The 144179-nt window shown below is 43.5% G+C and overlaps 1 protein-coding gene across 1 annotated transcript; it reads right to left on the reverse strand.

Annotated features, from left to right (window-relative positions):
* Positions 1-18595: 18595 nt before the first annotated feature.
* LOC141958601 (E3 ubiquitin-protein ligase rnf213-alpha-like) lies at positions 18596-74271 on the reverse strand. Its single transcript, XM_074901442.1, has 64 exons — positions 74166-74271; positions 72906-72945; positions 72507-72575; positions 72217-72414; positions 71416-71624; positions 70430-70719; positions 68882-69087; positions 67823-67996; positions 66977-67175; positions 66060-66124; positions 65467-65665; positions 64965-65084; positions 64769-64867; positions 64426-64554; positions 64037-64238; positions 63056-63235; positions 61483-61614; positions 60058-60635; positions 59009-59174; positions 58602-58819; positions 57879-58016; positions 56310-56489; positions 54050-55520; positions 53026-53219; positions 52216-52371; positions 47707-51267; positions 46584-46717; positions 46345-46440; positions 44913-45028; positions 43221-43349; positions 42463-42527; positions 41861-42005; positions 40475-40616; positions 40078-40251; positions 39333-39466; positions 38955-39112; positions 38488-38691; positions 37126-37316; positions 36107-36227; positions 35592-35692; positions 34860-35033; positions 34157-34332; positions 33982-34078; positions 33782-33896; positions 32965-33148; positions 31569-31780; positions 30875-30976; positions 30478-30693; positions 29601-29682; positions 29166-29200; positions 28975-29069; positions 28453-28603; positions 28135-28300; positions 27878-27969; positions 27202-27456; positions 26855-26990; positions 25800-25883; positions 25382-25550; positions 25053-25248; positions 22451-22528; positions 21718-21918; positions 21425-21514; positions 20848-21008; positions 18596-19490 (listed from the first exon to the last, which is right to left on the reverse strand). Exons 1-64 carry the CDS (start codon positions 74269-74271, stop codon positions 19328-19330), a joined length of 14619 nt encoding a protein of 4872 aa, XP_074757543.1. The 3' UTR covers positions 18596-19327.
* Between the last annotated feature and the right edge of the window lie 69908 nt (positions 74272-144179).

Below are 144179 nucleotides of genomic sequence, written 5' to 3' on the forward strand. Positions count from 1 at the left end.
ATTGATTGAGGAACGTAAAGTTACTGAACAAAAAGCTAAACTCTAGCAAAAGGAAAATGAAGTTTTGAAAAGGCAATTAGCTGATGAGCGTAACATCACTCAGCAACTTCACACGGCTCTATTAGATGCTTTGGACCAAGAAAAAATCTCACGGTCTGAAAAGGAGGGGAATGAACAAGAAACCTGCAACCGGACAGATCTTGGATCTGTTCCGGACAGTGAACAGGGAGTTACAAGTCGGGCAAAATCAGCAGCCAGACCCTTGTACCCAACAAAAGATTTAGAGATAAACCGAGAGATTTATTACCCCAAAAATGAGGGGGCAAATTTAAGACCATTAATTAAAATGGAGACCACCGAGGGTCAGGGTGGAAAAGCTCCGCAGGTCACCACTCGAACTATACCGTACCCAGCAACTGAGCTGGCAAAAATTCAGGAGAAATATACCGGACAAGCTCAGGAAACTGAGACTGAATATGTGTGGAGGGTATCTTTGACTGGTGGCGACCAAATTTTGTTATCAGAAAATGAGGCCCAGGGGTACTGGGGGCCAGGGGTTTTCTTAGTTACTGACGACCAGAGAGAGCCGTGGTCTCAATGAGCTGCTTATTGGGCTGGAAGTCTGGACCCCTTGGAAAGGGGGGATCCAGTATGTATTGAGACCCCAACCATAAATCATTTGACTGAAAGTCTGCAGAAGGCTGCTTGTCTCCAATTAATGCATGACAGGAGCTTGGTTCCTCAGCAGCCTTCCCCGATGTTATTAATTGCTAATCCCGATCAAATGACTCCCCTGATTCGGGGCTTGCCAGACTCTCTGAAATCACATGCAGTACAATTACAAGATCGTTTGCAGATTGCATTAGCCCCACGGGGGGGGAGACGAGGAGGGGGAGAGCTCATGACCTGGGGAGAGATAGCTCAGGACTTAATAAATTATGGCCGGAGAATGGGGCTTATCAGGGGAACGGGTAAACCTAAGCCCTCCTTACACAGAATGGAAAAGCAGGAAAATCTGTCTCCTTCCCCTCTGCAAGTTTTAAAAGCAAAGAGAAGCCTCTTGTGGACTGAGGGAACGAGACAGGGGATTGCCCGAGAGTTAATGGATGGTCTGCCTACTGCAGTTTTAGAAAAGCTCATTCAGGCCTGGAAAGACAAAAGAAAGCTGCCCTCCCCATCCGAGCAGACCTTTCAGGTGAAGGGAGGGGCAGAACCAAAAACTAATGAGATGGTGGTAATTGCTTCTCAAACACCAACTGCCCCTGAAGAGGACTTGATTAATTTAGAGTCAGGAAACTGGACATGCCATCCCCAGTAAGTGAGCCGGGGGATGGCGGGTGGGTCCACTTAAGGAGGCTCACAGAGAATACTAAAGGAGACTTGTTGATTACTTTTCTGCTCGGCCCCTTTAAAACTCCAGTTACATTTCTAGTAGATATGGGTGCTCAGGTCTCAGCACTCCAAACTGATGTTGCCAAGCAGAATGGCATAATTGCTGATAAAAAGCAGATTTGGGTTACAGATGTTTTCAGGATCTCTAAGCCACAGCCGACTGCTCAAGTGAAATGCTGGTTACCTGGGAATGAAACTGCAACAGAAACTATAATGATTCTGGGAAATTTTCCCACAAATATCCTGGGACTTGACCTATTGAAGGGACAAGCCTGGGTAGATTCAAAAGGAAGAAAATGGAAATTTGGGTCCCCAACTGCCTCTATAAGACTTTTACAGCAAGCGCCTGCACTTCCTCCTTCTAAAATTGTTAATGTGAAACCTTACGCCTTACCATTGTGTGCCAGGGAGGAGATCGCTCCAGTAACCACAGAGCTGCGGGAACAAGGGATAATCATTCCAAGTCACTCACCCTATAATTCCCCAGTGTGGCCAGTCCATGAACCTAAGGGAAAGTGGCGACTGACAATTGACTATTGGCGATTATATGCCAATACAGGTCCTCTGACAGCTGCAGTACCTAACATAGCTAAACTGGTTGGAATACAGGAGGCAGACAGATACCACTTTGCTTTTATGTGGGAAGGTGTGCAATTTACTTTTACATGTCTCCCCCAGGGTTACTGCCATTCACTGACCATTATTCATTATGCACTAGTGCAGGAGCTTGCTCAAATCCCTCCTAGGGAAGGGGTCAGGATATATCAATATATTGACGATGTTCTGACTGGTGGCTCTGATCCCGCTGCAGTGGACAGACCCAGTCAGGAAATCACCCTGCCCACCTGCTAAACAACCAGGTGGGTTCAATGACTCGCTTGATGAGAACAGTCACAGAGGGTGAGGAGAAATGGGAACACTTACTGGAACGGTTGCATGTAAATCGGGGTCATTCAGGAAGCAAAGATTTGTTTAAAGAGGCAATAAGCAGAGGATGGTCCGTAACCAGGGAATTGTGCAATACCATTATTTCAGTGTGCAGTCTATGTCGTACTTGGCTGGGAGAGCACAACCCTCTTAAGGACCAACCCCTACACCTAAGGGACAACAAGGGACTATGGGATGCCTAGCAGGTGGATTCTATTGGTCCTTTCCGGCTCTCTGAGGGAAAATGTTATGTATTGGTGGGGGAAGAAATAGTATCGGGCCTAACCCAAGCAGAAGCTGTATCTTGAGCAACTGCAGAAAATACGGTGAAGGGATTAAAACGCTGGTTTAGCTGTTTGCCTAAGCCCAAATCAATCCAATCAGACAATGGTAGTGACTTTACTGCCAGGGTGGTGCAGGAGTGGGCTTGAGATGAAGGAATTCAGTGGATTTTCCATACTCCATACTATCCCCAAGCAAATGGGATTGTGGAACGCACCAACGGACTTTTAAAGCAGGCACTAAAACCCCTTGAACCAGGATGGCCACGAGTGCCAGATGCAGTAATGAAGATAAATAAACAGCTGGTGGGTAATTAATGGATGCCCACGACTCACCGCATTCTGTCCTATGCCTCCATCCATACTTGCGAAGAAAAAAGAGACTAAAGACTTTGCAAACCCACTCCATTATCCTGGACAACCTGTTCCAGTAGACTTGCCCACTGTGGGGCAAGTACTCCTAACCCTAAAAACTCCCATCAACATCTGTTCATGGGTGGCTACTGATGCCCATGGGAAAGAATACTGTATCAATACCAGGTGGATTGTCCCTTCTTTCTAACCATCATTGTTTTGTTATGCATATATTTATTTTACAGGATATTGATCCTGGATGACCAGAGACCTCTATTACTTTTAACGCTTTCAATAGTTATAGGCATTATTGGCTAGTTATTATTTGTAATCTGCTTACATTGTTATATAATTTGTGGAATCATACCTGCTAAGTGTGGAGAATCCACTTATTGGAAGGCTAATCTGGAGTTGTGCCTTAAGTTACCTTACTGGGAATCACCTCAAAATTAAGGAAGCCTGTAAGTCACCTGTGACTGCACACTGGTGCTTACAAATATCATATAACCAACAGCAAGATGAAGTAATCAAAGACTAGCTGGAGGGGTCTGGTCCCACAAATTAAGCATTAACAAATCGTACCTGAATATTAAATTGTATTCTCATTTAAATCCTTATTGACCTTCTAATGTGATCGTGTAACCTCAAATAGTTTTAGAAAATTTAACTTAGTATTTATATGTACTAACAAGGTATATCTTTAAGGAATTAAAGGTGCAGATCGACCAAGCATCTAGGATGGCGTTGCAGAATCCAGCTAGCATTGCTGAAGGAACATGGACTCTGCGGTGTGCTGAGTCTGACTGAGGGAGAATGCTGCATCACCATCCACAATGCCATCACCTCTACAGAGGAGACCAGTGCCATAATAAAGAAGATTGCCAACAGGAACAGAGAACTTTCTTGACCAATGAACTGGTTTGATGGATGGAACCCTGGGTCATGAGTAACATCACCGGGATCCTCAGGACTCACGGGGTGGGGAAGACAGCTTGTAAATATTAGTATTGTAATATTGTGCAAAGTTTTGCTTTTCATAGTATGCCTTGCAGCAGTTAGACATATACTCTCTTACCTTCTGTCTTCTTTTTCCCTGTACCCTTTGAAATCACGGTAGTCAAAGAAGAACTTGGAGTGTTTGAGTCATGGGGTGGGATGTGAGAGATGAGAAACCAGGCCTGTGAGAAACTAAGACAAACAACCTGGGAAAGCAAAAGTTGAGGCTGATTGAAGAAATGCCTCAAACACTCACAAGACAAAACTCTGAGTCACAGGGTGCATTCTGTGGAGGCCGAAGCTGATAAGGCTGCCCAATGTAGCTGGGGGAGAGAGCCCTGTGGAGACAGGATGGCTCTCCTCTGGGGCACCTGGGAAGATTTCAAGGGCCATGTGTCCAGTGAATGAACTTTGCTTCATTATCCACAAAATGCATATTAAAGTTAACACCCCTCAATATGCTAACGAGGGCTGTCATGATCATGCTAATTACATCATCCCGTGAAACACCTTACCCCTCCCCGTACATGTGATACGTAGGTCTGTGGGTCGACCTAGGAGATGGACCCAAGGAAAGTGGGTATAAATCAAAGGGGGGAAGAAAGGACTCTCTCTCTCCCTCTGCCCCTTTCCCTGCCCCTCCAGCCATCTGGAGAGAGCAGTGAAGTGAAGAAGACAGATGCCAGCGAAAAAGACGGTCACCTCCTGGAACCCTCGCCGACGGGATCAGCGCAGGAACCCAGACCAGTGATCTGTATTTCCCCATTCCCTCTATCTCCCTCTTTTCATTTTTTTCTATTAAGAAATGCAAGGCATACTGTATTGCTTGCCACAACTTGCTATATACTTAGCCCATTATCATGTGTTCAATTAGTACATTGTAGGTAGTTAATAAATGCTTGAACTTGGAGACTTGTTGTCCACTCCAATTGGGGATTTGCGAATCAGAGTCACTTGTCCCCCTCGTCTGAGCAGGACGTGACATATGGGATCATGTCATTGCTCTCTCCCTCTGTTCTTCTCCCCCTAGTAACTTTTGGATCCAGTTTCAACCACACTGGACAGGAAGGTAGATGTAGCAAATAATCCAAGTAACACAAAATGTCAGCATGCATTGAGTGAAAATAGAGGGAGAAGCTTGGTTGCTTATCGAGGGAAAAACTAAGGAGGTCCCTGCCCTGGGAGGCTGGGATTGAGAAGGAAATGCCGGATACTGGGACACATTGGTTCTGCTGCTCACACAGGCACTGAGTCAGTTCAGCAGTGGGGAGACACAATTTAGACCACCTCCAGTCACTTGTCAGGGGGGCACTGGTCTGAGCACTGAGTCCTGATCTCTTCTGAGGTTTGTGGATGGATGCTTCAGTCAGTAGAGATTTAGAGGAAGGGCTGGTCCCACTGCTTGAACAGGCATGGGCCTGCAATGCCTTCAGCACCTTGTGGGAGAGACTGCTGGACCCTCACAAGATGTCTGGATGGTATAGTCTCGGCCCAGCCACTCCACTGCAGATGTGGGCTGTGGTGGTGACATTGTGCATGGGTTGGCTGTACCCATTTTTCTTAGAAGGGGGATGGCGGCAGGTGGTGGCAGAGTGTCTTTGTGTGAACCAGAGGGGATTGTCCAGTGGGATTCAGAATATGCTGTTGCAGAAAGAGAAATAGCTCACCAAGCTGTTAATATTGTCACTGTGTTCAGAAAAATGGGATAAGCTTTAAATATGATGTTCATAATTTTTTTCCCCAAGCCGGGTGCAGAACTGAGCCAGATGGGTGCATTTTGTATTGACAAGGGCACTCGCTTTCTAAGAAGGGGTTTTATTCATCTATCCATCTGCTTAGTATCCATGCAACAGTGAAATGGATCAGCTTTTGCATATTTATACTCTTGTTCAGCCTGCAGCACTACGAGAACCAAATGACATGATCACAGGGAAGTCTGCCCACTTAGAAACACTCCAGCAACCAGAGCAGAATAAATGTGAACTGAACGTTATCATTTAATTATTTTTAATCAAGAGTAGGGCTTGGCAAATTCTGCAAAGAAGTATTCATCAGGGTTAGCTCAAACAAAAATTGTGCTTTTGCTTTGATGTTCACTCTCCTTTTTAATGGTGCTCTGAGAATATGCATACGAATGATTTGTGCTCAACTGAATGCAAGTGCAGTGTGGAGATGCTGTTCTCCAGAAGGGAGGGTGGCCTTGTGATTAAAGTGCTGTGACTCAGGAGCTCAGGGACAGGTACCTAGCACTGTTGCAAACTTTTTTTGTGACCTTGAGCAAGTAATTTCAGGGAAGCATTTTGGAGCATGTACTGGATCAGGCTCTTGGCTATCAGATAGAATTGGGTGCTGCATCCTACCTTGTGTCTTTGAAAAATTTTGCCCTATATGCATCTAAATAGATTCAATTACCCTTGTGAAAAATTTGGATAACTGTATTTCCTTCTTGTCATCTGTAATTTGTCTTGTCTACTTACATTGTAGACTGTTGCAGGCAGGGCCTGTCTCTACCTCTGTGCTTCTGGGGCTCACAGAGCAAGTCAGACCTCTGGAGCCACTGTTGCAGAAATAAAATTACGCAGAGTGAAAAACCTTTACAAGGTTCCTGAAATGGTCATCTTCAAACTCCTTTAATTTCTTTCTAGCTGTGTGTCATTCTGGGCACCGAGCAAAGAGCACGGGAGCGTGCCCTGCCAGATCCGTGTGATCCCTGTTGTCTCCTCCTGGACTGCAACATCTCAGGCGCCACCTCCAGGCTATGCATCCACCATGGATCAGGTCCACCATGGATCCAGAAAGATCAAAGCACCTGGAGCAGAGTTTTTTTTACCCCACTTAGGTACAAGAAGAAATTCACATAGGATATTGAAGAGGAAAGTGCAAGGCCAGGCTGAAGACACGACAGCCTTTGGCAGGGTGAGAGTGAATGTGAACAGCTCACTTTCATTCAAATTTTCAAGTGCAGAGATGGCCAGAGATAGTCTCAGAGCTTTTGAACTGTTCCCATTAAGTAACAGATTAAAATGCCTTCTGTGGATAGTTCCCATCCATCCATCCCATCAGACAGGAAAGGGCTGTCTGAACCTGCTAAAATATTGGCTACTGGTCACTATTGTGTAAATGAACACCATGGCTAAGTGGATAGTGTCTTTTCTTCATGCTGCAGCAGTATAATGCACCTTCATATATGCCCAAGATATATGCCCATATATAGGTTCAAAAGAGATTATGTTGGACAGAGGCAAAGCAAACACTGTGTAGAGGAAGAAATGGCACATTTTTTGAAACTTCTGTATTGTCAAAAAAAAGTCCAGAATTATCTCCCAGTTCAAACAAAATCTGTAACCTCTCCTGTTCTCTACAGATTCAAGGGCCAATGAAAGTCAAGGCTGAATTGAGGTGTAAAGGTTTCCCCCAGACACATACTCTCAAGACCAGACCTACTGTTCCATGAAGGACAGGGGATCTGGGCTCCAACAAGAGTCATCTCGGCCTGGCTGTCACTTCTACTGGCTGCCGTTACTATCCCTGTTTGGGCAGCATTTGGTGCGTGCAAAGAGAGGCTGTGTGCAGGACATGCAGCTCTGCACCTTTCCATGTTGGAGTTTCCCCCTAACCTTTGAGCTGGTATTGGTGCCATGTCAACACCCTACCTCTACCTGTGCTGTCACCTTTGTGTCCATGCCTGGCTCTGCTCTGAGGATGCCTCACGGCTCCTCCTGGTGACCATGCAATAGCCACAGCAGCCGGAGCTGTGGCTGTGCAACCACAAGGGCTATATCAGCTTAGTTTTGGGGACATGGGTACAGGCAATTGGCCCTGGCCAGGGATGAGGAGGTGACAGCTGGGGTTGAGGACAGAGGTTGCAAGTCCTAGCATCCATGGCCTGATACCATCTGATGGCGGATGCCATCCCCACACGTGGTATTAGGGCTTGGTACCAGGTTGAGCCTCTCTTGGCATTTCTGCCTAAATGGGCTGCAGCCACTGGCCAGGATAAGGGTCTCTGCAGGTCTGCAGGAGCCAGCCTTACCCCACGCCCTTGGCTAGGCAGTGTGTGATGCTGTCCTGCTCCCAGGCCTGGAGCTGTGCTGTTACATCATGCTGTCTGCAGCCAGCTGGCAGTAAGAGCAGCTGCTGTGGTATTCGAGAAGCTGTGACACAGTGAATGACGGTGCCAAAAGTTGCATTAGCTGTTTGGGGGGTGTTTACAAAACCTGACAGTCTTTCTTTACCTGACAGTGCAACCTTAGTGCTAGCAATGTGCAGACATCAGCTGTGAATCTTTCTCTCCATCTTGAACATATACAAATCAAAGTATACATCTCTCAAAGCATTATACTGCATAACAACTTCAGAAATACAGCAATGGATTTCACTGATGTTTAATACCTGCTTTTCAGTGACAGCAGTGTTTGCATTTGTGTATATTCTAGTAGAATATAAAATATATTTGTCTCACCTTGTTACGATCTATGTAAACATCACTAATCTATATAAACTCTAGTAGCTTGTAATGACAGGGGATGGCACCAGAACTGATCATCCATAGAGCAAGTTATTCTATTGTAAGTTAATTCATGCAGCAAAGCAAATATCTTATTCTAATTTATTAGGTAATATTCCTGTCAACAAGGCACTATTTATCTGTGATCTTTTGATTGCTTTTGTTCTTTATTTGCTTGATATCCTTCAGTTCTATATTTTTCCGCTAGTAAACAATTTTTCTTTATATTTGGCATAAATAAGCAAGCAGTATGCCAGGGTGACATTCTAGTGCAGTAGAATGACAGCTACTGAAATTCTCATGTTTTCTAGGCATAATCAGTCTCACTGCAGAGATCTTTTAACATTGTTCCTTAATGCTTTGTTGCAGCTTGGACGGAAAAAGAGATTTTTAATGGTTAAGGTGTTCAATATTACTAAAAATTGGTGTCTTTACCTTTTTTTTCCTGTCTTCTAAAACAGATGTTGATTTAAAACTGATTAAGGATTAAGCTTATCAGTTACCAATTAAGTTTTTCCATTAATCATATGCATTTGAACCATTATGTAAACACCTTGGTTAAGCCCTGGTTACTAGACAGGTATAAATTTCCTCCAGTACCTATCCGTACAATCTGAGATTGTTATTTCGATCATAGCATTTTATTATTTATTACTCACCTGTCCTAGATTCTTTCCATACTCACACACTTGCTTGACAGGACTTACTGGAGTGAACAGTAACATCAGTAAGTTGAGCTGCTTCCCTTTGAGTTCTCATCCCATGGTGGACCACCTGTAACACAATGCAGCAAATCCCATCAAGGCGGTTGTTATATTTTTGAGTGGATTTTCCCAAAGTTTAAATTAAGATTAGTGAAATCTTTTTTTCCAAGATGGCTTTGCTCTTTGTTTTGGTATTTCTGTGTGCTGACAATTTCCACAGTACAACTGGATCTTGCTCTTTCCTGGAAAGCCCCTGTGAGGGGTTTCACTGAAGCACTGGTACACAACCTGCCCTCTTGCGTTGCACTCTTTGTAATTTTATGGCTTTTCAAGTCCCCTGCATTTTTGTTTTTGTTTTTTAAGTTGCAGCTTAGCTGGATAGCTATAATTTGATTTTTTTTTCTTTTTACAATTTGTTTTATTTGAATATATAGCTATGGAATACTTAATATTTTTAGCTGATATTCATCTGGTACTTCATTATCAATGCACTATGACTGACATGTCTTATTTTGGGCTAGTCACTGCCATGTGAGAAGAAGATCCATATATGACAAGGACAGAATGTATACCATTAGAGTGATAGGACATTTTTCAACCCAGTCTTTTTCTGTGCTGCTGACTGTTTTTCCCAAGGCTTCCTTTAATTTCCAGTTCACTCTGCCCACTGGGTGAGAGCTCTGGGAAAGTCCTTTCATGTGAAATCACTGTTTGACTCCTAAAACTTTGGTCTATTTTGTAGCAGCTGTTCTATCTCTGTGTCTCTGTCTACTCCATGGCTCTTAGGGCTGCAGCCTTTGCTAGTGCATCCACTTTGTTACCTCTGTCCCCTCTTTCCATCTGATTTTTGGTAGGCTTTCACATACATTACTTGTTTATCACCATTTATTTTCCTTAGGGTTTGGGCCACTTGTTCCCAGAGGGCAACATGTAGTATTAGATTGCCATCTCCTGAACATGACCCTTTGTTTTCCCATGCTGGTGGTCAAACAACAATAGCTTGGCAAGTTTCTGAAAACAGCAAGTAGTTTCTCTCAGTCCTCATTTTGTGTATTTCTTTAGTAGCCCAAGATTCATCTGCTTGAGCTGAATGGAGGAGTACTTTCATTTTTGTGTATGTTTTCGTGCTTATCCCAACAGCTGCAAATCCTCTTTAAGGTTTCCCATACTTAGAGTAACTGGATCCATCTGTAAACAGTATTAGCTATTTTTCTTCTCCCCTTTTATTTAAGTCTGAGTATGGATTTAACAGCCACATTTGCTTCCTGATATTTTCATGTTCAGATCCTCATATTTGGTAGAAGTGCTAAAACCTTTCCTCTTCTCAGTGTTTTCCCCTGACATGTGCCCACAGTACTAGCTGTGGTATGCTACTCCTCGTTTCAAGCTTTCCCAGTGCAGTGTATCTGCTAGGTCTGTGCCGGGGGTAACTTCCCCGTGCCCCCTGGCCCATGCATGCTCCTCCGTGCAGTGTGAAGCTGGCTTCAGGGCTGTCAGAGCTCTTGTCCTGCACATAGTACTACTTTTTGCATCAAGACTACCCCCACCTTGTCAGTGATGGGTCACATCCTGGGGCATCCTGGGGCATACTGGTGCAGGAGCCTAAGAAAAATCTTCCTTCAGCTGCCTTGGTGCCCCTGTCTGGTCCAGGCCCCAAGGGCACCACTTCTTAAGTGCCATGTCAGCATCCAGCTTTTGCCTTCTAACATTGGAATAAACCTGGAAAATTAAATATTCATTGCAAGGCCCACAATTCTGCTATGGCTGGGCAAGTTTATGTGTGTGTGAATGAGCTTTACCTGTTGTTTATCAGCAACGTTTTGAGCTAAAATTATGCCCTGCTCTTTAAGTTCCTACTGTATCACTTGGGTCTTCGGTCACCTAAACTAAAACCCAGTTTCCTCTGTTACCTAAAGCACTATCTCTTTATTTGCTCTCATGGCTGCACAAGAGGTTCCATGGATCAAAATAGAGAATCTACAGAAGGTATAACTGAAGCTTGGCTCTTTTCCAAGAACTTCACATTTACCATAGCACACACAGGGCAGGTTGCCATAACATTAGGATCCCTAAAGCACTGGCTGCCCCATCTGAGTATGAAACAATTCTAAAATCTGTGTTTCTACTTCATGTCCAGTATAGGCTTATTAGGTTACTTTGCTTGGTGGCTCTCTGGGCTCCCCAGAGGGCTCTTACTGTAAGCCAGCTGAGGGTCCTGCACTTGTGAGCATTTTGGGACTATGTGTATTCACTTTGTTGTGATCAGTGCTCTAGTTGCTTGTTGCCCCCCATAAAGTATGGATGAGTCTGGGCAGGAGCAGCTGGAGGTTTTGAGGAGGTGGGCATTCCTACTGTGCAGAATCAGGTCTGTCTGGGTCAGGCTTTACCACTTGTGCCTTTTCCAGCTCTTGCAGTTGAGTTAATTTTGGTTGTTCTTAAAAAGTGCTAAAGGGTGCCCTTCTCCCACCATTTATGTTTTCTCCTTCAGTCCTCAGCTCCATGACCTGCTAAAATTCCCTCTTCCATCTCTGTCTCCAATACTCCAGCAAAATCACCGGCCTTTGTCTCAACTCTAAAATACTAGCTTTTCATTGTTAACCTTGTTTTCTATGGAGCAAACAATTAGTGTCAAATGTTACTGCTTGGACTGTTTCACAGACCCTCATCTTCTTTCTCTTTACATTTTCAATCTATCTGTGCCTGGTAAACTTTTTCTGCCTGAATGACTTTCCTCTTAAGCTAGAGCTGAGTCAAATGCTGTTGATATACGGGTTCAGTAATTGCCCTAGCAGCTGGTACCAATCCATCCATCATTGCAGGTTTAATTTTGAACCTCAGCATTAGGTTGCTGTCTTGGTCCCTCCTGCATGAAATCTGATCGTGTATTCAGTACCTGCTTTCTTTATTAAAAATGCCCCCTGGTCCTTCCTTAGCCTTCTCTTCTTCCAAACCAAGCAACTGCACCACAGTTAGGGAGAGCAGCAGTGCCTCTGCAGTCCTGGGGTTCTCCCCTTCTTTCCGCAGTGCTGCTGACACTAAGACAAGGTGAGCAGTGCTGCAGTGGGTTTATGATCACTCATGCCTGTGCCTGGGGCTCTTGTGAGTCCTGCAACCCCTGTACAGCAGTGTACACACAGGGTCCTAGCAGATGTCATAAAGTCCTGACTTGTTCCAGGCTCTGACTCAGGTCTGGCTCAAACCCACTCCTGCATCTCTTTGTCAGAAGCTGTGTGCCAGCAGTGACCAGGGACGTGAAGAGGCTCAGAGCTCCAGTGCTCTGCCAAGGACAGTCAGTGGGGAGGGGAGTAACCTGGTGGCTCTGCGTGAACTGGACTGGGATCAAACCACCCAGGCCCCTCCCTCGCCCAGGGGTCAATATCTCCCTCCAGGAAACCTCTCTGAGGGCTGGAGCCACAGCCTGCTGCTGCATGGCTCTTTCAAAGACTCAGTTGTCCTCTGGCAAACCAAAGCATCAGATCCATGGTGTGGAGTCTCTCTTGCCGTTGTCCTCACAGATGCTCATTGACAATCTGGATTCTGATCTCAAGTTTCTGCTGTATCAGCTCTTGTAAGGTATCCATCGCATTCTGCCTGGGCTCATTCCCTGACTGGTGTGGATGGCAGGATCTCTGTTGCAGAGGCACGTGCGTTTCTGCCTCAGTTCCTTCCTCAATTCAATATTTCATTTTAAATCTATCTTTCTCTTCTCTAGACTTGCAATTTTCTCTCCAAGCCCTCCCTTTACCACTTTTAGTAGACTAGTCGGCATAGCTGCAACTTTCCACAAAGCCCATAGCCAGCAACCTTAATAAGTCTTGATTTTAGTGCTCTCCTGGCAGATTGTAAATGCTTTTCCTGCCTCCTCTGGAGCATTTTCACCCATGCAGTTCATTTAGATTTTTCACTCCTGCACAGAACAAAAAGGTTGCTTAGCAAAAGAACTGGCAGTAATTGGGGTATATTAGCAGGATGTTTGAACAATAGTGATTATAAGAGTGCAGTAAATAACAGGGCTGAGTTGCAGTGGTGTGGAGAGAACTGTAAGTTGTATGTTTTGTCTGTGTATGCAGGCTGGCACATTGCTTTTGTAGCCACAAATCAACCCATCTGTATGATTTACTTTCTCCTCCTACTGTCTCCCTTTATTATTTTAAATCAATCATCCCACTGCTCTGTGATTTATGGATTTTTTTTTTTTTTCTGGGAATGTGTCACAAAGTGAAAAATGGAAGTTTTGATGTATTAGTAAAACCAAACGAATCTGCCTAGGGATTGAAAGAATTTAGTTTCCTCTTGGGTGAATTCTGACAGCTGATATAAATTTCCATCCTTCCCTCTTCTTCCTCCTCCTCCTCAAACCACACCTGGCTGCAAAGAAAGGCCTTGAAGTAGGTGGTGGCCAAGGCCTTTCTGTCAGCCTGTCCTGGCACACCTTGATGTGTACACTACAATGCCTGTGGTCCTTTAGGGCTCTGTGTCATCTCTGCATGAAGTCATGGGTGGATGGACAGATGAAACTGAGGAACTCAGCCCCATCCCAGGTTGCCCTGATGGCCTCCAATAGCTGACTGTGGCTGGCATCAGCCATGGCCAACTGAGTGCTCAGTGACTCCAAGGATGGATACGCCATCAGCTAGCTATCAGGGCAGCATTATTTGGTATGGTCAGTATTTGTCTTCACCACGGTCCATACAAGGAAAATCTGTCAATGTGGAAGACATTTTGCTGGGAGGGAACAGAAAAGGAGTGAAGGAGGAAATGTCTGGTCAAATACAAAGGCCACAGTCTGAGGAGTGCGGCAGTCCAAACATACTAGCTTACCCACCACCCCATGCGCTCTCCACTCCAAACCTGGACACAGAGTTTTATTTTATGTTGGATGAAGAGGCAGAGGGGCAGGTATGGCCCTACCACTGCATTGTTCTCTTTCAGATATGGAGACATCATCTCTCCCCATCACATCCCTTTAACTGTGCTGAGCAGCTCATATCACTCCTGTTCTCTTTGCTATGCCATGGGGTGTGTGTAGCCACAGGCCCTTAGAAGCTCATGTGAAGGGTTTACACCTCCCTAGACCTATTAAAAGCCCTTTTTTTTTGTTGAGGGAAGGTCCACTGTGTGTCTAAATTGCCTCTCCCTGTCTCCTGTTCTTCCCAAGGGTGGAAAGCAGCTACTCCCCGAGTCCAACTCTTCTCCTTTCAATTGGAGGCTTGAGAGGCAGCAGACTGAGAGGGTAATGATGCTTATCAATTAAGAAAAACACACTTCTAAAAAGCTCGTAACACCTTAACTACCTTATAAACACACTACTTTTTAGTAGCATAATTCACAATTATGTTGCTGCAAGTAATATGAAGTGAAAATTGTATTGCTTATTACTAGTATTAGTACCAAGACATAATTATATTACTACAAAGAAATCTTATAAATCATGCCCTTATTAAGCTGCAATTCTACTGCTTTTCTTCCTGCACTTAGTATTAAGGTACCAAGCCTGTCCTTCCTTTTTATACCCAAATTCAGTGTTTCTAACACTATTTCTAGGGCATTTTAATCCTGTTATGGTATTACTGATACAATTCTTTAGATGGAAGATTTCTTACGTTACAAGACTCCCTCCACACTGGTAGCATTTGATTTACATTTTTTTTTATTTGGAGAGATAGAATTACCTTATTTTAGCCTTATTCACTTACCTAAGTTTAATTAAGCAAAAGCAGTTTCTCATCTCAGGTACAGAGCTTGAATACCACAGCAACAATATTTGTGCACTTTGTTCTCACATCTCTGTATTGGGACAGTTTTCAGCACACTCCCACTTTCCATCAGAGTTCTTGGCCAGTTTTGGAGCCTGGTGTCCCAGCAGGACCCCTTGGCTGTTGACCCCTAGCCCTGTGGCAGACCTCACATCCAAATTTCCATAGATCTGCTCCAAGAAGGCATCGCTGTGGGTCAGCCCAGCTAGTTTATTCCCAAAGAGGCCTGGATCACCTCCCTGTGTCATCCTCCACTGGCTTGGTGGAAGGAGATGAGCCAGTTCTACTTCTTGCTGCTCAGCTGCAAAGTTATGGTGGGGAGAGGAGGCAGCCCAGGTTTCATTTTGCACCAGTGCCAGGAGGACCCATCTCTTTCTTTCTTCATGAGCTTATAGCACCTAAAGCACCTAAGTCTGAGCTTTAGTGCTGTACAACTGTGTGTTCTACCATTACAATAGTTTTTGTGTGTGCACGTGTGCATGTGTATACATATTTATACATGTATATGTATGTGTATATATATAAATACATGCATGCATATATACATCGATATTTTTGTGTATATATACACACACACACAAAAATATATATGTATTGTGACTAACACCAGTAACAAATAGTTACTATATGCCGCGTAAACTATGTATGACTGTTGGGTTTGTGTGTGGCGGGGTTTTGGTAGCGGGGGAGGGAGCTACAGAGGTGGCTTCTGTGAGAAGCTTCTAGAAGCTTCCCTGGCTCCAAGTCAGACCCACCTCTGGGCAAGGCTGACCCAATTAGCAACGGTGGCTGTGTCTCTGTGATAACATATTTAAGAAGGGGAACTGAAGAGGAGAAGTTGTGAGGGAAATACCTCTGCAAACACTAAGATCAGTTGAAGAATGAGGGAGAAGGGGGAGCTGCATCAGAGCACGTGGTGAGAGGGCAGGCTGTCCCTCTGCGGGCCATGGAGGACACCAGTGGAGCAGATGCCCACCTGCAGCCCATGAAGCACCCCACATGGGAGCAGGTGGATGAACCCAAAGAAGGCTGGGACTCTGTGGGAAGCCTGTGGTGGAGCAGTTTGTTGCTGGAAGGATTGCAGCCTGCATCAGGGACCCACACTGGAGCAGTTCATGAAGAGCTGCAGCCTGTGGGAAGGACTCATGTTGGAGAAACTTTGTGGAGGACTGTCTCCTGTGGGAGGGATCCCATGAGGAAGCAGGGGAAGGCTGTGAGGAGTCCTCTCCCTGAGGAGGAAGGGGCAGCAGAGAGAACAGGTGATGAACTGACCATAACAGCCATCCCCTGCTCCCCTGAGACACTGACAGGGAGGAGGTAGGGAAAATTGGGAGCAAAGCTGAATCTGGGAAGAAGGGAGGGGTGAGAGGAAGGTGTTTTTAAAATGTGGTTGTATTTCTCACTGTCTACTCTGATTGGTAAATAGTGATGGTGGTGATGGTGTTCAAATTAAATCGATGTTCTTTTTTCTTCCCCAATTGAATCTGTCTTTTGCCTGTGACCATAACTAGCAAGTCATCCCTTTCTGTCCTTGTCTTCATCCCTGAAGACTTTTATTTTATTTTCTCCTCCTCATCAAGGCTGAGGTGCTCAACGCCTACTTCTCAGTCTGTAGCAGTGGAACTGGCTGTTCCCTGGACACCCAGCCTCATGAGCAGGGAGGTGGGGAGGGGACGCAGATTGAGGTCAGCACAGTTGAAGAGGAGGTGGTCAGAGACCTGCTGCACCACTTGGATGCACACAAGTCTGTGGGACCAGATGGGTTACACCCAAGGGTGCTGAAGGAGTTGGCAGATGTGCTCGCCAAGCCACTGTCCGTGATTTACCTGAAGTCATGGCTAATTGGGGAAGTCCCATTGGACTGGAGGGTGGAAAATGTGACACCCATCTACAAGAGAGTCAGGAAGGACGACCCAGGAAACTATAGACCTGTGAGTCTGACCTTGGTGCCAGGGAAGGTCATGGAGCAGGTCATCTTGGGCGCCATTAAAAGTCATATAATGGACAACCAGATGATCAGGCCCAGTCAGCATGGGTTTATGAACGGCAGGTCCTGCCTGACAAACCTGAACTCATTCTATGACAGGGTGACCTGCTTATTGGATGAGGGAAAGGCTGTGGATGTTGTTTACCTTGACTTTAGCAAGGCCTTTGACACTGTTTCCCACAGCATTCTCCTGGCAAAAATGGCTGCTCGTGGCTTGGACAGGCACACGCTTTGCTGGGTAAAAAACTGGCTGGATGGCCGGGCCCAAAGAGTGGTGGTTAATGGAGTTAAATCTGGTTGGCAGCCGCTCACGAGTGGTGTCCCCCAGGACTTGGTGTTGGGGCCACTCCTGTTTAACACCTTTATTGATGATCTAGACGAGGGGATCGTGTGCACCCTCAGTCAGTTTGCAGATGACACCAAGCTGGGTGGGAGTGTTGATCTGCTCGAGGGTAGGGAGGCTCTGCAGAGAGACCTGGACAGGCTGGAGCCATGGGCTGAGGCCAACTGGAGGAGTTTCCATAAGGCCAAATGCCGGGGGCTGCCCTTGGGCCACAACAACCCCCAGCAGCGCTACAGGCTTGGGGAGGAGTGGCTGGAGAGCTGCCAGTCAGAGAGGGACCTGGGGGGGTGATTGACAGCCGGCTGAACAGGAGCCAGCAGTGTGCCCAGGTGGCCAAGAAGGCCAATGGCATCCTGGCTTGTGTCAGCACTAGCGTGGCCAGCAGGGACAGGGAAGGGATCTGACCCCTGTCCTCGGCACTGGTGAGGCCGCCCCTCGATTCCTGTGTTCAGTTTTGGGCCCCTCACTACAAAAAGGACATTGAATGACTCGAGCGTGTCCAGAGAAGGGCAACGGAGCTGGTGCAGGGTCTGGAGCACAGGTCGTACGGGGAACGGCTGAGGGAACTGGGGGTGTTTAGTCTGGAGAAGAGGAGGCTGAGGGGAGACCTCATCGCCCTCTACAGCTACCTGAAAGGAGGGTGCAGAGAGCTGGGGATGAGCCTCTTTAACCAAGTGATAAGTGATAGTACAAGAGGTAATGGCCTCAAATTGTGCCATGGAAGGTTTAGACTAGATATTAGGAAGCATTTCTTTACAGAACTAGTTGTCAGGCGTTGGAATGGGCTGCCCAGGGAGGTGGTGGAGTCCCCATCCCTGGAGGTGTTTAAGAGTTGGGTTGACATAGTGCTGAGGGATATGGGGTAGATGAGAAATGTCAGTGTTAGGTTAATGGTTGGACTGCGTGATCTTCAAGGTCTTTAACAACCTAGACGATTCTGTAATTCTGCAATCTCTGAGAGGGAAGGAGTGAGTGAGTGGCTGTGTGGTGCTCAGTTGCACTCTGGGCTTAAACCACAACAGTGACTGTAGAACAAAAATGCAAAGAGGAGTACATGCATGGGATGAGACTGAAGGCCTTGAAAATACAGGCACAAGATAATATTCAAAGCCCCAGGGCTATAAACTGCTCACCAATTGTCAATCATTTGTCACCAGAGGAATTCAGTCTTGGGAACTGGGATTGGTTTTGGGGATACCAAAGAAAACAAAGTTGGGACCAATAAGAAAGCATAGCATGTCAGGATGACCAAAACTGATCTGGGCAAGCTGAAGTAGTGACTTACAATCTCTCTCAAGGTGCAGAGTCTCCAGATATAAGTATAATATGGGTCTTCACTGCAGCTGTGAAGTGGATATTGTGGAAGTATCATTGATGATCTGTGATGCAGTGCTGCAGCCACTGTAAGTTTTTTGCTTTTGCTTTTATTTCTAAATGTATTTTTGCTTATATTGCTTTTGCTGCCTTGAGTATGCTATCACAGCTATTAGGAAAAAGCACAAATACAATACTAAGCATTAAAATGAGGTTCCCTTTCCTTCCCCCTTTCCAACTGATTTTTTTTTGGTAACCTGCTTCAAAACTTAGATGCAATAAATTGGCAACAAACTGCATGGTTGTTGGGGAAATTTTTGTCAGGGAGCACCAGGCATAGGGTTGTTCCACACAGGAAAATCAGCTGGGAGCAGAGGGTGACCCTAGCAGAGGCAGGACAGTGTCCCCACTGACCAGGCACAGTCCCACAGAATCTGGGCAGAGACAGATTCTTGTGACTGCCCAGTGATCATAAAAAAAGGTGAGGTGATGAGATGGGTCCAATATTCATGCAGGAAGACTAGTGAGCCAATCAGGGCACAGGGCTGGACACCAATGCACCTACAACATAGCTCAGGCAAGGACAGAAGGCCCAGGGCTGAGCTTAAGTGGAACTCCTGGACCACTGGGCAGTGGGTACCTGGGTGGAAATCCTGGGTGAGTTTGGTCAGGACAATTAAGGCACTCAGAGCGCTGACAACTGGTTTGGAGAAGCTGCAGGTGAGTTAATTCCTGGGGGATTTAGCAAGAGATAGGCTGGTCTCTCCTAGATGTAAGTAGGACTATGAAATATGCTGGTCCTCACAGCTGTCTTCCAGACGGAAACAACATCCTTCAGTAGTAGGTCTGGACTCAAAGTGCTTGTCAGATTTGCAATGGAGGCATCATCTTGCCTGTCTTCCAGGAAGGATATGAAAGTTTCCTGTAGCCTGTGGGTGAAACAGGTCATAATTTTAAGTGTCTGGAGGACCCCTGGGTTTCCAAATGCCCTGACCTTCATCAGGCAATTCTGGCAGTCAGTGACAGTACCCCTGGGATGGCCTTGAAGCTGGAAGCCAGGCAGTATTCTCTGGGGTATCTCTGGTGTTATCAGACAACAATGTGGGCAACTGCTGGTCAACACTGTCAACAGCACACAAATAGATGTTGTGGCCTCCTCAGAGCTGATTTCTCTCAGCTTCACTGACCGCCTCTTCTATATCAGGTATAACACAGCATGTTGAACCTATCTGTACTCAACTCAATACACCCCCAGCTCCTTCCTTCATGGGGTCTGTCATGCTGGCACTGTGGCATTAGGAGACCTTTCTCACGCAAGAAGCAGGGAAAGGGAGGTGGTGTAGCTCTATCCTCTCATTGGGATTTCTCACTGGTGCTGTGCAGGGGCACCTTTTTTGTTCCCTTACATGATCTTTTTTGTATTACCCCAAGGCCAGACACATACTGAACTGTATTAACAAGAATGTAGACAGATGGTTAAGGAAAGTGATTTTTCTCCTCTGTTGGTGCTTGTGAAATCACACTTGGAGGATTGTGTCTGATTTTATGCTCCCAGTATAAGGAAAACATTGACATTTTGGAGCGAGTTCAGTGGAGCGCATCCAGTATGATTAGAGATCTGGAGCTCAGGACATATGAAGAGAAGGTAGAGAACTAGGTTATTCAGCCTTGGGCAGAGAAGGTAAAGGGGAACTCCAAATGCATCTCTAACTACATAGTGGGTGGGTGTCAAGAAGATGAAGACAGGCTCTTCTTGGAGTGACCAGCAAAAAGACAAGAATTAACAAGCAGAAGATGCAACAGTGGAAATCCTGACTAAACATAATGAAAATATTCTCCACATGGTTAGTGCAGCCCTGGGACAATGCAGAGTGGTGGTGGCACTGTCGGTGGAGATAGTCAGAACACAACTGGACAAGACCTTGAAAGTCTGATAGAGCTTTGAAGTCAGACCTGCTTGAACCAAAGGACCTCCAGAGGGCACTCCCAACCTAAGTCTCCATGACAGTATGATTTTTAGTGGTTTCTTGCTTCCTTATAACATGCCAGATGAATTGAAGGTGCTGGGGTTCCTGCTGTATTTTACTCCCATTTCTCTTTACCTGGGCATCACAAAAAGACTCAATACTCATCACAGCCACAGTAATTCCCGCTTTTGGAAGGCATGGCTCTTCTCTCCAGTAAGCTTCAAAAGCCCACCTTAAAAGGGACTTCAAAATCCCTTCCATCTGGGTCTAAAGAGTTGGTATCTACCGCTGGAACAAATAAGGAAAAATATGCTCTTACCCCCACCGTGGATCAAAGGAACCCAGAGGCACAGTGATCATCTCATGGAGCTCAATGAGGAACAAATCCAGGTTAACTGTGGTGAGCGCAGTAGTCAGAGCCTTCTCTTTCTCTGCACTCAGCTCCTCATGGTACTGCTCAGAAACCAGGCAGAAGGGATTCTGCAATGACAAACAACATCAGCAAGAGGACAGCCTGGGACTCCCTGCACAGACCGTCCAGGCCCTACATCTGATGGAAGAAGTAAAACTGGGACCCTCTTTGTTCCTGACTATTATGCCAGCGCCACCAGAGACCACAGTACCAGCTGCTGCTATGACCCATCTCAGAAAGCATCACTGTTTCTAGCACAAAATCCTGTGGATGGCCCTTTTCCAAGGGTCTTACATGACTTAAGTAGATGAATATTGCTTGGCTTTTGCTGAATAATAAGATACTAAAATCACAAAATTTTCCTCTTTTTTTTTTTTTTTCTAAAAAATTTCAATATTTTTCACAGAAAATCAATTTTGTCAAAAAGTTTCTCTCTTTCCCTAGCTCTTGTAGACAGTTTTGTAATCCAGGCTGTCTCCTTCACCTGATTCATCTGCATCAGCAGCACAGATCTCTTTGCTGACAATGTCTGCCACAGAGACAGGATATGCTTCAGCTGAGTGTGTGGTACCACCTGGAGAAGGAGAAAATAGATGGGCAATCAGTCAGCCAGTTCCTGCTCTTCAGAAAGGCCATGGCTGAGTTGGCCATGTTCTAGGTTAGCTCACAAAAAAGTGTGTTACTTAAAAGGTGATGTTTTAATCTTTAGGGGAAGGTATGAGGAATGGAAATGTTCAGCCAGTTTCCCATTCAGTATAACCAAAGTGCCTTGCTTACCGGCATGTCTCTGAACTGTTCTACGCTTGCATCCATCTTCAGCTCATTTTTTACATACTCAGACAACTGGCGCTCTGGGTCCCCACCGGTCACAGCCAGGAACTCGGCAGCCACTTTCAAGGTGGCAAGTGTTTGAGAAATAGCATTCACTGATCGGGCTTCTTCCATGATCCGTTTCAGCTGGTTCACACTTAATGATTCCTATCAAAAGAAGAATATAGCCAGACTGTGATTCTGACATAAGAGTTCTGGGTCCTGCCACTGTGTCTGTACAGCAGAGTGGCTGTCTAACCTTTGGCACCAGTTCTACCCTCTTAGCAGAGAGAGATATGTGGGTGACGTTCAGGGTTTACATGGGAGAGCCATAGACTCTACAAGGACATGGGTTCTCCAACCTAGTTGCAAGCAGGAACAGTAACCACGTAGTTGCTACTTGTGCTGATCCACGATGCCAGTGCATGTCATGCTGTGGTCACCATATCCTCTTGGTTTAGACACTCGCACAGATGAGTCCATCTGACAGAGTTGCCTCAATTCCCTTTAGAGCCAGCAAAGAAAATTGTCTCCTTGTGAGGCTCCAGCCATCTGCCTGATTTGAACTTGGACCTTTTCACACATCCTGCAGATGCCATATTCTCTGTTGAGCTCTCTTTTCCCTGGGGTAGCTTATTAAGAAGCATTACAAGGCAGAGGAAACCTGAATGAAAAAAAGGATGGCAAACTCTTTTCGTACCTGTTGCACCTGTTCTCTCACTTTTGTTTTTGTGTACTGCAGTGTCTTCATTCTGTTCAGTGCAAAGCAGGGAGCCGTCTGGAAAGCAAATGAATGGCTATGAAGAGACAAAGTATCACTTGGCACAAGCCAAAGGGCAAGGACACAGCTATCCATGTCTGGGCTGCAGGGCCTGTGGTGTGAGGTGTCGGTGAGGTGGCAGCAGCGAGGGGCTACCCAATGAATATAGAGACATTCCTTGGGTATGCAAGTATAGAGTTAGGAAAGCCAAAGCTCATTTGGATTTGAGACTGCTGAAGGCTATGAAGGCCAACAAGAAGGGCTTCTACATCAGTACATCCCTGGCAAAAAAAACATCAGATAAGAACTGGGCCCACTGCTCAACAGGGAAGGGAACCTACTGACAAAGGACATGGAAAAGGTACTCTTTGAGATACCTGATGCATTCTTTGCCTCACTTTTTACTGTGATGGTCTGCTTTCAGTCCTCTGTGTTTACTGTCAAAATTTAAAGGCATGTCACAAAAAAAGAGGACCAAATTAGGGACTACTGAGATAAGTTGTTGTTGTGGCAGTTAAGCAACACAGAGCTGCTCACTCACTTTCCTCCCCTCCTTACCCCCAATGGGATGGCAAAAGAGAAAGGGAAGAATAAAAGTGGGAAAACAAAAAATATGATGCAAAAGCAATCACTCACCACTTCCCATGGGTAGACTGATGCCCAGCTGCTTCCTGAGCAAAAGATGGCTAACCACTCCAAAACCCCATCTTACATGTTTTATTGCTGAGCATGACATTATACAGCATGGAATACCTCTTTGATTAGTTTGGGTGATCTGTCTGGCTGTGTCCCCTCCCAACCTCTTGCACATCCTCAATCTATTCAGTGGAGGGGAGCAGAGTAAGAAATGGAGAAGGCCTTTGATGCTGTGCAAACACTGTTCAGCAATAGCTAAAACACTAGTGTGTTATCAGCACTGTTTTGATCACAGATCTGAAACACAGCTTCTATGATGAAAATTAACTCCATCTCAGCCAGACCCACTACAGCTGGATATACACAGGTCCATTGGATCTGAAGGAACACATTCAGTGGTGCTGAGGAAGCTGGCTGATGTCGTTAAAACACTTCAGCAACAACTGACATGACATCTCAGCAAGTTTGTGGATGATACCAAATTGGGGAAAGAAGCTGATACACTGGAGGGCACGGCTGCCATTCAGAGGGGTGTCAAGTGGCTGAAGAAATGGGCCAAAAGGAACCTCATGTACACACCAGGCTATATTAGCAGGAGTGTAGCCAGCAGGACAAGGGAAGTGATTATTTCCATCTATTCAGCATTTATGAGATTACATTTGAGTACTGTGTCCAATTTGGGGTTCCTCAGTACAAGAAACACTGACAAATTGAACTGAGTCTAGCAGAGACCAACAAGATGATTGAGGATGCAAGGGACTGTTCACCCTGTAAAGGAGAGCTCTGTGGGGATAATCAGATTGGTCTTCCACTACTGAAAGGAGGATTGCAGTGAAGGCAATAAGAACAAATAGCAACCAGGGATCTCCTACTTGAGCATTCAGAAAACGTTTTCACGGTGCTAAAACATCAGAACAGAGGGGCAGACAGGTGGTGAATCTCTATCCTTGGAGACTTCCGAAATTCAACTATATAACACCCTGAGCTATATGCTCTTGCTTTGAAGTTAGCCTTACTTGGATAAAATGGTTGGACCGGAAACATCCAGCGATCCCTCCAGCTGAACTCTTTCAGTTTCTCTGTGACTGTTTCTCTGCTTATCCTACTCTACTACCGGACAAGCATGTGGACCTGAATCACTATGTGAGAGACATGTTACAGTGTCCCTGAACCCCTTTTTCCCATTCTCTTGTGGCCAGATTTTCACATTTCGCAAATCCAAACACCTTTCCTCTGACATAGGAAACAGCTGGTGCCAGTGGTCGTAAGAGAACCCCAGGTGAAGTTTATGTAACCACCTGAGGGTTATGCAGTTTTAAAGGGACTGAAGGGACTTAGGTACCTAAATTCATTGCTGTCCCACAAGACTTAATTTTTGAGGTATGTACCTCTGGCCTTCCTTTTCAGACAGGAATAACCATTTGCATATCTGGTCCCCTGAGAACTTCTGGAGGAAAGTCAAAGGTTAATGTGAGCAAGTAAGTGAAGATGAATACCACAGCAAAAGACTTGTTTCTCCAGTATGGTTCAGATACCGACATTAGACTCCAGCCTTATACTATGCCCAAGAACTCAACTCTTCAGTCTTTTTAGATAGTGTCTGGCTCCTCCTCAGTTATAAGAAAATCCAGGGCAACCTCCCTTGCAGGGTTTGAACAGAAAGGCACACATTGCCTTTCATAGCACCAAGGTTTGCTGAGCACAGCTGTGGTTTTTGACCACACAAATCCAAGGAATGGAGATAGATGCAGAGTGGTGGGCTGCCAAATGTACAAGCACCTGCATTTGTGTTTGCTCTAGCTCTGGAGAGGTGAGTACCAGGTGCTGGAAATAAAATCCTACACCCTCTGCTGGCCTGGAGCACTGCTACTTGGCTCGTGCTGAAAGTGCATGGTGATAAGCTCACCTGAGCTTTGATGACAGGTTTCCCACTGATAAAACGTTGGATCACTTGCTGCTGCAGTGTCTGGAAGTCAAAGTGGGTTGTCTCAGTGCCATCTTCCTCTACTATATACTGGGAGTTGGCCAGCATTGCCGTGATCAGATCATGCTCAGTTATCTTCAGCACTGAGGATGGTTTCACTTCTTCTGCAGAGATGAACCTGGGAGAAAAGAAGTTAACCTTTGTTGTTAAGGATAGCACCTTGCTTCTTACCTCATCTCACTTCACAGTCAATGACATGTGCAGCTTTACATGAGTCCTGATTTGCTCCAGAGGGATGATTTGAAATGTACCGTTGCTTTTCCTTTGTGATCTGAGTAGCTGTGTCCACACAAGTGTTCTGGTGCTGTATGAGGAGCCTCGTCACAAGGTAACTGATAGAAAGTGGAGTTGGGAGGAGTTTCTGGACAGAAGTGTTGGCATTGATGTCCTCTGGCAACATGTCTGGGGGGACTCTGACATCTGTAACAAAAGGGAGGGTTTATTTTCTGCCTTGTGTGGTAGGAAGAATTCTCCTAAGGGGAAAACTCTGGCTAGCTTTTCTTAAAACCTTTTTGAGGGTTTTTTGTATCGTTTTATATTTTTGGAAGGATTTTTAATTTATTTTCAGCTAAAGGGTCAAAACAAAGCAAGCTCAGCAGCTAGCATGGGTTCCTGCCTTCATCAATGGCTTAGGAAAGGGAAGTAACAATACCTGGAAAGTCAAAATACCTGAGCACAGTGGTTTCATTCTGATATTGCTCCAGACTTTCTGAATGGTCCCTATAGCTCGGCTGAAAGCTGAGCGCTGGTCCTCTTCAGGCACAGAGAGGGGAAAAAAACAGCAGTGTCAATGAAAGCTCCCAAGAGAAGGGAATTGAAAAAAAATTATTTTTGTCTTCTTGACTCCTTATGGACTGCAACTGCTCAGTTAACTGTTAGGCTGGGCCTTGGTTGCTACTCACAGCTGCGGCTCCAAGTTTAACCACAGTTAATTTTTTCTAGCCCATATTATACTTTATCTGGCATTAAGTGGTGCCAAATCCCAGCTCACATGCACCACAATAACATACTTTCTTACAGTCTTAAAAACCTGTCTTATGTATGTTGCGCATTCATGGGTGAAACAGCAGGAAATATGTCTAAAAGTTTCTCAGGTCCTGCTGGCTACCCCTACTCTGAGGATGGGAAGCAATCTGCTCAAGACCCATTCCAATGTTTCAAAGAGCATCCCCATGTCTCAGCAATCTCTCCTCTCTCCCTCAAACCCCAAAGATGTCCATAAAGATAGAGATGACTGAGAGTCACCACTGTGAGCCTGTGTCAGGGCCCTGAGGTCACTAATATAATAGCCCTGAGCAGCCTGACCTGGGGACTCCACCTCACTCCTTCCTCATGGGCCCAGGGAGATGTATGTAAGCTCAGGACGGTACTTGAGTTGTAAGCAGCCCTGTCTCCTGCTCTCAGAAGTTATTGACTGGAATTCCTAGACTCCTGGACTTACTACCTTTATTTGTGTTATGATCACCGGGCTGTTGACAGAACTTGGCTCTATCACTACTCTGGCCTTGTGCCAATACTGTGAGACTGCACCCTGGTTGCTGCCTGGTTTGTGCTGTGGTCACCCTTAGCTCCTGGCTTGTCTTCCCTCATGGAGCAGTCTTGTGTTTGCTGCTCCCTCACAGCTTGCAACAGAAATCACAGGTCCTGCTATAACATCAGAGCAGAGCATATGGCTGTTGAGAAGTAGTATAGGCCAGTTTACTGGTAATAGGTCCATGTCATACCTGAAGGTTCAAGTTGGTCTAGAAATTGTTGTACTGAGTATATTTCCCCATTATGGCTGTTCTCAAAGAAGTGGATCAGAGCTTTCTGCAGACTGAAAATGTCAGGCAGATGTTGGACATGCTGGATGTTTTGCACCTGGAAGGGAAAATTCAGCATGACTTTGCTATCCATGTACTTACCTGAGGAACCAGAATTGTGTCTGGTATTGTGTGGTATCCAGAAGAAGGGCACTGTACTAGGAAACATGGGGAAATGAGCCAACTTAGTGCCCCAATGACACCAGCAAGGTGAATCCACATGGTGCCTGTCTCTGCTTTGAAGAAGGAGGAATGTTTCTACAGCAAACCTTAGATGCAAGCTCCAGAAGAACAGGGTAGCGGTTTCCTTCGCCTTCTCTGTGTTCTTGCTGAAGGAGATGCATCAGGGTCTGGATGGACATCTTCTGTTCAAATTTCCACATGTTGGACAGGCCAATCAATCCAAGGTTTGGCTGGTCTTTAAAAGGAGTCATCTGGCCATAAGCTATTTGCAGGAGCAGGTTGGAGCCCTGAGAATCTCTCATCCTCTGCTGCTTGACAGAAGTAAGACTCTGCTCCAAGGCCTGTAGAATTTGAAGGGTTGTTAGGAGATGCCTTTTGTTACAAAAGAGTTTGGGAGGACTTGCAAGTGTCCTCATGAGGGAAGTCAATGGTGGCTCTGAAGAAAGGGAAGTGTCATTAAAATCTTCCTGTTGAAGAATGAAGCTGGGACAAGAATAAAATTGCCCAAGAAGAAACCAACAGGGAATTTTTTGCTCTCCAAGGCATAGAGCCAGTTTTTTTCTGAAGGGGATTTGCATCAGCATATAAAAAGCATTTTAAAAAAGAGGTGATAAACCTGTTTATTGCATGTGGGAATGTCGCAGCATATTGGATGTGTCTGGATATTCACCAGAGCCCGTGTGCGCTCTGCACTTGATCCCTAGCAAAGTGCTAGTTTGTATATGGGATACCTGGAAACACAGTGATCAGTCCCTTGCATACCTGGAAGAATGGCTGAGTCAGGGTTTTAAAGCAGGTTTCCCACTGCCTTCGGTCTTCTTGCCTAAGCAAATTATTCAAGTCCATGTTTTGTCCTGTAAAAATGTAAAGCAAAATAAGGACCCTCACCCAGTAGACACTGGAGTCTGTGCAGAACAGCTGCAGTCATGGGATGAGAGCCCCCAGTTCCAGTGACCACATGAAAACCAACCTGATGTAAGACTGCTGGTATGTTTTCAATGCGTGGAATGTACCTTTACCTGTTGTACTGTTGTTCAGGTGCTGGAGAAATAGATGGACAGTCACTGTTGCATCCTCTGTGTTCCTGCTAAGTGCCTCTGCCAGGCATTCAATATCTTTTTCAAGGTGGTCCCAGAAGAATTTTGCCACATCCTTTGGTTTCTCTGTCATCAGACTCAGAATTGCCTGGATTATAGGGTAGTTTCTTAATTTAGCTCTCAAGAATGTTTCCTCTCAGAGTAAGGCAGAAGCTATTAATCATATGGAAGCTGCAAGCTAAGTGCGGTGGGCAGACAGACGGGAGGTAAGGCAGGGAAAAGAAGCAGGGGCTGTCTCACCTGTTTATCTGTATAGAGCCCCAGCATCATGGATGAATGCAGCAGAACTCTTGCAAGACAGACAGAGGCAGGTGACAGGTCCCTCTCCAATTCAATCCTCCGTGTTGAAGGGTTCCCAAGGATGTATCCTTTTACTGTTTTATCCTCTTTGCTGTGATAAGGAAATGTAATTCAGTTTACACTCTCAGTGGCTGGGCTCCTCACAGGTAAGTTAACGTTGACAGAGGCTTGACCATTGCTGGGTCAGAACAAGTGTGAACTTGGGGTGAGATGAGACTTTGGAAGAACTGCTGCTAAAGAAATATCCTTTCCAGCTGCTTCATGTCACTCATGCTTTCTCTCCTTTCTGTTCCCCCCAGTATGTATTTCCAAGACTTCCTACTGCAATTGGACATTGGATCACAAAGACTTTGCTTTGCCCAGCTACACCTTTTCCCCTGTGCCTAGAGAATGGAAAGAGGGTCAAGTGGCCATAGCCCCGTTCATCTCTTTTGGGCTGTAGGACAGGGAGCATCAACTTACATTTCCTTCCTCACAAAACCTCTCTCAGGTTTGTGATTAATTCCTCCAACTTTGGCACCACATAGGCATTGTCTGACTTCCCCAGGACACCCACACTATAGGTAAAGAAATGACAGCAGCATAAGACAGGGCAGAAAACATAACAGCAGACAGAAGACCCTCAACATCACAAAAAGTCAAAAGACACTTACATCGGTGATGATCCAGCATGATCCACACTGACAAGCTGTGTATGAAAGGGAATTAGATTAATCAGTCAATTATCTCCCAGTTACAAAATCCTCCATGATGTAAGCACAGACAGAAATTCACTGGGAGGACAACAGCCCAGGCTCTTCTCAAGTAAGACCTTCTTCCCATCTACTGGGATCTGGTCTCACCACATGGTTCTTAAGTTTGCCATATGGACCTGGAGTTGATGCAGCCAAAAGGAGATTGTAAAGTACTCAACAGAAGCACAAAGGTAGCTCTAAAGAAAGCCACCATTCCCTCCATCCACCTGTTCCTCCTTTCCCTCCATCCCCTTGACATTCTGTCTCAGGGCACGTTTATAGCAGGTTCCCTGTGTCTGCCATCCATATAGGAGTAGCTGAAGTGGACTGAGGTAGAATTTCCCCAACACTTACTCCAAGGGGTATCATATTGACCAATTTTCCAGTTCTTCTGATCAAAAAGCAGGTCTTCAGGCATGGTGGGGAGGTAGGACACCTTAGAAATGAAACACAGGTATAAAGAAGAATTTGAGGAATTGTGTAACCATTATTTCTAGTTTGCTTCCCATCTACTGGAGAAATAACAGTTCTGGAGATAAACACATTAGGTGCAAATGAGTACATGAAAAAGCTTGACTGAGGTATAGATCAAGGTACATAGCATTACATCAACTGGGGATACACTGGGGATGGCTGGGCTTGCAAGAACAGCAATATCCAAGTTAGCATCTTCATCACTTCTTTGGTATCTGACTACTAAACTGAGGATTCAGAGGGAAGGAGCAGGATCTGGACACTGCTGTTGTCTTCATTACCAAGAGATGGGCAATTGCTTTCTGCACGCCTCAAATAACAGGAACAATTTATACATCATTAGATGCAAAGTGGGACCTAGTCTAGTAAAAAAGTTTACCTTTACCTGACAGCTGGCATATTTGTGGTCAGAATGAAGATGTTTGGGCTAGGATCTGAGTCATATAAGCACAGTCAACAACTAATACTTAGCAGGCCCTGACGTTCTCTTAGACTCACTGGAGAGAGATGGACAGGCTGTGTCCTCCACTTTCAATACAGATAGTGATAGACAATCTCAGTTTGCTCTCAGTGGACTGTCTGGAAGGGAGCAGAAAAACTAGAAGGTTCCATGTGATGTTTGAAACAACCCAGACTGCTGCAGACTGACCCAACCAAATCTGGCTGTAAGCTGGCAGGGCTTGTTGTGTAAAAACAAGTCCCACTCTGACAGTGTTATCCTGAAGGGAAGTATCTGTATCCCCACATCTTGACTTACCTTCATCATATGAGGCTTAAAGCAGATATTTCTGAAAAGTTGAGTGAGGGGACTTTGGGATAGGGCCAGTGTAAATGCTGTGTGAAACAACACCTCCATCAAGACCTTGCTTTTGTGTCTGCACAAAGCCTCCACGATCTTCTTCATCTTGTTTTCCAGAGGCTCTTCTGGAAGCAATGGTGTTTGGAGAATGTTTTCCATTTGTTTTATGACAGGCTAGAAAAGAAATTGAACAAACCAGATGGAATATAAGGAGATCCAGAAGGCACCTCTTGATGAAGTGCCCTCTGGTAGGCTTCAAAAGTGGCGACCCTTTTGTCTCCATCTCAGGATGAAATTCCTATAGCTTTCTACAAAAACTCCATGGAATTCTGTAGGAGACACAATGAATACTCACTATCAGTCTCTGGACTTTCTGGTGATCTTTGGTTTTTATTTGATTTTCTGCTCTGTCCAGCACTGAGAACATCAGTGTTGTATTTGACCAGGCACCTATATCCTGTGAAACACAGATGTAAATTAAGTCATCATAACAAGATACCACCAGCATGTAGAAGGCTGTCTCAAGCCCACTGAAGCATTCAGATGGACCCCTCACAAATGATCATGTCATTTTTGTGTTATTAATATTAAAAACTGTTTTTACATCTTTTAAAATTTGAGTTTGTATCATGGGGACAAACTTGGGGTGCTGTAGAGACATGGGGTCTGAAATCTGTTCTGCCTGAATTTTACTGTGCAATTGTTTCATTTCTGCAATCTTCCAAATACATGAATAGGTGCCTCCAGGGGAACAGTCATGTGTTAAGCAGGTATGAAGGAGGGATGAAGCATTCTCTAGAGGAGCTTATACCTCTCTAGACTGCAAGAAAGCCGCTAAGAAGAAATTTTTTGTTAAGTTGGGTGTTTCCTATCCCATCAGCTCTGATTGTACACACAGGATGCAATACAAGATGTATTTCACCAGGCAGGGCTCAAGTTAGCCAGCTGGACACCCTCAGAGCTGGCTGCAAAGAAAAGCCTGGGTGCATCTGTGTGCTCAGGTGGCACAACTTCACTGACCTGTAGATGGGCTTTTGGAAGACACTCACCTGTGAAATTTCAAGCCCTCTGGGTAAAATCCATTTTTCTGTCTGAAGGATCTTCTGCATTTGGATGAACCCATAGTTGTTACAGAGATTTCTAATGAGAAATATTTGAGGCCATGGTGTCTGTGCTTTTGCCACCAGCTTCTTCATTGCATTCACCAAGTCTTGCTCCTCTTGCTTGCTCCCACCAGGAGATGGTATGTTTGGATCTGCAGCTACCAGTGAGATTTCTCATTAGGCTTGCTCCCATGCAGTTGTACATCATAGATCCTTTGCAGACACACTACCTGCTTAGGTTGCAACAACACTTTTTCTCCCAAGAGCAGGAATATGGCCCGCAGCCATAGCATCTTGGGCTTCTTAATACCTACAGCATGCAGGGAAGTAGAATACTAGGCAATGAATATGGGGATTGAATAGTGCGCTGTTTTCCCATTTTTTGTCATTATAGGATCTTGGTTGGGTAATCTTGTTTAGCAGGTTTCTTAGGTCAGAGAGGAAAGCTCTCAAAGTCTGTCCAGAAAGTAGAGAGCAATCTCATGGCTCTGTCCCAGGTAGCTGAGAGAAGTAGGAATCCTTTGGCCTACTTTACATCTTGGCCTTATAAAGGGTCACCCGTATCTCCATTGATTATACGGATTGAGGTAAGATTGTGTCCATCTCCTCACTCATACTTTGCTTAGACACTCTTAAAAGCTGACAAAGATGTAAGGAAGAGACTCAACAGAGTTTGAAGTGCAATACATCTGCTTCTAAACCAGAAGACTCACACACGTTCAGTGTGAACTCCATTAACTCTGCCTGTCATTCTCAACAGACTAATGGAAGAACAGAGTCCCAGCACATGCACCTACTTACCTGTAGAGACTTAAGTGATTTTCTTGGTACACTGCTGTACAATGCCCCTTAAGTCTGGTAAACTATTTATTCAGGGGAAATGCCAATATTCAGATAAGTTTATTATAACTCTGAGCAAAAACTGGATGTTTCAATACTGAGAAAACAATCCAGAAAAATTAAAATGGTTTCAGAAGAAATCAACAGGTTCTAGGTAATATATACATTTTGGGTGCAACATACCCATCTTTGGATGCAACATATTTCTACAAAAAATTTAGGTACTTTATCCCCATTCAGTTTCAATATTGCAAAAAAATAGTTTTATAATGTCAGAATAAAAGGTTTAAAAAATTATCTAGATTTAAAAGAAATAAATTAGCCTTCTGAATCACCTCTCGAAAATTCATTTGTTAAACCTCTTAAGTTTAGACAAAGCTTTGTATTTTTTTATTTTATTTTATTCAGAAACCTCCTATACTAGTGAATGTTAGGCTTGTTCTAAACCTGCTTATGAGAAAACACAAATATCATGCTCTCTGTAGCTATCAGAAGTACTCACCACAGAGTGCCTGTCTGCCAAGCACAGTGGCCACATGGCTGATGGAGAACCGGAGACGAGCTATGAACTGGAGGGTGTCAATTTTTGAGGCCTTGCATGAGCAGAAAGCAGAAAGGTCTGCAGTAGAGAGGCAGCTTTCAGCAAGTTGGTTGACATCATCTTGAGAAGAAGGGTACATAAAATCCTGTTCAATAAGAAAGAGAGGGGGAAAGTAAGAGTCCGAAACTGCCATAGGTTCTGGATAGTCCCTTCTTCTTTCCTAAGCCTTTTCACCAGGTGCAGGGCTCAATTATGCTGTGCTGTTGTACCCTGTGAATGTCAATCCCCCAGCAATGACCTGCTTTGCAGGTGGAATATTTTTCATCACCTTTGAGGGTAGTCCCAACTCAGCTTCTCTGGCAGGAGACAACTGCCCCCTTTCTTGATTCACTTGGTGGGGAGTCACATGTTGAAATGATGTGTTTGTGCATAACTCTAGTGCATCAGTTCAAAGTGGAGCAGAGACCAGGGGCAGTTCTGCTCGGAGTATCAACTGTGCTCAAGGGAGACTCTCGTGGCTTACATATCAGGCCATGGGCACCCCTGGACTCCAGGAGCTCCAGCTCTGAAATTTAGACTGTACATTGGACCTTATTAACTCAGGCCTGGATTCTTCCAGATTATGCTCAGGCACATAACCAAGGGAGGTCAGCAGCCCGTTCCAGGAGCCAGTGTGGGGAAAAACAGAGGAAGAGTGTGATCTGCAAAGGGCAGGACAGGAAATGATGTTTAGTTTGAGTATGAACTCCAGGAACAGCTTAAAGATATTTGCACTTGCCTCCAGGCAATGCACCACCATGAAGTAGAAATGGTTCCAGTTCCTTTTGTGGAAGATTATCTTTTCCTCCATCTCAGAAAGATATTTTTCCAGGTGAACTTTTATGTTGTTGAACCTATGACAGAAAAAAGGCATAGGATGTGAGCATCCACGTAGCCAATGTGGCTCAGTGATCAGGTTAGAAGGTAGCTCATGCTAACCCATATCGCAGGAGCAGTTTCAAGAGGGAGGACTTGCATGTTGGACTGGTGTCCATGCACTCTTCAAAGGGTGACAGCTCACTTTTTGACTTGCACACTAAAAATTAAGGATGACATTAATTATTTTTCTTCAGTACAAGATCAGGGCAGGGTCCCAGTGAAGTCAGGCTCTTACCCCTTTTTACTGCCTGGTGCTCAGAGCTGGATGGCTTGCAGGCCACAAACTGGATCAGTCGAGTGATGACTTCTGGGGATGGTGTGCCTCTCTCTCCCAAGACAGAGGTGGCAACAAACTCCACAAAGAAGGAGTTACATTTCCTCCTGAATTTGTTGTGACGTGCAACAGCTTCCCTGTAGGGAGGAATAAAATCAAGATCTATCATCAAAACCCAATAAAGTAAAAGAACAACTTCTCTTTTCTGCTTCTCTGAATATGACCAAGAGGTTAGGTATACCTAGACTGTGGAGAAGAAATACACTTTTTAAATAAATAGGGGAATTAACCCCCAGAAACCCACTACAGCATTTTCTCTGGAACACTGAAGACAAACTTTCTTCTTCCTTTACTCTCTCTCTTTCCTATCTCCACTCAAAATACCTAGAGAACAAAGACAAATGGATTCTTATGTAGTATGTATGCCTGGATAGACTGTCTGTTGAGATGGAGGTAAGAGGGCTGAAACTGACCCCAGCCCACTTCACATGAATTCTTTCACCACCAAAGGGTTTGCTACACATGGTGAATACTGACATTTCCATGGAGCTCACATGTTAATGACATTTGTGTAGCCTCTGCTCTGGCAACTATTCCAGTATTTTATATGAAGTAATAGAGACTGAGACAAAACTAGTTGTTTTACTAGTTAGTTACAGAATACCTTGTGGCCACTGTAGCTGTGGGTGTGTAATCCTCCGGGAAGTTATCCTTGCAGATCTTACACTGCTTGCTTCTCCACTCACGGATGCACTGTGAGCAGAAAATGTGGCCACAGGGTAGTTCTGCTGGGTCAGTGATCTCCAGTAGACAGCTCTTGCAGTCCTTCACACCCTTCCTGAAAGATACCACCAAAGGAAGACACAACTCAGGGCTGATTTTTACACTGGTGCCTGACTTCAGGGTGTGCATGGGATTCTCATGCCCAGCTTTTGCTGTGGGCATTTTTAACTAGCCTAGAGTAGAGAATAAGGGCTACATCTGCTAGTTTAATAAGGGGCTGGCTCTACCAAGGACCATCCCACCTAAGAGGTGTGGCCTGCCATGATAAGCATGGCTGGGTGAGAGGGATGGGCCTCATTGACAATCTCACTAAGCCTGTGAGTACCTACATCAATTATATCACATTCAATTCCAGGGTTGTCTCTGTCACAAGGCAGGCACAACAGAGCATGGGAAAGGCTTTGCTCCATTGCCTTCCGGTGTTGGGTACTACAAGCCCTGTAATTAGAAGTCTCTAGGCATTTGGCCTGAGGATAGTCTTTGGCCTGAGGAGATTCATCCCCATTGACTAGTGATGATCTTACACCATCCTTTAAAAAAAATGGGTTTGATGTAAAATGTCCCTGGACAGGTTGGTTTTGGTGGTTTTTTTTTTTTTTTTGCTTGGACTTACACAAGGTACACAGTGTCAGCATTTTGGTTGCATTTCTTGAGCACTTTTGTCACCAACTCAAAAGCTTCTGCTGGATCAAAATTTTGTGTTTCAGTCAGGCGCTGTAGGAAAAAAAGGATGGTGAGAGCTCAATGGAAATATCTTCTTGGCATATGAAAGAGGAACAATATGGGATGTCATCACTGCAAAATTACTGAATAAAACACCAAAATCAGACACACCAATATCTTTCTTCATGTAATGCCAGGGATAATTGACGTGAAATACATCTTAAGCTTTCAAGGAAACCTTCCTTCAAATAAAATTCTGATTCAGGGGGGGCTTTCATAATGATTCTGAAATCTCAGGGTTTTTTGCACCGGATGATGTTTCCATCTTCTTCCCACTCTCTTCCCATTTCTATGCCCTCCCTCCATCTGGGATCAGAGGAATCCATGGAAGATAAGGCTCTTTCCAAACTCTGCTAGTCTCCAAGGCTATAAAATTTTCAGGCAAACGCTACACTGAGCACATACATTCCAGGTGAAGATGAACTGCTTCACAAGAAGTCTCAGAAGCTTCTCATCTATTTCTGTCTCATTGTGCAGCAGGTGGTCAAAGAACATGTAGACAATCTTGGTGCAGGTCCACTGGTGTCTGGAAAACACATACGCAGATATTGAACAATGCTTCAAGACTTGCCAGAGAAAGCCACAGGTGACCTACTCTACTGTTGGCAATGGTGGTGCCATTTTAAGTGGGAGGCTGGCCTATGGACCTCTGAGGTCCCTTCCAACAAAGATTTCTATGACATATCACAGGTACTCTGAGATGATCTGAGGACACGAGGACTCCTGGGCTAGCTTTGGAGGACTAGACTAAGCAAGGAGAGAAAAATATGGCATGGTCCTGTCTATGTAACTTGTTGGAGTGTCCCCAGACCAAACTGAGTTATTAAATCGTTATTGGGTTTTGTCTATGGAGATACCTATTTTACTACAGCAAGCATTCTGGGCATGATCAAGCATGCAGTCAGATGTTCAGGAAAACAGGTCTTATTGTCAAGGGATGATGGATACGTGACCGTGATCAAAATACATAGTTCTTAAGACATCTTTTTGGAGTGATTTTGCTAATGCTTTTGTGATAATCAGACAACAGGAAGAGCAAAGGATTAGGATGGAGCCAACAGTTTCAGTGACTAAGGTTCTCAAACTAATTACTACAGCTTTCCAAGGAAAGGATGAATTAAGCTCACAGTGTAGACACTTAGCTCATGGAATAGCTAAGGCCCCATTTATTTGCCTGAAGTGTCTTGATTCATTGAAATGCTGGATTAGGAGCTCCAGGGAAAAAGGATAGGCTATGAGCAATCATTCTCTACAGACTGTATTTTTAAGCTTCAAGCCTTTTAGTTTTCAAATCTTTCGTTGAGAACTGGCAGAATCTTTTGGCAAACATGCCAACAATTTGAAGGAAAAATTTTTGGCTTGTCTGAAAGAGGACCTGTTACCTGAAAGATAAAAATAGGGCTGTTGAGAAGGGCTGGACTTACGACACACTCTTCAGGAGTTCCCTTTTTTTCTGGTAAAGATGAATCTGGTAATTGTCCATACTGATCCACTCCATCCAGGGCTTAATGGACCTGACCCTTCCAAGCCATTCTGTACAGCCCTCAAATGACAGAAGCTTATCTGTGGGCTGCACCTTCTTCAGGATAATGTTCAAGGTGTCAAGAGTGACAAACTGAAATTATATTTAAAAAGAGAAAAGAAAAAATAGCTTTTATATCTGACCTAACCCCATTGCACCCTGGTGAAAAAAAGCTTTGGAGGTGGTGATGGGGAATTCTCAGAAAACCTTAGCTTAGTACACTCAGCAACAAATACCACAGTAGGAATTTATTAGATAGGGAAGTGACAACAGTACAGAAATCATAATTGTACCATAGTGTAACTCTGTGTGGCACTTAAGTCTTGAATACTGTTTGACTACTTGAACCAGAGTACTGGTTTCCCTCCACAGGGAAACTTTCAGCTCTAGGCTTCTAAATGTGTTGTCTTCAGACCCCTTGACATTCAGGAAGGAGAAACAGGTATCTCCAAAGAACAGTTCTTCTGTTTCACAGAGAGATGTTTAAGACTGTTGAATGAATTGTTCTTTGGAAAGAGTTATTTAGGTGAGATCCAGTTGTCCTATTGTAAGTCTCTGCTGTCAGCTGAAATGCCTTTGCATGTCTAAGACATTTATGCAGAGCTGGCAGATGGGGCACAGGACCTACAGGAGATTCATGCCCTACTGCAGCAGGACCTGGAGGCCATACAGCATCTGAAATGTCAGTAGATGCCTACTTGTGGGCAACTGAACTGTACCTCTCCCTTCAGTCATGAGACTCTCCCCACTGTGTCTTCAGCTCATGATTTTACTAGCAATCACAGGAGATTAGATGACCAATGCAAATGTAAACATATCATGGTAGACATGTAAGCTAGTGTCTGAATCCAGTCTTGGACCCCACCCCAGAAGTTAAATACTGTGACTGTCACCTATAAGGTGTGAATGTCTAAGAAGAGTTGAATGTCATACACAGAAAAACACACGCAAAAGGATGTGTAGTATTTTTCTACACAGTGTAGATTAAATTACAGAAGTGAAGACCAAAGAGTATAAATGGAATTAAAAAATGGTTAGAGGAGGATGAAGTACAGGTCATTTGCTAGGGAATGAGCTGGATATGACTGCTAGATCTGAAACTCCCTAAGACTTGCTGGAAGGTGGAAAATACTTCGAAGGAAAGATCCCCTGAAGTCTTGACTCTTTTCTTACACACTTACACTGAGTATTTGCTAGTGACCATTGATAGAAATAGGCTGTGCCACTTCGCTCTGTGAAACACCAGCTGTTCCCTTTTGCTCACCATTTCTGGCAGGTCCTTCTTGTACATTTCCTTCAGCTCACTTGTTACAGTCTCATCACTTTTCATCAAGTCAACAAAGAGTTGGTACTCCTCTCGTAGGTAGAAATACTCCATGTGAAGCCAAATGGGGGAAAAGCTTATATCTTCCTGCCCCACAAAGGAGCAGAGCTGTTTTGCATTGACTAGGAGAGCTTTTGACAAAATCTGCAAATAAAATAAAAGGTGTTATTTCTGCTCCAAACGAACAGCAGGAAACTGAGGATGGCATGCAGCATTGCTAAAGCAGTCCAATAAAGCTTCTCCATCAAAAAAACTTTTACTAAGGTGAAATTAAGACTGGGCACCAGCAGTTGCTGGGAAGTGTGCAGAACACGAGAGGCTAATTTCTTTCCCCATTCTTGGATCTTGTGTCTCTGTGACACAACCCAGTGCCATTTAAAATTTGTGCTTCACCAAACCCTATTTACCTCATAGACAGAAAGATCTTGCCCAGGAAAAGTCATCCTTAGAAAGTCATTGGTGTAATACTGCATCATCTCTGGACTACTGCCATCTGGCATCAACACATTTTTGATCTGTTCTTGGAACAATTTGGCTGATTCCTTCATAGGCTCTTTTGGAAGTCCTAGAGGAAAAGACGAGATGTTAGGTCACCAGAAAATAGACATTGACAGGAAAACAGGAATGCACAACTGATGTTCTAGGTTATATCGGGTCATTATGGTTGCATGGGGAATAGAAATGCTATGGTTGCTCCTACCACAATCTTTGGCTATTGCAGGAAACTCTGGAGATCAGCTTCCCTGGGTTAAAGAACAACACGTGCTTGAAAAGTCTGATGTTACCTTTCGTTTTATAGACTATGTCCCATAGTTCCTCCAGGTAGGCCTTCAAAACCCAACTGAATGGAAACTGGCAGACCACAGTTGTGTTGGGGTCTTCAGTCATTGACAACACGGAAATCTTAGTATCTTTTTTCCTTAAACAGCACAGAATGAAGTAATCACATAATACGCTCTATGAGTATTGAACTGAAGCATCACAGAGAAATTTCTGACTGTCACTGGTATACGTTCTGCTTAAAGGGTTAAAAAGCACAGAAAGACATTTTGTAGTTACTCAGCAACAGTGAAAACAAGGCAGGAGCAGAAAAAGTTCGTGTCACTGGGAGCTGAAGGCTAAAAAAGACTGTAGCGGGGAAAAGGCAACTGAGTCAGTCATCTGTCTTGTCTCTGACCACAGCTGCTGTTCACAGTAAGCTGACTGATCAATTAAAATGTGGTATTTGGACATGCAGCATTTTGTGCTGGGGAGGGAATTCATCTGCTCTAACCTTAGGGAACTCAAATTCAAGTTTGTTTCTGACTTTACCCTGTGTTAATCACTGTTCCAAGGAACTGGAGTTCCTTTCTGAGTTGCTGAAGGTTTGAGAGAACCAGAAGGTTCTGATTCCAGTGTCATGACACAACTGTGTGGGCTCATCTTAAATTCAGACTTGTTTTACCATTTCTTTCTGCAGAGGGTTGCATTATGAAAGCAGGTTTTTGTTCTCCTAATGTACATCCTGTATTTTTTCACCAAGTCTCTTACTTGCTGGTATATTTAATTCTCAAGAATGATTCTTCTTTGAACATCTGAAGCCACAGTTCTGAGAGTGGAGACAGTGGAGAGAGATGATCCAGGTTGTTGTTAGCATCCACCACTGCGAGAATTTGAGCAAACAGGTTCGCCACAATGTCTTCTAAATGCATCCAAAGTGCATGCCTAAAAGTGATAACATGGCCTGTTAGTTGTCTTCCTTGTACCTGACCAAACCTCTATTAATCAGAAACTCCCATTTACTTCTGTATACCAGTTAACAATATGACTCCTGGTTGTCATACCTGAGCCCCATTAAGTATTGTTCTTCACACAGCACAGCTCTTTTAACACTCTCAGAAACAGACCTGTTTTAGAAATTTGGAAGGGATTGCACAGACAAAATTACCTGAATGAAGTGTCTTCAAGGATAAATTCACTGGAGACAGCTCTGCGGAACATCCACTCCCTTGGCTCAAGGCTTATTTTCTCACGTTCTTGTAGAAGGTAGCAAATTCTCCTTTTCAGCACACTCATGAAATGACTTGACACTAATTATAAAACAATGTTTATTAAAACATTTGAATGAAAGGAGTTTTCACGTAAAGTTTTCAGTCAAAGTAAAGCCAGTCATAGAAAGTGACCTCTATGAAAGTTCTTGGTTTTCCTCCACAATAAAATCCAGGGTCTTTATATTCTACCCTAGTCTCTTTTCTTTCCTCTTTATTTCTAGTGAGTTGATTTGGGGGGCAACATTTAGTAAGGACATGCCATTTTTGATGGAGAAAAGAAAATCCACTTCACTCTGTCTCGATATTTTAAAAATAATGTATGAATTAGGTTCTTCGGTGTATGAATACTCTGATATTCATATTGATACGGAGATACGTTTAGTATTGTATGTCACAAGAATAGTCAGTGCTGCAGAAGGGTTGACATCCTGTTTTAGCTGTATGACACTAGTATCAATATAAAATAAAATTGATGGGGTTGTTTTCATTTCAGTACTGATATAACCACAAGCAGAATTCATTCTGCATTGTGCTGAGGAATGAAGGTGTCACTACGAAATCACAAGAAAACATCTTTTCCTTAGGGACATTTTCTTATAGCCAAAATTTAGTACAGAATAAATTCTAGTTTTGCCATATGACCTCAAGGATTTTCCAGACCCATCACATCTTTGAAGTGGCAACATGTCTCTTTTCTTTTTCAGTCATTAACAATTGTCCTAGGCACCTGACATAAGTCATGCATCACAGTGAAAAAGTATTTCTGTGTGCAGGAAAGAATAATTTCCAGATGCATCTACAAGGATTTTAGCACTTGGTTTCTGATAAAACTTAGACCCTTTCTATTTTTCTGAAGCCACAGTTTTCTATAAAGACACCACAACACCTGCACAAATAATTTTCTATAATTTTCTAATTTTTCTAATTTCTATGTAGAAATCTGTTGGATGGCTTTGGACTCCAAAATAGTCATGGGGGTATAAAGTGACCTCTTCCTCAGATTTTTCTACCAAGGTCTCCACTGAAGATCATGCAAAAAGCTTTCAGTACAGACCCTGAGAACACACACCATGGGGTGCATGGAGAGCAGAAGAGGCCCTGAGAAAACCTAGTCCTTTCTCCTTTGGAACCTCCCCTCATGCTGGCCTAGATGGGCACCAGGATAGATCATTAAACCACTCATTTCATTCCCCCTGTTACATAGTTTACAATGCGCAAGATGCAGCCATGTGTAAATAAAAAAAAAAAACATGCACGCTGAGAATGAGTTGGTTTGTACTTACGTGTGGTCCTACTATGGTCCTGGAAAAGCAAGTTGTGAATGATCATGATTCTCTTAGTGGCACGCTTACTGTTGTCTCTCTTGTCTTCCAGCTGGATCACAGCTTTCTGGATGCTCTCTTTGATCATAGAGTCCATGCTGAGGAGCTGTGAATAGAAAAGATTGAATGTCAGAATATTGCCTAACACTCCATTGCATTTGCTCTGTCAATTCCTACTTAACTTGACAAAATGGATTCCCACCTATATGTATACTTCAGCGTCCCGTATCTAGTAAATCAATTCCAACATTGCAGAGAAGTGCTAAAAGCTCTGAGAAGGGATGCAGAAATGGTGAAAGAATTTCATGCTTTGTCAAAGTTCACAGAAGGCTTAAATGTGCCTACTCTGGCCTTGTGCTGGTCTGTCATATGGTGGTGACCACTTCACCCTCACTGTGTGACTCGCAAAGATCTAAAACTACTTTTTCTTCTGGCAAACATACTATCCGAACCAGGGACCAGATTAAGTGGATCCCTAAATGCCTATGAAAGCTACTGTTTCCTAAACCAGTTTCTGTGTAATGTCAGGCAGCTGAAATAAGAAAAAAAGAAATAAATCATACATTTCCTTCTTGAAAAAGACTGGACTTGGCTGGATCTTCAAAAGCAGCAGATTCCTCTGGAAAACCTGAAATCACAATCACTCATAAGACTCCTTTGTAAAAAATGTAAAAACCTGAAAAATAGATACCTCTATCAAAAGGAAGCATCTGAAGTCTCTCAACAATCAACAAAGGGTTGCAAAGCTCTTAATCTCAGAAATTTCAACCTGGGCTTTGTCCCCTCTGGGGAGAATTGCCCAGTTACCAGTTCTCAGTTTTGATTGGCAGCCCGTAGGAAATGTGGGTGTGTCAGGAGAGAAAGTGGAGTTCCTCCCCAACTGCTCCTGCCTCCCCTGGTCCATACATCCTGAAAACAATGGCAGGGATTTATTGACTTGGCTTTGAACTCACCAGATCATGGATAGTGGTTTTATTTGGGCAAGCCAGACAGAAAGACTTTCTGGGAATCCGAGTGAATAAGTGTGTGTCTACTGTACACCGAATGCCACAGCAGTACAGACAATTTCTAATGGTAAGTGAAGAAGTAGCTTATGTACCCTCCTACCCTACAGTCACAGCTTGCAGACCAGAAGGAAAAAAATGCATTGCTGTGAGGACTTCAGAAACATCAAATATAGCAAGTCGTGCTGAGACCCAGAGCCAGTGCCTCCATGGACCACTTGATCTAGCTCTACTTAAAGCTGTAGATGAAGCAAATGGGACACAGAGGAAAAGACAGAGCTATCCAGGTAGTGGGTGAAAAGGAAGTGGCTGGTTACCTGTTGGAAGATGCCCCTGGAAAGTGGTCATGAAAATCTCAGCAATAGTCATTTTGGCGAGCTGGCCCAGATTGGATGTAAAGTTGTCTGGGGGCATCAGATCATCCAAGTGGATGGACATCCATTCACCTGGGGAGACAGTAAGCATAATAAATAATAGTAGTGGTCATAAATGCTGTGAACAGTTGACCTGCTCTCCTTGGTGCACCACACCCATCCAGAAAAATCAATAAACTTTGGCTGCCTTGACCTACCAGCAGTCTGGATAATAAGATATTGAGAGATGGAAGATTTACCACCTCCTACATTTTTTTTTCTCTGAGGGAGGATGTGCTTCTCTTGTATCATTCTGTTCCCTCCTCTCCATCTTCACAGTGCTAATGGGCAGAAATGCTGTAACTGTCACTCTCATCCATTAACTAGGGAATAAAATGATCCTATAACCCAAAAGATGTTTGACCACCTTCAAGGTAAACAAGTTTTATTCTTATGTTTGAATGGAATTTCTGGTATTTCAGTTTGGGCCCATTCCTTTTGTCCTGTCATGGGACACTATAGAAGCATCTGGCTCCATCTTCTATACACCCTTCCATCATGCATGCATACACAGTGATAAGAGCCCACAAGCCTTCTCTTCTCCAGGCTGAACTGTCTCAGCTCTCTCAGCCTCTCCTCATATGAAAGATGCTCTGGTCCCTTAATCATCTTTGTGGCCCTTCACTGGGATTGTTCCAGTATGTCCATATCTCTTTCATACTGAGAAGCACAGAAATGGACACAGTAGTTCAGGTGTAGCCTCATCAGTACAGAGTAGAGGCGCAGGATCACCTTCCTCGACCTGCTGGCAGCACTCTGCCTAATGAAGGCTATGTTGGCCGCCTTTGCCACAAGAACACATTGCTAGCTAATGTTAAACTTGATGTCCACCAGGACCTCTGTGAAGTCGCTTTTCATCTGGTCAGTGCCCAGCCTGTATTGATGCCTGCGGTTATTCCTAAACAGAGGCAGGAGTTTGTACTTCCCTCTGTTGAACTTCGTGAGGTTCCTGTCAGCCCATTTGTCTAGCCTGTCCAGGTCCCTTTGGATGGCAACATGACACTGCTGTATCAGCTTCTTCTCCCAGTTTTGTATCATCAGTAAACTTACAGAACGTATGCTCTGTCTCATCATCTGGGTCATTAATGAAGACGTTAAATGGTATTTGCCCCAGTATCAATCCTTGAGGTAACACCACAAGCAACTGGCTTCCAGCTGGACTTCATGTTGTTGAGAAAAAATCTCCTGAGCACAGCAGTTCAGCTGCTTGTTGGTCCAACTCACTATCCATTTATCTAGTCCATACTTCATTAGTTTGTCAGTGAGGATGTTATGGGAGGCAGTGTCAAAAGCCTTACTAAAGTCAAGATAAACACAATCCACCATCCTCTCCTCATCCACCAAGCCAGTCATCTCATCATAGAAGGCTGTCAGGTTGGTCAGACTTGATTTTCCATTCATAAATCCATGTTGACTTACTGCGTTTAATGTGTTTGTATAAGGTTTCCAGGATTATTTGCTGCATCATCTTTCCAGGGATCAATGTGAGACTACTTGGTCTATAGTTCCCTGCACCTTTCTTCCTGACCTTGCACAACCAAACTCTCCTTTCCCTCCCACTCTCTCCCTGGTCCAAAATAGCAATTTCAACCTTACCACTGTCAAATGCCAGGTAGCTGCAACCTCCCAGAACTCGTGGGACTTGAGTGGCCAGCACAACATGTGATGGGCCTGTGCCTGTTGATTTCCGTCTCTCATCTGTGACACAGTACCTAGAATCGGGACAGAGAAGCTAAAACTTCCATTCCGTCTGCTGGTTGGGCAAAGAGTCTTCCAAAGCCACCCACTGCCTTTCCAGGGCTAAGACAGAGCTTTTGGAAAGACCAACAGCTCAAGGTGTGGCTGTGCTGCAGCTGTGGAAAGGGAAGAGAGGAGCTCAGCTCAGCCTAGACCCTGCTCTGACAAGGCTAAGAGCCAAGATGGTGCTGGCTACTTCAAGACTCACGACCATATATCTCCCCTATACCCTCTCCAAGCAATGACTCAGTCACATGCCTCAGCAAGCACTTTCATGACAAATTTCCCTCCCTGATGAATACTGAATATTTATTTTAATCTGAATTTGTTTTGTTATATATATGGGTCTCTGCCCAATCATATGTTCTTTCTGTCAATCATGGGAATAACATTAGCAATATCTGCCACAAACACACAGACAAATTAGACAACAGAAACCACAACACAGACCAATCCAGGACTTGTGGGGAAACAGGCCAAAATCAAACATAGGTTTCCTAGAAGTAGGACCAGAAAAGTTCAAGTACCCCTCTAGAAAAGCACAAATCCACCCAGAACAAAGCATTTCAGGAGACAACATGCACAATAGCTGACATGGTAAAAAAAGGATATGAACAGGAAATGTAGGAGAGTGAAAAAGGGGTAAGAGGGATCATGCTGAGAAAGGATACATCTGGCTGGATGTCACTAATGTACTTCAAGGGCTTGAGACCAACCTCATATAATGCTACTGTCGATTACTTCAGCCCTTACTGGTGCCTAGAAGAGCTTAAGTCTCCTGAAGGCCCTGTGTCCTATCAGCCAGCCCTGAGAGGTGTCTTGCATCCTTAGGATGTGTCAAAGGGCACCAGATGTCAGTTTAAAAGTCCTTTGGTTTGATGACTAAAGGGAAAAAAGTCATCTGGTGTTAGGCTCTGTTTGGAGTAGCTTGTGCTGTGTAAGTCAACCATGCTGTGGTAAAGTGATTTTAGTGTGGGAAGGATGTATAAAGCATGCTCCCAGAATGAAGAAGATTGCTCTTTTAGACAAGTGAAAGCTGAGATGTTAGGGATGTTTTATCTAATATCTTAAGAAACTCAGGTTTGGAAATTTAAGCTACAGAACATAGGCATGAGTGCACACACACAGATATACACATAAAGATATATGAGAACATCTGCAATGACTCCACCGAACAGGTCACTAAAACCAACACTATATCCCATGGCTATTTGGCCACTGCATCCTCCCTTACCCTTGCACCTGACTAAAGAAATGCAGAAGGAAAGAAGAAAGAAGGAAGGATGTTTACTTGGCACAAGCTAGAAGCCTTTTGCTGCTCTGTGGCTCATCAAAGTGAAACTGGATGAGAAGCAATTTCTCTTCTGATGATTGTGCAAAAAAATTCCTGCAGACAATGAAATGGGCTGTTATTGCTTTATTCATAAAACCAACTATGTTCTCCATTCTCACTGCCCCCCCTCACCCCCCTTCCCAAAACCTCAATCTATAAAATTAGCAAACAAAGGTGAGAAGGAAATCTTTCCTCACCTGAGTTCCTGGCGGAAAGTGTATTCGGTGTCAAACTGGTTTAGCAAGAGGCAGTGGATTTTATTTTGAAGGTTAAGTGTCTTCCTTATCTCTTCTAAATCTCTCTCATTTAAAAGTCTTGCATGTGTAGAAACCTGCAGCGAAAGGGAAATAAATTCCACAGAATAATGTGTATTTGTTGTATTATCATACCCAATGGGCGGGAATATGGAAGTGATCCCCTTATGGACCTTTTCAAGTGCTTCCTGAAGGCAAGACTCAGAAATGTGCCCTGCTTACAGGGAAGAAGGATGGGAGCATTGTTAGCAACAAGAAAAACTTAGATTCCTTATGATACAAGAGGCAGACTTGAACTGCATCCTTAGGAATGACTCAGATGTTATGAGGTATTGACTTCAAAGGAATCCTGCTGGGAGAGGTACGTGGGCACTTCAGACCTGGAAGAGCCTTTCCATGCAATGTTATGAGCCTAGCACGATGGTCCCCACATGTGACTCTACCGGACTGACTCTCTCCAATGGCTGTGGGCTCCCAGTACTGTAGATTCTCTTTGGGGATTCAGCTGCTACCCTTTTAAGTATCTCTATGCAACACAGACTCCTGAGCTCCTGTGGTGGTCACTGGAGAACTGATCAGGATGCTTTGTCTGGCATGGACAACAGCTCCTGAAAATAGATGTCAGGGGGCAGTGAGCATGATCCAGGACCTTCAGAATTGCCTGAATCACCTAAAATCCTGCTATAGGCTTGGTGAGATGTCAACAGCATTACCAGTGGTGCTTGTCACTTGTCTGCAGGCAGTGAATGATGCCCTGTATATCTTAGCCTTGAACCTCCAGAGCTTTCAGATTTAGGACCTGGCACCCACTGCCTGTCTGTTAGCAGATCCACCACATCCAGGTCAAGAGGAGAAGCAGAGCCCATCCTGACTGCAGAGGACCACAAGGCAGAAGTCAGGCACATGTGTGATACAACTGATGGGGCAGGAGCCAAAGAGGACAGGTAGAAGCCCATCACTGTTCAACAGTGGAAATTATCCAGTGGCTTAATGGAGGTTATGTGGCAGCCTCCCTCATCTGGAAAATGAAGACAACACTCACTGCTTTACAGTGAAGCACACGTACCTGCAGGCATAGCCCAGTGGTCCTCTCCTTCCTTGGCTGCCGGTTAACTGTCTCTCCCAAAACACTAACAAGGCTGTTGTGCTTCTGCTTGTGGAAGTACAAGTCTTGGATCTGCTCAGCATCATCCAGAGGGGAGTATTTAAGGCGCAGGATGGAGTCAGGGGTTGCACACTGAACAAGTTTCCTTTTGGCAATGGAGAGCACTGGCTCTTCACATGGCTCAAGATCTCCCCAGGACCTGTTCTGTGTGGTCTCCAGAGCAACAGCTGCAGACGTGTCATTGCTGAAACCAATGAAGACATCCTGTTCCCTGGGGCTGAGCTTGGTGGATGAAACATTGGAGAACTTGTTGTTGTCAATGGAGACAAACCGCTTGGCCCAGGTCTGCAGGTCCTGCTTCAGCTGTTGCTGCTGCCAGTTCAGAACAGTGTTCATGTCTAAGCAGTGCTTCTCCAGCCGGTTCAGCAGTGGGGTGGGGAACTGGGTGTAGACTATGTTCTTCTCCTCTATCACAATGAGTCTGAACTCATCCTTCACACGACTCTTCACTCTGTGAGTGCCAAGACCCAGGTCCACATAGTAATTTCCCCCCAGCCTGTCAAAGCACTGGTTGAGCACATCATAAAGGCTCTCATAAAGGTTGTGTATATTTAAAAGAACAACAGGCCTGCCTGTCTCCATGCAGATCTTCACTCTGCTGACAGAACGGCATACCTGGGAATAATCTTGGTCTTGTGGAAAACCAGAGCCAAATATGATTTCACAATTCTCAATATCTATAAGATGTGTCTTCTGGATGATGTGGAAAGCTGCCTGGTTGGTTGTCAGCAGCAGGAGGTATCGAGACCTAAGTCCAGCCTGCTGTTTGCCCATATTTTCCTTTAGCAGAAAAAGTGTGTGGCTGGTTTCCAAGTCAGGGGGAAGATACACATCACTAAAGTATTTTCGGAAGAGCTCAACAGGATTGATATCACTGGAGCCCCCAAAGTTTCTCTGAATGGCCTTTATAATGATCTCCTTTTGAGAGATGCACTTATTCTCCTGAGTGTAGGACAGTATCATTTTGATCAAGCTATAGAAATCACGGAGCCCAAAGAACTCATTTTTCTGTGTTTCTAGCACCTTGCAGTAGAATTCTGCCAGCAAAGGAAACAAACACTCAATGCTTTCAGGGGGAGGCTGTGCAGCACAGATGCCCTTTGCAGTTTTAACTAACTCTTCTTTGCTAGGGTCAGTCCGAAATACAAGAAGACCCCTGTTCATTTTGGCAGGGTCTAGGGCCCAGTTTGAAATGCCCACAAAGCCAACTTTTTGGTAAGATTCTGGGTTATCATCATCAACACATCCATCTTCAAGAAGAGGGTGCAGTGTCTTCAGTGGCATCTCTGGTGAGTCTTCCGCGAGGCCGACCTCATCCAGGAGGACCACGGACGCAAACTCATCTAGATTCTTCTCCTTCTGGAACTGTGCACATTGTCGGAAAGTGGAGATGATCCCTTCTGGCTTTGAATGAGGACTACACTGAAAAGACAACAGCTGGATCTCCTTGCATCTTTGGAACAACTCGGTTTTAGACAGCTTGCCCTTCATGGCATCCACAACAATGGTTTTAGACAGGGATTTTGAGCTTCCTGGCTTCCCAACCAGAAAGAGTGGAACTCGTAGATCCATGCATACAACTATCATGAAGATGTTTTCCCTCAGAGCATCGTTGCAGGCTGTTGCCTCAGGAACAGAGAGGTTGTCAAGAAATACCTCTTGGCAAAACTCAATCTCTTGCTGTAGCAGGGATGCAGGAACAGAAAAGCATTTTGCAACCTCCTCCAGGTAATCTTTGCGGTTCTCCAGAGATACGTAATAGCATGCTCCCACTGAAAGGACCAAGGCCCTCTGTGCACAATTTAAGATTGGCTTCTTTTTGTACTTCTCATCAATGCGAGGAAATAGCAGGTCTCTTAATTCATAAAACCAGAGTGCGATGCTCATGCAGCGCTCTATATCCCGAAGACTAGCAACTCTGCATTCATCTTTCTTCTTCCTGAGGAAGTTCTGGGAGGCTGAAATGACACTGGTAAAGATGTCCAAATTTCCAATGGGGATTTTGTTCTTCATGGTGGACTTTACAATCTCTCTGATGTACAGGCTCTGTGTCTTTTCATTCAGCTCTCCAAAATCCCAGACAAGAGGCAATAAGCTAGGTGGAAGGGGCTTAACTCGATACACCAGTTGCCGCAAAGGAATGTGGCCCAGTTTCTCCAGGGTGTCTTCACTCCGGACTCGATACCCCAAGCCAGCTTTTTCAAGTTTCTCTACAGTTTCCTTGGTGTGCCTTTTGTAAGGGTTGCAAGCAGCTACTACTTTTAAACTGTCAGTGAGAATCTTCTCTCCATTTACACTGCGATCATACAGCACCTCTTTGATTGCAAAGATAGCTTCTGATGTATTGGCTTCATCAAAAAAGAGTACAGTGTCCACTTTGTACTTTTCTTCATTGATGCGTGCCAACTCAATTGCCTGCCTAACTTTCTTGTGGATGGTCTTGGAGGTAGTTCCACCATGGACACGCACCACCACCATGTTCTGAAAGTCCCTGCCTGCCCTTTGCAGGCTGCACATGAACTGCACAAGCTTTGTCTTCCCACAACCTGTTTCTCCCATGATGATTACAGGGATCCCACACTGGAACCTCAGATGAATGGCAAGCATCTTCATGGTGTTGTCCAGTGTCAACTGATATGATTCATCTGGATCTTGAGTATAGCTCACCCCAAAAACTCTGCAGAGGGCCTCCAGCTGCATCATTCTGGGCAAGTCTTCAAACTTCTTATTGAAAGGAACATTCTGGACTTTCAAAGTGAGGTATAATTTACATTTGATAACATTTTTTTCCAAAACAGCTCGAGAATAGGCATCAATAGCATCCAAATTTTCACTGATGTGGAAACCCAGGAATTCCATGGAGTCATTGTCTGCATGGAAGACTATATAGGGGTGGGACTCTTGTTCCCATTTTCGTCTTAGCTGGTACTGGATCATAATATTGTTTTCCTCATCATCATTTTCTGCACTTGGCACACTTTCATCAGAGATGTCAAGAGAGGGCACAGCAAAGTCCTTGGACATCGTGATCATGAACTTTACTACAAATGTTTTAAACCCCTGGAAATCCTCTCCAGCTGCTGGGCTACAGAAAACCGATTTCTCACATTTGCTTAGCTGGAAGTTTAGGAAATGAGTGAAGTTGCTAAGCTCAGTCCAAGAAGGGTTGTGTTTCCCACAGAAATCCAGTAAGAGCTTCAGGCACTCTTTCACTGTCCCTTCAGTTCTCTTAGGGATGAAAACGAAATGGTCAAGGTTTTCCTTCCTCTTATATCTGATGAGGTATTGGTAAGTCCTCTGGAAAGCTTCAGTCTTCAACTTGTCTTGGTCAAACTGCTCCTCTTTCATTTCAGAAAGACGACCAGAGCTGGGGTGTTCCAGCAAGTCAAGTACCCGCATTGGTGATACACATTTCACTGCAGGAAAAAGATCCAGGAACTCTTCTTCTGTTTCACTGGACATCTAAAAGAAAGTCAATAAGGAGTGCACAGATTACAATGAGAACAGTTGTCCAACTTTCTGTATTCGTGTACAGTTCAAGAGCTCTTTTTTTCTGCACACAAATAGGCCAGGAAGCTTGGAAGAAAATATGTAGATCAAATTTGTCCAAGCCTGCATGCATTCTCCTATATGGATAGGTACTGACATGCCCATGACCTGTAAGGTCCTAGGGCTGAGTGGATGTCCAATGAAAAGATAGAATAGAGCAAGGATGATTGTTTCCACACACCAAATGATTTGCTAAACAGACAGGTTTTAGCACAGGGTACCAGGGTACTCTCCATCTTCATCTGCTTTCTCTAGTTAGTAAGCCACAATGACTTTTCCATCCAAATACTTGGCCAGTCTAACCTTGCACCTATGTAGAAGGGGGCACACACAGCCCCCTTTGGCAAGGACTCTCAAAGTTTTATGGCCCATACCATGAAGCACACCCATTCATTTGTTCTAAGCTGATCTTGTTAACTTTGTTTGATGCTCCTGGTTCTTGTGTTGGAAGAGATGGTGGATGCTTGCTCCCCATTCACCCTCTCCAGGCCACTCAGCATGTTCCAACTCTCCATCACATTCCCAATTTTGTCTTTTAGAATGTCCTCCCTCATTTCTCTCAAGAGAGACTTCTATTAGTTTTTGAACATGTGGAATGTCTATGTTATACCAGGAATGAACTGAAAAAAACCCCAAACTCTGCACAGCACTTTACATTTCCTTTCCAGAGAAGGAAATGCTAAGACAGCTTATTTCTATGCAGATAAGCCATCACTCCACTGGAGAGACAGACCCTAAATTACACATAGCCTTAAAAGAGACTTTGGATTTTAGCAGATTTACTGCAGGTACAGACCTAGTTATATTAACATCCTCCCTTACTATTCCTCTGACCTATGCACACCATCCCCAAAGGAATACCTCTTGTTTCCATGTTCTGCTAACATCTTTCCCTTTTTCCAGGTACTCAATCAGGTAAAGATGAGAAGATTTGCACTTCCAGACTGAGCCACTGGGACTCTGGATGTGTCTTAGGACGCATAGCTCAATCAGCAACCGGTAGAGACCTGTTGAAACCTGACAGGGAAGAAACATTTGAAAATTGGTGAAAGAAATGTCTATCTAAAACTTACTCCAATACCCAAGGTAGGTAGTAGTACCTGCAGCCAGGCTACAGCTTTGCTCCCATTCTTGTGCAGGACTGCTATTCTAGCACACACTGAGACAGCTGTAACTGTTAATATAATTGCATGCTTGGTGCTCTGCAGCCTTCTAAGGTAGGCCTAGGTCATCTGGATTCACTGTCTGCTCTAATGCCACTACCTTTTGTTTAAATAAAGCCCCTTGCAGAGACTGGATGTGAGATGGTGAATCCAACCCTTCCTTCTACTTGTGCATGGGGGCTTCTAGGTCTGATCACTTGGTTTGAATTCAGCCATCCTCCAGTGCCCTGCACTGTGATTGACATCACTGTAGGAGGAAAGATTGATTTTATGAAATGGGACCGATTTCACACAGCTGTGTGCATGTGGGCATGGAACAAGGCAAATGCAGGCACCTGAGCTTCCAAACTGTACCCAGAACTCTTATTCACTTTAACTTTTAAGCACCTGCTGTTACTACTGTAGATGAGAACAAGCCAGCACAAGAGGCTGTGCAAATACCCTCCTCCAAAAAAGCCTGTGAGGTCTTGAACACTCCACATTCAATCACCAAGATAAAGACTCTCACCACTGGTGACACATCAATATGGAAGACGGCGGGCCGAGATTCGGTTGGGAATTCCTCAGCAGAGAGTAGCTCCTCCAGAAGTAACTGGAAGTCAATCTCTGACTCCATCAGTCTAATGGTTTTGTGAACCACTGGTAAATCACCCAGCTGGGCACGGATCTTTTGGATGGTATTGTCCACGAAGAGAGACTTCCCTAAGGAAGAGAAGAGAGGGCCAAGATTCATTCTCAGAGACAATCTGCCCTTTCACATGCATGGGACTGTCTTTCTCCAGGTATCTGAACTGCCTCTAAACAGAGTGGCTATCTCTCAACAGCCTCTTTAGCGCAATATCTGTGAGCAGATCCCAGTCACATGAGGGACATTCTCCAAATATGTGCTCACAATCTTAGCAGTATGGCCCATCTCAAGACAGAACTCATGACTGCACTCCAGCCCCATTGAGGTTACCAGTACAGACATAGCCTGTAGAGCTATGTATAGCGTAGAAGGCTTGGATCCTGACCAACTTGCCTCAGCTGTGCACTACAAAATGTCTGAAAAATTTACTATCTAAAGAGACATGTCTTGAAAGGTTTCAGAAATGGCAGAAAGCATGAGACATCTTGCTGAGGCTTGCAAAAGGCCTACAGAATACTTGTTCCATTCTGGAATGGCAGGTGGCAGCCAGTTGGGCTAGCCTGCGGTCTTTCAGAAGACATCTGGGCTTATTTAGGCAACTGACTCCCATTCCTATGAGCTACCTTATCCCACAGAGAGGGATTTCTTGCTCTTTCCCAGAGTCTCACACCATTATTTGCTTCTCTTTAGACTAGACAACGGTAGCTCCCCTGAAGATCATGTTTTCTAGACTGCATTGTCATTCCCCTTTGGAGTCTTTCCAAGTGGCCTAAAATCCCTCTTGAAATTCACTACCCAAAGCTAAACAAATGCAGGAGAGCAGAGGGCTCTCCATTGCATGCCACATTCCTCTCAAGGCCTCCTGGTTTGAAGTATGACTCACAGTAGGACTACTAACACCTACCCATTCCTGCTCGAGTTGAAAATACGAACTTCACATTCTGCTGATAGGGCTCTTCAAAGGCCTGAGCAACAGGGGCTGTCCCACAAGGCACTTTGAGATGGGTGCTCAGGTATGCCTGGATTTCTGTCTTAGAGTAGCATGGGATAGTAACTTTGTAGGTGTCGAAGGCTGTGATGACATAAGAATTGTGAGCCTTGGCATTGCAAAAGATAATGAACCTGTAGTCAGAGACTGTAGAAGATTGCAGCAAGCGGAAGAAGTGGGACTCCAATTGTTTGGAAACTTTGTACACTAATTTCTCAGCACCCAGCAAGCAGTAGATTTTCTGGTTTTGAGAATTAGGTGAAAGAGCTCTCCTAACAATCAGCTCCACTTCTTCCTCCTCTGTGTCAGGTGTGCACACCAGGACCTCATCATACGTTGGGAGAGGTGCTGTCTCGGTGTGTCTGTAAATGGAGAGCATGTAGAGTAACATTTCCTCTTCTTTACATGTGATGAGAGAAGGTTTCCTGGCTTCAAGTCCTACTGGTAAACTTCTCTTGATACATGTGGTTTCAAGAGCTGCTAATTGCTTCAGTGTTTCACCGAAGACATCCAGGCTGATGTATTTGTCTGACACAAGGCCAGTGAATTTTTTACAGTAAGCATCCCAGAGCAGATTCACCTTGTCACAGATGGATGGCAAACTCTCAAAGGAGGTGGCCAATTCATCTTTTGCAAGGGTGCTAAAAGATGCCTGGTCAACACCCCTGTTCTTGTTTTTAAACTTACTTGACTTCTGCAGAAAGGCTTCTCTCTGCTCATCATATAATTTGCTCAGATTTTCAACCTCTTCCTTGTCATCACCTCGTTCAAAAGCAAAATTCATGAGCTTCTGCTCTGTAATGTCAGAATCTGGAAGGCAGCTTTGCAGGGCTGCCTTTGCCACTGACGTGTCATAGCCAGATTCAGCTAGACTTTTGATGAGTTGGGGAAAACGAACTACATAGTCATGCCAGGTAACAGACTCCTTGTCTCCTGCTGGTGCGTTAACAGAGTCCAGTGGAGTCATGAGGGCTTGCTCCAGGGCATTTGTAATATCTTCTGCTTTAATGTCATGCTTTATGACAGAAAGCATATTAAGAATCTGTGGCTCTATTACACTATTGTGGGCTTTGGCCAGTTGGCTACATAAATAGAAGAGCTGGTGTGAAGTGAACAGGTTGAGATGATAGTAGGTGTTCCTTTGAGTCTCCAGATATTTCTTCCACTCTACTAGGCAGTTCTCCATTGCTTTGCAAAGGCCATCCAGCTCCTCCAGGACGGGTCTGGTACTCTGAACGAGGATGTCAGCAATTCCAAATTCTGTGTAAACTTTTACACTGTGTTGAGGATTGCAGTAGATTTCAGCCTTCCAGTTTATGAAGAGGATATTGCCAACACTGAGAAGCTGCAGGTACAACTTTCCAACCATTTCAACCTTTTCCAGGATCTGTAACATGCCACAGACAAAACAGGGAAATGGATTACTGTGTTTTCTGTGTTTTTTCAACAACTACTGAATACTTCTCACATTACATTTTCTTCCAAAGATCTATTCAATCCTGTTAAACAAACAGAAAAAAAAAAAAAAAAAAAAAGTATTTTACTCAATTTTTACCTACAGTTTCTTCTCAGGATACGTTCCTTGGCCAAGGACATGCTCTAGAAGTGCAAGTTTTCTTGGAAGACTACTCTTCAAAATGGTAACCAGCACATGTCTACTGAGGGAAGGAGGTCCATAAGAGGAAGGAGAGCTCCATTGTCCCAGATAGCAAGCAAATCTCACCCCTAAAGATTATGATGAGCTGTATCCCACCCTCAGAATCATCACCTTTGAGATATCTGGCCCCTTGGAGGTTTCTTCATCTCTGACTAAAGAACTTCTCTGCCTACAATTGATCAGACAGCAAGCAGTGGAGGTCATTCCTCAGGTACATAACAGAACAGAACATCTCACTTCAAAAACCTTCTGAATAAACAATTGTATAGAAACAGAGAAAAGGCACTTTTGGTATGTGAAGCATCTGGCTTGTGAGGGGTGCCTACATTGGGGTGACCTCCATTACTTTGCAAGGGGAAGGCTGTATTTATAATTTGCCTTACATGTGAGATGTGGGAGTCTGCTACCTCTGTTCCTGAAGTCACAGTTGAAGGTCAGGAATAAGTCTCCATGAAAGAATTCCAGCTAAAAACCCCAAACTGCTTGCCAAGCACAAGTTGGTGTTGCACTGTGTCTTACCTGCAGGAAGCGATCTGCCTCCTCTCTGCCTTGCTCAGCTTTTGTAGTGACCAACATAAGCTTGTTCTGGAGCTCTGTGAGCTGAGCTAGGCTGTATTCTTCAGCCTTCTGATCTGTCTGAGATTCTTCCTCTGTGGTGTCCTTCAGCAGCAGCACTGAAACACAATCCTCAAGGGCAGCCTGGAAAACAGGTAAAAGGATCAGCCCCTCTCTGCCTCTTCTCTGTGTAATTCCCCATACTTGTGCAATGGGCCTTCAAGAACAGTAGTAGTACATGCCTGCATATCTGTCACACCCCTCTCAGATGAGGGACACAAGTGATTCAGATTCATAAATCCCCAGTGGAGTTGACAACAGTGAGACAAGTCTCAAACTCCAAACATTTATTAACTTTCCACAATGTACTAATTGGATACACAATAACTGGCTAAGTATATAATGATTTGTGGCAGACAATACAGTATGTGTTGCATTTCTTAATGGTAGTGAAGGAAAAGGGGGAAAAAGGAAAGAGGGGAGATGAAGGGAATAGAAGAATACAGATCACTGGTCTGTGTTCCTGCATTGATCCCACCAGCGAGTGTTCCAGGAGGCATCCGTCTTCTTCGCTTCACTTCCCCCATTCCCTTTTGCTCCCCCTTGATTTATACCCAATTTCCTTGGGCCCGTCCCCTAGGTTGACCCACATACCTATGTATCTCATGTACGAGGAGGGGTAAGGTGTTTCATAAGATGATGTAATTAGCATGATCTTGTTAGTCTTCATTAGCATATTCATGTGTGTTAACTTTAATCTAGTTTTCATTAGCATATTTGGGGGTGTTAACTTTAATATGCATTTCGTGGATAATGAAGCAAAGGTCATTCGCAGGACAGAGCCCCTGAAATGTTACCAGGTGCACCAGAGCAGAGCCATCCTGTCTCCACAGGTCTGCCCCCTCCTGCTGCATCCTGTGTTATTTGGGCAGCCTTATCAGCTTCGACCTCCACACTATCCATCCCGTGACTATAGTTTCATTACTTGCAAGTGTTTGAGGCATTCCTTAGCTCAGAGGGCCTCCACTCCCCCTGCTAACTTTTATGTCTTTCTCAGGCTGTTTTTCTCTGTCCGTGTTTCTCACCACCTGTTTTTACAAGTCATCTCTCACAATATCACAGTCAAGCATCAGATTTTCCCATGTCATGGAGCATTCCTTCCCTCCTCTATTATTGTGCAGGGCTCATTCTTTTAGAGTATGCTGCAATCACCACTCTCCTTGAACAATGGAGTTGCAGTTCTCATTTTAAAACTTTACCTTTCCTTTTTGTACTTTCCCAGTAATCAGGTGAGTTGGTTGTTTTGTATTAAAATATTGCTTTCTTTCCTTGCTGGGGACAAAAAAAGCCTGTTTTGCCTTGAGAATAACTAAGGCTTAATGGAAGATATGGCATGAGTTTGTGCTTTCAAACCTGAGCAGACATCTATTGGTTTTCTGACATACTCCTTGAAGATGGATTTCAAGAATGTTAATTTCTTTGGGCAGAAACAACCCCCTAGAAAGCACTCTTCAAATTGTGGAGAACTGTTACCTTGAAATTTTGAGGTGGTGAGATGACAAACATCCCTCTGCTGTTGATATCTCTGGCTTGAGAGATTGAGGAACACTCTATGGAGCCATGAGAGTCATGAACCATTCGTATCCACGCTCTGTTACCACAAGTATCTTTCTGTTAAAGATAAAAGAACAACACAACAGAATGAAACCTAATAACTTGTTGGCAGCTCTGTAGGGACAATTTTGGTAAGAGTGGGGTTTCTTATACCTGCTGTGGCTGAAAAGACAAAGCACAGCTGTTGCACCCAAATCTGCATGTATCTTATAAGGTTTCTGAAAGCCAAAGCCAGGGAATAAGTATTTTGGGAAGCTGCTGTTCTCTGTCCGTCTTTGGCAAATTGGAGGAAGAGTGTCAGTTAAATGGTACCTGGCGTAGGATGTTATCGTTTCTGTGGAGAGGATTATGCAAGACAGTGCTGATCTAGACTTTCCTAAACCACACAGCACTGAATTGACTTTCTTCTGCATGTGACACCTAACGGGTCTCCTCCATTTGCCTTCACATAGGCATGTGGTGTCTTTGAATATGTCCCAACTAGACTTCAATTCCAAACACCACAGATTTCTCATAGGCTTTACCTCATATCCACTACGCCCTCTTGCATGTCTTGACTCCCCTATGGCATGGCACCAGACTTTGGCAATTCATTCTAGTACAAGTACAAGTAATTTTGGAACATGGGATTCCTAGACTCACCAATTTCTTGGACAGATTACTGTCTTTTGCAGTGGCTTCACTGATGAATGACAGGGCTGAAAAGAACTGTTCAAAACCAGATGTGGATCCCAGGTCAAATATAATGGGTGCTGAAGCAGCCATAGCATCACGGAAGAACCGTACTTTGTCAATATCCATGTCATTTTCACCTGCAAAAATTGATGCCAGCTCCACAAATACAGGGATTTCCCTTTTGTCTGGAAAAAAAAAAAAAATATCAAAAAATGAAACACATAGTTGAGGAGTTTCATAGTTGACTCATAGTTGAGGAGTTCACATAGTTGATTGATACAATGCCTCTGGCTGTTACGACAAGTAGAGAATAACTGACTCCTTTCTATTGCCTCTCTTGTCTGATGACTTTATTATATCCCAGTGCAACTCACCTTTTATTATAGTTTTGATCCAGGAGACAAAGCCTTTTCTTGTGCATTCAAGAAGTTCCCTCAAGAAGTCAAGCATCTCTTGTGGAAGGTTGATCAAACTAGTCTGCACCTTCATTATGTCCTGGGTCATATAATCAAGTCTCTTATTCCTGAATTCTGGCCCTTCCTGAAAAAAAAGAACCCCAAGACATACTGATGTGTGTCCCTTGCTAAGAAAAGAGGGAAAGTAAGCTCTGCCACTGCCCTGCACTCAGTTTCATCAGCCACTCAGTCTTTTACAAAGCGCCAGCTCCCCAGAGACTTCTATTCCTCTCATCTAATCGATTTTAATAAAATCCAGTCTGGTTATTTCAGTACAAGTCCCTGCAGCAGGGGCAGTCATGATATAAAACTTCTGCACTGAAGTCCTAATCACTAAAGGGACCTTTCAACAAAATGTACAAGGTCTGCTCCAGTTTTAAATATCTGGGGAAACCTGTTCAAAACATGGAAAGCTATTCAAAGTACAGAAAGTTACAGAACATCCAGCTGCTCCATCATTGCTACCATAATAGAAAGGTTACAACAGTATAACATTTTAGCTTTTATAGGATTAGAGCAACCAGGCATAGAGATCTACAAAAAAGAACATGTGGAAGCCAAATGAAGACTTGCTGGAGTTGGTAGAGAATATTAGGTTGGGATTGATGCAGAATTTGGTAGCTGACACAGAGATGCCTGCATCCATCAGCCTCACACAGCTGACTCAGATGCCCTTGGGTGTCTCTAATGGCACTGGGAGCATATTTGAAGACAATCAGGAGTCTGATTAAGAGTAAGCTGAAGCACATTCCTGACTCCACTTACTCTACTATAAAGGTGTCAAGCTAAAAGAGAGACTGCTACAACAGTAAAATTTATATTCCAGAAGAAATATTCCATCCACTGTATCCAGTATGATTTAGTTAAAAGTTAAGACACACAAATGCAGAGGTTCCCCATTCAGACCTGACAACACAGGAGCCACTAGAGCACTCATTATAAACCAGATAGCCGTGTGTCCTACGTACATATTTTGTAAGGTCGTTGAGAATCTGAAAATTTCCATTAAGCTCAAGTTTCTTCCTCAGTTCATCAATCATCTTGGCAGTGTTCACTACTGTAGATAGATTCAGGTAGTTTTTAATCTTCTCCACTGCAGCATCGACCCAGGCAGCTTTTCCATTCCCTTCCCCTTCGCTCATCTCCATAATTTCAAACTCCTTCGTGAGTTGACTCTCATTTGCTAACTGCTTCTCAAAACAGCTCTGCAGAGTCCCAAGAGTGATGGAAAAGTCTTTGAGGGCCAGATAGGTACTCCGAAAGTCAGCAATGGTTGGCTTATAAATGTTTTCTTGAACATCTTCTATCAAGAGAAATTTCTTTTCAGGGATTGTGGCTTTAATTTGCTTTGCTTTTTGCTTGCACAGTTTCCAAAAATAATTACTTTCCTCTAAGGTATGAATTTTTTTCATCATGTCACTATATTTAGCAAGGAAGTGCAATTCAGGAATTTCCTTCTCACCATTCACAGAAAATTTGCTTACAGACATCTGATCCTTAAAAATTCCTTTTTCTCTGATGCTTTTCTTCACAGCACTCCTATCCACTAAGTAAGGTGGAAACAAAAAAAATTAGTGCATTTCTCCAGCTAGAAAGACACTCATCCTCTAAGCATGGAAATATTCTGAACCTGACTACAACACCAAAGTGAGACAGGGCTGTGTTTGTGTGTGTGTTTGTTTCCCCAAAGTTCTTGGGGAAAAACTGAATCCAAGATCAACACCAAAATAAATGGTGGGCAAAATCAATTGCTCCATGATGAGGAAGTAAGCCTTCAAACCATGGCCTTGAAACTGTGGTAGTGTCTGTACTGTGAGAAAAAAACTTGGTCCTGAAGTAGAGGTTGAGCAGACTTACCTCATCATTTGGACCACCCCAGCTGGAGAATAACTTCTATTGATTCTTGCACCCAATCTGAGAACTTCAACACTGGGATGTGTATGTTCCACTGTCCAGCAGGAAGAACTCACTGGGTGAGTCTTCCCACCCAATATACATTTCTGCTACCTTTTGATAGCTCTGTCCTTCTCTTTTCAGGTCCCAGATCTTGTATGAAATTGCCCTCTCCCCCTACAAACATTTGTCAAGGTAGGTAATCCAACCTTTTATATCTCTTGGAAAAATATAATACCTGGCACTGTTTAATCTTCCCCCATGATACAGATTTTCCCACTATTGTGAACTCCTTCCATACATAAACCCCTACCAGACCTGCCCCATTCCTTTTTTCCTTAAAGAGCTCCCTGCTTATTCTCTCCAGCTACTGCTTGCCACTATAGTCACGTAGCAGCATTTCCTGGAGGATTTGCTACTAGCTCTTTGTTTTAGGAGACAGGTCCCCATTCAAGAGCCATATAGGCAATCCCATCCTCTCAAATATAATGGGATGGTACCTCTTATCACATCCTTTATGCTGCTGCATAGACGCAAAAATGAGCATCTCTGCTTCTTCTGCTCTTCAAATTGGATATATTCCTCCCTTCTGGTTTCCAACACTGTTGCTATACAGCTGGAGACAGTGGGATCTGGAGAAAGAAACAAAGAATACCAACCATGCCCAGACCTCAGATATGAAGGATTTTTGAGAAAATCACTTGGAGAGAAAGAACTACTGGAAACTAACCACTACCACTAACAAATACATGCTTGAATTTGCACAAAGGCCTTGGGGGGTACTTGTGGACGAAAAACTGGACATGAGCCAGCAATGGGCTGCATCAGAAGAAGTGTGGCCAGCAGTCAAGGGAGGTGATTCTTTCCCCTCTAATCCTCTCTCCTGAAACCCCACCTGGAGTACTGTGTTCAGCTCTGCAGTCCTCAGCACAGGAAAGACATGGACCCATTGGACTGGGTCCAGAAGAGGGCCACAAAAATGGTCAGGGGATGGAACACCTCACCTATGAAGAAAGGCTGAAAAAGCTGGGGTTGTTCAGCCTGGAGAAGAGAAAGCTCCAGGGAGATCTTATTGCAGCCTTCTAGTACTTAAATGGGGCTTATAAGAAAGATGGGGAGGAACTTTTTAGTAGGGCCTGTTGCTGTAGGACAAAGGGTAATGTTTTTAATCCAAAAGAGGATAGGTTTAGAATAGATATGAGGAAGAAATTATTTACAGTGATGGTTGTGAAACACTGGTACAGGTTGCCCAGAGAGTTTGTAGTTGCTTCATCCCTGAAAAGATTCAAGGTCAGGCTGTACGGGGCTCTGAACAACCTGATTTAGTTGAAGATGTTCCTGCTCATTGCCAGGGGGTTGGCCTAGATGACTTCTCCAACCCCAGTTATTCTATGATCCTATATGCTTTTTCTAATAATTTTCACAATGGCTTATAGTCTCTTTCCTTCTTTCCTCTGTCACTTCTTTGGTGAAATAGCAGGGTCTGTAGCTGTCTGTTTCAAGAAAATCCCTTCCTGGCTTCTGACAAGCAGATGGTACTTTTGGGATAACTTTCCAGTGTTAAGCCCTATTTTGAAGAAGCTTATGATTCACAGGGCACGTATAAATGCTACCCACTATTCACCACCTCTTGCTGTTATACAATCTCTCAAATCTGATAAACACTTCTAGGGCTTTGTCATATTCTTTCTGTTCAGGTACATGAACAGTCTTCCCCGTGGCAGGGGGCTTGGACTAGATGACCTTTAAAAGTCCCTTCCAACCCAAACTATTCTATGATTCTATCAACACAAATACAATTCTATAAAAAAATCTTAAGAATACTGCAATACTTTGTTATCCATTGTACAGAAGAAGAGTATTGTTTTCTGTCCTTCATAGTGTTAAGGGCTTAAAAATACTGCCTGTAATAAACTTTTATATTTTTTGCCTTGTGTTTGGTCACTTGCAGAGAAGTTTTTGCTTTATTTGTATTTTAGATGTTTTTCCAATAGATATATTTTCTCTTTGCCCCATTGCATAGGAAAACACATCACAGGTTTTGGGAAATAAATTCAGAAACTGTAAGCTTACCGCAGATGCACAATATATCCAGAAATAGCTCTTGATGCTGCAAGATAATGGACAGTATGTTGCATGGGATTTCTCCTGAGAAAACTTGACGCCTCAAAAAGCGGAAGAATTTGAAAAACTGAAAAAGCAGGGTTTTTGCCTTTTCACTGATCTTATTTTGAATGTTGTGCTCTGAATTATCTGTAAAATAGATGAAAACAAGTGATAGAGCTGTACTTTCAAAAGAAGCAGTTTCCCCACTGGATTTAATTTTAACATACATCCTCAGAAAGAGTTAGCAGCCTCACAGCACCCTGCCTCCAAGCCATGAGTAGCAAGGGAATCTGTTACAGCCACCTTTACGAACTGCACAGATTTGGTTGTTTTCCCATTAAATGGCCAACACTAGTATATGTGAAAAAATGTTGCTTTATTCCCAGTCAATGTAAAATAGCACTTTTCAATTGTTTCAGGTACATGAAAAACAAAATGTATCAAGGACCCTGGCCTAGCTTTGGTTATAAACCTCCTTCACACAGGAGACAAACCTCTGGGGTGCTTCACAATTAGCATTTCTCTTTTGGTTTGTTTTGTTTTTTTTCTTTTTCCGAGAGGAATTTTTTTTAATATCCTTCATTTAAAAAATGAAACACCTCTCGGGAATGTGCAACAAAAGACCATTTCAACTGGAAAAATACATTGAGATGCTTCTTAACTTCTGAGATGAAACATCATTTTCCCAGGGTATGTGAATATTTTGTCTCTTCCATTTTGTGTTGGCAACAAACTTGGCAGATCTTTGAACAAAGCTGGTGAAACCTCATATTCCCTTCTAGCAAAAGAAAGGATTTGATTGCAAACTTCTCCCAGATACATGGCTAAACTTTTGTTTGGTTTGGGATTTTAGTGATACGTGCATCAGATGTTGGTTGGCTTTCAGAGCCCATCAAAACCCACTTCAAAACCAAAAATTTTTAAAAAGCCCCTCTGTGGGAAACTCACAAGTGAAGAGGAGATCACAGATCACAGAAGAGCTGAGCACCTCTGCGAGAACTGGGCCCGTGCTGTCGACAAATCTGTTTACTTTTTCCAATGTGCTCATCTTGTCTGAGAATATTTTTTCAACAACAGCAGAAAGCACTTTCCCACCAGTTGACCTTTCTGTCTTGAGGACTTTGAAAACCATTTTTCCTAACATAGGCTCCTGTAAGGGCAAGAAATTTCTCCTCTTAGTTGTAAATGAGCTTTGCAGAACCTCTGCCACTCAATTAACCCACCACAGGCCAAATAAGCACAGCTAGCAGAGTGGGTCAACATAGTGTGGCAGGAGGTAGAAACCCCCAGCTGTGCAAGAAGATATGGTGACATTTAGACAGAAATTCTTTCCTCACCTCACTTTTCTCAAAGTGTTTAATCCTTTGAATGACACAATCAGTAAAGCAGGTCTCCAGATTTTTATTCCAGCACTTGTCCTTTTTCATGAATTCCAAATAAAAGTCCAGAAGTTTTCTGCCATCTACCTGCAGGAAGGAAATGCCTAAGCTACAGTTGTTTTCTGAGACCTTGTCAAATATCATTGGGTTCTCAGAGTGGGGGAGGAACTATGTCCCTCTACACCAGCAAGGAGATGGCTGCTTCAGCTCCCATCATCCAAACACTGACTGGGACAAAACAAAGCATCCTGGGATCAGGAATCTGAGCATCAACCCTTGCTTGGAGTTAACCATAACTTACTTTCTCCAGCCACCTTTCAACCATGCTGTATATCAGGCTTTGCCATTTCTGGTCCCATTCCACACAGAGGATGTTAAGCGAGAACAGCTCGTGCCACACCTGTGGCAGAAAAGTAAAGCCGGTCAGCTGGGCCTCAAGGTATAGACAGACCTTCCAAGGTGGGTGGTTTTCCCTTATGTGGACTCTTGCTACTTACATTGATGTTTTCCAGGAACTGTCTATTTTCCATGGGTGGCCTGAGAAAGGATTTTTCCAGCCACTCCTTGATGTGACCTTCAAACTCATCAAACCTTTCTGAGATAAACTGCTGAAATTCCTTGGGAAATTAAAAAAAAAAAAAAAAAAAAAAGGAAGAATTGGCAAGGAGAGACAGATTTTCACTCTGGCTTTTGATCCTTAACTGCTGTGTACAGAGTGAAAATGAAGTCTTTCCCATAACTATCAATGGCTTCCAAGAAGAGAAATGGCTGGCACACTCTGATGCTACCAGCCTTGTTTGCACCTCTCTGTCCATGCAAATCCACCTCATCTGCCCCAGCACAAATTCTGACAAGGTTAGAATAAGTAACTGAGAAAGGTAGCTAACTGACACTCCTATAGTTGGCCATGTTTGAATAAAGCAGACCTGAACTCCTGTATCTTCTCAGCTAAAAAGACATAGGTATGTGTCTTCATGAAAGCTATGGGTGGTTTTTTACCTGATTTGCTTGCAACACTTCTGATTTTTCAGCAAACATGTCAAGCATCCGTAGCAGTGACATGATCAGGCTAAATGGCACTGCATGCCAGTGCTTTAAGGAAAATAAAAGCAATGCATATGTTAAATCCAGACACTGCAAGGCATCTTCCTTATTACTGGTGGGCTTTGTCAGCTGCTCCGTACCCCCTGGCAGGCATCTGTGGACACAGAAAAGCACTGTACACCTCTTGTGTTCGTTCTAACAATAGCATTTTAAAAAAGTCAACACAACCTTGAGTTTAAGTGCCCTTCCTTTGCTGTACCATGCTATGCAATTTCAGCTGACCAGAGCCACTTATGTGTCTGAATTTGGAGCTGAATCCCACAACATGAGACAGAGGTAGACTGTCTGGCAGGACAGATTCCCCTGTGGACCTCCTTCCCACATGATACTGCTCAGCCCCAAAGGGGTTTAAAAGATTATGACATACAACTAATGAAGAAAATTTTTACAGCCTCCCTTGTTCTGCTCAACCATAAGTCTAGCCATTCCTTCCCACCTCCTCCACAGAACTGTCCTAGTATTTCTCCTCTCAACAGGTTAGCACTTACAAGTCCTTGAACCAGAATTTCATCCTTTCAGCAATGTTGTTCAGAACTCCATTCAAATTCTTTTCCTGAATAGAGGGTAAACATACACTGAAAACAACTGCGAAAACACATCCATTCCTAGAGCTGAGGCAGTCCCCTATGAAAAATGTTAAGTATGAAACCTTCAGAGAATTTTTTTCTGACAATGTCTGATTTTTAAAAATCCCTAGTGCTTCCAGATGGAAAGGCAAATCTAGCTCCTATTAAAGCAATCACTTCAAATCCCACAGAAGCTAGCCGTCTCAAAGATCTTTGGAGTTCAGTGGATTGTGTAGGAGGGCTTAGCTCAGATTTTTTCAAATATAAACCAGAGTGTGTTGGGGATAAACCCTATAATAAGCACCAAGAAGTAGATTTTAAGTGGAATTCCTCTTAAGGGCCTCAGAGTATATTACAACACTCTAGTTAAAACACAAGTGAGAATGACAGAAAGTAGGTTCCCACAAACAAGTCCAGTTTTCATTTAAAAATAGTCACTGCCCCAAAAATGCAAGTTAGAACTTTAACTTCCTTCTTTTGGCCCTTCCAGCTTTAAACAAAGTTCCAATTGCTGGATCATCACAGTGTTCGTGTTGGGTACTGCTTTTGGAGACAGGATGTAAAAATTGTTTAAAGATTCTGATTAAAATTCACTTGATATGGGATTTGCTAGCCATTTTTCAACCAGGCCAAAACCCAATGAGATCCCCTTACCCTTTCTCTTTGCAACTTCTCCCAAAACATGGTTATTGAGCTCTTATTCTGGGTTCCGATGATTTAACCCCTTGGATTTACTAAAAATTTTTTCAAGAGACAGGGAGACTTTCTGGCTCACCTGTACAAAATAGTACAATTTTCTGTAACCTAGGAAAGAAACACTAAAAAGAAGTTGATCTTACATGCACTTGGGATGGTTTACTGACAGCTTCAACGATGCGTTGATATACAGTATCCAGGAGGAGATGAGGTGGAAACTTGATTTGGAGCAGGGGCTTCTTGGTGAAATTCTTCAGTGCCAACATCTCCAAGACCGTCTTTGCCAGAGGAGAGCAGCTTTCAATGAATGACTTCTGAATCTCTATCATCACCAGAACTTTCCTATGAAAATGGACCATCAACAGCAGATGCACTTTGGAGCATCAAGAGGCACTTTGTGCCATCTTATGTGCTCCTGTGGCTGGCAAATGTGGCACTGGACTTAAAGAAGAGGTAGTCAGATGCTGAATGGGATATCTAGGATTTTAAAGCAAGTGAATTTACACAGTAAGATTTTTTTTTTTTTTTTTAGGTTTTTAAATAAGAAATTCTGTGTTTGAGACTTTCTGTCCAGGGGCCACTGTCTTGTGTGAGCACAAAAACATGCCTTTGCTCCCTGTTCAGTTTGCCTGCTAACAGGTTATTTTGTAGTGATTCCACCTTTTCCCTGTGAAAAAATGACCAACTGAGGATCTAGGGATAGTTCTCTCCATAAGGCCGCTTCCGACAGGCTGTCTGAATCAGACTGCACAGTCCTCAGCTCAGACTTCACCTTCCTCCAACTCACCTTCAAACACCCTTCTCTTCTCCTAGTTAGAACTCAGGGCAGGAGTAGGATGTATGAGAAAGTGAATGACTTGCAGCCCAGGGAAGAAACACAAAGTTTCTGGTGGTTGGAAGTCCACAAGCAAAAGGAATGAAAAATTATTCGAACAGTACAACAGCTTATTTTCCTGATCCAGCCTTGATGATCTCCCTTTCAAACCTACCTCTGCTTCTCGTCATCATCTCTCAGTGACGACAAGTGTTGTGAGGGAATGGTTTCTGGAAAAAAGGGGTCCTTCGTATTCTCTGTGATTGCATACAGCAATGGAATCAGCCAAATACACAAGGTGCTGCCTTTATTACATAAGAAAATTTTCTTCACAGTTGAAATGTAATTGCTGAAAAGAAAGAAAATCACTAAAAATTTCCATCAGTGGTCAGATCTCCCATAACCACTGCCTAGGATGGCAGTGGCAGGGAGTTGTGTGGTTACCCCTTAACCCAATGGCATTCATCTTGCCAACATGTAGATGCATGAAGGTATGCAAGAGAGAGCGAGAGCTTGGTTCTAGAGACCTTATCAGCAGACATTCATGTACAAGAAATGAATCCCACCTCAGCTTTCCCAAAACAGTCTCCCTCCATAAGCTTTATGTAGCAAAGGAAAATCAAAACAGAAAAGCCTCAGATGCTATAGGTTATATCGAAACAGCATGACAGAATACAGTAATCTGACTCTGTGGGATAATAAATTCATTTTCATAAGGCTTAATTCAGCTGTCTATGCAAAAATGTCTAATTCTCTTTGAGATGTCTGGAACATCCAAGACAGACCTGCAGGGTTTTCAGATATGAAACAGAACTTCTGGGAAATATTAATCCTTTCAAATTGTCAGCAGGATGCTTGGTGAGATAGCACATGGCATCTAAAATGACACTGATGCCTATCTGAGTCTTGGATCTCCAAAAATTACAAGAGAAGCCCAGACACCTACAGATGTGCATAACTGTAACGGTCTGAAACTCAAACCAATCCCTGCCAAAAATAGAACCTGTGGCTCTCCTTCAATCAGAGACCTGGCAGAGGGGACAAACTGCACAGGTTATGGCAGCCAGCAGCAGAAATACAGCTAGGAATTGTTGAAGTGAAGGGGAAAGAGTGTTGGGGGACAACATTCTAGCTCTATCTTCACATAATTGCTCCGTATAGAAAAAGGCCCAATGAACTGAATGACTGCAGAAGGATCTATAACTCAAGAAAGCAGGATGACACTTTCAATTACCTCTTTTCTCTCAGATACTTGAATTTGCCTTGAAATGGACCGATGTCCTGGAACATTTTTTCAGCCTTGACGATTACCTCTTTGCTTAGTGAGATGTCATAACAAGATGAGGTGAGTAATGCAAAAAGCAGCCCATCATCTTTATGCTCCTCTCTCTCCAGGTATCCAATGATCTTGTCAATGAAATTTGTCATGTTATCATGCAACTGGACAATGAGAATAAGGAAAGGGGGTTTCACCAAGATAGGCAAGACTATTTTACTTGAGGAGCTGGGAACGTTTCAAAAAGGAGGGTGGAAGATAAAAGTTGCTAAGAATCATTATTTGGAGGCAAAAGCCTTGCAGTTAAACTACTTAAAGACAGGTTCCTGTCTTTGCAATAGCTAACAAATTTCTTAGCTTCCATTGCATCTCACTGCCCTGGCAATGCCCCAGGGAAAATGTTTTCCTGGTTGTCACAAGTTTACCAAGCAGTTCTTACGTGCTGAATCCACAGCAGCACCAGGAGAGTACTAGCCACCCATTCTAGCCCTACCACAGATGAAGTATAGATAAACAGATATTCAGTCTCCCAGCTGATCTGGGAAATCAAAGGGAATCAAAAGGAATAGTGGGGATTCTCTCAGAGGCCTAGCTTAGTATAGGAGTCTGACTCCATGACTGTGAAACCCAAAGGGCAGATAAACAACTTTCACCTAAACAGAGATGCAGAATCTCACTGTACTCCTTTCATTGGGATTTCCCTACAGATGACTTGCAAGGCATTGCTCTGCACCTTGTGTAGCCTGGGTGTATTTCACGCTTTCCACTCTGTGTGACCTTTCAGGATACATCCACAACATAAGACAACATCCCCACCTAGCAGTCTGTAACCTGGGAACCCACTCCTCTTCTGGATATACCCTGCTGACTCCCTCCAAGTCAAGCCCTAGACCATGCCAGGTGGATGTGACATGTCAGGTCAGACAGGGCTTCCATTAAACAGCACTAGTAGGTTGAGCCTGGCCAACAGCTGAACACCCACCAGGCTTCTCACTTAATTTCTTCTCCAGTGGGCCAGAATGAAAACAGAAGGCAAGTGAGAAGACTCATGAACTGAGATAATGACAGCTAAACATCAAAAGCAAAAGCTGTGCACATAAACAAAGCAAAAAGAATTCACACACTACTTCTCATTGGCAGGCAGATGTCCAGTCCCTTTCTGGGTGGTTTTAGACTTTAAAATGAGACGTTGAAGCCTGAACATAATGGCATGTGAAATTCTTTTTTTTTCCATGCAGGATTCTCAAAATCAGGGTAGTCTTTCCATGACCCAGCCTCAAAGCTTGTTTTACAGATGACACCATTTGAATCTGATTCCAATAGAGATCTCCTTTGACCTCATCAGTTTTTGGGTCCAACCCAAAAACTGGAAAAAAACGATAAAAATAAGGTCCATCCATTTGATGTTCAGAACCCTACATGGAATTAGAGGCAGCTGCAGAAATTTCTCTTTGGGGGTCTATCTACCTGGGAGCTGCTTGCTACTTTGACTTGGTGTATACTTACCACTTCCTTAGAAAGATTAGTCGGAGAATAGGTTTCGCCTTTTTCAGCATCTCCAAGATAGATTTTGAAGCTCTCTCTATAGTTCCTCAGTTTTCTTTCTATATTTTTTAAGTTGTTCTGGAGCTTGATGGGCTGGGTAAATTCATCTACAAGGTGTTCTATAATACCACGGTTGACTGACTTTTGGGGCATTGTTGTTGAAGAAGAGAATTTGAAGGAAGTCATTTTGAAGCAATTTTTTTTTTTTTCATGAAAATAGCACTTCATGTTTTCAAAAATGGTCCATGTACCTGGGAAGGAATCAAGGTTTGTGAATGAACCTTCAAACCTATAAAAGATAAATCTTCTGTCCCTGAGTTAATGATACCAATTACTTTTTAGGAATGGCAAGCCCAGCTGAGCCATAACTGAGGCACTAATGCACAAAACTCACCATGCATATATAAATGCAGCCCGACATATCTCACCTGCACTTTAGATGTGCCTGGTGTGTATAGCCCATGGCTGATTCAATACTTCCAACAGTAGGTGTCTACTACTTTTTGAGTCATCCTGGCATATTCAAAACATCTATACAGTGTGGCAGATCTAACACTGGACCTCCAGCTCATGTGCACCCTTCTGGAATGGCAACTGAAAGCCATTCTGAAAGGTAGATGCAAAGGTGATTCAAGGCTTCATTACACACTCTCCCTTGCCCAACAATGAAAAGCCTAAGTTTATTCTGTGAAAAAGCAAAATAACTTAAACACTCCTTCCAGAATACTTTGTGTTTATATTATATAAAGAATTTATTTGTGTTAAATAAATAGCCCATAAGCTTATGTGTCAAAAATCCCCACAGTAGAAATGCTTCAGTTGTAGGAAGCAGGTGCTGCTGCAATGCAAGGCAAAACAAGGGAGAGTTTATATGTGTCTACTGCATGCAAGGATTTGTTGGTCATACTTCACCCCAGTCCTAGTTTTGAAGAAAGTACAGCACTTACCATTTGCTTTGATCTCTTCCTTGGGAATGTTTATGACTCGATGTAATTGACTCTCTATATTCTTGGAATCCATTTCATAAATATGCTCTAAATCACATAATCTCATTTCACAGTCAGTTGAGACATTAAGGATAGCATATTTATAAAAAATTGGTCCTCTCTGGAGGTCAGAAATGGGGATTGTTGCACAACCCGTGATCAGTTTTTTTCTAGAATAGAATAAAGATTAATTAGTTACTACACTGTAAGGAGCTTCCATCAAGTTCAACCCCAGATGGACTTTGCCTCTACAGATCAGTTTGTGCAGCAAGAATGAGCAATCAACATTCACATTCAAAATGCAACGTTCAACAAAATGCCTCTGGCCTTTAACAAAAACTTGATAATCTGATCTGAGCTTTGTGGTTTATAAAAATAACTGGTAAGAAGTCTTGATGTGAACAACCCTGGTCTTAGCTAAAGTTGCATCTGCCTTGTAAAAAGAATGGGAAACACATCTAGAGATATTTCTGCTGAATGCTGCAACTGTAGCAGAACTGAAGTGACTCTATTCACTCCATCTTCTCTCATGCAAGGCATCCAGTGACATCTGACAAGCTCCATAATGTTTTAGACCTTTGTGGAGATCTGGCAGAGCTGATGCAGGACCTACAGAAGTTAACACTGTAAGTCACTTCTACAGATACCTAAATTTAGATGTCTTTGTCTGGAGCTGAAGTCCAGGCTGGGACCCTAAAGTTGGGGTGACCTATACGCTTTCCAAAAATGTGACATCAACATACATTTAGGGATGACTTTTACCTTTGTTTCAGAACAGCAAATTCCTGGTATTGTCCAGGTTGCTTGTAAAAAACAACGCAGATCTTGGATGGCAATTCAGGAAACTTGGATTTTTTTGACATTGCTGCAACAAACTCCAGGGTCATTGTTTCTTCTGTTCGAAGTCTTTCATTGGACAGATATGGATTCTGCAGACAGCTATTGGAAGGGAAAGAAATACTCTAAGGTCAACATCAAGTTCCCTTCTACCACTCTGTCATCATCTTCACCTGATCCACCTAAGGACTTCAGGGCAGCATTGAGATACTCACATGCATTTCTTCCAGCCTTTGTCTGAAGCTCCTGTAAGAGGAGTATCTTCTGCATCATTTCTTCCAGTCCTGTACAAATATCCTGATTACCATAAAGCATTTGCAGTGGTCCCAGCTGCCTACATGCAAGTATCAAGCCACTGTGTGAATAACTCAGATAAAGATAGCATGCTGTAGACCAAGTGGCCTTGCAAAGAGACTAACTCCTGTCCTGGAGGGTCTCTACCAGTTTCCATCTTTATCTGCTGGCAGAGGAAGGAGTTTAAGGGTCAAGTAGCCTTACAGTACTAAAGCTATACCTCCTCCCAAAGACAGCTCTTTTCCCAGCAACCTCCCAGACCTCAAGCTCCTTGAGGTCTGATGGGAAATCCCACAGCATAGGTCTCTGCATCAACCAACCTGCTATCCGGTCCTAGGTTTTCTTTGCTTTCATGGTCATCTGCAAGTGAGGAGAATGCTTGGGTTAACGTGAGCAGAAGATATACCAAGTCAAGAAAAACTAGAAGACAGTCGTATCCTAGGAATGGGAAAGAAGATCTTGAAGCTCCTGACAGCTTGGGTATGGTCCTCTGGGTCTCTGAACCAAGAATCCCAGCTCGTGTAATCTCCCACCTATTTTGCCAAGCTCCACCAGTGCTTGGTACAGCTTTCCTGGGGATAGGGACATGGAACAATCTGTGCTCTTGGGGGCAAGGGTGGGGGCAGGGAATGGGCCTAAGGACAATAGTTAGCACACTGGATGCCATCACTGGCACTCGCCCTTCCCTCTGTGATTCAAAGCGACCAGATGGTCAGCAGAGAGGCACACAGGAAGCCTTGGGTGAATTCCCCATCTAATCCAAGCCAGTCATCTAGATTTAGTAGCGACAAGTTAACAGTAGTGCAGCAAAAGAAAATGTTATTGAATAGGATAAAAAAGAAAGGCCAGGGCTTGCACCAAGTTTTATGAAGTCAGGTAGCTCTGATTCCACCGAAATTCTGTCACATTCTGCACCTTCCAAGGAAAACCACCCAGGAACAAACTTGCCTGTGTCAAAATTGTGTGGTAAGAGCAGACTGTGCCTGCAACGTGATGGTCAGCCAGCCATCCAGCCTGCTAACAGCACCATAAAAACCTGCACATCAGTACTGCTCCTCCCCATAGTTTGGGACTGGCATACAGATATAAAGGCAGGGTGTGTGCCCCCACTGGGGACAAAGTTTATTACAGGGCCTTTAGTGCAAGTTGTAACACCTTCTTCTAGGTCTGCAGACTCCCTGATTAAATCCCTGGTGTAGGAGGTAAGAGAGTGTCTGTCACACAGGTGTGACATGCTGCTTCTTACAGAGAGCTTGTTTTTGGGCCTAGGGAGACTGGACAAAGTTTGCCATATTTTTCTTTTCTTCTTTTTTTTTTTTTTTTTTTTTCTGGCAGCACTGGTGGGAGAACAGCTTTATATACATTTATGTACACTTCCTTATAAATAACATTCAGTTATTTTAAACACAGGATAAAAATTCAACCTCCATTACAGCAGTTGAAAAGTTTTCAATAGGCAAGTACCCTTTTATAATTAGTTTTACCAGGCCTTCCCTTACTGTATAAAGCAAGAAGTTCTTAGAGTCACTGGAAATAGGTTGGTAGCTGTTTACATTGCCTCCACCCACATTTCCTGTTACCTCCTTTGTCACGTAGCAGAGGACTGCTGCCTTCCTGGACAGATGAAGGCAGAGGATGAAGCTTCTCTCTGCTTTCGCCCTCTATGTTGCTCTCTGCACTCTCCATTTGCAGCAGCTCAAACCTGGACAGCCAAGAAGAAAAAATCAGCAAACAGACTTGCACCTTCAAAGCTAAAGGTCTAAAAGAAAGGTTAAAAGATCACAAAGATCAGCCTGAGAAGCCCAGGTCTTGTAATTTTACCCCCCCTGCCCCGGCCCATGCAATGAGAACCTCATTTAGTGGTTACAGCCTCACTGGTTTCAAACCCCTCTTCAAGCCCTGTATGGGTTTGCCAGCACCTCTGAGAATGCTCAGGAGCATGGAAAAATCAGGTGCTTTTTACATGCTCTCCTGGACATGGGTGCGTTTTATGGAATTTCTATGGACTGGGACTTTACAGAGGAATGCAGTTCAGCTCAGACCAGTTCTGCTTTGTGAAAGCGAAGGAAAAAGAGCTGAAGTTTTTGTCCCAGACTCTCTCTTCACCCTTTCTCTGGTGTCCTCCCTTTCCTCCTCCCTGATACTGCTCTCAGCTGCACTGTGCATTGCTCACCTCTCTCTCTGCAGCTTGGTCTCTAAAAGGTTAAAACCTGCTCAATCTCTTTCCCATGTTTGCAGTTATGTTTTTGACTCCAAAACAGTAAAATTAGAAGGCAATTCAAAAGGCAATTATTTTTTCTTCTTTCCCACCAATTATTTTTTCAGCAATGCGAGAAGGGGTGAGAGCAGCACATTTTTGAACAGCCCTATTAAACCCTCCTGCCTCTACTTCAGGTGCATGGCGAGACTGGGCGCACTATTCTGGTCTGGTCATGAATTGGGATGGGGGAAACTGAGGCAGGGATGTGTCCCCTTGCCCTCACCCAGACAGGGAGGCTCCCTCATTTCCACAGGGTGCCCAGGCAGTCTGCAGACCAGAGCCTGGAGGTGACAGGTCAGGTACAGCTCTGCATGGCGAGCCCCAGTGCCCAGCCGGGTGGGTGAGAGTGGGTGAAATCCCAGGAGAGAAATAAGGCTCCCCGGGGACGCTGCAGGGAAAAGCACACACAGAAACCTCCGCCCAAAGCGTCCCGCTTCCCTTGGGTTTAAAGTCTGCAAAAGCCCGAGCAAAACCCTGGCACAGGCCTCTGTGCTAGCCCCTACCTTGTGCTGTATCCACCTTGAGTACATATCCTCACCGGGCTGAGCTGTCGCTGCTTCTTATACCACCCCGAGTCTCACAGCTGCCGTTTCTCGGAAATCATGGAAAGTGAAAGAAACAGTCAAGAGGCAGCAGAGCACTGCCTGTTTCCTGTTGATACAGAGGAATTACCACTTTTTTGAGACACATTTACTTACTTACTTATAGAAAACTGCTTAGCAACTTATTTACTTACTTATAGCAAGTTATAGTATTACTTATAGTATTTTTTAATATTGCTAAGAATCCTGCTTGCCAGACTGTTCTGTGGAATTTTACCAAGGACTACTGTGTTCATAAAACAAAGCAGTTCACTCTGAAAATCTACCAAGAACTATAACGTTCAGCAAAATATTATGGTTTTGTCCTTGAGGAACAGGTGTGCTCTAACTACTTGGAATCTTGATAATGAGTAAAGATACCCATATTCAGATGGTAGAAGTTCTGTTGGTTCTCTTAGATTAAATAGAATGAGAAAACCATCTGAAAAACACTCTTTTTATTCAAGAAATTGGCCAAGAGAATCTGCACATGCTCCGGGGAAAAAACAAAGTGAGAAAGACTACGAGCCTTCCTCCCAAAGACCCCTGAAGATGACCACCAGAGGCAATGCGCAGGTGCAAAGATGACAAAAACTGTTGACATCAGCCTTTTAATTAACCCAGCCTCACTCATGCATATGTATGTTTGTGTTATGTAATCCAATGAATATATATATTCACACTCTGTCAGTTTTTGGTAAAATGTGCCGTGGGAGTGCAAGCTTTGTGGAGAAATGCCCTTGCACCCCGCTGCTGGAGTAAACATACCTGCTGTATAACTCTATTCGAGTTGTAGAGTCTTTTTTTCTGCTAATCACTATCACCAGGTAGAGGAAGTTCCTCAGCAAGAATAAAAACTAGGGCCCACGAGAGAGTGAGGCCTCACCCAGGGTGTCTGGCTGCCCTGCCAAGCTGTGGGGCAGCCCTGGGCTTCCCTGGAACAGGTGTTGTGTGGGGGTGCCTCTGCCACACAGGTCTCCCCCTGCCCCAGAAGTCCTGGAGTGCATCGGCCCCACATATCTGATACAGAGAAATGATTACTTGTTTTGAGATTTATTTACTTATAGAAAACTGCTTAGCAACTTATTTACTTACTTACAGCAAGTTATAGTATTTTTTAAAATATTGCTAAGAATCCTGCTTGCCCAGACTGTTCTGTGGAATTTTACACTACTGTGTTCATCAAAACAAAGCAGTTCACTGTGAAAATCTACCAAGGATTACAATGTTCAGCAAAATATTATACTTTTGGCCTTAAGGAACAGGTGGCTCTAACTAGTTGGAATTTTGCTAATGAGTAAAGATAGCCATATACAAATGGTAGAAGTTCTATTGGTTCTCTTAGATATGATAGAAAGTAAACCATCTGAAAAACACTCTTGTTATTGAAGAAATTGGCCAAGAGAATCTGCACATGCTCCAGGGAAAAAACAAAGTGGGAAAGACTATGAGCTGTCCTCCCAAAGACCCCCGAAGATGACCACCAGGAGGCAACGCGCAGGTGCAAAGATGACATAAACTGTTGACATCAGCCTTTCTAACTAACCCAGCCTTACTCATGCATATGTATGTTTGTGTTATGTAACCCAATGAATATGGATATCCACACTCCATAAGTTTTTGGTAAAATGTGCGGTGGGTGTGCAAGCTTTGTGGAGAAATCCCCTTGCACTCCGGCGCTGGAGTAAACATACCTGCTGTATAACTCTATTCGAGTTGTAGAGTCTTTTTCCGCAAATCATATCCCACCCCCCTTCCACATTCCCCTGGGATCCCCAGTAATGCCACCAGTGCCTCTCCTCACAGGTCCTCCTGTGGCCCCAGGGATCTTTACCCCACAGATATTCCCCCACCCCACATGCTTATCCCCCTGTGCCCCAATGATCCTCAGGGTGTCTCAGCCCTGCAAATACCCTTGTGCCTCCAGGGACATGGGGACTTTCTCTGCCTCACCCCCCCCCAGCTCTGGCTGTCCCCAGGATCATGAGGTCCCTGCCAAACGTCCCATGTGGTCCTTCTACACAAGTCCCCAGATATCCTTGATGTGTTTTAGTCCCATAGATCCCCTCATGGCCCAGGGTCCCTCAGCCCATCCTTGGCCCAATGGATGCTCCAGATTCCAGCCACAACCTTCTGTCCTTGCACATGGGGCCGAAAGCCAGAACTCAGTGCCCCACTGCCCAGTGCAGTGGAGTAGCATCATCTGAAGGACATGCCCAAGGCCACCAGCAAGGCTACCATCAGGAGGGCAGTAGGCCCTGGGGCTGCTCAAGGGTGATCCTTAGGGTGCTGTGGGGAGTCCTGATCTATGGCCTCCCCTGCATGTCTTTCGAGGTCCTGACTGACAGCCCAGGACAGGCTCAGCAGGTAACCCAGCTCACCCTCACCCATGGTGGGTGACATGGTGCCTGGGATGCTCCACAGGGGATCTAGGTGTTCTGTAGTAATTAGACCTTTATAGAATTGTACTTGGTCACACAAAGCTACAACTCTGTGAAATCAGAAAAGTCAGCTTTGTCTCCTGTTAAAAAGACAAAAGATAGTGTTTGTCTAGACCTTCCCTCCTCAACCACAGCACATACCCCAGTCATTGTAGTACAAGGTGTGGTGGAGCATTCTTACCCCTCCTCGCCCTTCCTTGTTGGGCTGCTTGGTGCCAGGTGTGATTCCACCTACATTCCCCACATTCCACCCCCACCCCACCCCCTCCCCCCCTCCAGCTATACACCACTCTGAGGAGATAAGAACTGATAATGTTAACGAGCCTTGCTCCTGCCCCTCCCAATTGCTAGGAAATGGTTATAATGGCCCATCATCTCCTGATGGCCTGGCACACCTGTGCCTGGGATGTGGTCAAATAGGAACAATAACAGAGCTGCACATTCGTCAAATTCTTGGCAACTGCCGGAAGGCACCAGAAGGTATTTGACAAAAGTCAATTATCTTGGACCCTACTGTGACCACCAGAGAGACCCTTTGAGCTTTCCTGGATTGTAGTGGGCTTGTGACCAGCATCTTGCCTGAGCTGGGACACCTCTCAGGTACCAAAACCCTTAAGGTGTCGTCTGCTGCCAGAGCTGACAGAAGGCCACGGTGAAGCCCACCCGCTCGAGTCTCAATTATCACCCGTTGAGAAATGCCAAGGTATTGTGAGTATTTGCTCTAAACTCAAGAGGGAAATTTTCTTTGAGCTAGATTCTCTTTCACCCGTTCTTTCTTTATTGGTGTGTGTATGGGTATGTACCCTTGTTTCTGTGTGTTTGTCCGTTTTGTGTTCATTCTACTGAATCCAAACACCTTTGTTTCTGTGTGTGTTTGTCCGTTTTGTGTATGTGCATGTATATATGTATATAAATTAAGGTACAGTTAAGTAAGTTAGAGTGAATCTTGTCATTTTAGAATATGTGAATAAGTAACTTTTTCTCAGCATGTCTGAATTATTTTGTAATGATAAATTGCTGTTAGTTACTAATAAATCTAGATTTCTTACTAAATCATTTCCATGTCAATACTTTCATCTGTGACACAAGGTTTACTTCTTTCTCTCTTCCATGACTCAGAAAGAGATTAAAGAAACTGTGTCAATACCTGAGAGAGAATAGCAAGTGAATTAAACGAGGCATTTGTAAATTCAACGGAGCCCAACAGCAACTGGGCCTCGTCTGTCTAGGAGGGGCACCGACCCATAGAAAGCATGTTTGGAGCAAGAGGAAGAGCAGTGGAATGGAAGCTCAGCATAGCAATAAGACTGCTGTCTCAGACAATTAGGGAGAGGGTGACATATAAATGAACTAAGGAGATGTGCAAACAGGGACAAGAAGACTGCAGCCTGTGGGCAAGCATTGACTGTCCAACACTTGCTCCCTGTTGCACAGTAACAGATGTTGAGCTGTCGAACAATTGCTGGCGAGCATCTACCCCATTGCAGCTTTATCCAGCCCCGCTGAACAGGCAAACTGCCACAGCCCCCAGTTCGGCTTGTGCTTCTCCTCAAAGCACTGACAGGTCAGACAGGACAGTTGGTCTCCATGCTGTGTGCTCCTCAGGCTTCGCCCCCAGCCTGGGGGACTTCTCTGCACTTCTGAGCTTCGTACCCACATGTAGGGTGGCCAGAGCCCAGCCCTGGGCCCACAGATGGTGAAAGACAAGTGCAGAGCTGGCTTCTGAGACCCACTCCTGGTCCCAGGACTCACAGGTGCCCTCCAGCAGAACAACCACTGCTCTGATACCTTCTGCCAGAATGGGAACCACTGTACCTGCCAGCCAAGGCATATTAGAGAAAAGGCATGTCTAGGCTCTTTAGGAAAAGCACAGAGGAGCTGCCAGTCTGTCACTGAAAACAGCCTATAAAAAACAGTTGAAAAGCTGCCAGTATTAACTTTTTTTTTTTTTCCATATTTGATACTTTATACAGCTTCAAGGGTGAGAAGGGAAGAATGATGAGTTTGAAGCAAAACCAGAGCATTATAATGTTCTCTGAACATATGTCTGTGTTACTCTATTGAAGCTTTTGCTTGGTTTTCCTTTCAGGGTTTACATTTTTTCTAAAGCTTGTATTTAAGCCTTATTCTTTATTTTTCTTTTTTAGAGAAGCCAACCAACCAGCTCATCAAAAGAAGACACTGGAAAAGTAAAATGTCCCTGTAGAGTTTTCAGTGTTTGAACCCCAAAACCCTACTGAGAAGCACAGAAATGAGCATTACAATACAACATTTAAAAAAAGTTCTTTGCATCAAGGGATTCTGCAAACAGAGCAGCAGATATTACAGGATATATCTTGCCTGTTTCCTTATCAAAAAGCAAAGATAAAGCCTGGTTCTGTAACATAAACTACACTATCTAGGAGAGTATTGTCTCTGTTAACTTTAAATTAACATTTGCCTTGTCACATTATTGATATTTCATCACCGTACCAAATTTTAAGAATAGGGAAATATTCCAAGGTATTGTGTAATAACGTGTATATAATCCCTATCGTTATTCCAAGTAGCATGTATGGTAGCCTATAAGCACATCAGCTGAATGACATGTCATTTTTATTTACTCAAATCATTCTTGTCTGAGTAATCCTTTTGTGTGTGTATATGTGGCAAGTGTCAGGTAGGAAGAGCTCTTCTGCTGGGGTATTTAAGTAGCAAAGTTAGTTAGTCCTGGTGGTGTGCTAAAGTAAGTACTTAAAAAAATCTGAGCCCATTGAGCTAAAAGAGATTATCTTCTGATCTTGTTAGGAACTGCCACTTTATTTTACCACCAAAAGCAATACCGTGGGGAATGATTTGTGTGGCAATGGATATAGATTAGCTGAATGAAATAACACAGTTTCCTGAAATGTGGTCTTGGTAGATGTCAGCATTAAAAGTTTTTCAGCTCTGCAGAAGTACAAGTAGAAGAAACCAACTGCTTGAGAAGCCCATATCATTCAATGTAAGTGAATGAATTGTGGATACAATAATATATGCAGCAGCTAGTTCTTTACCAAGAAAAGATTAAAGTGATTTTGCTTGTTAGAAAAATATCCATCCTGAAGACATGACATTTCTGTAAAGTTACAATGCTTGGACTTACTTAGGAGGGTTGGTTTTGGGTAGCAACCAAGTGCAAGCTTTAAGCTTTAAACTAATACTACTAGAATGTCAAAAAGTGCTGAAGCTGGTATGATGCGTTTGAGAGACATGTTTAACCTGTAAAATTCAGATACTGTAATCCAGAAAGAAAAACTAGATCAGGAAAGGCTTGGAAAAAACAAATGTGTAAAGGTGAAAATGTATGTGGAGAAAAAAATATGTATGTTTTGATAAATTTCTAAATCTTCCCCTTAGCTTGCCACTGCAATTAGCATCTGGCTTTGCCATGCCGTGTTAGAAAACTAAAGAGTACTCATGTCTGTGTTCACTTTCTGTTGTGTGAACACAGGACCTCCCAAAGGAAGATCTGAGAGAGTTTGATAGGAGAAAAAATAATGCAAAATACCTTGTTTAAACTTCCTGTAAAGTTTAGCCTCTGATCTCTTGAATAGCCCAGCTCTTGCCCATGTACCACGAACATCTTAAATATTTCCTGTCCTCACCAGTCAGGATTTGGGACTTGAAAACCCAATTGTCAGGCCTCTCCTACTCCCACCAGTCTTTGAGAGGGCTGAGGAGTCACTACAGCCAACTGCTCGGCTTCCTCACCTTCCCTTCACTGTTGGGTAATTTCACTCAAAGTTTCTGTGCTGGGTTTGTGTGCTAGGGTTTTTGATAGAGGAAGACGGAGCTATAGTGGTGGCCCCCTGTGAGAAACTTCTTGAAAGCTCCCCCAGCTTCAAGTTGGACCTGCCTCTGGTCCAAGGCTGAGCCAATTAGTGATGGTGGCCATGCCTCTGTGACAACATATTTAAGAAGGGGAACCTGAGAGGGTGTTGGGATTTGTGAGGAGGCATTATGAGAAAGACACCCATGTGAATACCAAGGTCAGTGGAAGGGAGGAGTAAAGGGGAGAGGTGTGCTGGGGCAGGGAGTGCCCCTGTATCCCATAGTCAAATGGCAGGGCCCCCCCTGCCACCCATGGAGGTCACTGGAGGAGCAGACACCCACCTGTGGCCTGTGGAGGAACCCTGGGACCCTATGGGAAGAAGCAGCCCCTGCTGTTGTAGTTCAGCACTGGGAGGACTGCAGCACACAGGCGTGACCCATGATGGAGCATCTCAAGAAGAATGTACCCCATAGGGAAGACTCACAACAGAGAAAATTTGTGGAGGACTGTCTCCCATGAGAGGGATGCCACATGGAGCAGGTGAAAGAATGCAGAAGAATTCTTGTCCCCCACCTGCAGGAAGAGATGGGCTGACTGCAGCCCACATCCCCTGCCCCTGCACTACTGCGGAAAGGTAGATATCGGGAGCAAAACTGAGCCTGGGAAGAAGGGAGGGGTGAGTGGAGGTGTTTTTAAGACACAGTAACACTTCTCATGTCCCATTCTGTCTAAGCAGTGTTGTTGTTAGAGTTTTGAATTAAATTGATGTTCTTTTTAGTCCCCTAATAAGTCTGTCTTTTGCCCATGACCATAATGGGTGAGGCACACCTCCTTGTTCTTATATCAATTCCCGAGCCTTTTGTTTAATTTTCTCCTTCTCAGCGCTGGGTGGGGAGAGGTGAGTGAATGGCTCTGTGGTGTTCAGTTGCCCTCTGGGCTCAAACCATGACAGTTTCATACCCAAATATCATTGAGAACCTGGTCCCAAATATCCAGACACCTCTTAAAAATGAGGTTTTGAAACTAGTGTTCAAAATATTGAAACATACGGCAGGATAACCCTTCATTTTTTTCATAAAAAATCAAATCCTTCTTGATTGTATATAAATGTAGACTTCAAAATCATTGTGCTTTCAATCATGAGTTTGCACTTCTGGAAAATTTGATGTTACTTTTTTTTCTCCCTGAGGTTGTTGATTTTGTTCCTTCCCCTCCCAGCTTTTCTTATTTTATTTTATCTCTTCTTATTTCAGAGAGCCTTAGTTGTGTTGCATTTTCTGGGGAGTAAATATTCTGGTATCGTAACGCTGCCTAATGTCTGTACCAAAGCTTAAGCAAACCCAGACATTGGCATCTAAGATGTATGAGGCTCCTGATCTAGGGACTATTTTCATCACAGTGCTGCTTTCACAATCATTTTACTAAACCATTAAGTGAGAGAAAGAATCATTAGGAATGACTCTTCGGAATCTGGAAAAAAACCCACCCTAAAACATTTTGCAAGGCACTTTTTAAAAAAAAAAATAAAAGGAAATCCTGCCATGGCAATACTGTGATTAAAATGCCATGAAAAGACTTTAATAAACATCAGAGACATTATAGGTACATCTCTTGCCTTAATGACAGCTGATTAATTATATGGAATTTATGCTGAATGTTATTTGGACACATTAGAAATTCTGCCTCAGGCCATCAGACACTTGTAGTCCTGGTGCTGCACAAAACGGATGTGTGCTAAACAATAACCGGATCTGATTCAAAATGCTGAAAGAAAGCCAAAGCAACTGCAGTTGCTTGGTCTGTAAATCGTGTCAGGGGCTTCATCTGCAGAAGGAAATTACAGGTTTGCAATTGCCCCACAGCACAGCTGTACCAGTAGGTTGTATGAGAGTTATGTGGTAGGCATAGAGGCTACGTTCTAATTCTAGAGTCTCTTGCCTCTTTTGGATAAGGTTAGAACACAGAGATAAAGATTCCTGTATCTGGTTTGTGGTAGCTTGGTTTTGAGAGACTGACAGCACATGCAGATAGTGCAGTAGTGCATACATTCACGTGCACTAAGGCACCTCTCAAGCATTACAAGAGCTCAGAGAGACTTCGGCACTCTTTCTGGAAGATCTTGTGCAGGCTGTGCTATGCAATTCTCATAGCTTGTTCTGAAGCTTATTTAATTGTCAGTATTTTCTCTCCTAATTCTTCACTGACATCATGCTTTACAACACTACTTAAAGTTTTGCAAAATATTCAGAATGAAATCAGCAAAATTCATATGTCAAATTTAGGGATTAATCTGATAAATTGTGGGTGCGATTTATTTGTTTGCACATACAGAGGCCGAAGAGCTATGCTTGGTCTATATTCATGTAGATTTTTCCTCACTCCCATAAAACTTACAGAAGTCTCAATTTCTAATTCTGCAAACAATTTTTTAGCCCTGTGAATATCAACAGAAGTTCTTGTGTTTTCTTACCATGCAGTTATAATGAGCAATAGCCTTTAATCTTATTTTCAGTGGGCAGAATTCAAACTTTAGTTCTGTTCTCGCCAATATGTTAGCAAAGGTTATTGTCTTAGTGTGGCATGCTCCCCTGGCTCCATCTCATCAGTAGTCTTTCTTTCTTAAGAAAAATAAATCAGCTTTTAACTCCTTAATGTAACTAAAGTCTCTGTTAAATCATTTTGGCATATAAGAATAGATCAGGAGAACAGTGAAACTCTTTCCCCCTGTATTATAATTTGAATTATTCTATCTCTGCACTTACCATTGACCAGTGTGCCTTTTCCCTCCCTTAGAGCATTTTCAGTGTAGTCTCTGTGTGATGATCTTTTTCTATGACAAAAAGCAATACCTTTTCAAAGAGCAGGTCACTTTGAGGACACAGGGGCTGTGTTTCTGTTATTATATTATACTTGGGCACATTTTCCTTTTGTCATTAGCATTTACATCACAGTTCATATTTCTCCATTTTTAATCTTAAGTGACTGCCTAGATCTACACCCCTGGCACCACTTTTCTCTGAAGAAGAGAACAAGTGGTTACTGCAGCTACTGCCCAGCTCAGGTCCTTCCAGATGGTGTAAATCAGAGCTACACAGCTGGTCCATAGGTAGCTCAGGACCTGCTCACCTTGTTCGTAGTCACGCTCACATAAAAATAACAGATCTGACTGTTGCCTGATATTGCACTTTTGTAGTTTAATAGAGATTCCCCCAGCCAGTGAATTGCCAGCTCACCAGATACCATCACTTCTACGATGACTGGGCAGGTGACATGACTTACCCTCCTGTGACAGCCTCTCAGCCCAGGGTGACCTTCTCCTGAGAGGCATAAAATGCTCCTGATCCTGGCCCATTCAGGGTCTGCTAGGCCTCTAGTGCCATTGGGTAGATAATGGTGCATCCCCTGTTGTGGTTTTCACCCAACAGTTTCAGACTGGGCAAGTAGAACATTTTATTAATACAAAGGATCAGTGAATTTTTCTAAAGGGAGGTATTAGCCTGCACAGATAGTGCTGTCTCCCTCCTGCAGGTTGCCAAGAACAAGCTGACGCTTGCTGATAAAGAACAGCAAGCAACTTACCAGTTACTCAGTAAGGACCGAGGCTTTCCTCATATGAAGACTTCAGAAGTTTCATACAGGCACCTTATTTAAATATCATCAGCACTTCTGTGAGCACTGCCAAAAACAATTCTTCTGTCTGTGCCTTGGTCTGACATACAGTCACAGGACAGCAGGGTAAGAACCTCTGTCACAAGCAACAACTACAGTCCAGCACACCCCTCTTTTGTGCCTGTGATACCTGATCACCTCAGTTAATTTAATTCGTCTTTCTGAAAGTTATTTGTCACTTAGTGCAAGTTATCCTCAAGTGCATTGCAGGTGTACTCCTGTAATTTGCTGTTAATTACTTGTTTACTTATATATTGCTAATAAAGGGAAAGGGGGGGAATCCAATTTAGGTACCTAAATAAAAGCCACGTGTTGGCCATGTTTACCCTCTCTAACTTCTGTTTTCACAGCTATAGAGTCATGAAAGGCTCTAAACTCCATTTGGCTGTTGCTACTATAAGCTGTTTACTAAACCCCAGATGTTTAAAAAGGTACCAAAAAAAAGTGCTGAGCACCCCTGTTGTGCTGATTTTACCTGAGATAGATTTCTTCATAGTAGTTTGTATGGTACTATGTCTTTGGTTTGTGATGAAAATAGGGTTGATAACATAGGAATGTTTTAACTATGGCTGAGGCATACTTACACGACACCTAAGCATTTTCTTCTTGGCATACTGCCCTACCAGGGAGGAGGTTGAGGGTGCACAAGGATTTGGGAGAGGATGCAACTGGGACTGCTGAAACTAGCTGACCAAAGGAATATTCCATACCATATGACGTCATGATCAGCAATGAAATCTGGGGGAAGAAGAAGAAGGGGAAGGGGGATATGGCTGATTGGTTGGAGTTATGATGTTTGTCTTCCCAAGTAACTGTTTTGTGTGATGGAGCCCTGCTTTCCTGGAGATGGCTGAACATCTGCCTGCCGATGGGAAGTAGCGAATGAATCCTTTGCTTTGCTTGCATGTGGGGCTTTATCTGTTAAAATGCCTTTATCTCAACCTCCAAGTTTTCTTACTTTTACACTTCTGATTATCTCCCCCATCCCTACCTAGGAGGAGTGAACAAGCAGCTGTGTGGTGCTGAGCTACCTACTGGGGTTAAGCTACAACACCTGAACACTTAGCTCAGATAGCATGGTTCCCCTTTTTCCTCAGATTTTCATGAAGCCTTCACACTGTCAAAAGAATTGTTTTTTGCTGAAATCAACAGAGAGAGATGAAGCAGCCAGCCACAATAATTAGTTTATTCTAAATACTCACAGATACCAATCTATTGTTGGCTCAGCACACTGAATGTTCAGGACTGATTGCTGATCTGGTCTCTGCATGTTTATGGACATAAAGAAACTGGAATCCCTGTCTATAGCTGTCAACAAACCTCCAAGTCTAATGTGCCATCACTTAAGCTTTTAGCAGCACAGATGGATGTAGAGCTGATGACTACTGCCAAACACCCAAGCAGAATTGCAGATTCTGCTGGAGGATGATTGGAAGATGTGAATGATCATATAGCAGCATCTGGTGCAATGTGGCAGGCTCTTGTGTGGCCCATGCAGACCCACAGTGACATGGAACTTTCTGTAAAGCTGTATATTTTCTGGACTGTGGTTGTACCATAACACACAGCAGGGAAATAATTGTTCCATGCATTGGATTGGAATGGAGCAGCAGACAAGAAGCGTGCCAGACAGTAGGTTAAGATGAGCAATGAATGGTTCACAGCTGAAGCTTGTACCATTTCAACCAACACAGGCTGGCAAGTAGTAGCTTCTTTAGCATTATTATTAATGTTAGCCTTCCGAAGTGCATCCATCAAGGTGTGTGACTGTGTGGCCAACATCACCGTCTCTGGGCAGGGGGTAAGAGTTCAGGCAAACTTTTCTTAAGTGCTGGGCAGGAGACTGACTTCAGTACTACTTGATTCCTGAGGTATTTGCTTCAGTCAAGGTGACTGTGGTGACTTCAAAATCTGTTCTGAAATGACTTAAAACCAGCACTTGACCTACACAAAAATATGCTAGTCTGGGCAATATCTTTAGGGCTCTAAATGTATTCAAATTTTTTTTTTTAACTAAAAAAAATCAAAATATATGTAAAGCTATTTCTTTACAAGTGCATCAAGTTAGCTCAGCAAATATTTTCCTCTAGAACTTCACTTCCATGTCTCAAAAGGGAAGAGCTCTGTAGCTGTTAGAAACTGAGAAAAAAGATCAATACTTTGAATACCCTGCTTTGAATATCTACAACATTTCCATAGCCTGTAGTGGTTTTGCTTTAATATTTGTTCCCTGCCACTTTGTAATCTTAGGTTTATTCCATTAAAGGCCATGCCTTTCTCCTCTCAGAGGGAGCTATGGCTGTTTGGCCATTGTTTTTTGATGAGATTTATTCAGGCAGTCAGTGACCTTTCCTATACCCCCTATCGATTGTCTGGAATGGCTTGGCCTGATAAGGTGAAAAAAGCTATAGTGTTTTATTATTTCTAGTATTTCTTTATTTACCTGGTTATGCAAGACACTTACAGACTGGCTGGCTGATTGATTTATTGCAGCTTTGTACTGCTGCCAGCATCCTTCTGGGCAACAGGACTAGAAAAGGACTTTCTACAGCTGAGTTTATGCCAGTGTTGATGTATTAGCAAACTGCATGTAAGGCATTTCAGTCAGAACCATCCCTTGTAACCCATGGCTGTCCATTTGCCCAGGGTTTGTGAATGCAAATCTAGGCTTATACATGCTGTCAGACTGCCAGCTGGCAGTGCAGCAACTTACTGATGAGATAGGCTTGTGTCAAAAGCAGTAAGAAATGAAAAAGGGAAAATATATCGTAAAACATAGTAAAAGAGCCACTCTACTCCTGTCACCATTACATAACAACCTCTGAAAGAACAAAGTGGACATGGGACAAAAGCATGTCTTCCTGCAGCAATGATTGTTTCTGGGATTATTCTGTGAAAGAGATCTCAGCTAACTGGACAGAGAGGGTATCTATGGCCAGTGTGAGACTGCAAAGCGTGAATGAACAGGGGAGACCTTATGTTGACCTGGCAATCCAAGAATAAACCAGTTACAATGATCCAGAAGCCACAACATGGTTTTTCACCTCTGCAGCTAACTTGGGACAGCTGATCCATATGAGCAGCATGAATTCTTTGACAAGAGGTGAGTGAAGGTGAGTTCTGTCCTGTCACAGGACAATAGGCCTGTCAAACGCTGTTGTACAGCACGGTCTGCCGCAGTCTCTGGCATCAGGAGCAGATGATGGCCACTGGAAGAGCAGAGACCCATATGAAACAAAGGAAAAGGAAGGCAGGGAATAGTTAGATTTGGGATTGGGGGACCTGGCAGTACAAAGCTCAATGCTCCTCTCTTAGGTCAGATGTCTGTTTTCATACTTTTAGGCAAGTTATCATCTGATCACTCAAGAAAGAATAAACTTTCTTCTAGTGACTCAGTCACCATGATACTCTGAAACATGTGGGTGCACCGACCCACATCTATTTGTCTCATGTGAATAAACACTAACAATGCAAAGCTCTGGATGGTTTGTGTGGCAGTACCATGTTATTTCTCTTGGCTGAAACTGCATATAAGGGTAATGAATTACAATGGGGTAACACTGCATCTGGAATCACTGATCCCCAAAATCTTTCTTAAAGAGATAGATGATACCATCCCCTTAATGGTTGTAACCAGCAGCCTTGAAATACTCAAAGGAAAAGTTTTCTTTGCCTCTTAGCACTAATCAGGAAAAGAGAAGAACACCTCGAAGGAAGAATTATATCCTACTGGAAATGCCTAGTTCTGTCAGAGACAGTCAAGTATATGGTGTCTGTGGAAGAAGCTGGTTTATTTCAAACAGTGAAATCCAATCAAGGACAACCCAAGTACAGGACTTCGGAAAAATGGAGAAGAAACCTACTGGGATGATTTTGTGGATCACAGGGCAAGTTACAGCTTCTTGATCAAAAGGTCTGTATTTAGGAAGAGGCCTAAGGTAGAGCTAAGCATGCAAACTGTTTAGCAAAGTTAATGACAAGTGGACAATCTGTATCCAGAAGACCTGAAAATGCAGCAAAATGTTCAGGTGGAGAAGAAGGAGCTTCTGTCTGGACATGAACACAATGGATGGCTCCATCTGTCAGAACTGAGGAAGTAATATGGAAGAACTAAGAAAAAGGGGATGAGGAGGTCTTCAGAAGGTAGGAATGATAGCCTTTAATATTAGAACCATCCTAATTCAGAGCTGCAGTTCCACTGAGTCTCAGAAGAATCTCCACCTTCACTACTGCTTAGGTATTTTCTCATGCTCTCTTATATACACCTCTTCTTAACAAGGATGTATAATGCATTTGCTCTGTGGCCCTATTTTAGTAGCTTTGGTTTCCAGTACTGGTGACAGTGCACTTGGCTCCTTTCTCTGATGGACAAAATGAAGAGGGGTTGCACCAAAACCAGACAAAGTACCACTGGAAAAAAACACAGTCTTCCACTGCTCTTTGACACTTCTTCCCCAAGACACCTGTGTACTCATACTTGTAAGAGTGGCTTTACAGCTTTCAAGGTCAAAACAACAACGAGGCAGGAATTTCTTCACTTTCTTGTTGGATATAAATCTGAAGCCCAACTAAATTCCCAGGCTCAACACCATCTGAGAAGCATGTCTCATGGGGGTAACTCAGTTCAGAGAGAAGCAGATTAGTATATTGTCGTAGATGAAAGTATTGACACGGTGATGATTTAGTAAGAAATCTAGATTTATTAATAATTTAACAGCAATTTATCAATACAAAATAATTCAGAAATGCTGAGAAAAAGAACAGCGACTTATTCACAGATTCTAAAATGACAAGATTCACTCTAACTTACTTAACTGTACCTTAATTTATACATATATACATGTGCATACACAAAATGGACATATATACAGAAACAAAGGTGTTTGGATTCAGTAGAATGAACACAAAACAGACAAATACACACAGAAACAAGGGTACGTACCCACACACACACTCACCAATAAACAGAGAAAGAATGGATGAAAGAGAAGCTAGCTCAAAGAAAATTTCCCTCTCAAGTTTAGAGCAAATACAATGCCTTGGCATTCCCCAACGGGTGATAACTAAGGCTCGAGTGGATGGGCTTTGCCCTGGCCTTCTGTCAGCTCTGGCAGCAGACGACACCTTAAGGGTTTTGGTACCTGAGGTGTCCCAGCTCAGGGGAGATGCTGGTCACAGGCCCGCTACGATCTAGGAAAGATCAAAAGGTCTCTCTGGTGGTCACAGTAGGGTCCAAGATAATTGACTTTTGTCAAATACCTTCTGGTGCCTTCCGGCAGTTGCCAAGAATTTGATGAATGTGCAGCTCTGTTATTGTTCCCATTTGACCACATCCCAGGCACAGGTGTGCCAGGCCATCAGGAGATGATGGGCCATTATAACCATTTCCTAGCAATTGGGAGGGGCAGGAGCAAGGCTTGTTAAGGGGGTGCTTTAACGTTAGCAGTCCTTATCTCCACAGATTGGTGTATAGCTCAGGGGGATGTGGAATCACACCTGGCACCAAGCAGCCCAACAGGGAGGGGCAGGGAGGGGTAAGAATTGCACCACCACACATATGAACCTGTAGATGCTGCCAACATCAGAAAGGAGACAAACCCTTCAGGTATCTACCATAAATAGATATAATCCGTCTAAGATAGGAATAAGTGTTGTGCTGGGGCAGGTTCATATTTAGGGGGCACTGGTCCATTTTGGACCATTGTCAGTATCATCCACACCTGATTCAGTGACAAGTTGCAGGTTATCACTAGGCCATCTTTCTCTTTTATTACGGACATGCTCCTTTTTTTTTTTTTTTTCATAGCCTAACTTAGATGCTACCAGTTTTTGTAAAAAGAGGTCCTAAGATGTTTTTCACACCATTTTTTTAACCAGTATTTGTACTGTGACATTTCATATCTGCAGCCCCACACTTCCCTTGCTCAGTGAACTGAATGCCCACCAAAAAGTGAAATATGCTGCTTGCACTTCTAAAAGAATGAAGCTAGGACTCTAACTCAGCATCACCGAGGTGATGCTCTCCATTTCTCTCTGCAGGTCATGAAAGTATTCACAGAGTTAGGCTGGATTTCAAGATAAGTCACCAAAATGACCATGACATATACCAGAAGTCTTGAGCGTATTTGCTATGGGCTTCTGAACTTTTAGCCTTTCCTGTCAATATGGGTACTAAAGTCTATTCAACACCTATGAGAACAGGAGCTGGTGTTCCCAACACTCTCCTCACACCTAGGAAAGCCTCAGAAAAAGGATGACCCTTTTGATGAAGAGATGTAGGTAGAAGTAGGATGGAAAAGACTTATGCTTAAAGACATCTCTGGCAGATACATAGGAAAGGTGGTCACCAAAGAGTATGCATAAAGACATCATATCATTTTAAAAGATTTTAGCCCATCTGAAAGGGACATCAGTTATTGGGAATGGGACCTATCATTAAATTTTTGGCCATGTATGGACTCTTAATACCTCATTTGTTCTGCCTGAGATGCCCAGTTCCTCCCTTCCTCACTATGTTGCCTGCATCTCTCACACTGGAAGCATGACAGCACGGCCTCTTCCACATTGCTGGGCACAGTAGGTCACAGTGTGATGAACCCTTCAGCTACGTGGAAATGGGAAGACCTAGGGAGAGAGGCCAAAGTGCTCAGTCAAGGACTGTGCCTGGTGCCAGGGAACTTCACGCAGGGGGCCCCTATGATGAGGCATCCTCAACATAGAGACCTTCACCTAAGACATGGGGCCAAGCACACGTGTGAACGCATCACATGTCACTACATTTCTGGGTGTAGTGGATGTGCTCCAGCCAGGCATGCCAATGCATAAAGTTTCACACTGAGAAGAGAATAACTTGAGAGATGTCCAGTTGCTGTAGATACTAATATACCTAGATGACCATCCATTTGCATTTTCATGCCAATTGATCTCAATCAGCATCTGAAATTCAAAAAAACCCTCATCTCCTGGTTCTTCTCTGCACTTCGGTCTTCAGACAGTGCATGGTCACAACAAGTCTGGGCAGTGTGGTTATGGCTGCAGAATATGCGCCAGAGGTATCTCTTGCCTGTGACTTCTCAAGCGTGTGCCTTTGCAGTGCCACTTCCAGTCTTTCAACACTGGGTGGCACCAACAATATAAAGAATCAGGACCGCGTCTCTAGCCTTGTTCAAAGGGAGTTGTGATCCCTGGAGAGGTGAGGTGCTATCGGTTTATTTGTTTATAGTCTTGACGCAGTGAATGTAAGAAAAACATAATTCTAGCAAGACACCTCAGGTAATGGTAGGATTAGGAGCAGGTGAGGATATAAAATAGGAAGAACTGTCTGTAAAGTTTGATTACTTCCACTGTGGAACTATTTCAGCTAAAAAACCTCCCACCTGTGACTGAAGTTTTTGTTATCTTTTCATCATGAATAAGCCCTCTCATCAGGCACATTAGAAAAAGACAGAGAAAAGCAGTGGAGAGATAGGGCCAGTCCCAGGCTCTGCGCCAGTGTTCTCCATGTCTCTGAGACTGCTGAAGCCAGGGGTGGCCCTTGCAGCTCCTCTGCTCCCTCCACCTTCAACCACCTTGCCCAGTGCACCAGTCACCAAAGCAGGACCTGAGTGAGAGACAGAGCCCCTCCATCGACAAGTTGTTCTTTCTTACACCTCATCTAACGTGGGATGCTAATGGTATCCCCTTAGCAAATAAGGCCAAGTTCTTTAGGAAAAATATTCTGCATGCAATTTTTTTGTGGGAGCTTAAGAGACAGAAGTTTCTAGCTGTCCAGCTGGAGGACTGACAGGTGCTCATTATTGATTTCTAATTGATGGCTATGATAAATTCCAAGAGTGCAGCAACACAGAGCAAAAAGTCATGGAGGAGCTGTCACCTTACAGAGTATTTTGTATGCTTTCCTTAACATCTGTCACTTGTGACCAATGCCACCGAATGCAGTTATCAATAAGATGCGAAACTGTCAGCATTTCATTAAAATATGCTGCAGAGAGTAGTTCACTAAACTACTTAGCATGCCAAATGCATAGTATGTGCCAACATATTTATCGTATAATGTTCTTAAGAGCTGCAAGCCTCTGTTCATTGGGAGTAATCAATTCCATTTCCATATGCAGTGGACCTTGAACCCTGCCTTGCACTCACATTGCAACAATTTAATTTTTTCAAGGGACTATCAGAATAAGATGCAGTACCTCTACCAGGAGCATTGGCAGTAAACTGTATTGATATTCTGGGCTAAAAAAGCCCCACAGATCTCTGCACACTGTGGGAAGGATCTAAAAATACATAATAAAAGCATGATTAGTACAGCATGCAACAAGGTACATGCTGCTGGACAGAAATAAAGTCTTGACAGTGTAAAAGAGAGAAAGCCAAATAAAGAAATTCATCAACAAGAATATTTTCAGCCTTATTGCAATATGAAATAAAGGACAGTTATGTTTTTAGTGTTGCTGAAAGAATCTACCCCCGTGACTGGTAATTAATAGTTCAAGGAGACCTTCAGTTACCTGTTCAACCTTTGGATTGCCTCATTAGACACTGTCAGTTTCTAGGACATGCAAATCCTCTGTGTCAAAAAGCACTAGTTTTCATACACCCGCTGACCTTTCTAATTTCTTGTACCTCTTCTTTCCTTTCTGTCTGACTACCCCAAAGTGCTTACAGAGACTCTGTTCCCAGGCAATTACTGCTGGGCAGCTCTCCCACAGCCAAAATAGGGTCTCTCCTCTGACAGTGAAAGCTAGGCAGCACTTCATTAAGCCAGAACTTGTGTGCGTGTTCAGCAACCCTCCACAACCTCTCTCCATGGGAAGCCTGGCTCCTGAGCCTTGGGATTTTCATCCTTACTTGGTATAAGGTGCTGCCAAACAGTAGTAGTCAAACCCCCAAGGCCAGCAAAGGGGTATTAGCATGTTCCTGAGACTTGTGCCCCTAACCCTTTCCATCCCTGGCAATGAGCTCCAGTGCCCAAATTGCCCATATCTCTTGTTAGGGCAGACAGAAAATATCTGTGATATCACATATCTCTTTAAATCTTGAAATGCCACTCTGGCTCTATAGCAACACTAACAGGCATCATCTGTTTTTTTTTTATAGCTGGGAGCCTCACAGAGGCCCTACTGCAGTGTTTTGCAGCTACAGCTGAACAATTCAAACCTAGAAATGAGTGTGAGGTAAATCTCCTCTGTTACACCCCTTCTGAGCATCCTGGCAGAAATAGCGTGGCCAGCAGGGACAGGGAAGGGATTGTCCCCCTGTGCTCAGCACTGGTGAGGCCACACCTTAAATACTGTGTTCAGTTTTGGGCCCCTCACTACAAGAAAGACATCGAGGTACTGGAGTGTGTCCAGAGAAGGGCAACAAAGCTGGTCAAGGGTCTAGAGCACAAGTCTTATGAGAAGCAGCTGAGGGACCTGGGGTTGTTTAGCCTGGAGTAAAGGAGGCTCAAGGGAGACCTTATCACTCTCCACAACTACCTGAAGGGAGGTTGTAGTGAGGTAGGTGTCAGTCCCTTCTCCCAAGAAACAAGCAATAGGACGAAAGGAAATGGTCTCAAGTTGCAGCAGAGGACGTTTAGGTTGAATAGTAGGAAAAATTCCTTCACCAAAAGGCATTTAGTAAGCATTGGAACAGGCTGCATTGGAACTGGTTGAGTCACCATCCCTGGAGGTATTTAAAAGACAAGGAGATGTGGCACTTAGGGACATGGGTTAGCGGTGGACTTGGCAGTGCTAGGTTAACAGTTGGACTTGATGACCTTGAAGGTCTTTTCCAATCTAAATGAAACTATTCTACTCTATTCCTCCAGACCATGATCTTGGGGGGCTTTATTTCAGATCTCAGTGAGATCTATAGAGAGCTTTACAACCTTGAAATTCAGACTGCATATTAGGATCCTAAAAGAGTATGTGGAAACCCAGCTCTAAGCTTCAAAAATCAATAAAATTGGATATGTAGAACACACTAACACACCAAGATTTGCAGAGACTGTATACATACAAACATCCTCATAACATCAGACAAGTTTTTTTTCCCAAAATGGGTGTCTCCTCAGGATGAGTTTGCTGAAGGGAAAGGTGTGGGGAGGAATGGAAGGGAAGAAGGGAAGAATCACAGGAATAAATCCAATTTAAGTGTGCACAGAAGGAGCAAGGAAACCTGTAACCATATACAGGGTGACAAAAGATAACTGAAGCAAAGGTATTTTAAAGATCTTAAACCCACCTGTTCTGGCAAACAGAGCTGAAGACGAATAAACACTTCTGATCTGGGTGAGCCAATTTACTCCATGCTTGTCCCTCCCAGCACTGCTGTCTATTCTCCTGAGGCAAATGGGCCTGTTGGCTGCTATAGAAAAGACAGTACTCTGGAGTGCTACCTGGAAGGGAAGTCCTGTGCTGCTGCATCGCCCTGATGTATATGGAATAAAAGGTGCTCTTTAATTATACACAGAGCTCAGACTGGCCAGACTGTGTACACCAGGCCAGATGCTCACAATCTTTACTGCTTTGCCCATATTTACAACATCCAAGCCCAGATGTGGGTATTTATTGTTGCCTTTCTGTCTCACCTCGCCTCGCTTCCCCTCCCTCCCCTCCCCTCCCCTCCCCTCCCCTCCCCTCCCCTCCTCTCCCCTCCCCACAGGTACCAATTGCTGGACGTCCATGGTGAGCTGACCAACTTTGAGAGTTTGGCTTCATTTTATGTGTTGCTACCGCAATGGCATTCAAAGACTGCTGACACACTCTCCTCCCTTTCTAAACTGCTTTCCCCATTATCAATGGCTACAGTTATCAACAGGCTACAGTGCAGTCAGGAAGTGGAAACAGATTCATGGTGCAGCTGGGATGTCTCCATTTCTTGCTTCACACTTGCAGAAACATTGGTTCCAGAAGAGAAGATAGGCTCTAGCAACTTAAATTTGAGTTTGTCACCTACAGCTTCTGATGGGCAGGACTTGAAACCTATACAGATTTGGGAAAAATAAGAAGAAAGGTGCCATGCTTTTGCAGCAAGATTTTGTGGCATGCCCCTTCTCCTACTGATTTTTCAATTAACTTTGCTTCTACCCAGCAAGGAGGGTAATAAGACCCTCTTTCTTTCTGTTTGGTTTTCTCTTTGTTTGTTGGGGGGTTTTTTGGTTGTTTTTTTGTTTTGTTTTGGTTTTTTTGTTTTTTTTTTGTTTGTTGTTTTTTTTTTTTTCCCGATAGTGCCTATCATCAGTGCAGGTAACAATTTGCTATGCTTTTTTTTTTTTTTTCTTTTTTTTGTAGGTCTTACCAGTTTCACAGGCTCATTTTTTCCTTTTTTTCCAGTGGGTCAGCTACATTTTCCATGGCCTGGGGAAGAGAGATTGGAGAGAAAATTACAACTGGCCAGGGTGGAGCAGGTAGTGGCATGTAGTGGGGGTAGTCTCTCAGACTGTGGCTCCTCTGGTCCAGCCAGCAAGCCCTGCATGACATTTGTTCACCACCTAGTAATGTTTCAATAGCCTGCACTGAATTCATTTACTGGAGGGTGTCCCAGGGAGGCAGACATGGCATTTATCAGGTGCCAGTTAGCAAACTCAGCTACCTTTGCCAGTAAATTGAAGAGTCACTGCTGTATTAGTAAAAAGTTATTATACACAGAGAACCTATTAATAGCCTTATCTTTGTCTACAGTGAATCGGTGTGAAATGTTCAGGCTTCTGCCCAAACTGCAAATTCAAAATGCTGTTTGGGTCGAGCAGGGCAGAAAACCAGTTTCATGCAAGCTCCTAATGTAGTGTAACTCTGAAGTTACAGTTTCACTGAAGCTCCAGGTGATAAACATTGCTCTTGAACACATCCATCAGTCTCTGCACTGCCTGACATTGCTGTCCTTGTCCAAGCAATGGCTGTTCCCTTTTCGTTGTTTTTCTCACCCGTATCACAGGTTAGAGGATATGTCTGTTCCCCAGGAGGTGGGGTTTGCCCTCCTCTGACAGACACTGCCTGTGCCCTTTTCTGACCAAAACCTCCTTTCTACCTGCTTTGTATTCCAGTTCAATCACCAGTGTTAGTGGCACTAAATGCTCTCTAGCCATCCATCACAAGACATTCAGGGCATCCATTATGATATTATTCATTTGAGCAATCTATGTTCATTATTAATCTTCTCTTACTGAGGCTAAAGTAAACTTGGCTTGTAAGATCTCTGTTCTTTTCAAAGCTGGCGTTACTATAATTGCATTTTCTGCTGTATCTGCTTACTTGCTTGCTTCTTAGTGCTTTGCAGGGTGTTGTGCCTCTTCATACCTTCTGAACTGTGCCATTTGTCCTGGAAAATGTTTATTGGGGATTAATACGCAGTCAATCACTGTTGTGCTCTCAACTTCTGACAGCCTGCTTTAGAATATAGCTGATCCCTTCACCAGGCTGAAGGGGTTACATACATAAATCTTGTTCTTCTCTCCTAAATTCTTGCTCTCCTGCAACCAAAAGGAATTTGGATCCTTAAAAGAACCGGGACAGGCTTTGGTTTTTCAACCTTGTGCTTTTTAGTGTTAAGCTAAATAATTCCACCTGATTTCCCCACTGACCATCCAAACACTACCGTGTACACAGCACTCTTGAATATGTTTGTGCACTCTTGCAGATTACCCATTCTGCAACACTAGTGCCTTTTTTTCCCCCAAGATACAGCAGATTTCGTGAAATTAAATCACATCTGTGCCCAGCCAGTGCACTGGGGAGGGACAAGGTGCAGGAAGCCTCTATTTCCAGTCTAGATACTGTTACTAAGGAGAGGACAACAAATATAGGTGATAGCACTCCAAGAATGTGACAGAGATGAGCTGACCCTAGGCAGCACAATGGACCCCTTTGAGTCAGGGATGCCAAATCCTGATGTTTACTGAGTTCTCCTGTTGCACCCTAGGAGTAACAGAGAATCTGACACCAAACTGTCCTGGGTCTGCTACCAAGACCTGCTTGCTTCCTCCGTAACAGGGAAGACACATTTGCTCAGACGTGCCAAAGTGAAATGGCTCTGGAAGCCACTGCTCAAAACACATTCCCCCTTCAGGAGCACAACAGCTCTAATTCATGCTCCTGAACAGTTACAGCAAGAGATGGACAAGCACACATCATCTCAGATTTGTTAGGAAAAAACTTTGGATTATTTTTTTTCCTTAAAGCAGGGTGGAATAGACAAAGGCCAGTAAGTTCTATTGTAATCAGGGTTAAATCTCTCCAACACTGGTTTGATTTAGCTGCTGACAACTGATTTACAAATGTGGCCAAATGTCAACAAGCAGTAATTTTTTAATTGGACATTTACATTCTGTATGGAGAGAATTTGGAAAAAAAAAAAAAAAAAGAAAAGATAACTAGCGATCCCAAACATTTCAATAACTGTATGATTTGGTTTGGTTATTGAAAGCTAGGTTGTCCCCTCCCTACAATGCAGAATCAGTGCTGTGGCATTTTTATCCACCCAGGAGCAGAAGGAAAATTAGCTCCTTTTGCCTCCATCACACTGAAAGCAACTGCATTTCATGTTTTAGAGAAGAGGTGAAAGCTGACACAACAGAACTGAAAGTGAAGTAGCTCAGAATAAAGGCAAGTACCTCTCAGGAGAAAAGGCAAAGGGAATACACAGAAAACTTCTGCTTGGCTGCTCTAATGCTCCTCTCCCCAGCAGTGCCCTTTCTAATCACAGACTGCTTGGTAATTCTTGGCTCTGCCAGAAACTCACTGCTCATCTCCTATCTGCTTCCTTTCCCATCTTTGTCATCTTTGTTTCTGGAATACTGTCTAGGGTCCAGATGCTTGTTTAGGCATCTGTAATTCACATCCTTTAGACTGCCACTACAAGGTGCAGTTTTTCATACTACAGAGCCATGTGTCAGGTCAGCACTGTCCCCAGTCACCACCCTTGCACATCAAGTCTTCACAGGGAATTTGAGAGGTCATATAGTCCCACCCCAGCTGTCCCACCCCAGCCAAATTGTTCCTCAATATCTTGGACTATGTGTGTGCAGATGTAACGCAGGGGAAAGCTGGTCTGGATTGGGCCCAGTGGATGATGCCCTCTGGAAGTAGTAAACAATAATAATGAGACTGTTGTCCACATGCCAGGGTTAAATAAACAGAGAGAATATTTTATTTCTGTTACTGTTGTAGGTCAAGTTGTGGATTTAGGTATATAAATTTGGCCACTCTTGAAAACTGTGGTTGTGAAAGTCAAGAATGAGCACAGTATCAGCCACTGCAACTTCAATCTCTTAAAAAGGAAAAAAAAAAAAAAAAAAGAAAAGTTGTAGCTTGAATATGACACAGTATTTAATGTTTTTCTTTCTCTTTTCAGTTGATTAAGTTGCCTCCTCTATTAAAAACCTCTTGATAGAACAATGAGAGCTATTAGCAACCATGAGAATCTGTGGTTGGTAAATAGAATTACAACTCTGAGAAGAAATACTGCAGATACCATACAGTAAGCGAGCAACATGGCAATAGAAGTAGGTTAAAATACTGTGCTATTTTAGCAGGTGAATTCCTAGAACATGATCAGGGAAGCTGTCAGAACCTGACTGAGGTCATTGCTGAGTGATTGCTGCAGAAAGACAGTAATATATCACCTGTACAGCTGTAAAATCTGTAAGCAAATTTCTGGCATTTAATATGCTTTGACCTGAGCTCCAGCAATGCCGTTTTTAGAGTAGGCAGAGCATGCCCTCTGTGTGACTGGAGTCTCGGCTTGGAAAGTTTCCTCTTGTCTTCCATGAATGACAACCTTCATCCAAAAGCCACTAAAGTCACATTAATCTCCCCTTGTTCTAGTGCCTGCTCCCTTGCATAGTAAAATCCTCTTTTGGTGATGAGAGCACATCTTCCAGATGACAGTATCTGTAGCATACACACAGACCCCCCCGCCTTGAGAATGCTGAAATCTGCCTAAGAGCCAAAGCTGCTGTTTAAAATATTACACAGATATTTTACACATAGTATTTTAGCTGTGAATAGTAACCTGGTAGTGCCTGGGAGGGGCAGGCAATTTATGTCCTCCCTTTCCATATGAGCTGTCTTGCTGTGACTTACAGATGCAAATTAAATTATTAATCAAATCTGAAAAATACACAGGAGCATTCCTTCCTGAGAGGAAGGGTGATGCTAAACACCAGAGGGATTTGGCAGGTAAGTCACATTGCCACTAAATAACTGATCAACACCTTTCACCACAATTTTATTGTGTTCAGGGTTTACCTCACTACAAAACCGACACAGAATTATTCGAGCGTGTCCAGAGAAGGGCAACGGAGCTGGTGCAGGGTCTGGAGCACAGGTCGTACGGGGAGCGGCTGAGGGAACTGGGGGTGTTTAGTCTGGAGAAGAGGAGGCTGAGGGGAGACCTCATCGCCCTCTACAGCTCCCTGAAAGGAGGGTGCAGAGAGCTGGGGATGAGTCTCTTTAACCAAGTAACAAGCAATAGGACAAGAGAGAATGGCCTCAAGTTGCACCAGGGAAGGTTTAGACTAGATATCAGGAAGCATTTCTTTAGAGAACTGGTTGTTAGGCGTTGGAATGGGCTGCCCAGGGAGGTGGTGGAGTCCCCATCCCTGGAGGTGTTTAAGAGTCGGGTCGACATAGCGCTGAGGGATCTGGTGTAGTTGGGAACTGTCAGTGTTAGGTTAATGGTTGGACTGGGTGATCTTCAAGGTCCTTTCTAACCTAGACAGTTCTGTGATTCTGTGATACCTGTCTAACATGGAATACGTTGCAGGTGTGCACTAATTCTTCATTTTCAGTACCACCACTGGTGATGTACATTTGCCCTAGAGGGGCAAGTGGACATGAACTACAGGACAGATGGCAGAACTGCACAACATGCTGGTGGGACATTAGAAAACACAGGAGAAAAATCCTGTGGATCTTTGTGTTTTGGACTGTTTTTTGTTTTTCTATTTGAGCAATGATTAATGGCTGCGTCAGACATCACAAACCAAAGGACGCAGTTTTGAACACCCCTGGACTGACTTCAGGACAAGGTGGTAGAGAAAAGGAGAAATTTCTGGTATTGTCATGACTTTTTCCCAGATTACTTTTCAGTGTCACAGGCACTTGATCCATGTATTTTTCTTAGCACAGGGCAGAGAACATGAATAGGAAACAACACAATATAGACTTACAGTCTATTATATAGTCTATTACTAATAGTTGGACTGTTAATGTATGCTGTGAGTTAGCTGAGGGCTCTCATTTTCAAAAGAATTGGACTCCAACATCGGGCAAGGCTGAAGACAGTGGTCAGCAACTGTCAACTGCTGACAGTATTACTGTTGACAGTGTCAACCAAGTGATCTGGTAAAAATCTCTTCTAACACGAAGACAATACACATGCCTTGTTTTTCAGCTAGAGGCTAATACACAAAATAGTACTGTGTCTCAGGCACTACTGTTTTTTGGGCCATATCTTGTGCCCTAACACTTCCATTCAAAGTCTGATTGAGCCATAGCTATGGAGCTGGGTGCTCATGTCTTCATGATCCTGGTCTCTACCCAGAAAGTCCAGGCTTTTAAAGCACAACCAAGAGAACTGATGATAAGTACTGCTAAACACAAACTAGCCTTTGGTCGTGTCCAGAAACATGACCCTGACATTCCTCTGCTGCTAGTCCTGCATCAGAGGGAGCAAAGGCTATGACAGGTGTGCACAGATCACTGTGGTACAGAGAGGGAGAGGGGAAGAAGCAAGTGCTTTCCCTGCTGATTCTGCTGCTGCTTTCCTTCAAAACACATTTAGATTAATTTTTTAAGTGTCCAATTCTACCCTGAGTATTTTATATCCGTAGAAATACATTACTGCAAACATAATGCCCACCAGACTACCCACAAATACATTCACACACAATGTATCTTGAGATGCATAATACTATTTCTTCACTCTTCTGTAAGTCCCTAGCTCCCAGTATGTCAGAATCACCTCTTGGCACCCTGCTTAGTGATAATGAATCAGGCTCAGCTGTTATGATCCAGAGCCAGTGAGCATCCCTGGTACACACCTTGTTGCCAACCCATCCTCTATTAATCCAAGGGTTCACGTGTGTATGTATTCATAGTGCCTCATTTCCTAATGAAGTGAGTCATTAGGAAGTCAGATAGATGAAATCACAGCAAAACAGTACCAATTAATTTTCCTGCCCCTTTTTCCAATTGGAGCATGGTATAGTGCATCTTTCTTCAGTGTGGCCATCACCTCATTGTGTTAGGTACTGTATAAAAGTGAGTATGAAAAGCCTCTGTCTCAAACAGATAACAACCTATGTATAAATTAAGAGGCAACACAGTGCAGAGTGAAACTGCAGCATCAGGCTGTCAAGAAAGGGTCTTGGTTCATGGCTGACCGCTCGTTGTGAAGATTTCTGTGGCATAACAGCAGAAGGGACATTTATACAATTTATTGTTTACAGCACAAATATAAATAGTTGGTGATGATGAAAGAACCCCTGAGACCTTGTAAACTAAATCACACTAAAAATACCACCCATGAAGACCATAAGCTGGCAAAAGCTTATGCCATGTATTTTGATTCCTTTCTTTAAACTGAAAAATATCTTCCTAATTAATGACTGATGGTATTAATATAATGAAAGACTTTTATATCTTCAAACTCATTTCTGCCCAGAAAGCTTTGATACATAGGAGTGTACATCCAGACTAACACATACCTTGTCTGCTGGTTTGATCATCAGTCGCAGGAAGTAGACAAGCAGTTAGAGCCAGTTTCTAGCAATAGAAGAAATATTAGAAACAAGGCAACATAAATCACTAAAAGACAAATGAAAATGGAAAGTTTGGGGTTTTCCTTTGTCTCTCCTTTTTTTTTTTTTTTTTCACACACTTTATTTCAGGGAAGTGAGAAAGAGAAGATTTCATCGGCCAAACAGAAGACATCGCTGGTGCTTACAAAGATGCCATCGGGTCACAGCAACTGGTGGGCTGTCCCCTTCAGGATGTGCAAGAGGAGCTGAACACAGGGAAGGCTTTTCATCCTGTATTCATGTCTGCTGTACACCATGTTTGCTATGGGCATATTATCATGATCTGTATGATCCCCAATGATCTTTCAAGAGATACTGTATCATAGAACACATAAAAGACATCCATTTTTCATGTGATCAGAAGCACAAAAACATAATTCAAAATGGATCACGAGACACCTATTTGTGAAATTAATGCTAGCATGTCATTCAAATTTTTGTTTTGTTTAGCTGATTAATTTGCCTATGTTGCACAGCATATAGGTGTGATAAACAATGGGTTCTCTCTCTTGCAATATTTTTTTCTGATCAAGTTATTTTCTGAGAAGTCTGTAGATTGGCACATACGACATATAAATGTGCTTTCAGAGATAGACAGAGGGAGAGACTTCCTGAAGAGAAACTTCTTGGCCATTCCTATTTCATAAAATATGATATTCCAAGAAGCTGATAATTGAAGTTGCTTGAGAATGCTAAAAAAAAAAAAAAAGACAAATTCAAGTTTTTAGGCATCTCAAAGACCATGGAAGTGAGTTTCAAGAACAGGATTTGATGAGAGAGCTTGAAGAGGCTCTAGTTATGTGCTGACCTTGCTGAAAAACACGGAAGGTAAAAAGTTGCAAGGTGCAAGGTTGGCATTTTCTTATAATGACTTTTATTTGATATGGTATAAAACAATTCTGGGAAATATTCTGATAAATGGTGGCATAATAATGAACAAATACTTCCTATAATTTCTCACACAAAGAACAGCAGTCTTGTAGCAGCTGCAAAGAAAATACATGGCAGCATTTTGCAGAACAGCTGGTTTTGGAAGAATTTACTCACAAATGCAGTACACAGGGATGAATTTAGTAGGATGACTTAGGCGTCTTAAACCTCACCTATTACCTTCCTCTTCACTCTCTCCACTGGCACTGCTTACCTGTGTGAGCTTGCTCTGGATTAGAGCACATGGGCAGCCCTCCTCCCTTTCAGTGGCTCTCAGTGCACATGATAAATGGGGTTTGGTTCACTGAAGTAAATGGAAAAACTCTCATTTCAAGGTGATTTGGACTGAGTCCCTTGACTATCTTTGCAGCAGAGTTCTCCTTGAAGATGCTGACAAGGAAATGGTAACATTACCTCTCTGCTTTTATCTGGCTGATGAACCAAATTCCAATAATGCGTAGACATGCACCCTTGGAAGCCTCCATATGCAAGTTTTACAAGGAAACGCAGTCCTCTGTGCCCCACAGACTTGCCTACAGGTTTTAAGGAGAATTGATTCAGATCTAAACTGAAGGCTCTCCCTGTGCCTATTAATCACCTTTCCTCACACAGCGTTTTTGCAGCTGCCACCACATACACTCCTTGGGCACCAATCCACCGTTGCACACCTCCTATAGTTGCATCATAACTACTAGCACTGATTTTTTATCTTAGGTAGCAGGACAAATCTTCTAGGGCAGCTATAAATGATAACTAACTTAAATAATTATTCTGACACTTCACTGCACTCTCAGTCAGTTGACTACTGATTTAGATTATAACAATACTTTAGTAATATTCAGATCAATCAACTTTCTGCCCAAGATATTGTTTGTATCTTTTCACAGACAATAAAACCATAAGGAACCACTGTGATCATCTATTCTGACCCCTGCAGAAGGCTCTGAGTCAAGACCTGAGCCCCAAAAGAACTATACCTTATCTTGTATGAAACCATTCTGTTTCCAGTGATGGGCAACTCAACTGCAAGCCTTGGGAAGCTGCTCCAGTGTTAGTTAGGAGAGTAGCTAAGATCAGATGGTTTTGTGTAAAGAAGTCCTTTTTAATTTGTAATTACTATGTAATTTGAAACATCTGTAAAAAGAAAGATAAAAGAGGAGCATTCACATGTGTGGGGAGTAGCATATAAAGAACACATTTCCTTTTATATCCCTATTACTGTGTTTGATCCTCTCCAGCTTGTATCATTGCCCTCTGTGTGATTAGCTTCAGCACAATACAACATTTTTTAAATCAGTGCAGACTAAAACTGTGTTGTAATACAGTGGCTCCTTTGTCTCCAGTAGACATTTAGTAAATTTGTGGTCATCAACAGCAGTATTTGGTAAATCATGTAAACCCATGACAGGTTTGCTCAAAGCAAGAGAAGTCTCAGGGTGATTGAGGTGTAAGAAACAGCTCTGAATGAGCAATTCAAATGGAGGAAGCATTTAAATAATTAACTTCCTTTTGACAGGATTTTCCTGATACAGTGGAAGAAAGGATAAACAGTTAACAACAGAAGCACTCTTTCTTGCCTGAGCTGTCCCTGACTGTACGAAATAATTGGCTTTAGTCCAGGAGGGGAACGGCGGCACTCAGACTATCCTCATAGCTGAAGAAGACCTTCCTTCATAACGGAGAAGGAAAGGATAGGTAAAGGGGCCATAAGCTCCGTGCAGAGGAGGGTGTGGTGTGAGTTGGGCTGTTTCCCTGTTGCTTACTATTTCTCCTTGGTGCTGAAGCAGAAGTGGCAGTGAAGTGTGAGACTGTGCCCAGTGGCACCGCTTCAGGCAGAGGAGCCCGTGCTGGCAGGTACCACCACCAGGGATGGGGTGAGGTGACACCATGGCAGGTTCACCACCTGTGAGCTGATGGCTGCCCGTGCCAGCCGTGGTGCTCAGCCTTTGCTGCACTGCTTCCAGACCATTCCTGGGCAACTGATGTCTTTCAGGACCCAGGCTGGGGTAAGGGCTTTCAGACAGAACAATATAATAGATGGAAATGAAAAGGGAGGGAGAGGTGGGTGTACGGCTCAGCTGCGGTGTGAACACGATTCACAAAACTTACCCAGTGCAGCTGATAATAACGGGCAGCAACAGCAGTTTCCCGTGCTGGACTGCCTACCTAGTCAGTCACAGCACACATGGGAGTTAGGAACACGTCTGCTGCAGAAGGACATGTACATAGACAGTGATCACTCATGCAAACAGGACATATCTGTCCCCTTTAAATACAAATTGTGTGAAACTCTGCAATATCATCCATAAATAGGATAAGCCCAAAAACTGTCTTTTGAATTGTCTTCTGCTTGATTTGAAACTGGAAGAGGAGCAGTAGGCTGTGCAGTAAATGCCTTTCCATGAACCATTTATACAAATCAAGCCACACGACAATACCCAGCATTTTCTCCTAACAATGTTAACAAACTGTTTTGACCATTCACTGGTACCATTTCAAAAAATAATCCTTATCTCTTATAAATACCAAGCTGAGGACTATTAATATATTCCGTTTACTGTTGCTACCTAACTCAGTTTCATGGTTACCATTTGATTTTGGGGATTTACTCAAAAAAAATCAGGAAAAGAACAAAGTATATTAAGGCACATGGTTGGGAATAAGGCTAAGAAAACATAATAAAAAGTATTGATGAGACATGAAAACCATGTATGTGTTTGCAGTCAAATGCCTAGCAGTATATAACTGTATGGCAGTCCTGGTTTCTTTAATTTACAGCAGTCTTTAAAGAAAAGCAAACACATGCACACATGCACAAACATACACACTCACATGCACAAACATACACACTCACATGCGCACACACACACACACACAAATGCACTACAAAATCAACCCCTGGAAAATCAGCCCAGTCTGAAGGAACTGAAGCTAAAGCAAGGGGGAAAGTCCAAGAGAAGAGAAACTGTAGGAACTGACTGAGCTTGCCGAATCTATATGGTGCTTTTCTGTGCGTAAATCTCTGGTCTCTGACTATGAGAGAATACTTTTTTTAAAAGTGTTTCTAATTTCTTCCACAACTTCAAAGAGGATGTTCTGGGCAAATATGGACAGAACTCTACCTTGTTTTCTGTGAAATCTGGAAGACTGTAAATCTAGAAGGTTAAAGTATTTTTCAGCGTCTTCCAGGAGAGATTACTTACCTCAGCCCTGCCCAAGAGACCTTTATATGGTTATGACTGAATCCTTCCCCAAAGAGAAAGAGAAGAAGCAGAACTAGGGTCTAAAGACCCAGAAAGGATGGCACACAGGGCCATGGGCAGGGAAGGGATGATGGGTAGCTCAGGTCTGGGGAGGAGGAAGAAGGCAGGGAGAGGAGGTAGGTCTCCATGCCAGGGAGGAGAGATGGAGGAAAGGGAGGAGACAGAGCTGTCAGGTAGGACCCCAGGTGGTCACACAGCCCCTTTTGCACAACAAAGAAGAGAATAGAGGTCAGCAGCCCATGAACAGGCAAAACACAGAGTTTTGTGGCACAGGGACTGGTGGCCCAATGGACAGTGTAGGACAGCCTGCAGGGTTTCACTGCAATGGGTGATGCAGGTGAATCCACACAGCTCCTCCCTTGGCAGAATTGTGGGGGTGTTCACAAAACCCAGTCTTGGCAGAATGGCAGAGTTAAAAATAGCTGTTAAGGTAGAAAGGTGAGTGCATATAGCATGTGGGAGCAAAATACCCATAACTGCCTTCACTTGCCCAAAACTGAGCAACTGAGCATGTTAAAGGAGACAGTGACAACTAGCTGGATTGAAGAATGACCAGGGAATTGTAGAGAGAATTCTAAACTATGAAGGAGTCATCTTAAGAAGGCTTATGAGTGAAGTATAGAAATTTGTAATAGCTGGGAGAGCCTTTGGAAGGAACAACAGCAGTCAAAAGTTGGTGTGACAGTGCCAGAAAGACCACCAGCATCCCAACCTCTGCTGAGGCTGGGCAGAGCAGCTGCCCTGTTGGACACCATGAGGAGCCAGCATCCAGCTAGTGCTGTCAAGATGGGTTCACAAAAGGAAAGTCCTGTTTAACCAGTTTGCAGGGAAGCCTTTGTCACTGATGTATGCATGAGGAGCACCCACATCTCACAGGAGGGGTGTTAGAGGAGGGAAGTCCCCATTTCCAAGAGAGGGATGAGTGCTGGGGCCCATGTGGCCTCTGGTGTGGTGGTGTGCATGTAACTGTGCACACTGTGAGATTAGAGCTTTGGGGGATTAGTTATGAAGGCTATTTTAAAATTTGTAGGTGTTTATTAACATTTCATAGGCAGCTAGTGCTATGGTTTGTCTGTCGTATTACTGATATTGATCCTGCATGTACAGTTCACTGATTGCCAGTTAATTATATGTCATTAAAAAATTTTAAAATTTCTTTGATCCTGGTTTGATTTAAACCACTTGCGCTGAGCAGTTTTGCCCTGCGACAGAGGACAGAGGAGCTCTTATGGAAAAAGAAAGGGTACAAGCTACCCAGTGCTGCCCCAACTCTCATGCAGGACTCAGCAGGGGCAGCAAAGCTGAGCTTCTTGAGCCACAGGTGATCCACCAGCAGCATGAAGGGAGGTCCCAGGCTGGGGGGGATGTTGCACAATGAGGTGAGGCTGCAAGAGGGGAGATGGCTTGCCAGAGCTGGATGGGACCAGCCACATGCCTGAAAATCCCTCCCAGGAACTACTCTGAGAGTCCCCTTGGAGGACCATGGTGTAGGCCTCACGACTCTTGCACACATGCAGAAATTTGTGTCTCAAACCCACAGCTTACAACACACTCTCAATATGCACTACAGTGGGACAGACAGCTGTGCTGGGGGAAACATTTCTTTCACTGTGTGGTGCGTGCTGCACTCTAGTGAAGAAAAATATTGACCACCGCAATTCCACTGGTCCAGGTGGGCTCTGCTCCTTGTCCTGTGATGGGAGGATGTGGGTGAGAAGACGCTTTGCATTCCTATCCATGATGCAGATGGTGATCCATCCAGGTCAGCCAGGGGATTTTATCTCCTCCTTGGGCCCATGCGTAGTCCTCTAGTCCAGATTGCAACCCTAGTAAGGCTAATTCCTTTCTCATGAAAGAAGAGACACTGTGTGCTCAAACTGGCTTCGTGGTGGGTTTTAGTCAGAACATGAAGGAAGCTTGCAGGCATGCACTAAAGCATGCAGAGTCTCAATGCAATAAAAAGATGGGTCCCGTTCCAGGGGTTGTGCTTGCAGACCCCTTTGCAGACATTTATCACTGAAGGCATCGCCAGTCAAGTTGTCTCCTTTCTTTAGCTGAAATGAGTGAATGTGATAAGCAATACTGCCCACGCTGTGTCTGAGAGAAGTGTTTCAGAAAACTCTACCCTGTGCTGACAGAACATGACTGAAGAGTGAGCTGCGTGAGCTGGCACTGCTCATCCTGTGCACCTTCTGCAAGCAGCTGCAGGGATGGCTATGAAGTGAGCAGTCATTTAAAAAGGAGCTAAGAAACATGTTTCCCCCTGGTTTCTGCAGGTTCCCTGAGTCCTTGGGCTAGGAGCCCTGTGCAGCTGCAAACAAGGCACTACTGGCCTGTCCTGGTTCAGCTAGGATAGGGTTAAGCTTCCCCAGCAGTGGGGAGGGAGGTCTAGATGTCAGGTCAGGGTGCCCAAGCGCAGGAAGAGCAGGGACAGCTTTTGTTCGTTGTCGCTCCCCTTCACTGCTCTATCCTTGAGGTATATCTCTGTATATCTCTTGTCCTGTTCATTGTTATTACCGTTTATTGTTATTGTTATTGATAATGTTCGGTTTATTATTTGTTACACTGTTGTATTAAATTTTCCTTATCTCAACCCCGGGGTTTGTATCTCACTCCCTGTCCCGTCCAGTCCATGGGTGGGGGAGGGACAACGGCGTCGTGGCCTCAGGTCCCAGCAGGGCCTAAACCACCACATGGCCATAGGGTCCTTGTGCACTGCTCTGACAGCAGGGGCATGACAGCAGAACAGCCACCAACAGCTCTTTGAAAACTTGCAGTGTCTGGGAGGGAAAACTCAAAGGAATTTGTGTCTATTGACTGTTCTCTACCCATTTCATTTTAGTCTATCACAGCTTAAAAGGTGGTCTGTGCTTTGGTTTGCAACTCATGAAGCACTGGCTTCACTTTTCCCTTGGGACAGATCTCCTGTCAGAGAAAACAGCTGGACTACACCACATTACAGAGGACCTATGTTCCTGCACTCTCTCCACAGCCTCATAACTCACACTTCACCTTGCTTTTGTCCTACAGCTTTATTTCTGCAAAGCACTTACATGCAAGTTACAAGCTGACATATGTAAGACTACAAGTTAAGCACATGGCTATGTGCCTTTGAATGTGAACACTGCTTCCCCCTGTCCCCACTGACCTGAACCAGTGCTTGGCATTAGAAATAATGGGAGTTTCCATAGTATTCCACACGAACCAACAGTTGAAGAAGGGAGGAAACAGACAGGCAAATTCCTAAAAGCAGCCACATGCAGAAGAGCATAATGGAAATATTTGTGACAGTTGGATAATGGATAACGAAGCATTTGAAAAAAAAAACATTTTTACAAGTTGGACGGTGAAAATGGCCTCAGCAATATTTTCCCCTCAGATAAATCACTCAGTGCCTTGGGGTGAGTAGCAGTTATGCTCACCTCTCACCATGACAAGGGAAATGGCATAAGGAGGATGCCCTGCTCACTGTGCAAGGGCCAGAGGAGCAGATGAGACTACAGAGAGCTGAGACAAGGCGAACATCACTTGTTATGGGCAGACTTTGAAAAGTAAATTGTAAATGATCAAGGTGAGCAATAAAGGCAACACATACTCCTGTAGGTTGGTGCCTCTGTCCACAAACATCGCTTAGCTTCTGCAAGCCTGACACCTGCAGTGTTGAACAGACACTTGTACCTAGTGATGATTACATGGAGACAGAGAAGGATCTTGGGCAGCTGTCATCTATCACACACTTCAGACAGAGGCGGGGAAATGTGGAAATTATTAGTTAAGCAATAAGACAGTTCCATTTCAGTAGTAACGAGTGTGGCAAATACATAAAGAGGTTCATTTGCAAACAGCAAAGCCTGCAGGGTAGATCACCAGTAGGTCTGACTAAATGGAGTTACACCCTCAAGAGAGGTGCCACGGGCTATCCTTTAGCTTCCTGGTCCTCTGCAGTGTGGGGAATACTCCCATGGACACACAGGGGTCAGTGTAGTGCTGGCACCACTGAGATCATACACCCGTGGGTTTTATGGGATCAACAGTTGATATCCACAAAGCAGAAGTGGGTGTTTGCATCTGACCTGGTCTCCATACAGCCAATAGAGAGAAACAGGGGCCACAGGGATGCAATTTGTCCTGTCCATGCCTTTCAGAAATGGTAAAACAAGTCCCCATGTGCTCCAATTTCTCTCATCAGGTAAGAACCCCACTGAACTCCAAAGGGAGCCTGGAGTGCAGTTGTCTGCCCTGTAGACATACAGACTTAGGGAAGATTAATTTTTTCCTGCTGTCTTGCCTTCCTTTTGAGCTGTGAGAGGGAGAAGGACTCAGTGCAGTTATCAGTATATCACTTTGTACAGGATGCTATGAAGAAGCATCTACCCAAAGCTCCTGACTAGACAGGTAGGATGAAGAGGAGGAACAGTGCCGGGACCTGTCCATAGAGCTGCTCTGTGATAGAGTGGCACTAAAGAGTTTCAGGTCAGTACTCTCCTGATCAGATCCCGTACTCTACACCATAAGGTGCATCTGGTGATTGCGCCTTTTCCCACACTTCAGCAGGTACAGATAGGGCATGCAATGTTGCAGGTGCCTTCCTGGTTGCAAACATGTGAAGCCCATAACTCCAAGATACTTTCACCTGGGACTGCAAGGTGCAGCCCTGTCCTAAAGCTTCCTTCGTTGGAGGGGATGAAGAATTCAATACCAATTTTATACTAATTTTTAATTTAATACCAATAACTACAAATAGTCTAAAATTAAGCCCTGAGCTTATAAAAAGATCTGAATAAACACCGTTTATTAGAGAGCACAAGCTTCCAGTACTGCCACAACAGATTTGGAAGAGAGCTGCCCCTCCTCTGCCCGATGCCTTCCCAGAAGCAATAAAAGCACAGCACAGCTGCAGACACTAAGCAGAAGCTGCCTCCGCCCTGTCTGCCCCTGGGGAGTGACAAGTAGGGCCACCTCAGACATCATCTGTCTCTGAAGAAAGTTTACTTATTTAAATATTATTCAAGATGTGATTGAGTTGTCCACACCTAGGCATCTGATGTCATTTTTGGCTTTTGTGCAGAATTATCTTTTGGGGTCCCATACGTAAAATGGAATGGGGGAGCCACACACACCATGCATTTCATCGTTGTGTCCATTCACCTGAGTCGTACAAGACAGCTGTAGCATCTCCACCTTGGGCCAACACCTGCATCTGTGCCTGTTCTTCCTTACAGGTAGTCATCTGAAAATCCCTGGGGACAGGGAGGAGGGGTGAGGGGGAAGAGGGGGATAATAATAGTTGAATAATTTATTCAATGAGATTCATGGAATTTGGGGACTGATACATTCTATGAATAATATTTTCATTATTTTCCCAACTCCAGTGCTAACAGAAGATATGAATAATGATTGAAGCAAGCACTTGAAATATATGACAATGCTATTGAACTTTGGAAGCATATATTACATGAAGTGAGGGCACTCTAGTTCTGCCTGTTGTCAGTTTGATGTAGACATTCTCAAAAATGGTGAAATATATCTTTGACACTTTGGCCTTTCCTCACAGAAATTTTGTGCTCAGATTACCTGACAATAAGAATCAATGAATAACTCGCATGCTGTTTCTCTCTCAGAAAATTGTTTTCTTTCAGCACTTCAGGAATTACGTCCCTAGAGATGGCAGACCTCTCATGTCTACTGTCCCCTCTCACCACAGGGCAGCATGTCTTTGTCTCCAGAGGGGAAATTCGTTCCTCCAGGGCACTGCAACCTGCCACTGCCCTGCAGCAGCACATGCTGACAGCCCCCCGACATTGCAGCAGTTCTCTCTGCAGCACTTGCAGACAGATCATAGCTGGATGCCGGCAAGGCTCTTCCCATATTTCATCCTTCCCAACATCTGCTCAGCATTGGAGGTGCCTGCTGAAAGTGGTCTCTAGACACAAGGGCAAAAGGAAGATTAACTGGTCCCTGTGAAGTTTGGCCATGAAATCCAAGCTGCAGTCAGATGGGCTTCTACAGGGTTTCTGCTGCTGTTTCCTGGCCCTTGGCGGGCAGAGGCACTGACTTCAGCACATGGTATCTAAGGGTCTGTTTCCAGCCTGCGTGTAGAAGTACTTCTTAATAAAATCAGAACAATCTAAGACTTTATTATTTGGGTAGATTTTAGCCCTGAAAGAATTATAATGTCCTCTTATCACTGGATTAACAGAAGAACTAGAGAGTCAGTGGATGTTTCCCATCCAGCCTAAGAAGTCGCAGTTGAACAATAACATGTCTGTTATAATTACCAGCCAGAGGAGATTTAATGACTCCAAACAACATGGGACCTACTGCATCTACTGCTAAACTGTGAATAAGGTTCATTTCCAAAACTAAAAGATAACATGAATTCCTGATCAGATGCACAACACCCTTTGACATCAGTGTGAAAGATCACACTAAAGAAAAAGAAAAACAGTCAATAATTTCCCACTCTCCAAAATTCATAATCTAACTGTTAACTGAGCTTGCTGCAAGGGGCTGACTGTCATTCATCAGCTAAATGTTGAATTCATCAGTTCTTGGAGGGCCTCTACTCAGTCAGAAATGAACATGGTTCATACATATGTTTAATTCTAACTTGAAAGTATAGAGGAATTTAATAGAACATTAGAGAGTGATGAATATATTATAATGACATTAATGAAACTGATGTTTATATCTAAAGGGAAAAGTCCCAGAGGGTTCAGGGAGCTCCAAAGTTACTAATAACTTATTAATTTTTGAGCTGATAGTAGATAACAAATTAAACATTCTAAATATGTGTATGCACTGTGATTTCTGCTGGAGAAGACAAAGTCTTTCGGCATATTGTACTATGGGGTATCATTTATAAGGCCAGATAAATTTTTTTTTATATATAGCTTTAAGAAAGATTGTAGTTGGATAGCTGTATGCACTCCTAGGCACTTGACTACAGGAAGGTACTGAAGAAATTTGAGAGATTCCAACTACAAGCAAAGGAAATGATAAAAAGGCTCTGATAAAAAGAGTATGGGACAAATTCTCTCAGAAAGATGGAAAGAACTAGATATGAACAAAAAAGAAAGCTGATGGAAAGTTATATGTCACTCAGAAGGAAAAAAAAAAAGAAAAAGAAAAAACAAGTCAAATAAAAGTCATGGGAAAAAAGATTTCTTTACCAATATATGTGCAAAATTGCCATCACTTCTTACATGAAACACAAAACACAGGTGATGAATCAGAAAAGACCTGATAAAGAGCCAGGACATTTTCAGAACCTGTATGTCTTAAATTTCCTAAGTTGTGCCCTGAGGTTTCCTGCCTTTACTTCTTAAGACCATAACTGGCAAATCTTTACACAAGCGAGTATCTTTGCGTACATGAGGCTTCCAGTTCAGTTCAGCAGATTCTGTGCATGTGAATGACCCAATTGATCTGCTCAGGGGTGACACAGCCACTTTGCACCTCACTACCAGAGCGCTGGCAAAGCAATCTTTGTTTCAGCATCACTCCAGCACAACCATCCCAATGTCAGTGTGATCACACAGAGCAGCAGAACTGGGATAAATTCACACATGCTGCATATTTTCTGAGAGCTTGTTGCTGCAGAAAGACATATATATGAAAAAGAGAGAATGGTGAAGGAAAAGAATCATGGATGGTCACCAACCTCCTGCTTAACTGGAATAAGTGGTGGTAACTAAAGTTAAAGGAATCAGAGGCCAGACTAGGCAGCATACTGTGAATTGCATTTGACAGCACACAGTCACAATATGTGGGTTAAAAAAAAATAAAAAATGCTGTAATCTGCCTTTATCCTTCTAAGCCCTTAAGTGTGCTGTGGGCCTTTTGAGTTCAGCAAGGATTTGAGCCATCATAATAAAAAAAAAGGTCCTTGAAAATGGAGTATGTGTTATTTTATATTCACAAAAAGAATGAAAACATTAAATAACAGCTGAAAAACAGGAATTGCTCCCTACAGAGCTGTCAATGTGTTACTGGGGATTCCATCTTCAACTGATGAAGGTGATGGGATCTTTTTCAGTTAATACCTAATGGATGTACAGGAAGAAAAGGAAAGTCCCAAAGTAGCTAAATGAGATTAATTTTGGGGGAGTTCTCTAATATTTGCCTTAACTGAGGATTTTCTGTCACCTGAATGTAACGGTATAACTTGAAAGGAAGTATTAGGGAGGATTGTGAAAGATTCACAGTGACTTGAGTCTAAACCATGTCCTCAGGAACATTTTCCATGAATACCCAGCTCCTGACTGGGGATGGGGGAACTTGGATTTAGGGAACCTGCCCAACACAGACAACACAGCGCAAGGTACATTTACCTGGCCACGGGGGACAGGTATTCCTCTTACCACACACCAGCCTGTTCCCAGCTGCTCCCCTGAGTGACTTTGGGGTTGTTCATTTTCCCCAACAGACCTCCTGCCATTCATCTGACCATGTTTCTTTTTGGGCTTTGGCCTTTCATAGCATGAAAAAATAGAGCCACAGAAAAGAAACAGTTGAAGGCTATCCACACCCCAAGGTCATGGCTATGGCAGTGGAAGGATGGGTTGCCTGAAAAGACTGACAGACCAGTTCAGGGACTACACTGGCCAATGCTCCGTCTCAGAAGAAGACCAGTATGAAGTCACAGGGCCACAGGATAGCTCAGACTGGAAGGACCTCAGGAGTTCTCTACGCCAACCTCCTGCTCACAGTAGGGTCAGATGTGAGTTATCACCCATTGCCCTCTAAACTGAACCAGCCATCCAGATTATAAACCATCTGACTTTTTCCCATCCCTACCATAATATCCCATCTTGGTTACAAGAATATGATAGGAAAAAAACATGAATACCTTGCTAAACTCAATGGAAATGACATCTACCACTCTCCCCTCACCCTGAAATGCAGTCATTTTACCATAGGAGGCAATTGGGTTTGACAGGCATGACTGACCCTTGGTAAATCCATGCTGAATGCTACCAGTCACTTTCTTCTCCTTCCTGCACCCAGAAATGTTCTCTGAGAGGACTCACTCCATGACCTTTCCAAGGACCAGAGAATATGACTGTTCCCTGGGTTGTCCTCTGACCTTTTATGATGGTGTTATTTTGAAATTATTTCAGAAGACAATTCAGAAGACCTTATTTAGGCTTCTAAAACTAGACATGGGGTTAAAAATGATTTCCCACATTATCATTAGTCATCATTACACCCACTTATGTCTGATACCATAGTGCTTGAGTTTGCTCAGTTTTGACCACAACATAATGCTACAGCAATTAATTCCAGTTTATGTGAAAAAACATTTTCTCTTCCATCTCCACTGGGTGTTGTGAGAGAAGGTGAGGGTGTTTGGTATACCAGTGTGTAGAGCTTCCTGTGTAAAATCTGATAATCTGGGAAATTATAGCAAAGAAATGTTTGTCCATTTGATGCAAGCCCATATGTTTAGAGACATGATTAGGCTGTTCTTAAGAAGCTGTTGCAGCTTCAGTTTTTTAACATCCTCTTTGTGGGTAGATTTATTATAGTCTTTTAATCACAGACAGAGAACATCAAAAGGTTTACAGAAGATCATAAGTCTCCATGCCCAAACTGCAAAGTATCTGAGACTAATTTACAACTTCACACTGGAAAAATAAAATGCAAATGTCAAGTGCAGCTCCTCATATACTTCTAGGAAGGGGCGGGGGGGAGCGCAATTTCTCCTGGAACAAATTATTTTGGAATTCCTGACAAACATCTTGAAATATATGTGGTCCCATGCACAAAACCTTATAAAACCAAATGACAGAAAATTGATTGACATTACAGGACCCATCTGGATGCTATAAGATCTGCAAGTGAAATACCATCACTTTTACAGGTCAATTGGCCATATAATGAAACATCTATACATCCTGTGAAAGCCAAAGAGAGGTGAAGGCCTTTGCCATACCTTAGGGTGCAGACTTTGAACAACTGGCAGCTGCATGCTAATGAGTGCTTTTTTAAATAGCTATTGTTAGATGCAAAATGCATGTTGCTCAATTGAGAACTCACTGGTGGGCATGGATAAGATTGGAATGAAGATGGTTAAACTAAGAAAAGGTGCTTTATTTGTGTCACTGTAAAAATTACAAATAGCAGTTAATTTATCTGAAACTACTAATAACTTATTAGCCTCCTGAACAAATCTAAGCTAGAGGTTAATACTACAGTATAATTCTTGTAATCGTTTTTTTATTAATTAGTTCTAGTCTACAAATTGCTTGGAAAAAATTACTATCAATTTCATCTGTTTGCTTCAATCTCACTGAACATGAATTCAGATAGTTGATTTTATAGTCTATTTTAATTACTTTAGGTAAGACCTGAGTAATAAAATAAGGCTATACTTTGCCAAACAGCAACAAGATTTTGTACCCAAGGACCTGTGTGGTTAATTTAAGAAATAGCTTTTCAGAAACTATCAAATATTGCTTCTAGTCACGCTATAAGCTATTCTATGGCTCTACTATGCTGCTGTTTATTCATATTTATCTATATTCTATCACATACTTTTTTATGTATTAGTTTTCAGTGAAATGCATAAAAACCAGTTGGAGATAAGTTTTCTTTTTTTAAGTGAACAAGTAGTTCCAGGTTAAAATTGAAAAAGCATTGTGATCCTATCCCCATCCAGTCAGTTTTCTCCATTGCTGAGGGAACCAAAAATAGGCTCATGTAAAATGAAAAAAAAAAAAAAAAAATCTACTGAAGAGCTAGTTTGTCCTATAAAAATGAAACAAGCCCTCTACAGTGTTATTATTTTGTCTTGTGTAATAGGCTGTTATTTTCTGAAATAATATTCAACTGTGAGACAGGAGGGAATTTCTTCTACTTGCTTTCATCCTCAAAATGCTAGCTGACTCCTGGACTAAGCCATATAGCATTTCCAGAAGGAGCATTTATTCCAAATTCAAGAATGGTTTGCCATTTAGACAGGTTTCTATCTCTTTTCTGACTGCTGGAAACCCAAGTCAACTCACCTGAACTGGATGCTTTACTTTTAGACAGCCTGAATTGCATTTATGAGGACATAAGAAATTCTGCTTATACCCAGGAAGCTTAATTCATAAGAAGAGGAAAGTGTCATTAATAAAATGTGAAAATGACACGGTATCAAATATCATCTATGGTTATTTTACAAATGCTTCTGAAGGTGCATAACTTAATCCCTGGGAACAGTCCTACTCATGTCAAGAGAACTAATCCCGTGAACAGAGGTAAAAGTGTAAGTGTATGCAGGTTTATACGGGGTATACATAGTAAACAGCAGGAAATTTTCTTTGCATTTGCCTTTTCAATCAGAAGAGATTGGTACGAGGAAATTATTTAAAACTCTAAACCTCAGTTTTATTGTATCAAGACCAGGCAATTTAAGTTGGAAAAAAAAAAAAAAGATGAACAGAAGGTTGTGCTTTATACACGAGGTGTTCTCTTCCAGTTAACCAGATGAAAAAGAGTATGTCACTGTATGATTAATAGCTAAACGTAATATGGTACTGCATAAATAACCACTGTAAATATAGCTATCTTCACAGCAGGGGAAGCCTTAGCACAAATAACAGCAGGCTAGCTGACAGCCAGAGAGATTACAGTATTTCATTTTCAGACACAAGTTTCAGTCAGAGTGGCTGTGGTCAGCAAGAAACTGTTTCTAATATTTTTGGCTGGACCTTGAATTTAATCTGTTGACTGCAGCCAGATTTACCGGGCAGGCTTTAATGGTCCATCGACTTTAATGGACTCTTAATGAACACAGCAGATTATAATTCGTAAAGCCACCAGGAACAGAGAAGCGGGAGAGCATAGGCAGCAGTGGTTTGATGTAGACAGCAGTGATGCAGTCAGTTACATGTAGAATATTAGTGTTCTCTTTCCATATCATCTGAGCATACAGCAAGTATAAAACCAAAATATCTCTTTATAGCTGCCTGCAGTGGCAATATTTAGCCCCCCTGCCTACATTAGAAGTAAAACTTCCTTCATGCTTTTAGGTTGGTCAGGAAAATACACACTGAAAAAATGAGTTACACAACACTGTCTTAAAAATATAAAGGTAGACAACAGAAGAGAGCAAACTCATGTGTGTCTGCTCAGACTGCTCTGTTTACCAAGGTGGAATACATCTGGCCAGCTCCTCTGAAGTTAAGCATATCATTTACACCAGTCTCCAGGCTTTGTCCTGAGCCAATTCCTTCCTCAGAAGAAATCATATTGCCTATCTATATTCAACACCCCTTCTCTAAGTAAATGTCCTTTTTCTCAAGGGCCCAGTAGGTAAGACCCCCAGACACTTGAACCCCTTTGGCTTTCGAATAGAATCACAATATTGTTTAGGTTGGAAAAGACCTTTAAGATCATCAAGTCCAACTGTGAATGTAACGCTGCGAAGTTCACTACTAAACCATGTCCCTCAGCACCACATCCACGCATCTTTTAAATACCTCTGGAGGAGATTCAGAAAACTGGGACGTGTGAACCTGCACAACCTCTCTACAGTAGACTCTGGCAGCAAAGAAATAAAGGTAAAACCAGGCATTTGGCAGTTTTAGACTCCTCACCATGTACACAACTGTATTGGTGTAACAGTTGCTATTCCTGTACAAGAAGATCATCTTTACAGTGCTAAAACATTGTCCAGAGGGGCAATATAGTATAATTACAAATGACAAATAGTTACAGCATTGTAAAAGCCATATACACTTTTTTTCCTATGTGCATATTGGCTTTCATGTTCAAGAAAGATAAATTCAGATTGGCCCAAGTCCAGGTTATACACTTAGGCGAAGTGGGGAATGCAGAGATGATCATACAAGAGATGACAGGAATAATTTGGCTTGTTTAACCCAGGAAAGTAAAGACTGAGAAGAGAAATGGTTTCGATTTATATGTAACATCAGGGGGTAGATCTCTACCAAGAGAAAAGCTTCAGGGCAGTGCTAGCAGAAGAACAAATGACTATAGTCATGAATAGATTTCAGCAGAAAATTAAACCAATTCCAAACATAAGAATGATGTCCTGGCAACAGCTTTTCAACAGGAACAATGTGAGCAAAAAACTAAGTCACTTTTAAGATGCAATTCAATGTTTTTAAGAAGAAGATTATACAACGTGGTGGCATGTGATATCAAGGGACAGAGGCTGGTGAATACGAAAGTCCCTTCCCATCCCACTTTTCTCATAGCCAGCACATCATGATGTTGGTTTGACTATGCAGAAAGGTTACAGGCTCTGCTTTTCATGCATATCTAATCCTTCTTAGACAGACCCTGGTTATACAGTGCAGAGAACAGGGACGGTAAGTCCTCCAGATGCAAGGATGTCCTTGGGAAAGCTGGAGAAACTTCTAAGTTATTTTTTTAATTAAAAACATGTTTCCCAAGTTTCCCTGTTTTTGAAAGCTGATACATGCTGAGATTAACTTCAGCAGTTCTGCACTCATGTGATTAGTGTTCATCTGGAGATGGAAGCAAAGACAGAGTCATTTTGGGGAGCTGGTGAATCAAACACAACTCAGACTAAGCAAGCCATTTTTGAGGACACCAATGGACAAAACTAAAGGTTTAACATGTGGGCTCATAAAACTTCTCAGTATCCTTAGTGCAGTTTGCAAAACCCTGGACTTCACAACATTAGAAAACTGGTGGGAACAAGCTCTTCCCTGATCCTACCTCTCTTGGATTGTCACTGTTGGATGGGGTAGAAACAGTAGACAAAAATGCTACTCTTATAGTTTTTTGGTACTTCAATTTCTAATGGTGGCCAGAAGTCAAAAACCTGGATAAAACTGGAAAAAATTTTGAAAACAAGGGAAATGTTCTCATTTGCAAAACTAAGAGGATCCCTATTTTCTCTGGAAGGCTTTATGCCTTACTAATGCAATCCTCTCTTCCACAGGAATTTCAAGGAAGTGTGTAAGTGCGAATAAATGAACCAGTAATCAGAATAAAATGTTGAAAATGGATAGCAGCTCCTCAGACAGACAGGAGGTCTACTCACATCAGTGTTTCCCATGGCTGGTGTGTGGCAAGCTCCCATGCTGCCTGGTGTGACCCTGGAATCAGGGTTTGACACAACACCTCCCAGAACAGCTCTGATAAACATCCAGCCCTTGGGGCTACTCTCACAGCTGAATCAAACTCTGACATTTCTGAAGCTCTCAGGTTACAAAACAAACTTGTGTAAACGTTTCATTCCTTCAAAAACACAGTGGGGCTTATCAAACCTAAGAGACACTGGAGCAGCATTTTCTCTCGCTAGCCAGCAGCCCTTCTCCCATAGCATGTAAGTGGAAGTGACAGTCTGTCATGACCTAGAAGACAGCCAATCTCTCCTCCCATTTGCAGAGGAGATGAAGAGCATCCTTCTTGAATCTGAGGGCTTCAGAAATGCAAAAAACATTGAGACTTGGGATGTTGTTCCCACAATTCAGGAGACAGTCAGTGACCTGCTGCATCACACAGACACACACAAGTCTATGGGACCAGATGGGATACACCAGAGGGTGCTGAAGGAGCTGGCTGGGGTGCTCGCCAAGCCCCTTTCCATCATTTACCAGCAGTCCTGGCTGACCGGGGAGGTACCAACTGATTGGAAATTGGCCAAAGTGATGCCCATATATAAGAAGGGTCGGAAGGATGATCCAGGAAATTACAGGCCTGTCAGCTTGACGTCAGTGCCCGGGAAGCTGATGGAGCAGCTCATCCTGAGTACCATCACACAACACATGCAGGACAATCAGATGCTCAGGCCCAGTCAGCATGGGTTTATGAAAGGCAGGTCCTGCCTGACAAACCTGATCTCCTTCTATGACAGGGCGACCTGCTTATTGGATAAGGGAAAGGCTGTGGATGTTGTTTACCTTGACTTTAGCAAGGGCTTTAACACCGTTTCCTGCAGCATTCTCCTGGTGAAACTGTTCATGGCTTGGATGGGCACACGCTTTGCTGGGTAAAAAACTGTCTGGATAGTCGGGCCCAAAGAGTGGTGGTTAATGGATTTAAATCCTCTTGGCAGCTGCTCATGAGTGGTGTCCCCCAGGGCTTGGTGGTGGGGCCACTCCTGTTTAACATCTTTATTGATGATCTAGACGAGGGGATCGAGTGCACCCTCAGTCAGTTTGCAGATGACACCAAGCTGGGTGGGAGTGTTGATCTGCTCGAGGGTAGGGAGGCTCTGCAGAGAGACCTGGACAGGCTGGAGCCATGGGCTGAGGCCAACTGGAGGAGTTTCAATAAGGCCAAATGCCGGGGGCTGCCCTTGGGCCACAACAACCCCCAGCAGCGCTACAGGCTTGGGGAGGAGTGGCTGGAGAGCTGCCAGTCAGAGAGGGACCTGGGGGTGTTGATTGACAGCCGGCTGAACAGGAGCCAGGAGTGTGCCCAGGTGGCCAAGAAGGCCAATGGCATCCTGGCTTGTGTCAGCAATACCGTGGCCAGCAGGGACAGGGAAGGGATCTTACCCCTGTACTGGCACTGGTGAGGCCGCACCTCGATTCCTGTCTTCAGTTTTGGGCCCCTCACTCCAAAAAGGACATTGAATGACTCGAGCGTGTCCAGAGAAGGGCAACGGAGCTGGTGCAGGGTCTGGAGCACAGGTCGTACGAGGAGCGGCTGAGGGAACTGGGGGGGTTTAGTCTGGAGAAGAGGAGGCTGAGGGGAGACCTCATCGCCCTCTACAGCTCCCTGAAAGGAGGGTGCAGAGAGCTGGGGATGAGTCTCTTTAACCAAGTAACAAGCAATAGGACAAGAGAGAATGGCCTCAAGTTGCACCAGGGAAGGTTTAGACTAGATATCAGGAAGCATTTCTTTAGAGAACTGGTTGTTAGGTGTTGGAATGGGCTGCCCAGGGAGGTGGTGGAGTCCCCATCCCTGGAGGTGTTTAAGAGTCGGGTCGACATAGCGCTGAGGGATCTGGTGGAGTTGGGAACTGTCAGTGTTAGGTTAATGGTTGGACTGCGTGATCTTCAAGGTCCTTTCCAAGCTAGCTGATTCTGTGATTCTGTGATTCTGTTATTAATAAGATACCAGTGAATGGAAGGCCCAGAGGCTTCAGCTGGATGTGGGAATTGTGGGTGAGATGGGAGCAGTGCTCCTCTCCAAATGACTGCTGCTGGCCTGGGGTCTGAGGGCTGGGCTCAGCATAGGGATGCAGACCTTTCACACTCTTTCACACCGGGATTAGGGTAACCAGCTGGTACAGCCAGGGGAATTCCTTAAGCTCTCTGCAGAGGAGGTGTAGTCCTGTTTGAATCCTGCACTCTGTGCTTTGCCTAATTCCTTCCAGTGTCCCCTTGCAGCTGCACCACAGGGCCAGTTTGGGCTGATGAGGCAGCCTGGGGTCGTTCCAAGAGAATCTCAGTGCTATGAAACACAGTGACAAAGGGAACTCTCATAAAGCCACAGGCTTGGCACATACTGAAGTTCAGGACGCTCCTATTCAGAAGGCAGAGTATAAACGTGGTGTGTTTGCACATATATAACCTCTGTTTCCTTTCTCTCTTTTACATGTACGCTTTCATTTAAACTGTAGCTGATTTCTGCCATATCTGATCGCAGAGATTGACCTCTTCAGTACATCTCTGTGATCCCTGGGCTTGTTGTTTATTATAGATCTTCATTATCAGTGAAGGAAGTGACTTTTAGCAATATATATATAAAATTTTACTCTCTCAGATGCTTCAAAGATGGCAGGCATACTGTAAGCTGCTGCCTCCACGGTTTGCGGGACCTATTCCTCCTCCAATGCTCACAGACACCTTGTCATAGTCCCAAGGACAGCACCTACCCAGCCACTTGAAACACAAGCTGCGGCTGGGGTTCAAGCCACAAAAGCTTCAGGACATTTGACTGTTTTTAAGGTTCCCATCAAAAAGACCAGGATGCTTCCTGAGAAGTGTTCTTGGTACATCTGAACAGAGACATTGTTTCTTCTCCTCTTAGTGCATAAACATCCACATTTAGATTAACTCATGCCTGACCTTTTCTCTGGGGTAGACTAAACCAGCAAGTTGCTCCTGGACCCTTCACTGCTCCTTTCATTGCCTCAAAAAGCAGCCTAGAACAGAGCAGCTGGTGAGAGCACGCCTTTGGTCTGACACAAAGCCTATCTCTCGGGCAGCGCTTCCTGCAGATCTGTGTGTTGGGTGAAGAGACAGAAGACACAGCTGTGCTGTGGAACATCCATCTGCACTCATTAGAGCTTTCTTTTCCTGTAGGCTGAACCTAGATCTATAACAGGTTTGTAGTCACTGGGGACAGGCCCAGACTGGCATAGACTTACCAGTGTCTCTTTTTACATCCTGCTTACATCTCTTCTCCGGGGAAGCAGCCCAGGCATCCACATACAGGTTGCAAAATTTGGCTCAGAACACAGCCATTCAGGAGGCTGGATGTGAGCAGCCAGCATCTGGGCAGTAAGTCAGTTTATCACCAAGGGAAAAGGAGATCTTGATCATGGAGGGGTATCAGAGAAGTTCTTTGATGCAGCCCAGGATGTGATTGGCTTTCTGGGCTGCGAGCGCAGCTTTCTCTTCTTTCCCTGATTTGTGAGGGAACATGGACAGACAGAGCAAGCCTCCTAGTACCAACATGTCAGTGCTCATTTCAGGCCTGATGACACTGAAAACTACCCACAAGTTTGGAATAAAAGCTACCATGTATGTAAAATAAATATGTTTTATTAGACAGACCAATATATTTTTTCCAATTTCCAAATTTCCTAGTAGCTCATTTAATAAAAGGATACAACCTCTAGCCTTAAGTCTTATAATACTTTTGATGGCATTTATAAACATTTAATGTAGTATATAGGTTAAATTTGAGGTTTTTTTAACCTTGGACAACTTGGAGTGTGGGCTTACCGACAACCATTCCTCCACTGCAGAATGGTCTTAGAAAATTGAATAAAGCTTTAAAAAAGTTTATTCTGTTTCCACAAGGTAATAAAGTACATATATAAAAAGGACATCATAACAATATAAATAATGAAAATTGTGACCAGGTGTAAAGGATGACAAATAACAGATTGCATGTTGTGGAGCATCAGTCAAAATATGTAAGATTATAAGATTTGTACATAATGGCCCCATCTCTAAAACGAGAAATAAAAATCGTTCAAAGATCAACAGTATCATCATTCCCTAGAATCATAACATAATCTTAAGGAAGGTTCAATTTTCACTTTAAACTCAGCAAAAGGTATCTGCTATAGCAGTCCTTGCATTTATCCAGGATCTATTCCCCACTGATAAGAAACTAAGATAACTTTTCCTGTAAAGTGCAGCTCTCTTAAGAAACATGAGAGAGACACAGGTGAAGCTTTGATTCTTGTCTGTAACTCTGCATGACATTTATCTGAAAGAGCAGCTCTAATAAGGTACTGTATTCATTTGGGGTCTCTAGATTTTGAGTCCTGGAAGAAACCAGAAAGAAATAGATTCTCCACTTTACTTTGAACCTTTGGTGGCATATTTTTTAATGACTGTCACTGTTCCACAGGAGTTTGTTTTCCTTTTGCAACTTTTGAATGTGAAGGAAGAAAAAACATTTTAAAAATAGCAGTACATAACTGCAAATCATAATTGGCAAGGGGAAGAGCAACAGCTTTTAATTTATATTTTTTAAAAGCTTGGATTTCAAGTTGACAGCATCTCTTTAAACTAATGAGACCAAATAAGAGGTAGAAAACATACCAATGCACTAGGAGAAGGTTAGGACAGTACTGTCGACAATTAACTAACAATTATTAATTCCCCTGCTACACATTGTAATGATAATTATGATTAACTCATTTTGTTTCATTGTGCAGGCTGTTAACATTTGATTTCCTAGGATTTTCCTTGCAATTTACATTAATTACTGTCCACCTCCTGTCTAGCTTTCCTACTCAAAACTTTACAAAAATTACCAGCCTTTAATGCACTCAACAAGTCTTTTCCAATTGACTTTCAACCTAATCGGCATTGAGATTTTTTCACTGCCTGTGTGCCCCACCATCACACCTCAAAAAATAAGAGTTGTGTTGAAAGAAGTTTATTCCTCCCTTTTATGACCTTGACTTGCAGACATGCTTTTTTCATTTGCTGACTCCAGTAACTGACTTATATTTCAGCCCAGATCCTTACAGCTCCACGCACTCACATATTCCATTCAGAGGGACCTTGACAGGCTTGAGAGGTGGGCTCATGCAAACCTCATGGTTCAACAAGGCCAAGTGCAAGGTCCTGCAATAGGTCAAGGCAGTCCCAAGCACAAATACAGGCTGGGCAATGAGTGGATTGAGAGCAGCCCTGAGGAGAAGGACTTGGAGATGTAGGTTGGTGAAAAGCTCAACATGACCTGGCAATGTGCGCTTGCAGCTCAGAAAGCCAACCATGTGCTGGTTTGCATCAAAAGAAGTGTGATGAGCAGGTCAAGGGAGGTGATTGTTCCCCTCTACTCTGCTGTCATGAGACTCCACCTGGAGTGCTGTGTTCAGCTTTGGGGCCTCCAACATAAAAAGGACATGGACCTGCTTGAGCAGGTCTGGGAGAGAGAGACAAAGATGATCAGGGGGATGAAGTTACTCCCCTATGAGGACAGGCTGAGAGAGTTGGGTTTGTTCAGCCTAGAGAAGAGAAGACTCCAGGGAGACCTTATAGGAGCCTTCCAGTACTTAAAGGGGGCTACAGCAAAGATGGGGAAGGACTCTATCAGGACATGTAGTAATAGGATGTGGGATAATGCTTTTAAATTGAAAGGGGGTACATTTAGATTAAAGATAAGGAAGAAATTCTTCACTGTGAGTGTGGTGAGACACTGGAGGAGGTTGCCCAGAGAAGCTGTGGCTGCCCCCTCCCTGGCAGTGTTCAAAGCCAGGTTGGACGGGGCTTTGAGCAACCTGGGCTAGTGGAAGGTGTCCCTGCACATGGCAGGGGGTTGGAACTAGATGATCTTTAAGGTCCCTTCCAAACCAAAACATTTTATGATTCTATGATTTCATGGAGTCCACCACCCGAGTTACTGATTCCTATTTGTTTCCTGGTCCTTTTTGCTGAGAGTCATTTGCTGCCACTTTGTCCACCCCTATCTGCTAGATCCCCCAGCCCCTTGCACAAGTCACCTTCCTCATCAAGTCTGCCTAATAAAATCAATGAAGACTGCTCAGATGGAGACCTAGACCACTGTTGTAAATTATAGATAATCTGCATAATCAACATAGGAAGAAGAGTTCTAAACTTGGCATTATTAATTTAATACAACAGGTAAACCATTTTTCTTTCTAAAGTCTAGCAATGTCTACCTCTTATGAAGCTCATACCCATCCCAACCTGCACTTGTTCTGGACAGTTAATACCCAATCTGGGAATTTCCAGGTTTATCTAGAAATGTTATAGAAGAAATCCCCTTGGAGTCCTCATATTGCTAATACTGATAGAGGTCTGGGGAAGCTTCAGTGATCCCTGTTACACTGACTTAAGACATTTGAATTGTATTGAATCCATTTCAGGGAATTTTTAGACTGTAGTTAAAAAAAAAAAAATCATCTATATCTTCCAGGAGCTGAAGGAAACCCACAATTCATATTGGATCCATAATTTTTGCCAAAATGTAGCTCAGATTTTGGAAGGATATCAACAGCTCTCATTCTCAGAATGCCGTGTATATGCTGTATTCAACTCAGCTATTCTACACATTCTGAGAAGTGCATTTTTACCCATAACTAATATAACTGCCTTTTCTGTATGCTGTATACCTGCATGGTTGAATGCTCCTGGGAAATTCTGTTCCGAATTCACATACCACTGTAGCGTCCCTAACATGGCAGGCTGTGTGCATGCACTGCTGGGGGCACAGGAACAGTTATTGATATGGCTGCCAGACACTTTCCATTATAAGAACTGTTTTTTCAGTTGCTTATAAAATTTACATGTTGCTGTATATTCGTATAGGGCTATGAGGAGAAGGTGTCCATGTCTCAGGAGAACGAACAGCATTGTTAGTGAAGGCTACTTGTGTAGGGAGCTCAAATGCTTCTGATGAAGCCTTTATCCTTATTCTTCTCCTCCAGAAAGTGCTGGATTAAGCTGTCTCAGCCTTTGGGTTGTCATCTGGCTGGTGCAAGGGCTCTGCTGCAGCTCAGCTCTGCATGAACCTTGGCGATTGCAATGCTGTGCAACATGCCGCCCTGAGCCCTGGGAAGCAAAACAAATTACACTGTGAAATTTCTATTAGGAAGGCTGGCTTGACCTAATGGCCTTCCCATCAGTGCAGCTATCACTTGAGAGCCTGTCCTGTGTGGTAAAGTAGTAGAGCAGACAGTGACTAAGCTGCAAACTGTATTTGATCTGCCAACTGTGGGAGCCACAGGACCTCAAGTTTGCAGAGCAGAAGAGACCAGAGCTGTGGGCCAAGTACCATGTACCCATTTGGTCCAATGTTGGACAATCAAACTAAGACATCCTGGGAGCTGCCAGAGGGCTCTGCAGAGTCAATGTGCCAACAAAGCTCCTCTGCAGACATAATGCATTTATTTTACTTGCTTAATCAGATTTTCCTTGTTCTCTGCTGGCAGATCAACTTTCCAGTGTCCTACAAACAGGCCCATCAGTCCCTCCAGCACTAAACCTGGTAAACCTGTGATAATACAAGCATGGCACATAAATACATTTGCACACCACATGGTGATTTTAGCAGAAAACAAGTTTTTCCAGGCCTCATGTAGCTGAAAAGGGCAATTATTGGTGCAATAATTCTGTGGAAGTATTTGCAGAAGCTTTAGCATCCCACTGCTACTTCAACACTGGGCACAGATCCACAAACCACAGTTTACAACAATTTGCAACCACATAATCTCTTTCATCTGCTTGTACCTGAAAGAAAAAAAAAAAAAAAAAAGAAAAAAAGAAAAAGTACTCTTTTTTTTTTTGCCAGTATCATATCTCTGAGTCTTCAGGTTTCCTCCCTCACAGTGTCCCTGAAGTGCTGTGGTATGCTGTAGTGTTCCTGACCTTTCAGAAGTGAAGCAAAGGTCCAAGCAAGCCATTTCCAGGCTCTGATTGTTCCAGTTCATCCTCTTTGGCTTGAAATCAGCCTATGCCTGTGTTTAGGGATCCTTTCATTCCGGGTTCCCACAGCATTCTGAAAATAATAGGAAATTTTCAGGGGGCACTGCCTTCGCCTACCTAACAGCAGATGAAGGAGAGGCAGGGACACAGTAGAGAGATGCAGAAGTATGAGGCATACTCCTGGATGTCCATTTGGGTACTTCAACCATTCAAACCACACTTCTAATATGTAGCTGTAGAGCTGTGCTTTTGGGGAGGGACTCAGGAGCTGGAATATCTGAGAACAAACAAAATGGGATGGGACCCCAACAAAATGGGATGGGACATCATGAGAATGTAGGTCTGATGCAAACAAGGACATTTCTTCAGCGCCGCCTTCTGGATTTTCCTTGCCATAGTTTCAGTTCCAGGAAATCTGTACATTCAGGAAGCACAACTTGTAGAGGAAACCCAACGGGTCTGAGGGTAAATCTTCACTGCCAAAAAGGGTAGTGTCATCAGAACAAACATCACCTTTTTTGAAGACTTTCAGCACACTGAGACCCTCACATGGGATACCAAAGACAAATTTAAGTGCTGACTTTGCCTTTGAGGCTCAGGAAAACAATAAGCATGTCAGATGCCCATTTTCCAGAGCTGCTGGACCCCTGGTTTGCTACACAGAGAAGTGAGAGAAGTACTGGTATGCTGAGATGCTGCTGAAGGAGTTGGTGCTGGGAGGCAGCCTGACTTTTCTCAAAATAATGAAAAGAGACTGTGAGAAATGTTCCTCTTACATATGGGAGTAATAACTGTCCCACTAGATGACAAGAAGGGATGGAAAATATAGGTCAGGTGGGGTGTTGTTGGAGAGGACTCAGTGCAAGGAGGGGGTTTCTCAGGTTTGTTTGAAGGAGAGAAATGGAGATTATTCATCAAACATTAAGAACTTTGGAGAACAGGAGAGGAGACAACTAAGTTCTATTATCTGAGGAAATTCAGAAAAGAAGGTGAAAAGGGTAAGTAAAATATAAATATAAGATGGATGTGCAGAAAGGGCTTTGTCTCAGTGAATGGGAGTGAAGAAATTTGCCAATACCTTCCTCTGTAGTTCATCTGTTTTTCTTGTTATCCTCCCTGATAATAAAAGAGCTCTAGATGGATGTGGTTAACCAAATCCCTCAAGGAGAAAAGTTTTAATTTCCTTCCTTTACTTCTCTTCACCTTTATCAGCACTGAGGAAGGGATGGGACCAAACCAAATTCATGCATTCATTCATCATCAGCCCAGAGGAAGCCAAATCCCTGTGCAAAGGTTTTAACTGGCAGGAGGACAAATATGTGTTATATGTCAATGGAAGCCCACTGCCTGGTCTTCCTGCATGTTAATTCCCCTGCCTGATATTTTATATTGCAAATGTGGCAATAGGTAGAGTGACATCCCCATGGTGCAGTGTAATATTAACATGCCATAAATAGCAGCAAGGCAATGTCTGAAGGTAATAAGACCACAGAATATTGCCCAGTCAGTGCATATAAAAAGATCTGAAAAGCTAGTTCTGCTCCCAGATATGAATAGGGGTTCATCTATTTAAATTCCCAGGAAAGCTCATCTGAATTTACTTCTGAACGGAGTAGCATAAACCCCTGCATGCAGAATTATAGCTGCCTTTGATGGTACCATTTAGTTCATTCAAAGCAGCAGTGGATCAAAAGCCCCCATTGAAGACAGGTTGTCGACTCCATTTAAGATTAAGATGGATTTTATTTCCTGCTCCTGGAGCTGTGGCACCCAGGGGTGGCTGGGCAGAAGGTGGCCTGTCCCATCCCATGTTTGTTGTTTCCTCTGGTCCCTGGATGAATGGGCAGATCTTGAGCCTGGACAATTTTACTGGTGTGCTGTGCTTCTTGTAGGGCAGCTTGAGTTGCACAAAGAATAGGTTTTGGGGAAACTTGAATGTACTCCCTGGCAGGCACATGTCCAGGGCTTGCTTTGATGTGGGCAAGGACAGGATGTCCCCCCAAAACGGTCATCTGGAAGAAGAGACAGGTCCCCTGGTTCAGACATTTAGCACTGAACAGCTGCTGTGGGGCTGTTCTGCCTGTCCCTGTCCAAGCACACGATAAGGCTGGAAGGTGGGAGATCAGTGTGAAATGTGAAGATTTCTCAGATTTTTGTAGTTATTTTTTATAAACATAAAAATAATTGGTTAGCTGTCTAAATAACTGAGGCATTGATATTTGTTGGAGTATTCATTCATACTGCATTAAATTTAGCACTTGATTATTTATTTTTTGTAAGTAGGTGTTTTATTTGCAGGAAGTTATGACAGTCAGTGAATCAGTCTGACCTTTAGCAGTGGGAGTGTGTTCCTGCAGCTCTTTGTACTGGGAGGAGCTCCAGTAACGTCATTGATTTTATTCTCTCTGAAACAACACTCCACTTGCTCTGTTAGACGAAACACCTGTCCCACTAATGTGGAATCTCTTCTGTCTCAGCTGCTTCATTAATCACATGGTTGTTCTGATATTTTGCCTTTCTAATCAAACCACTACCTGCCATATCAATACCCAATTGATTGATTATGTATATATACCCAGTGAATGATTTGCTACTGACAAACTGATACACTGATAAACTTGACACTTAAAAAGTAAAATTACAGCAACTATGTCTAATAGAAAGATAAAATCTAGAGCCTCAGCACCAGAAACAGCCAGAACATTGACCACTTAATTTCACCCAGTTATTTCTGTGCTGAGTCTGATCATCTGTGTTTGGTTTAGGCAAACTTCAGAAAGGTGTTTGGATGCATAAGGAAATGCAGAACCAACCACTTTCTTCTGTAGTTTGATTCAATAGTTTATAACTTCCCTAAAACATATTTGCATCTTATTTCTCAATTAAATTTGTCCATTGCTTTGAACCATCACTTATTGTTATGCCTTTGTCCATAACTATAAAGAGAATTAAAGAATGCTTCCATTCCCAGTTAATTTTCCTCTTGAGGTCACCTTGAACTTTTCTTTGCTAAGCTAAAGTGATGGTGCTCTTTACATCTCCAAAGAAATTATATTTCCTCCAATCTCCACAATTTTTTCTAGGGTATTTTTGCACTCTCGGCAACTTTTCATGATTCTTTTAATATAAGCATGCCAGAACTGCACATTACCTTGGGCCTAGTCTAGCCAATTTTGTACATAAAGGTAAAAGCCACCTTTCCACCCTTAATCATTACTTCTCTCTTTACACTGCCAAGAATTTCATTAACCCTTTCTAACACAAAATGCTAAGCAGTTTGTGCATTCTGACTTCCCTGCATGCTTTTGAGAATTACTTTCCAGAACCTCCAATCCCCATGTGTGTGTTAAAACCAATACTCTTTTGGCCAAAGCAAATATTGCAGACTATGCACAGACACGTCACACATGCCACGTGCACACATCAGGTCTTTGAATTCTTCCAGGTAGACATAAATTCAGGTATGTCAGTACACAGCCAGCATAGGAATGGACAGATACGAGCAGTGCAATAACTATTTTGTTCATACAGGTCTTCTTGGTTTCAAAAAAGCCTGAGGAACTTTTATAGACTCCAGCATTTGGAAACTTGAGTCCCTCATAAGTTTTGCTGTATTTATGCAGAAAACATACCTGGATACATTCATGTTTTCACATAGGTGTCTGAGGAAGAAAGAACAGCCACTGGATGCATAAAAAGGAGCTTATGTGGAAGACTCTGCAGCCTTCCACATCCTTGGCATAGAGAGTGCCCAAGCTGCTGCAGTAAGGGCTAGTCAGGTGGGAGGCGACCCTCCAGTCCTTCAGCTAAACTTATTCTGTACTTCAGAGAGGAACAAGGGATTTGCTAATCCAAAATTTAATATTTTAGCTGTGGATCTGGCACTTGCTTGTACAGGGAGAGACCTGAGGTCCAGTCCCTGCTCTGAGGGCAATACACACATTAGAGAGGAAGGGATTCATTAAAATGCTGAACTGCTTCTTGGAGCAGGACCAGGAATCTTAACCTGAAGAAAGAGTTTACCCCAAACTGATCCCTGGATTGTGCTTAGATTAATTTATGACAACAGAGTTTCTGCTCTGTGAAGTAATCACTTCAGTTTAAATGAGTAACAATAAAAATTTAATGAAATGTAGCTTTATCTAGGGTGGAATTATTTACCATAAACTTTTATTAAATTTTCATAAGGTCCTAATTGATTTTGGCACATATATTTCATTGTCTGTATACAGGACTTTGCCTAGTAAGCTATTATATGAGCTCTAGAACAATTTTTCTAGTACTACTTTGGTTACACACCGTATCACCTTTACTGCCACTGTAGGCCTACTTTTCCCAAATAAATGATTTATCTCCAATCTAGCAGCAATGTCACAAACCTTTTTGTCTGTGCACTGGGTGGTAGTTAATTACGACCTCTAACAAGAGCCTGCTTAATTATACCAATTAAGAAATACATTTGCTGGGGCTTTTCACTGATGCAGCTATATTGGTGTACTGAATATATGCACTCAAAAAAACCACAGGCCTCCTAACTGCTCTGTGCTAGTGATTAGACAAGATTAACATTTCACTGGAGCTGTGTCAGCACAGATGTGAATGTGGAAAAATTGAGCACAGCAATGATACTTTGTGGTGAACAAGTTTTCAATCAATGATTCAAAGTTATAACACTTTATCTTCCCTCAGCTAAAATTGCAGAGGGCTGCAGATAAAATATTGACTTTACTTTCCATATTTGACAGGAGATTATATATTTTTTGTACTGAAAGCTCACAATTACCAGTAAAGAATAGCCTTATTCACATCACTTTCGTATCACACACTGAAAAGTATAAAAAAAGTGAATTCCAAGTAATTTTCTTTTTATCTCCAGCAATGGGCAAGAGACAAGGCTTGCCCCTTTGCCCATTGCTGCTGTTTCTGGGTGGCAAGAGGGATGAGCAGTTCAGAGAGTGGTCGTGGTTATCAGTGGGCAGCACACCTGCCTGTGCCTGGGTGTGGAAGGGATGGTATCAGACTCAGGTCTCCAGCCTTTCCCCCATAAACCAGTCATGTCCACACCTCTTCTCTCAAAGCTTCATCTCAATGCCATTGTGTCCCTAAACTGTCCCAGCTTCTTGTGATCCTCCCTCCAAACAATGAAGCCCTCAGCTGCTGTGAGGCAGAGGACACCAGACATAAGAGAAGATGATACGGGGGCAGCGATGAGGCCCCTGCAACCCTGCCCCATGTCCAGGGGGATCCCTGCCAGGCAGCAGGGTGAAGATGTGGGCCATGGAAAACAGGGGTACTCTGAATAATTGTTTTCTAAGACAAAGAACAAATTTTGTCAAAATGTCACAGGCATGTAGCTAAGCATTATCTGATGATATTCTAGTACTGAACAGCGGCTTGTTGCAAACCTCAGGAGAGCAGTGGGGATGCTTTACAATGATCCTCTCCTACATCACAGCAGAGACTGCCATTTTGCTACAGCTAGACACTCTGTAAAATAAGGTATCAAGCTGCTATTAATAACAGCTATAGGCACAAACATTGAAATAAGATGCACAAAACAACTAACAGCATGGTCTCTGCACCTCCCAGAGCACATCAGACAGGAGCAGCCAACAGTGGCAAGAACTAACATAGCTCCTTTTGGGCTTGGCTTTTGTTCTAAATCCTTCCAGTCTTGTAGGCAATTTGGACACTTCTGGAATTCTCTGAGTGGGTGTGGGGTGTCCCAGCTGCTGTTGTTGGATAAAGGTGGCCAGGCAGACTTTTTCATCTAGCAAACTCCAGCTATTCCTCACCTCATGGTGTTCTTGTCTCCATCTGACTGCCAGTGAGGAAGTAGTAACCACCTCTTCAACAAGTGCTAGAGATTTAAATAGTTGGAGGCCCAGTGCATGCTGAAGTGAAGCAGCTCAAAGATGAAGTAGCTTTTGCAGAAAGGTGCATGGGAAGAGACTGAAAACTCTGCTGAAGGCAGACTACACATGCTCAGCAGCAGTGGTGACACACCACAAGACACGGTACCCAATACAAACTTCAGCAGCACAGCAGGACCCTTGTCTCAGGCCAATCTCAGGAGCACTACACAGATCTCTCCTGGGAGTAGTCCTGTCTCATACCTTTACCACTTCTCTGGAGGGGGTGACATAAGGTTTGCTCATCAATTTTCCAGATGACACCAAATTGGGGACACCAGTTGTTATGCTCAAGGACAGGACTGCCATTCAGGTAGACCTAGACTGGCTGGAGGAATAGGCCAAGAGGGACTTAATGAAATTTGACAAGGACAAATGCAAAGTTCTGCAGCTGGGATGGAAGGACCCTTTGCAACCACACAGGTGGTCTTGGTGGGCAGCAAATGGGACATGGGCCTGCACTGAGTCCTGACAGCAATAAAAGACAATGGCTGAATGAACAGGGACAGAGACAGAAATCAAGGTGACTTGCTGTCTTCCTCTACTTGGCACTCATTAGCCACAGCTAGATACTGCAAACAGTTTTGTCTGCTCCCATTACAAAAATAAAAATAAAAAAAATGTTCATAAACTGGATTATTTCAGGGGAGATGGTGGGGCTGGAGCACCTGCCCTGTGAGGAGAGCCTGAGGGGCCTGGGCTTGTTGAGCCTGGAGCAAAGATGGCATCACAGGGCCTAGCAGCAGCCCCCAGTGCCTGAGGGAAGGTTATCAAGGAGACCAATATGGGATCTTCAAAGTGGGACTGGGTAAGAAGAAAGACACAAAGGAGGTTAAGTTGAAACACAAGAGTTTCAGCCTGGGTATAAAGAGACGCTTTTTATCCCTGAGGACAGTCAGACAAGTTGTGCAGTATCTGACTTCAGTGGTTTTCAAGACTGGACTGATGAAACCCTGAGCAACCTGGTCTGACTGCAGAGCTGACCTGCTGTGAGCAGGAGATTGGAGCAGAGATCCCTAAGGTTCCCCCCAGTCTGAGTTATTCTGTGATTCTCTTAGCAGCCTATCCCATCCACATCTTTGGATAACACTGGCTTACTCTTACCAGCAGTGATGACAAATTTAATTCATTTTAAAAGTAGTCCCACATAGATACAAGGGAATAAGAAGAGAGGTGAAAATGAGACTCCCAGGTAAAGACAATCATTCATCACTACCTTGAACTTGTAGATGGGAAAGGAGAGTGGCAACATAAAGCCCAATGGATATGTTTAGCTGTGGTAGTGTAACACCAATAACACTGGGTATTAGGGGGAAAAAATCTCAGGCAGGCTGGTCAAACACTGGACCAGGTTGTCCAGAGAAATTGTGGAGTGTCCATCACTAAAGATACTCACAACTTGTCTGTGTATGCTCTGATCTAACTTTGAAATATCTAGTTTCAAAGATGGCCTTGGTCTGATGGGATGTTAGACTACATGGCCTCCTGAAACCCTGGACAACATAGAACACAAGAACAGAAACCTTCAAAGAGAGCTGAGATGCAGGCAGGAGAGGTGGTGCCAGGAGAGCACTGAGGAGATCCAACTGAAGGTTGATAAGCATGGAAGGTTTTTACAAGACCCCTAACAGTTTCTTGCTCTTTCTCTATGAAAAGAGAAAAAGTTTCTTCTCTTTCTCTTCTCCCCTAGAGAGAGCAGTGTTTAACCTCACCAAGAGAAGAGGTGGAGTCCAAGGCTGAGCATATTAACAACCACTTCACTCACAAGTCTGGCGTGTGAAAATGAGTTCTTAGTGTAAGAAAATGAGGTCATTGGACATATCATACACAGTGAAAACATGGAGTTTCTTCCTTAAAAATTCTTTCTGGAGATGTTTGATTCCATTAATTTTGTCTCCAGTGGCAAGGCATCAGCTGAAAACACGATTTCTATGACACATATCAGACAAGAGAGCCTCATCTAACTCCGTTATGGCTAAACTTTTCCAGCTGATGTGGCTGAACACAACCCCCAGGAGTTCAGCAATATATCCATCTTCCATCTGCCTGCAAAAGGCCTGATAACCATGGGATCTCTCTGCTTGCTGTTGCTGGAATTGCCTTGCTCCAATGATTTTAGAGCACTGAAAGAGAGTGCAGCTAAAAAAATTCTTGCTGCACATTTTGTGTTGATAGAGATGACTGAAATATTATCAAGAGTAGCAGAGGCTGCTGTTTCTGAAGAGACAACTGATGATAGTCCAGGCCACCTAAGGGAAAGAATGGTGCTGGAGGTTATGAGGATAGAGGTGTCACACAGCCCCAGCTTCCCCTTTGAAGCAGTGATTGCTGTGACTTGCAGCTACAGCCACTCTATCTGCATCAGCTTCTGGAAAGACTGGAAGCCAGCTACAAAATCTTAAGGCCTTTCATGATAGGACTTTATGGGCAACACCGCCTGGTACTCATCTCAGCTGGCTCTAGCTGACACCCAGCAAAGGGAGGCACCTCTCTCCAGCTCTGTGGGCAGGGAAGGGAAACTGCTGTCCTCAGCCTCTCCACCACCATCAGGTAAATTTTTAACCCAGCAGCTTCAGGAAGCAGGTCATGACCATAATCCGGAACCTTGCTGTGCCTTTGCTAATGCCACAAAGGCTTTAGATACAGCCATGAATTATAAATAAACACCATAAACAGTCTGACAGAAATGAAGCATTTTAACTGATGCGTGAGGATCTAATTTTTGTTTCTTAAGATTATCTGCCTTTGAACATTTGCTACGGTTTCACTTTTCATCCCACTTGGGCAGGAATATTTACCAATAAGGGAAAATACCTCACTTTCATTTTTGGAGTCTAGCCATCGTAAGTTCAGATCAAACATCCCTGCTACAGGACACAGTGTTTTGTGCCCTTGAGGAGGATTGCTATGAAACAGCAAAGTGAAAGCTCTGATAATGCAATGCCTTGGAACCGGGAGTTCACAAGATTGCCACTAGAGGTAAATTAAGCTTTTGCCACGAGAAGGGCTGAATTCTTGTCTCTGAGGCTCAGGACGTTTCCTCTCTATAGGGGCAGACCTCATTTCTCTCTGATGCTTGTACTGCAATATGCTGATGACAGTGACCTTCTTCAGGATTTATTACAGCTCTAGATGGCACAAGGAAAGCTAAATAATAATGACAGATCCATGCCCCCAGGGAGCATCCAGAGTAAGAAAAGTACACTGAAAGAGATGGTAAGACACAAAAGATGTAGGAAGAAGAATGAGATAAACAAAGAAGGAGATGCTTCCATACAGCTTTACACTTGCTCTCTCTGCCCCTTGTCACTGTCAGAAACGAAGACAGCATCTCTGATGATGAGTGTGTAGGAGCCAAAGTGATGTAGCCCTAAGTCAGAGGTCTGAGCTCCTGTTACCAGGGCACATGGTAACATACAGATCTGTCAGTGTTCCTGATGAAGGAGCAGGCAGAGTAGTGTCACAGATGGCCGAGTGTCTGTTGCTACAGCACTTTGGTGTGACAGATGAGCAAAGGATCTAATTATATCACTGGAAAAAGAGAGCCATCTTGCACTCTCCTGTGATCTACGCTACTCATTGCAGAGCTGCTGTGTAGTACAAGGTGCAGCAGAGCATTAGCTGCTCTACAGCACTGCAATACATCATGCATGTACCCGTTCTGTGGCCACCCTAATATATGGTACTGCCTTTGCTTGTGCCATAGTGATGAACTGCTTGCCAGTCCATCACTTGAAAAAGGGACAGGAGGTGTAAAAAGCCTCAGCCAGATAACTGCATTGAGAGTATAAGTTTTACACAACTCATGCAGAAAGCAATGAACTGTATCAGGGGCTTATATTCACTTTCCACTGACCGCTCAGCAGCTAATCATAAGAGAGCATGAAAGAACAATTCCAGCTGAACGCATGTTCTAATGCACTTATGTTCCTGTAATCATCTTGTTTCATCTCGATTATAACCAGAACACGTGGTGCAAACAGAGAGGGAGAACAGCTGAAGGAAAAAAGAGGTATAGCTGTACAATAGTTACCTACTGATGCATGTGCCTGATGTTGTAACATGTAAGTGCCTGAGTTGAAAGGGTTGCTGCAGACCATTGCCCTGGCCCCCTGGACCTGAGTGAATGAGGTGGTGCATCAGGGCCCACATGTGGTTGTGCATCTCCAAGAGGTATGCTCCATGTTCCCTCTCTGTGGTACACCTGACCCCTTTCCTGTAGGTACCATAGCTGCTCTGCACAATTTTACAAATTGTTCATTTTTAGGCTTTTTGATGTAAAGAAGTGAGAAAAGTGAGAAAAGGGGGCCCTTCTGAAGCTCTAAGTGCTTGCAAGAACTAAAGGGATAGCAACTAAGATAATAACAGTCAACAATACTCAACTCCTATGAATATCCTCTAGCGCCACTATCACATCATCCTTCAGATCAGTCCTCTTCCAGAGGCTGAATTAATTAATACCCCATCTAGCATATTAATATATAAGAGGCTGCAATAGTATCTAGCACTTTGTTTGTATCAATCTGACACTACCAATTCATAAAACACAATATACAGTGGAGTGATGGACATTCAGAAGTATGCACTCTTCTAGTTTTCACTGTGGATGAAAAATTTGCTAGCAAAATTTAATCATCCAATACAGTCTGCTAATTACACTACCTTTGGGGTACAGAGGCATTTGAGGTTTTGCAAATCTACAGTCTTTTTGAAGAATTACTATATAAAATAGGCAGAAAACCAAATTATATTGTTGATTTTAATTTAAAAAGTGGGTTTAAGCAATATGTTTTAAGGAAACTATCTAAAGAAATTGAAATAGACATTTTTACTGATGCCTTCTCCAATTTAGCTGACAGGCTCTCTGCAACTTCAGTAGTTGTTCTACATACTCTAGGGCTTATGGTGCTGCATTATTAGCCAATATATAATAACCTTCTCGCCTGAATGACTTTTATATTTTCATCTGAATTCCCCAAAAGTAACCCAGCCATTTGGTGCTGAGTGTAATCAGATCACAGCAGAGGTATGTGAAGGAGCAGCTGTGTAAAGATATGAATGTGGCTGCAAAGATGAAACCAGCCTCCAGTTTGGAGGGGTGTCTAGAGTACTAAGAATGGGTCTAGCTTCCCTAGCTGTGGTGAGCATTGCGGGGTTATACAGCATTCAAAGAAAATCAACATAGTCACCCATTATCATGTGTTGCTGGGTCCAAGAAAGCAAGCAACTCATCATTGCAAACTTCTTGAGGCTACTTGCTGTTCTGTTGCTTGGGCTGTCTATACAGGTGTATTTTCATGTGCCAGCTGTCTCACCGGGGCAGAACAGAGATGTAAACACAGCCTACTTGTGGGGTGTCTATCTGTCATGGGTCACATTTTCTTGTTTGCCTGATTTCACATTGATGCTACTCTGTTCCTCTTCAGCTACTGATAACTGTTTTTAGAAGGCTGAAGCCCTTAGGCTGTTGGTGTAATCAGGAAGGAATGATGTCTCACTAGTGATTTTTATTGATGTGGTGGATAATTACTGCCTTCAGCATCTCCTGAAGTCTGCTGGCTTTTTGTGCCTTGCAGAATTTCTGAAGAAATGTCTTGGGAAAAGTTTTGGATACGGGACTCTATGCAAAGCTGAATGTACAAATAGGCTTCGAAAGTCTTCATCTGTATTTTATGTATTGTGGCAATTCCCAGATTCTTGGGCTTTGTAGGCTAACAGAGCTCCTTATATGCTAAGTACCTCATAAATGTAGAACAAACTCAGATGCTCTTCATTGATACATTTACCAGCCAGGCACATATATTTTGCTTCTTCATTTTTGCATCACTTTATAATTTTAAGGAACAAGTAAAGGATACACCTTTAAAGTTGTTGCACAGACTGGAATCATGCTCAAGTAACCAGTGCTAATGCTTTTAAGTATATATACTTATACACCCCTGTGGACAACTGCTTTTGTTTAGTGCTATTCATTTCTGACAGACTTTCTCTGACTTACACCTGATACAGATCTTGCCCTGTCTCTTGAAATGCATTTAGTTTGTGCACGATGGTTGGGATTTAAAGGAGCCTATGCATATTAGTTTCCAAAATCCATTACATTTTAATAATATTTCTACTTCTAATGGTCTGAGGTCACTCAAAATCTCATCTTGAATTCCGAGTTTCCACACTGCTACCTCTAAATTAATTCTGTGTCAATTCCTTCCAGAAAGCTTAGCGTTAATTTTTATTTTTTAACAGCTCCCGTCCTCCATTTCAGTGGTTTAGGACTTTCTTCTTGCTTGACTTGTTTTTGTACTTCATGTTTTTATTATCATCCTTGCTAAGGACATCTCTGAATATAGAATGACACTCATACCTGACACCATGAACAGAAAATTGATGAGTCACAGAAGCTCCAATTTCCCACCTGCATCAGCGATGGAGAAATATCCTGCTAGGAATAACTATGCACTTTGTAGTCAGCTTCCCCCACTCCCATCACCCTTAGTTACAAATTTTTTCTAAACTCTGCATTTACAAATGCACCAAAAAAAATAAGCTTCAACTGAGAATCAAGGCATGCTGTCCATCAGCCATCACCAGAGCTGTCCCTCCACCTGGCCTTTTCCAATCCGTCTGAATCTTATTTCCCTTTGATCACCAACATGTGTTTCCTAAGTGGGATGCAGCCATGAGATAGAGGAGGATGCTGCAAAGTCCTACAAGACTATTGCATCTCACAAGTGCTACATAGAGTTGTACTGCTGGGGGAAGGAAATCCTATACCTCCTTTACATTCCCCTTATATACCTGCCTCGCAGCAAGGGAAGCTGTTTCCAAATGTTTTGAGCCAACAGGCTATAGTCAGCCTGTAATGTATTTCTCACAGGTTCTCCAGCACTTCATAACCAGACTTACAGTGAAAGCCCAGTACAGGTGAGGAGACCTGGCTCAGTTGCTGTGCCTGGGGATCACCGGGCTTTCTGGTGGCCTCTTGCTACTAGGTTCACTGGTACTTTTCAGGCATTAATGCCTAGAAGATGGAGGGGAGAGTTTTCAGTTGGAGTGGCTCCCACTGCAGAAGGGGCGTGATGTTGAACTTCACAGCTTGTAGGATAGCACATCTGTCCATCTCTTTGGGAGCAAATTATACCGGTGAGAATTTAACTGGTATAAAAATCCTCCCTAAATTTATAGTCAATATCAGTCTCTTCCAGGGAATCTCTCTTCTCTATAAAAGATAGTTGTCTTTAGCAGTTATTCATGTCTAACTGTGAGAGAGCCTTTGCATACATTCCTGATTGTAAATAATATGATTGAATATATGGGTAGCTCAGGTGCTGTAGTGCTTGCAGCATCTTTGATGAATGCACATAAAGATACATGATTCCTGTATTCATTCTGAAATATTTCGGAGACCTTATCACAGCAGGAGATGCTGGTTTCCTCAGAAACATTCTGCTGAGCACTTCTTGCTGGGACCTTGTCAGTGCTTCAAGTTATGATCCTCAGCTCAGAGCTCTGCTCAGCATTGTGTGGCTACTCACTGACAACAGCTCTGTTGGTATTTCATCAACATTTCACAGAATCATAGGATCATAGAATGGTTTGGGTTGGAAGGGACCTTAAAGATCATCTAGTTCCAACCCCCTGCTATGGGCAGGGACACCTTCCACTAGCCCAGGTTGCTTAAAGCCCCATCCAACCTGGCCTTGAACACTACAAGGGAGGGGGCATCTGCAACCTCTCTGGACAACCTTTATCAGTGTCTCACCACCCTCACCATAAAGAATTTCTTCCTTACATCCAATCTAGATATACCTTCTTTCAGTTTAAAACCATTACACTTCGTCCTATCAATGTACTCCTTGATAAAGAGTCCCTCTTCTTATTTCCTGTAGCCCCCTTTAAGTACTGGAAGGCCACTATAAGGTGTCCCTGGAGCCTTCTCTCCTCCAGGCTAAATAAAGCCAACTCTCTCAGCCTGTCCTCATAGGGAAGGTGTTCCAGCCCTCTGATCGTATTTGCAGCCCTTCAGTGGACCCACTCAAGCAGATTCTTCTTATGTTGGGGGCTCCAGAGCTGAACACAGTACTCCAGGTGGGGTCTCATAAGAGCGGAGTAGAGGGTGAGAATCACTTCCCTCAACCTGCTGGTCACAGTTCTTTTGATGCAGCCCAGGACATGGTTGGCTTTCTGGGCTGCAAGTGCACATTGCTGGCTCATACTCAGTTTTCCACCCACTAATACTGCCAAGTCCTTCTCCACAGGGCCTTTTCCAATCCACTCATTGCCCAGCCTGTATTTGTGCTTTGGATTGCCCCAACCCATGTGCAGCACCTGGCACTTGGCCTTGCTGAATTTTTGAGGTTTGCACAGGCCCACCTCTGAAGTGGTCTGTCAAGGTCCCTCTGGATGGTACACCCTTTCCCTCCAGCATGTCAACCACACCACACAGCTTAATGTTGGCAAACTTGCTGAGGTGCACTCAGTACCCCTGTCCCTGCCACTGACAAAGATGTTAAACAGCGCCAGTTCCAATACTGACCCCTGAGGAACACCACTCTTTACTGGTCTCCACCTGGACACCGAGCCACTGACTACAACACTTTGAGTGTGACTATCCGGCCAATTCCTTATCTACTGAGTGGTCCATCCATCAAATGCATGTCTCTCCAATTTAGAGACAAGGATGTCATGTGGGACCGTGTCAAATGTTTTGGCACAAGTCCAACTAGATGATGTCAGTTGCTCTACCCTTTTCCACCAGCACTGTAACACCATCGTAGGCAGAAACTGAATTTGTTCTTCATGGTTTGCCTTCAGTGAAGCCATGTTGGCTGTCACTAATGACCTCTTTATTTTCCATGTGCTTTAGCATAGTTTCCAGAAGGATCTGCTC

Source organism: Athene noctua, chromosome 1 (genome assembly GCF_965140245.1).
Source record: "Athene noctua chromosome 1, bAthNoc1.hap1.1, whole genome shotgun sequence".
Classification (NCBI taxonomy): domain Eukaryota; kingdom Metazoa; phylum Chordata; class Aves; order Strigiformes; family Strigidae; genus Athene; species Athene noctua.

Excerpts from the sequence above, each read along its gene's own strand:
- LOC141958601 (XM_074901442.1), bottom strand. The coding sequence starts at position 74,271 with ATGGAGAGTGCAGAGAGCAACATAGAGGGCGAAAGCAGAGAGAAGCTT. Across the intron at positions 42,528-43,220 it reads CCAGGGGCATCTTCCAACAG|GTTTTCCAGAGGAATCTGCT; the intron begins GTAACCAGCCAC and ends TTGTGATTTCAG. Across the intron at positions 33,149-33,781 it reads TGGTGGTGCATTGCCTGGAG|GATTTTATGTACCCTTCTTC; the intron begins GCAAGTGCAAAT and ends CTTATTGAACAG.